This window comes from Phocoena phocoena, chromosome 1, assembly GCF_963924675.1.
Source record: "Phocoena phocoena chromosome 1, mPhoPho1.1, whole genome shotgun sequence".
Classification (NCBI taxonomy): domain Eukaryota; kingdom Metazoa; phylum Chordata; class Mammalia; order Artiodactyla; family Phocoenidae; genus Phocoena; species Phocoena phocoena.
The window spans coordinates 123,242,693-123,386,871 of NC_089219.1; the positions used below are offsets into that span (position 1 = coordinate 123,242,693).

Genomic DNA, 144,179 nt, shown 5'->3' on the forward strand with positions numbered 1-144,179 from the left:
ACTTACACCAATGGACGGATCATCCAAAATGAAAATAAATAAGGAAACAGAAGCTTTAAAAGACACAACAGACCAGATAGAGTTAATTGATATTTATAGGACATTACATCCAAAAAGAGCAGATTACATTTCTTCTCACGTGTGCACAGAACATTCTCCAGTATAGATCACATCTTGGCTCACAAATGAAGCCTCAGTAAAGTTAAGAAAATTGAAATCATATCAAGCATCTTTTCTGACAACAACGCTATGATATTAGAAATTAATTACAGGGAAAAAAAGTAAAAAACACAAACACATGGAGGCTAAACAATAGGTTACTAAATAACCAAGAGATCACTGAAGAAATCAAAGAGGAAATCAAAAAATACCTAGAGACAAATGACAATGAAAACATGATGATCCAAAACCTATGGGATGCAGCAAAAGCAGTTCTAAGAGGGAAGTTTATAGCTCTACAAGCCTACCTCAAGAAACAACAGAAATCTCAAATAAACAGTCTAACCTTACACCTAAAGGAACTAGAGAAAAAAGAACAAAAAAAACACCCAAAGTTAGGAGAAGGAAAGAAATCATAAAAATCAGAGCAGAAATAAATGTAATAGAAACAAAGAAAACAATAGCAAAGGTCAATAAAACTAAAAGCTACTTCTTTGAGAAGATAAACAAAATTGATAAACCATTAGCCAGACTCATCAAGAAAAAGAGGGAGAGGACTCAAACCAATAAAGTTAAAAAGAGAAGTTACAACAGACAACACAGAAATACAAAGCATCCTAAGAGACTACTTCAAGCAACTCTATGCCAATAAAATGGACAACCTGGAAGAAATGGACAAATTCCTAGAAAGGTATAACCTTCCAAGACTGAACCAGGAAGAAATAGAAAATATGAACAGACCAATCACAAGTAATGAAATGGAAACTGTGATTAAAAATATTCCAACAAACAAAAGTCCTGGACCAGATGGCTTCACAGGTGAATTCTATCAAACATTTAGAGAAGAGCTAATACCCATCCTTCTCAAACTCTTCCAAACAAGTGCAGAGGAAGGAACACCCCCAAACTCATTCTGTGAGGCCACCATCACCCTGATACTAAAACCAGACAAAGATACTACAAAAGAAGAAAATTACAGACCGTATCACTCATGAATATAGATGCAAAAATCCTCAACAAAATACTAGCAAACAGAATCCAACAACACATTAAAAGGATCATACACCATGATCAAGTGGGATTTATCCCAGGGATGCAAGGATTCTTCAATATACGCAAATCATTCAGTGTGATACACCAAATTAAAAAATTGAATAAGAAAAACCAGAAGATCATCTCAATAGATGCAGAAAAAGGTTTTGACAAAATTCAACACTCATTTATGATAAAAACTCTCCAGAAAGTGGGCATAGAGGGAACCTACCTCAACATAATAAAGGCCATATACGACAAACCCACAGTCAACATCATTCTCAATGAGGAAAAACTGAAAGCATTTCCTCTAAGATTAGGAACAAGACAAGAATGTCCACTATCACCTCTATTATTCAAGATAGTTTTGGAAGTCCTAGCCGTGGCAATCAGAGAAGAAAAAGAAATACAAATTGGAAAAGAAGAAGTAAAACTGTCACTGTTTGCAGATGACATGATACTATACATAGAGAATCCTAAAGATGCTACCAGAAAACTACTAGAGCTAATCAATGAATTTGGTAAAGTTGCAGGATACAAAATTAATGCACAGAAATCTATTGTATTCCTATATACTAATGATGAAAAATCTGAAAGAGAAATTAAGGAAACACTCCCATTTACCACTGCAACAAAAAGAATAAAATACCTTGGAATAAACCTACCTAGGGAGACAAAAGACCTGTATGCAGAAAACTATACGACACTGATGAAAGAAATTAAAGATGGTACAAACAGATGGAGAGATATACCATGTTCTTGGATTGGAAGAATCAACATTGTGAAAATGACTCTACTACCCAAAGCGAGCTACAGATTCAATGCAATCCCTATCAAATTACCAATGGCATTTTTTACAGAACTAGAACAAAAAAATCTTAAAATTTGTATGGAGACACAAAAGACCCCAAATAACCAAAGCAGTCTTGGGGGAAAAAAGCAGAGCTGGAGGAATCAGACACTCTGACTTCAGAGTATACTACAAAGCTACAGTAATCAAGACAATATGGTACTGGCACAAAAACAGAAATATAGATCAATGGAACAAGATAGAAAGCCCAGAGATAAACCCATGCACCTATGGTCAGCTAATCTTTGATAAAAGAGACAAGGATATACAATGGAGAAAAGACAGTCTCTTCAATAAGTGGTGCTGTGAAAACTGGACAGCTACATGTAAAAGAATGAAATTAGAACACTTCCTAACACCATACACAAAAATAAACTCAAAATGGATTCGAGACCTAAATGTAAGATGGGGCACTATAAAACTCTTAGAGGAAAACATAGGAAGAACACTCTTTGACATAAATCACAGCAAGATATTTTTTGATCCACCTCCTAGAGTAATGGAAATAAAAACAAAAATAAACAAATGGGACCTAATGAAACTTAAAAGTTTTTGCACAGCAAAGGAAGAGATAAACAAGATGAAAAGGCAACCCTCAGGATGGGAGAAAATATTTGCAAATGAATCAATGGACAAAGGATTAATCTCCAAAATATATAAACAGCTCATGCAGCTCAGTATTAAAAAAATAAAAACCCAATCCAAAAATGGGCAGAAGACCTAAATAGACATTTCTCCAAAGAAGACATACAGATGGCCAAGAAGCACATGAAAAGCTGCTCAACATCATTAATTATTAGAGAAATGCAAATCAAAACTACAATGAGGTATCACCTCACACCAGTTAGAATGGGCATCACCAGGAAATCTACAAACATCAACTGCTGGAGAGGGTGTGGAGAAAAGGGAACCCTCTTGCACTGTTGTTGGGAATGTAAAGTGATACATTCACTATGGAGAACAGTATGGAGGTTCCTTAAAAAACTAAAAATAGAATTACCATATGACCCAGCAATCCTGCATATACCCAGAGAACACCATAATTCAAAAAGACACATTCACCACAATATTCATTGCAGCACTATTCACAGTAGCCACGTCATGGAAGTAACCTAAATGCCCATCGACAGACGAATGGATAAAGAAGTTGTGGTACATATATACAATGGAATATTACTCAGCCATAAAAAGGAGCAAAATTGGGTCATTTGTAGAGATGTGTATGGATCTAGAGACTGTCATACAGAGTGAAGTAATTCAGAAAGAGAAAAACAAATATCACATATTAACGCATGTGTGTGGAACCTAGAAAAATGGTGCAGATGAACAGGTTTGCAGGGCAGAAATAGAGACACAGATGTAGAGAAAAAACATATGGACACCAAGGGGGGAAAGTGGCTGGGGGGGTGGGATGAACTGGGAGCCTGGGATTAACATATATACATTAATATGTATAAAAGATAACTAATAAGAAACTGCTGTATAAAAAAATAAATAGTATAAAAAATTTTTGAAAAAAGAAAGAAAAAGTTCTTTCCTTCCCATAGACGTATTTATATGAATGAATTATTTCTATGCTTATATCTACAAATACAAAAAAAAGGAATAAAACCTACCTTGAGGGCTTCCCTTGTGGCGCAGTGGTTGAGAGTCCGCCTGCTGATGCAGGGGTCACGGGTTCGTGTCCCGGTCCGGGAAGATCCCACATGCTGTGGAGCAGCTGGGCCCATGAGCCATGGCCGCTGAGCCTGCGCATCCAGAGCCTGTGCTCCGCAACGGGAGAGGCCACAACAGTGAGAGGCCCGCGTACCGCAAAAAAAAAAAAAAACAAACAAAAAAAAACAATAAAAAAACTTACCTTGAAACAAAAAAAGAAAAAAATCCATAGAACCCACCAGTTATACAGAGAAAAACCCTATCAGGGCACTTGCTCCAGTGGTAAACAATTCTGAAGTTGGTCAGAGGTTGCGAATCGTCTCCCATGCAGCCAGCAGCCCCCCCACCCCCGCAAGGAGTGTACTCATTGCAAAGCTGGGGGACGGTGCCGAGGCGTCTGTGAGTAAACGTGAGCTGAGCCCCAGGCCAGCTGCTGCTGAACTGTTCCCACCCTTCCCAGGTAAAACACCTGAATGTGTGCAAGGAATTGAAAGCCTACAGGAAGGACCGTGGAGCCACACCAGCGACAGCACGCAGGCCGAATTGGTGCCTGCAGGCCAACCAGGGTGGTCCTGGCCCTGGGCGCACTTCTGGAAGCTTTCCATTTCCCTGCCTGAGATACCCCTCCTGTCCCGCCCCCCACTGCTTTTTTCATTCCTCACCTCTGCCCAGGGAGAAATTCCAACAGCAAGTATGGGTGACACATCGTCTTCTTTAGCAGGTAGCAGACTGGCAACTCCTGCAGAAAGTCCAGCAGAGCCCCACTCACACCGGGCCACCCACAAAGCCGTTGGCCCTACTCCCTCCCACCAGCCCAGCCCAGAGACTGCTGACGGGGCAGAGAATATGGCGTCAGGCACAGCTGCAGGGGCTCTCGCTGCCTGGAGCGGTGTTTATATAGACCTCAACCCAGGCACACCTGGGGAGGGCTGGCTGGCCGGGTCAGGCTGCCCAGGTCAGCCAATCCCCACCCCTCAGGGGCTCACAGTTGCAGAAAATGGGCCTTGCTGCACAGGCCAGGTCGAAGGAACAATTGTAGAGTTTTGAGAGTCAGGATAGACAAGGGGCTGCAGCTCTGGCTTGTGTTCTAATCATTTTATCTGGTCCATGAGTGGGAGACAACTTCAAGAAGACCCTCTCCTAATGGGAGGAACCCAGGAGTCAGGGAGAGGAGGGGTGGTGGGTGGAGACAGAGGCCTGGTGCTGCGGCTGTAGTGGAAGCCTCTGGAAGACCAGGTGGAGTGAGGCTGCCCAGAGTGAAGCCCAGGGTCACAGACCTGTCGGAGCTGCTGTTTGTTAGTTCAAGTCCTGCTCTGTGGTGCTCTGGGTCAGCTCTGACCAACAGGTGAGCTGGCGGTGCTCTGCAATGAGGGCTATGTGCATGGTTCCTGTGTGCCCAGCCCTGCCGGGGTACCTGCCCAGGTGAGCTCCATATCCTGGGAGGGGCCTGCCCATGAGAGCCCCGTGGGCTGCTGGGTGCCAGCCCAGGTGAGCTCCATATCCTGGGGGGGGGGCTGACCACGAGAGCCCCGTGGGCTACTGAGTACCTGGTAAAGGGCGTCAGGACAGTCAGTGAAGCCACCAAGGATATACATCCAGTAGTTCCTAATTCCTACACAAAGCTCGTCATTCTACTATCAACCAGCACCTGGTATTCTGTATTAGACTTAAAAGATGCCTTCTTCTGTATTCCATTAGTCCCAGAGTCACAAGAAACTTTAGCTTTTGACTGGCAGGACTCAACATACAACAGAAAGAATCCTGCTGGGCCGTCCTACCACAAGGGTTCAAAAATTCTCCCACCATCTTTGGGGAAACTTTAGCTAAAGACCTAAAAGATCTACCTCTGGAGAAGTGAACCCTCCTTCAATATGCAGACGACATTCTGATCGCCAGCCCTACTAAGGAGGTCTCTGAACTACCCAGCCAATAAAGGATAGAAGGTGTCCAAGACAAATGCTCAAATATCACAGACTAAGGTGACCTGCCTGGGCTTCATTCTCACAGAAGGTCAGAGAAGCCCATCCCAGGAAAGGGAAGAAGCCATTTGCAGCCTTACCCCTTCTAAAACTAGAAGACAGCTTAGGGGTTCCTGGGGAGGCTGGGGTTTGCTGCATCTGGATCCCTAACTACAGTCTAATAGCTGGGCCTCTATATGAAACACTGAGAGGAAAAGATGATGATCCTTTTGAATAGAATCCAGAAGTGGCCTTTCAAGAATTGAAAGAGAAGTTAATTCAGGCCCTGGCCCTGGCCCTCCCAAATTTAGCGAAACACTTTGACCTTTACATTCCCAGTAGAAGGTGAATCGCCCTTGGAGTATTAGTGCAAAAACTGGGACCACTTGAACTGGAACAACTCAGCATGCTGTCCAGGTAGGAGAAGCTACAGTCACCAAGGGCTTGGCCCACTGCCAGGATACTGGGGGTATCTAAAAACCTGGAAATCAGCTGCCCGCAAGGCCAGCTCCCTCCTAAGGGAAAAGGACCCCACGTGGTGATCCTAACCACCCACAATGCCCTGAAGTTGCAGGGATTGCTCCGTGGGCACACTGACCTCGAGTGAGGAGGCCCTCGAATTCCAACCTCCAGAGAGACAACCGGGGGCAACGGGCCCCCATGACGACTCGTGTGACCATCACTTGACCTGGACCTTCTCTCAGAAAACAACAAGAGTGTGTCCCAAAAGAGCAGTGCTTGCAGGACTTACGGCACCCAGTGCGGAGCTAATAAGCTTGGCAGGGGAACCGTATATCACGCTGTCACCGTAAAAAAGCCAACAGCCACCGCGGTGACGGCGGCCAATGAGACCGGCTGGACTCTTGGCTACTTCAAAAGGCCGTTGACTCAGTGGCCGTCATGGTCCTGGATCACCACCGGGCCTGGACTGTCTGGGAGTTGAGCGGGCAGGGCCCTAACACCTGGTGCTGTTTGTACGTTAATTCAGGGGCCTAATTGAAGAAAGCGCAGACTACTGGTCAGAGCATCTAGGCTGGCAGAAACCGTCAGCCTAAGGCGGCCGAACAAATGTGGGGCGGGGTAAAACCGGCCCCCCCAGCGTCTCTGCGCATCTCTTTCCTGGACCCTTAAAAGTCACTGGAATCTATAACACTTCCAATGCTGGCGCTCAGGCGAACGAGCAGTGAGGCAGGAGGCCTGGGGACAATCAACCTCACCTGGAGGCTGCTGGGGAGAAGTTCTACCCCTCCCCCCCCGGGTATGAGGACTCCCAACTTAGCACGAAGCATTTACAGAAGAGGGGTCTGCACCCTCAGCGCCCCAAGAATGAGGAACGGGACAAAAGGCAGAGGAGGGGTTTGTCACCGGCAAAGCCCATTAAAAATTCCTGGGAGATAAAAATAGAATCTGGGCAATAAAATAAAGTCTAACCTTTTTTTCCTTTGTGCTTTGTCTAATTTCACTTGCTCCTAGGGTTCCGCAGAGAGAGGCCTCACACCCGGCACTGCAGACCCGATTTCCTAGTGCAAGATGGTTGGGCCGACACCTCAGCTTGCGGGGCCCCGTTCAGACTCCGCGCCATAGAGCCTGAGCTGCAGCCAACCCGGCCCTCGAGAGCTCCGCCCCCTCCCACCTGCAGACGCTGACGGGATCCCTACACAGCAGCCCGGCCCACAGCCCGCGGGGGAGCGCTCGCTCTCACCTCTCCATTCTCTGATCAAAATATAAAGTTTACTTTGCTTCTGAACCAAACTCAATCTCGATCTGTTGGCTCCAGTGACACTGGGCAGGGAGACCCTTGTTGGGGCTCACTCTGGAGGATCAGTAACGGAAATTGAGAACATTGTAACTTCAATGAACAGATGTGTGAGCCAAACTGTAATTAACATAGAGCAGTCTATAAGGCTCGGGTAAAATAAGATGTTTCTAACACTTCCATTTGATATTTCCATCACTTTATTATAAGCAAGTTCAGTGAAAAGGTTTGTCTTATTTGTCAGGTCAATGTTAGAGAAATGAATTGATTTCTTTCCAAGGATGTACATCTAATAATCTTGGCTGAAGCTTCAATCTTGTTTTGAATGCTTTTCCATTGAAAATGATACCTCTCTTTCAGCTCCCCCATTTCTGAGTATAAAATATTATAACTTATTATTACCAAAGGGGAAATGCGGGAGCAGGGATAAGTTAACAGTTTGGGATTAACACATACACACTGCTATGTATAAAATACATCATCAACAAGGAACTACTGTATAACACAAGGAATTACACTCAATATTTTGTAATAACCTATAAGGGGAAATAATCTGAAAAAGAATAGGTATCTATATCGACATCATCTATCAACGACAGATAAAATGTAACCTAAAGGATGTCGATGGTGAGCGCTTCTGACCGTGAAGACTTCAATCATCTAAAGCTCGGAATCTGACTACTGCCCAAGGCCCTTAATGAACAAACATGTACCCGTAAGCTTAAAAATTTCCCAGTGTGGGGTTCGGGGAGACACTGATTTGGAAAAATCCCTGGTGTTCTCCTTACATGCAGGGAACTCTTCCTAAAGCTAAAACATGCCTGTGACACCCAGAAGATAGTACACCCTTTGATCGGAAAGAGTTTGGAAAAGACACGTCATCTCCTCATATCCTGGTAGTCGGGTTCACCCCTCCAGCCTCTTTCCTAACAAGCTCCCCACTTGGAGAATCAGCACCTGTAACCTCCTGTTTTGTACAGTTTGCAATTTTTCCGAGGATGGACGGGAAGAGGGGGAACCAATGAGAGACAAGCTCTAGGTGTTTGGACAGGCACATGTCACTCTAATTTCCAATCAGGAATAATTAACCAAAGGCTCAGCCTGCCGCCCTGGAACCAGAATAGGGTCTGAAGCAATCCTGCTGTTTTGCGGCCAGCTCCCAAAAAAGCGAGTTGAAAAATGGAGCTGAGGGGCACTGCAATTCACAAACCTGCAGAGTTATAAATGATAACTATCATCCAAAAATATACTGAGGTAAGGCAACGAAAAGGATTTGAAAGCAAGGCAGAGTTGCAGGAAACAGTTTTCAAGAGATACATTGGACTCGCCTTTAAAGCACATGAAAAGCGGCAGAACTTCGCCAATGATGCAGTTGGCCAAAAAGGGAGTATGTGTTTTTCCTGAATACAATAGTATATATATATATGTATATATATATATATATATATATATATATAATATATACTATTTTACAATTTTTTACCATTTCTAAAACCTAAAATAAATGGTAAGCAGGAGGACTGGAATGAGGTGGGAATATTCCTAAATTACCAAATTCAGGTTAGAAAAGTATTTAAATATTTGTTTGTTACATGTATATATAGAAGCATGTAACAGTTCAGAAATATTTTTTCTAGGTCTTCATCTACCTGAAGGTTTACATATTGGGCATTTCAAGTTGTCCTAAGGGTTACAGATACATAAAAATTGGATAGGATTGAACAGTTATAGTTTTTATTTTTTTAAATGATTTCCACATTCTTCATCATATAATTTGTCTTTTCTGATAGAAACTTGTACCTCTGGCCACACTAAATTTTGTTTCTGTGGCTTTTTTTCCATCGTGGGTTTTACTGTACTGTTGCACACATAACCTAGAAATATGCTAAAATATCACAGATTAAATGCTCTCTATATGATTCCTTCCTAAAGCATAGCAGACTTTGTCAGTGCCCTACCTAACCTCAGGTCTGACTGTTGTACTTACTCCACCAACGTCCAGCTGCCTGAGGTCTTCTGGCATCAGGAGATTCTGCTTCTCTAGTGAGGTCACTGGAACCTAAATTAGTTTAAATTTTAAAAGCAATTTAGTAGGATGCATCAAAGGCCTTAAAAACGTGCATACCCTTTGATCCAACAAGAGGAAATAATCAGATAGATGGGTCAAGAAGCATATTTAAGGATGTTTTCACATTCTTACCTAATTAAAAAAGCAGAATATCTAAATGTTAAAAAAGAAGACCGTTAAACAAATTATAACAAATTTATGCAATGGAATACTGTTCAGTACTTAAAATGATATAAATGTATATTGATGGCGTTGAAAGTTCACAATATATCATGTGACTATATTGGTTCATTGGTAAATATATGTTAGGACAATCTTTGCTTTTTAGTGCAATCTCTTAACTGTGGGTACTTGGCTAATGAGATCTTGTTTAAAAAGGACCACTTTTTTAAAAGTTACATATATATATGCACACACACATACCACATAGGAAAACATCTAGAATATTGACAATAACTTGTAATTTATTGTCAGTATTCTAGATCTTGCATAGGGTGGTAAATGTTTATTAGCTTATTAATAAATAATAAAGAGGGTCAATGATGAGAATGTGTTACAAAGTAAGGGTTATGATTATTTCAAATTTGTGCAGTTGAAGTCCATTAAAGAAAGGAAAGAAAGGAAAGGGGAAAAAACATCTAGGAGGTTATACTCTAAACTGTTCATGGGAGTTATATCTGACTAGAACTTTAAGGGTGACTGTTTTCTTTTTTACTCATTTACAAGTTTCTAATATGACTATAATTCTACATTATGTATATAATGGAGAAATAATAAAAGTCAAAACCATTAAATTTAAGATTAAAAATATTCAACAATAACAACAACAGTGAAGCTTTACTCTCTTAAATACACGAAAGACTATTGTGTGTGTTGGCCAATTATGTTCCTTTGTAGCAAATGCATTACACTGATTTGTGGGGCATCCCATGTAGAATACAGACAAAACATTTCTGTAAACAATGGATAAAGTATATTGGATTTGATTCATTTCACCTATGTCAGGCCACTTTTCCACAATACTTGGAGAAAATGCTGGGTTGTTTATCAACTAACACATGAAAGAAAAGAAGCTACTCAGAAATATAAAGCCATTTGGAAAACACTCCCCTGGGTTGTAAGGTGTTATTGATATGGAGGTGCCTGAATGTAGCTACTTTTTTAGGGAAAGGAGAATTTCTAAATGTTACTACTTAAGTTACCTTATCTTAAATAAAGGAGAACAGCAGATGTAATTTATCTAAACATTCATAGTTTCAAATAGTGAAGTCATTTTAAAAAACTGAGGTTGCTTTGGGACTTGGTTATATGTCTCTGCTAAATATTCCCTAGTACTTTCCCTAGGATTACATGTTATTGTCTTGGAGTGTTCAAGTACCTGTCTCTCTATATTGTAAGTGCAGTAAGAATAGGAATGATATCTGTCTTACTGGCACATTAATAGGAACTTAATATTTTTTTAAAAATGAAAGCATGTATAAGTGAATGAGTGGATAGAGTTGTGAATTTTAAAAAAATTTTATTGGAGTTTTGTTGATTTACACTGTTGTGTTAGTTTCTGCTGTACAGCAAAGTGAATCAGTTATACATTACATATACAGTTATACATTACATCCACTCTTTTTTAGATTCTTTTCCCATATAGGTCATTACAGAGTATTGAGTTGAGTTCCCTGTGCTGTACAGTAGGTCCTTATTAGTTATCTATTTTATATATAGTAATGTGTATATGTCAATCCCAATCTCTCAGTTTATTTCCCCCCCTTTTCCCCTTGGTAACCATGTTTGTTTTTTATATCTGTGACTCTATTTCTGTTTTGTAAACAAGTTCATTTGTACCATTTTTTCTAGATTCCACATATAAGCAATATCAGATATTTGCCTTTCTCTGTGTGACTTACTTCCCTCAGTATGACAATCTCTATGTCCATCCATGTCGCTGCAAAAGGCATTACTTCATTCTTTTTTATGCCTGAGTAATATTCCATCATATGTATGTACCACATCTTCTTTATCCATTCCTCTGTTGATGGACATTTAGATTGCTTCCATGTTCTGGCTATTGTAAATAGTGCTGCAATGAATATTGGGGTGTCTGTATCTTTTTGAATTATGGTTTTCTGCAGATATATGCCCAGGAGTGGGATTGCTGGATCATATAGTAGCTCTATTTTTAGTTTTTCAAGGAACCTCCATTCTGTTCTCCATAGTGGCTGTACCAATTTACATTCCCACCAACAGTGTAGCAGGGTTCTCTTTTTTCCCACCCTCTCCAGCATTTATTGTTTGTAGATTTCTTTGACGATGGCCATTAGGGTTGTAATTTACAGCTAGGAAATAAAGGGTTGGGGTTTTAAAAAGCACAATAGAGATGGTTACTTACACACTGATGGAGAAGTGTATGTTACATTAAGATTTGAGATTTTAAGGTAAAATATTTACATCTGTAGTTGACACTAACCAACTGCAGTAAATGAAATGCCAAGATAGAAATATAGTGCTAAAAGTTCCTATGAGGTGTACGAACGTAGAGAAAAATGGTAGATGAGCTACAATAGCATAATTACATAAATTCAGAGCTGGGAGGGAACTTAAGGCACCCAAAAGTCAATCCTTTCATTTAGTACATGAATAAATTAAATAACTTACAAGGTCACATAGCTCATTACTGATAATACCAGACCGTGGGCAAGGACTCCTGACTTGCTGTTTCCACCAAACCTAAAGAAGGACTGACTATCATCTAAACCAAGGAAAGGGGGGTGGTCAGAGACAATCATCTTGTTCATTGAACATGCTGGTCCAGACTGGTTCTTCAGCCTCAAAGAGCAGCAAAAATGTGGGGTCATTAGGAATGGCATTGTAGAGGAAGCAGAAGAGTTCACATTCAGAATACAGTATGCAGTTCTGTGTCCACACTGGAGGGAAGATACATTAAAGCTGGAGAAAGAACCACAGGAGGAAATGAAACTGATCTGAGAGTTGGAAGCATAGTATATAAACACTCTGACATTTCAGCCTGAGCCCTTAAAAGAAAATAATTGTTGGAACTGGACCTGAAACGTTTGAAGTCAGCATAGAGGAAAATGAGACGCTTCCACAAAATAGCCCTGGACACCACTGTCAGAAGTTGTCATGAATTAAATGACCCATAAGACTGATCCAGTATGATAATTACTATGGCCTTGTTTACAAAACCCTTTTTCTTGTCATTTCAATTCCCACTTGATCCCTACAAATGCCACCAATGGAAAGGGGACAATGAATGCCTAGTTGTTTCCCTTGGTGACAGTGGTGCTTCAGGTGTCAACAGGATGACACTTACTTGGAGTCCCTCCTTTGTTGACCTTCATTTCATTCCAAATCCTGGATTATTGTGAATGAGAGACACCTCCTCCCCATCAATCATAACTGTCAACTACTAATGTCTTTTATCCATTTTCTCTTGTTGGCGTAAACAGTAATTTCATGCCTGTGAATATTTTCCTGTGTAAGTATGCCTTGATTTGTAATAGCCATAGTGAAAACTGTTTTTTATGAAACTGTCAGAGCATTCAAAAGGTAAGTGTTTTGTGTATCCAGAAATAAATCAATTATCCCTTTGTTTCCCATCTTTGGTGTGTTCCATTTCTTGCTTCAAGTTAATCAGATGTCACAGTCATCAGCTTTCTTTTCTAGGGTTTTTTCCTTCTTTTATCTTCCCTTTTGTATTTAACTTTTAATGTTCATCTTTTGCATATATATTTTTAAACTCTGATATTTTCATATTTATTTGAAAGCTTAGAGGTTTTAATGGTATTAATGTGTGCATTTTCATTAGATAGCAAAAACTGACCAAATTCTCTGCTAGTGAGCAATTATTGTAAAAAACTTTGCAAAAAATATGAATTTTAAATACTGAATAATAACACTAAACTGCTAATAATGATAATCTCTAAAGGAGGGGATTAAGGAGAACTTTAACATTCTATATAAAACTTTTCTGCGTTGCTTGATTTTTATACACTAAACATCTATAACTTAAGTGAGAAAACAATTATAATAAATTATTAATAACTGAATATTGAACATGAGATATTGAGCTAATAGAAAGCTGAAGTCAATAAATATCTTTCTCAATGTAAATAGGTCTCTTAGGACCTCTTCCAAGCTAGCAAAATACTGTTTAGTTCCTGGTAGGAGATAATTTGCTGTATGGACCCTTGGTTACTAAAGACAAGCATTTCTTAGGGTGAGCTCCACAAAATACTAGCTCTGCCCCTTAGTAACAGGCATACGGGAAAAAAAAGGATTCTGTGCTTTGGTAACTTTGGTAAAACACTGGTTTAAACAAACATAAATAAGTTTCTTCACTGCAGTATATCTCAGAGTGTTTAATATGCTACTGCACAAGTGGGAACAGAGGGTATTACACAGGTTTTTCCAAACTTATTTGTTCCCAATACCTTTGTTCCTCCCAGAACTACTGTTCCAAGGCACATATTTTGGGAAACACTGCTGTAGGGTGTTCAAGAAAGAGTTCATTTCATAGTGATAGGTAATGAAGGACCCTACCCCTTCTTATTTATCACAGGATTTATCCATATATAAAGATACCCTTACTGAATGAAGTCAGTCAGACAGAGAAAGACAAATATCATATGATATGGCTTACATGTAGAATCTAAAAAAATGGTACAAGTGAACTTATTTACAAAACAGAAATAGAGTCACAGATGTAGAAAACTAACTTATGGTTATCAAGGGAGAAAGGGGGTGGGAGGGATAAATTGGGAGATTGGGACTGACATATACAAACTACTATATATAAAATAAACAACTAATAAGAACCTACTGTATAGCACAGGGAACTCTACTCAATACTCTGTAATGACTTATATGGGAAAAGAATCTAAAAAAGAGTAGACATAGGTATGTGTATAACTGATTCACTTGGCTGTACAGAAGAAACTAACACAATGTTGTAAATTAACTATACTCCAACAAAAATTATTTAAAAAAAAATAAAGTTACCCAGTTTGTTGCATGTCATTTTTGAGCCAGATATAGAATATTGAAGGTATAGATTTTTCCAATATTAAACTAATACTTTTTTTAACTAAACAAAACTTGTTTGTGATGGATTGTCCTTTTTATATATTGATGGATTTAAAATTGTGGTTTACGTTCAGGATTTTTACATATTACGCTTATAAGAGAGACTAACCTTTAATTTTCCATTCTTGTAACGTGTTGTCAGGTTTTGGTGTTAAAGTTCTGCTGGTCTCATAAAATGAGTTGCTTAGTGTTCCATCGTTTTTCCCCTCTCTGGTAGAGCCTGTGAAATCTTGGTATTAACTCTCCTTTGAATGTTTGGTATAATTCACTAATGAAAGTATCAGAGCCTGGAAATTTATCTTGCTATGTTTTATTTCACTCGATAGTTTTCAGTTTTGCAAGAGAATCTCACTTCCGCAAAAGGAGTCAGGCGCCATTCAGTGTAGTGGCCACAGTCCCACAGCCTTGCCAGCAATAAGCAGTGGGCTTAGTTGGGCACAAGGGAAATGCTTCAAGCAGCTCTGCCAGCTTCAAGATGACGTTCAGGTTCAGAGCAAGTGGTGAAGCAGCCAGAAATTTAACAGGGTAATTCTGGAAATGAGACAGGCATAGAATAGCTGAGATAAGCTCCTCATACATCCTTGGCTGACTGAGACACTACACATGGTTAGAGAAGATCCAAGAGACCTTGGAGAGACCAGCAAAACGTAAAAGATGAGGGACACTTGAGCACAGGCTGAAACTGTGAATGCATTCCCCAGTCCACACACATAGCAGTCAGCAGAGGGTAGGAGCCTAATTGGCTCAAGATGTTTGAGTACAACCTCTGCCCAAAGCATTGACTGACCAGTAAGCTATGCAGTCACAGAGGAAATCACTAGGGAGCCAGTTTAAGCAAACATAACAAATTAACAAACAAAAACAAAATAGCAGAGGCATCAGTGGCTGCACATCAGGGAGATAGATTCTGCAGTTTAAATCTAGGCGTGTTATTAAACAAAAAAACCAAAACTCCAACAATCCTCAAAAATATAAAATGGAACTCAGAGTAGCTACAATATATTATCTAAAATGTCCATTTTTTTAAATCAAAAACTACTAGATATGCAAAAAAACCCAGAAAAGTTCTACCCATATACAGAGAAAAAAGCAGTTAGAAGAAACTATAAGTGGGCCCAGCTTTTAGCTTTAGCAGGGAAACACTCCAAAGCAGCTATTATAAATATGTTCAAATAATTTTAGAAATGCTAACAATGAATCAACACACATCAAATCTCAATAAGGAAACAGTATAAAAAGGAACAAAATGGAAATTCTAGATTTGAAAAGTATAATAACTCAAATGAAAAATTCACTAGATGGTCCCAGCAGCAGATTTGAGATGACAGAAGAAATAATCAGTGAATCTGAGGATAGACTAATAGAAATTATCCACTCCAAAGAACAGAGAAAAAAGAGGATTGAAGAAAAATAAACAGGGTCTTAGAAACCTTGGAGTCAAGCATTCCAACTTAAATGTAATGGGAGTCCCAAAATGGGGAGAGAGAAAGGAGTAGAAAAAAGATTCCAAGAAATAATGGCTGAAAACTTCCCAAATTTAATGAAAAACTTTAACTTACACATCCAAAAGCTCAATGAAATTTGAATAGGATAAACTAAAAGAAAACCACACCTAGACATATGAGGCAAATTTCTGAAAGCTAGGGACAATGAGAAAAATCTTGAAAGCAGCGAGAGAAAATGACTCATCATATATAGGGGGAAAACAATTAACGAACTAACTTCTAACTTCTCACTAGAAATACTGAAGGCCAGAAAGACAGTGGAATGACTTATTAAAAGGGCTGGGGAAGACGTAGAGAATGGACTTGAGGACACGGGGAGGAGGAAGGGTAAACTGGGACGAAGTGAGAGAGTGGCATGGACATATGTACACTATCAAACGTAAAATAGATAGCTAGTGGGAAGCAGCCGCATAGCACAGGGAGATCAGCTCGGTGCTTTGTGACCACCTGGAAGGGTGGGATAGGGAGGGTGGGAGGGACACACAAGAGGGAAGAGATATGGGGACATAAGTATATGTATAACTGATTCACTTTGTTATAAAGCAGAAACTAACACACCACTGAAAAGCAATTATACTCCAATAAAGATGTTTTAAAAAAAAAAGGGGTGGGGAAAAAATACCACCCTCTTAACCAAGAATTCTATATCCAGTAAAACCTTTCTTTGAAGAAGAAACTGAAATAAAGATATTACCAGACAAGCAAAAACTGAGAGAAGATGTTACTAGCAGACTTATTATATTATACTGTTAGATCTACTACAGATTGTCAGGCTATATAAAGAAGCAAGATCCAACTATATACTGTTCACAAGACACACACTTTAGATTCACAGACACAAAGAAGTTAAAACTAAAAGATGGAAAATGATATACCATGCAAACAGTGATCATAAGAGAGCTGGAGTGGCTTATTAATGTCAGACAAAACAGGCTTTAGGGCATAGAATATTCCTAGAGATAAATAGGGACATTTCATAATGGAAAAGAATATGTATATCCTTTATATATATCTATATATATATGACCACTCATAAATTTACATGTACTTAACAAAAGAGCCCCAACATACATGTAGCAAAAAGTGATATAACTGAAAGGAAAAATAGATAATTCAACAATTTTAGTTAGAGATTCCAACACTTCACTCTCCATATGTGGTGGCCAGGAGAAATGCCTCAAAGAACTCCACCCACAAGGAGCAGAACCGACCAAGAGCCTGAGCTACTGTGCTGCATTTGCTCCCTGACTGTGCTTCCCATAGGCTACTGCCAGCCAGTTGGAATACTCCATGTCACTGGAATACTAAGGCAGGTCCATTCCTAGGAGAAATGAGGCTCTTCTGATTGTTAACTTTAACTTGAGGACTCCCAACAGCTTGGCTGAACCTTTCTCAGTCTGCACAGTCGTCTAGCGTGCTTCTGCCCAATCTTCCTTACCCCTCTCCTTCACTCAGAGCCAGGTCTGTATTGCAGTCTGGGGTCTCTTCCAAGTTTTTCCAGCCCCCTCTTTCCTCTCACAGTCATTACCCCTAATCTTCATGTGTTTAATCCCATCTTGGCATCTGCTTTTTAGAGGACCCAGACTAGCACCACTGGTACCAAGAGTGGTCCAAGAAAATAGGTGGTCAGACAGAGATTTGGGAATGGCTCACTTGCTGCCCAGCAGAGGAAGAAGATGCTGTCCTGGTTGGGGAATGGGACGTGGCACAAGATGGTGTCTCAGTTGCTAAAGGTTTCACTGGTGGTGGCCTGTGAAAATGTCCTGGTGGCGGAGAAAGCCGTGGCAGGAGCAATGTTTCAGGCCTTTCAGAAAATATGGGGGACCGGTGCCTAGAAAGACCGGAGCTGGCTGGTTGCTGCTAAGTTGTGACATGCTATTGTTAGCAAGCAGTTAATGGTTAAGTGTGAGAGTCAGAGAACCTCTGGTAGCTTACAAAGAGGTCCTGATTGTAAGGTCGGATCTTAACAAACGTTACCGCGAAGCAGAGGAAAGCTTCAAGTGAGCTTTATTAGGGAACGCTCCCGGGCGAGGTTCACTGGTCCGAGAGAAAGGGGCCAGAGAAGTCGCACCCAGGCGAGGGTTGGGCAAGATTTTACAGGGGAAGAAGGAAAAGGGGTGTGGTGAATCTGGGAGGGCGCAGGGTATTCCTTATTTGGTGGTCTTTTCCGGGTATCCTGGGGGACCATTAGTCCCGCCCCTCGAAAGGCGGGAAGGCTGGGCTGGGTTCGAAGTCCCCAGGTCAGTTCCTGGAACTGGGTGGTCCGGAATGTCTCCAGGGCAGTTTCTGGAACTGGGTGGTCCGGAGAATTTCGGTCTGATGCAACCTGTGAATCTGATTGTGTTCCCCTGCCTCGGGCCAGTTGGCCTTACACTGATCTTTTGCAGTAGAAGTGCAGGCACATTTGAGCAGCAGGCTGAAGACCTAGTTGTTAGAGGCTCAGAGCTCAGTAGTTGTTTACACTGGTCAGCCAAGGCAGGACCGGTAGGAAAATGTCAGGGCCTTGGTGATAAAAACCTAGGATCCTAAAATATGGGTGGGGACATCTGGATGGGTGCCTTTGAGGATATTGCCTCGGCAACCACCATGCCCCCGGGCCCTCTGTGCTGGCAGAGATGGCCCATATTCCTTAAAAAGAGATTAACACTTCCATTGTGCTGGCAATAGGTGCTCTCCTCAGAAGCTGTTCTCACCCCCACCACCTCCCCTGGCCACCAGGATGAAAACTGGGGCTATGTCAGGCCTGAGTAAATTATACTCAAAACTCTACTTGTGTGTGTATGTGTGTGTGTTCCTGGGGAATCGCCTGCTTTTTTTAGTTTTCTCAGTCTCTGACTAAAAATATTTCTGAAACACTAGGTTCCATCACTCAAAGCCTTAGGCCTCTTTGCCACCAGAAACAGCTGTAATTTCATTATGAAGCAGATTTGAACTAATTTTCTCTCCTAATGATCTGGGGAGAGGTTGCTTCGAGATACCAAAGTAACTTTTCAGCAACATACCATTTGAACTCTGAGCAAAAACTAACCTGCTAAATCTGCAATCTCATTTAGCCTCCAACACCAATTAGTACCTCAGTCCATCACCCTGAGGACAGTCAAACCTGCCATCCTTGGCCACCAGTCTAAATACAAGCCAAGCCACCAGACTAAATGTAGCTACTGCTCTGAGGCTGATGCCATTAGCCGTACTGTCCTCTGCTTCTCCTGTTGACAATTACCAGGGCTGGGACTGGGGTGAGGCAAGGAAGGCGTCTAGAGCAAACACGTAAAGAGGACTTCTTTTTCAGTTCCACCCTACGCTAGCACTTCCTCCATCCAAGAGTCAGAGCCTCCTTACATTTTGCACCCCTAGGGGTCTCCCTTGTGTCACGCTAGTCCCCAGCACTGTACATCACCAGCCACGATGCATCCATTATGGTGTAATGGACAGAGCATCAGCCCCAGGGTGGAGGGTGGAGGGGTAGAAGTAGAAGTAGATTAATTACAGAGAAAGTGACCTTGTAGCTAATTGAGGAAGGTGAAGGAACTCATTGTAGAAAAGTGGGATGGGCAGTGTGGTAATCTGGTGATAGGAAAAGAAGCAAAGGGTCAGATGCAGGTCTGGGATAAGACCTGGGAACAAAATGAAGCTAAATGGCTTAGAACAAGGAGAGTGAACAAAATAGTGATGCTGGGAGCTGGCTGGGCAAGACAACTGAACTCCTTATTTTATTTAAAGTCTTATTTTCGTAGAATCACACTAGAAAATTCTGTTATAAGGTAGGGAGAGAAAATCAGAAAATCCCTATAGAACTAAAATCTATATGTTAATGTTTTCAAAGTCTGGGAAGACTTCTGTGGGCATGTGGGATTTCTGAAGTTGGGCCAGCTAAAATTTAAGGGCCCTTGTATGACTATTATTTTTCTGAGGAAGAGGAAGAGCATATGTGCAAAAATCAATATACTGAATTTAACAAAATTAACGACTTGCATTTGGGTGCTGTTTTATAGGTTACAAAGTCCTCTGACCATTGTCTTTTTAGTTCTCAAGTCTTTTTTCTGTGCCTTTGCCATTTCTGTTCCCAATTCTGAAAAATCTCTTACCCCTCCTAGACTACAGGTTGAGACTTAATTTTTGAAACTGCTTTGAGATATAATTTACATACCATACAATTCACCAACTTAATGATTCAATGATGGTTCTTAGGCAAAAGTTGTGCAACCATCATGACAATTAATTTTAGAACATTTCCATTACCCTAAGAAAAGATATCCTGGACCCATTAGTCGCCACTCCCTATTTATCCCCCAACTTCTCTAGCTGTAGGCAAGCTCTACTTGTAGTTACCTATTCTGGACATTATATTTCATTTTTAGTTTAAAGTGTCCTTGGGGATTAGGAGTCCTTACCTTTGGAATTCCTAATCTCTAAATGGTATGACTCTTGCAATAATCAGGAACCCGTGACAGAAATAGGAGGGAAAGAGAAATGATATTTAACAACCACTGTATGCATACCGATATAGATTCATTATTTTCACAACCATCCTATGAGCCAGGTACCATATAACAGCTGAAGAAACCAAGGATTATAGAAAGTAAGTAACTTGCCAAAGGTTACAAAGTTAGTAACAAAGCAAGGATGTAAAGCTTGCTTTTCTGACTAGAGCTCACACTGTCTTTGTTCCACTAAATCAGTAGTTCTCAAACTTTGGTGGGCACGAGAGTCAAGCGGAGGGTTTATGAAAGACAAATCACTTGGCCCCTCCCACAGACTTTCATGTTTATTACCTCTGGGGTGGGGCCCATGGATTTGCCTTCAGAGGCTGCTGAAGCTGCTCTTTCTGGGACTGTGCTGTATCCTGCTGTTTAACAGTATCCGAGAACAGGATTAAGATCACAGAGCCAGATGCTGAAGTAGCTTTCATATCATCTGGTCATCTTTTCAGAACAGTACTTATGACCTGTCAAAGCAACTGCTGATTGATAAAAGGCAGGAGGTAGTTGGAAAGGCAAAACAGGGAACTAACATGCTGCAGAAGACATACTGAAGTGTGAGAACATTTTTTTCTGGTTGGCAAATGTGATAAGCAATTAGAGAGTTAGCTATGGTGCATGAAGCACCTAGAGGTAGCATTTGTCAGCTGGAGGCACAATGTAAGGTTGCTTGTCTAGTTCAGAACTATAGCTGCTTTAAGGAGAGAAGGCAGGCAGATAGAGGACTGTCAACAGCAAGGTCTTTTCTCCTTCTTTGGCTACAGCTATAGTTGCACACTCACGCTGACTTCATTCCCAAATGTTAACTAGGCCAGAGCTTGATCAGACTGAAATCTGAATTGTATTAAAAAAATTCTCACAGATACTGAGAAAATGTGTTCCCTTGAATCTGTTCTAGCTCTGGATTTTACTGAAAATGTTTGATTTTTTTTTTTTTTTTTTAGTGGGAGGGGAAAGAGGGCATCTGGAAATCACTTAATCCAAATCTGCAGTGTAATTGCTAGAGGAGGCTCAAACATGATTTGAACATCCCTAGCTGTGGGATTTGGTGACCAGGCTCCCAAGAGAGGATGACACAGCACAGGGAATAGCACAGACAGCCTGCCTTGCTTTTTAGAGAGCAAAGATGCAAAAGTCCTTGCTCAGGTCACCAGTGCTGAGAATACTCTTAATAATTTAAACGGACAAGGGGAACTTCCTTATGTGTAGGTGAGCCTGCCCTAGAGACAGAATAGAGAAAAAACAGCAAAGTGAAAACAGGGAGTGCAGAGTGCAGCTGGATTAGGCCTTTATATAGATAGCTTTTGTTTTTTTTCAGAGCACTTTTTTTTTTAAAGTTATTTATGTATTTATTTTTGGCTGTGTTGGGTCTTCGTTGTTGCGCGCGAGCTTTCTCTAGTGGTGAGCAGGGGCTACTCTTCGTTGTGGCGTGCAGTGGCTTCTCTTGTTGCGGAGCACGGGCTCTAGGCACGTGGGCTTAAAATGGTTGTGGCACGCGGGCTCAGTAGTTGTGGCTTGCAGGCTCTAGAGCTCAGGCTCTGTAGCTGTGGCGCACAGGCTTAGCTGCTCCGCGGCATGTGGGATCTTCCCGGACCAGGGATGGAACCTGTGTCCCCTGCATTGGCAGGCAGATTCTTAACCACTGTGCCACCAGGAAAGTCCCCAGAGCACTTTTATGTATATTAACTCATGTCAAATATTATTATTATTAAACAGAGTGCAGATAAGTGTAATGAGTTAGCTCAGTTAATGAGTTAGTTTAACTAGTTAATAGATGCACGTACTAGGATTAGAGGTAGACAGTTACTTGGAATGCCAGGAAAACAAAACATTCAGAAATAATAGTAACCACATAAATGCAATCTAGGGAAAACCACATTTCCTTCCAAAGTGGTGGAAGTGAAGTTTACTTGTTGGTATTTTCTTACCTCTTTCATATTTGTTCATTCATTCATCCATCCATTCATTCAACAAACATGTACTGAGTGCTTCCTATTTCCAATTATTTTGCTCTGTGGGCCTTGGGAATGTAGAAATGAGATATGGTGTCCATTCATTCAACAAATATTTATGAAGGTCCCACTATGTCTCAGAAATTGTTTTAGGTGCTAGGGATATAGTAGTTAAAAACAGACAAACAGGGGCTTCCCTGGTGGCACAGTGGTTAAGAATCCACCTGCCAATGCAGGAGACATGGGTTCGAGCCCTGGTTGGGGAAGATCCCACATGCGGCAGAGCAACTAAGCCCATGCACCACAACTACAGAGCCTGTGCTCTAGAGCCCGCGAACCGCAACTACTGAAGCCCTCGTGCCTAGAGCCCATGCTCTGCAGCAAGAGAAGACACCACAGTGAGAAGCCCGCGCACCGAAGCGAAGAGTGGGCCCCGCTCAGCAACAAAGACCCGACACAGCCAAAAATAAATAAATTAACTAAATAAATTAAAAAAGAAAAGATTAAAAAAAAACTAGACAGACAAAGCAAGAAATGTATAAACCAGTTTGGAGTAACAAAGGGAAACAAACTATAATAAAAATAATAAAAATGTGATAGAGGATGGGTAGACAACTAGTGTGATGAAACAAGTATAGTACAATGTTAACAGCAGAATCTAGGTGGTGGCTATATCAGTGTTTACTGTAAAATCTTTCAACTGTATGTCTGAAAATTCTTATGATAAAATATTGTAGAAGAAAGTTATAGGAATGATAAAAAAAAAAGGCAGAGATTTGGGGAAAGTTCATGGAGGACATGGCAGTGTTTTATCCTCTTCTTCCTCTCAGCTACCTAATATCCCCTTAGCTATGAGTCCATCAACTTCCAAATTCCAATAGGCCGTGTCTTGGGCTGTGAAGAGCTCTGCAAACGTCCTTGAAGATCTTATCTTTTTAGTGGAGAAAAACTTGGAGGAGGAGAAGCAGACACATGAATCAGCTAAAACTCACCCACCCCACAGGCATTTGATAAGTCACCCTTCTAGCTAACCTCTCCCAAATGCCTGCCTCTGGGTACCAGGTAGCTGCTCTCCCAGCTTAGTTTCCTGTCTGAGCTTCTGTGGAGTTTGGTTTTGGATGGTTACCTGAAATATTTAAAAAGTGAAGCGAACATTTGTTTTTTCTAATACTCAATTTTCTTTAGTAATTTTTTTTCAAAATAATTCTGAATTTTAGGTAACACTAAGTTTTGAAAGAGAATGCTATAGGCTTAACTTCTCCTTTAGACTGTAGGACCCCCATCAGCTCATTTATACCAGTCCCAGGTTCACAGGGGCAGCGGCTGTGACTAGTCTAGTCCTCCCTCTCTCCCCTGTGCCGAAACGAAGCCTCCCTTTCCAGTTTCAGCCCTTTACGGGCTTTTCCTATAGATCATTTATATAGGGTCTTGTACCTGTGCAGGGTACCACGTTAAGTACTTTAAATACAATAGTTCATTTAATATAATAATCCTAGCATGTAACTGCCATTATTATTCCCATTTAACAGATGAGAACATTGAGCAAGGGAGATTAAGTAATTTGCTCAGGGAACTGCAAGTCATGCAGAAATCTGGCTCCAGAGGTGGCGCTGTTCTGAGTCATCAGCAGCTACTGCCTTTGTAACCAAGTGCCTAATTCCCCATCTCTGAAAAACCAGTTCACTTAAAGGTATTAATAAGTCAACGTGACATTAAGTATTATTTATTGTTTCCACAGCCCTAACTCCACAGGAACCTCAGTGTTTGGGATTTCAAACTACGGTTAGAAAGGGCGTTGATGTTAGGAGGGAGGGCTTCCCTCAGATGAGCTCCTCAAATTACCTTTCTCTAGGAAGGACTCCAGAGAGTCGCCGTTTAAGGAGGATGGTGTTTGGGGGTTTCCAAGAGAGGAAATATTTAACGCCAGAGGCTGACATATTATTTTGGCAAACGGGATGGGAAAAAGAAATCTCTTTTTCGGAACACAAGTTTTAGTCTGGATAATGGGTAAATGACATTAACTCTTTGTTTCATCTTAACCTTCCAAGCTTGTTCTAATTTTGCTTATCAAACCTGAGGCATCTCCTCCATTATGTGATCTGTCCTTTTAGCTTTCTATCCCTTTTGAAATAGGTGGGAGCATACCCAATTAAAACGCAGAAGGCTCCTTTCTTTTCCCTTGGTCCCGCCGCAGGTCGTCGTCGTGGAAAGGGTTAACCAGGCGGGTTGGGAGAAGGGTCGGGCTCATACCTTTCCCAGAGACCCCAGGCGGCGGCGGCGGCGGGGCCCGGGAGGGGCGGAGGCTGGGGCAGACGCCTCGCCGCCGCTGCCTCGGCGAATAGCAGTGCGCTGTCCGCCCGGATTGGAGCAGCAGCATCACGCTGACCTCTGCCTGGGATGTAAACCGGAGCGGCCGCAGCGGGCAGAGGAAGGCTCTCGGATCCTTCGGGAAAGCCAGCTCCAGCACCGGGATCCGAGCAGTGCGCAGGGAGCCGCGTCAGCCTCGACCTGGGCAGCGCCCAGCGGAGGCTGCGGGAAAGCGGAGGGAGCCCGGCGCGGGCGGGGAGCGTGCGTCCGTTCGCACAAGCAGCGGGAGGAGGGGCGGCGCGAGCCATGGCTGGGGACAGCGAGCAGACCCTGCAGAACCACCAGCAGCCCAACGGCGGCGAGCCCTTCCTGATCGGCGTTAGCGGGGGCACGGCCAGCGGCAAGGTACGGCGGGGCCCCGGGGCCGCGCTCTCTTCTCCTCCCCACCTCTCCCCACCCCCGGCCGGGGCCCGGCGGCGCCGCATGTGGCCGGCGGCCGCGGGCCATGTCAGTTCCTGCAGCCACCGCGTGGCCCGCGCGCCTCCGCTGCTGGCCGCACTCCAGTGCAGAGTCTTCCCCGCGCAGACTCCGGGCGCCGCGGCAGTGGATGGGCGGCCGGGGACTCGGGCCATCTGAGGTTCCAGGGGTACTCCGGCCACCGATCACAGGGCTGGCACGCTCCCCGGCGGCGGTAATTCGTGGCTGGGGTCCTATGGGGGAGGGGCAGAGAAAGCGGGTGCTTATTGTTTTTCAAGTCAGTCGTGGGGGAGAGGGCTTTAAGCGGGGTCCTCTACGAATCCCCGGTACACCCGTCTTCCCTCGGCCTGGCGTTGATGTGCTCGCCCGGCGACGCAACCCCGGTGCCGGGTCGGAGCGAGCCGGGTAGCCCGACCGGGAGGGCTGCGAGAACGTGAGGCGGCGTCCCGGGGAAGGGGAGCCCCACTGGGGCTGGACGCCGGTGCCGGGCACTGCAGAGGTTTCCGGGTAAAATCCCGAGAGCCAAATAGGCGAGGTGACATCAGTGAAATGATCATAGTCGGGGCTTCTCTTTTTGGGGGGTTTTAAGAGGAAACGCTGTCGGCTTCAATGAGAAAGTTGTGCTGGCCCCATGCTCTTAGCTGTCTGGGGCCGTACGCGTCTTGCATCTGCGGAATGAGGTCGTTCTCTGGGTGTCTGACTCCTCTAGGAGCCTGCTTTCTTTGTTTTTTCAGCAAGGCAAGGAGAGACTAGGGATATGCTTTCCTAGCTTTGCCCGCGGCTTTTTCTGCAGGTGGAGAAGGGTAGAGTCCTCTCAGATATTTTTCTTTTCTCCCCTGCCTTTAAGATGTGGCTACTTGTTTACCCTACTGTTTAACAAGTTCATTTGGTGCCCGGGCTCCTCAAGGGGAGCCTGCGAGAAATAGGTGATGCGCGCTGGGTTTGGCGAGGTGGGATGATGCCTCCTAGGGTCAGGGAGAGCGGAGCAGGAAGGCTGGTTGGCGCCATGAGAAGCGAGCCACGAGGTTTTTGCTCCGGAGCAGACTCTGCCGTAGCCCCTCCTCCATTTTGGTTTTACATTTTTCCCTCCAGGTCTGGACTACTTTGGCGCACGGGGCCCAGGCACAGCAGCTGGCGCTATGGAACTTCTTTATTGATTAGTTAATCTCGACTGTAGCTCCCAGGGCTTGGGATCTGCCTGCTTTATGTCCCAGAAGTTTATGTTGAATTTGCCCCTGGTTGAATGCCTTTTTTAATTTTAAAAAATTTTACATGTTTTTTATTGGTACTATTACTAGTAAGTCAAAGCCAAACCAGGATGCCAGCTCTTTTAGGAAATGTACCTGTTATATTAGAATTTTCTCAGTCCCCCTTCGCACCCCCCACCCCGCCGCCCTTTCCATAGTATATTCGTGTTATGTGGGACGTTTTTTGTTGTTGATGGCCGTATTCCCAGCGCTCCTAGCACGATGCCTGGCACATAGTTGGACCCAAATATTAACCTGAGATCCAGCCCTCCTAGGGGGAAGGAGACCGAAACTGGCAGATGAGTGTAGCATTTAGAAACAAAATGACCTTGGTAACCATCTAAATAATTTAGTCACTACAGAGGCGGAAACTAAGATCCTAAAAGGTGAACTAACTCGCTTCTTATTATTGTGCGTTCCTCAATCATCACCTTTTCTCAGTGGATAATCAGTATAAATGTGTTATTTCTGTAACGTGTCAAGTAGGAGCTAGGAATGAGCCATTAAGGGAACTCTTAACTCTGCTGTCCCTATTTCTCATCAAGGAGGAAGATACTCCTAAGAAAGTTTTTAAAGCATGTTGTATCTTTTGGGCATTAACAAATACTTTGTCATTGTAAGATTTTATAATTTTTTGTTGTTAAGAAAAAGTCCAAAGGAGCATTGGACTTCAAAAATTCTTTACTGCAGTCAGTTTGCTGCAATTATGTCTTGATTCTTTAGTCCAGTCCTTAGTGCCTTTTCTCCAAGGAATTTGAAGTTTTTGTTTTTGTTTTTGTTTTAAAGGATGGTCAGCATTAACAAACTGGACCTCCTTTGGAAGCCTCAAGTCTGAACATTGTGGTACAGGAGGGCCTGGAAGCAAAGTCGATACTCTACCCCCTGCATATTTGCTCTGTGCCTGTTAAAGGAATTTGGGAGAAGGCAAAGGGCCCAAGGACATCAACAAAAAAGGACAGTTTTAGAGCTAGAAGGAACCTCGGAGGCCCTGGAGTCCAACACTTCATCTCATCACTTACGGATGAGAAAAATAATGAATTCAGATCATATATTTGTCCCAGCTATTGGCCTTGTTTAAGAAGAATTGACTAAGGCATGCCCGGTGAACACAAGTTTACACTTTCAACCTGGAAAGGGGCTACTTGGAAATGGCTACAGAATGGTTTCAGAGGTACTTGACCCAAAAGGAAATGGAAATGCAGATTGCTTTGTACTCAGTGGCCTGGCAATATAGATCTTGATTGCTTTCTCCCCTCCTTTATAAGAGAAAACAACGCCCTGTTCAGCTTCTCTTGAGAGCTCTAATTTTTCTCAATGTTGTCGCTGCCCTGAGTTAACAAGTATTTTATCTTAGCCTAAATTAGTTTGGTTGTAGAAGGCAAAAATAGCGATTGTGGTCCATATATTACATTTTTGTTTGTTTGTTTTGGCCATGCCACACAGCATGTGGGATCTTAGTTCCCCCACCAGGAATCGAACGCGCACCCCCTGCATTGGAAGCGTAGGGTCTTAACCACTGGACCGCCAGGGAAGTCCCATACATCACATTAAAGTTTGTTTTATACATGAAGATTAATTAGAACTCTAGAGTAAGCTTTGCTAGGCTGACATGGCAAATCATTCTTAAAAACTCACCTTAAAATTGTGGTGGGGCTTCCCTGGTGGCGCAGTGGTTGAGAGTCCGCCTGCAGATGCAGGGGCACGGCTTCGTGCCCCAGTCCGGGAGGATCCCACATGCCGCGGAGCAACTGGGCCCGTGAGACATGGCCGCTGAGCCTGCGCGTCCGGAGCCTGTACTCCGCAACGGGAGAGGCCACAATAGTGAGAGGCCCGCGTACTGAAAAAAAAAAAAAAAAATTGTGGTGGGTTGAGAAAGTAATTCTGATCTATGTTAAAAATTACATTCTCGGGCTTCCCTGGTGGCGCAGTGGTTGAGAGTCCGCCTGCCAATGCAGGGGACACGGGCTCGTGCCCCGGTCCGGGAAGGTCCTACATGCCGCGGAGTGGCTGGGCCCGTGAGCCATGGCCGCTGAGCCTGCGCGTCTGGAGCCTGTGCTCCACAACGGGAAGGGCCACGGCAGTGAGAGGCCCGCGTACCGCAAAAAAAAAAAAAAAAAAAATCACATTCTCGTATTTCCTCCTAAAGGACAAGTCTAGAGAGAGCAAGAAGTAACACTGGATGGGGAAAAAAAACAGTTTAAACTTCTTTACCTGAATATATATCCATGACTTTAGGTGCCATTCCCTCTCCTCTTTATTTTTGCTGTTTACTGCGCTGTGACTTCTTCGCCAATTAAAATAGCTTCTTAGTCTGCACTGCCATCAGAGCGGTCTTCCTTAGTGTAGCTCTGACGGCGCCACTCTCCTTTTTGGAAACCTTGGATGCCTCTTCACTGCCCAGGCTATAGGTCAGATATTTCAGCACAGTGCACATCCCCCTGGCCCCCAAATGTGGTCTCAGACTATTTATTTATTTATTAAAAATTTTTTTAAAAATAAATTTATTTATTTATCTATGGCTGTGTTGGGTCTTCCTTGCTGTGCGTGCAGGCTTTCTCTAGTTGCGGTGAGCGGGGGCTACTCTTTGTTGCAGTGTGGCGGCTTCTCATCGCGGTGGCTTCTCTTGTTGCGGAGCACAGGCTGTAGGCGCGCAGGCTTCAGTAGTTGTGGCTCGGCGGTGGCTTCTCTTGTTGCGGAGCACAGGCTGTAGGCGCGCAGGCTTCAGTAGCTGTGGCTCGCGGGCTGATAGAGCACAGGCTCAGTAGTTGTGGCGCATGAGTTTAGTTGCTCCGCGGCATGTGGGATCTTCCCGGACCAGGGCTCAAATTCTGTGTCCCCTGCATTGGCAGGCAGATTTCTAACCACTGTGCCACCAGGGAAGTCCCACCAGACTATTTTTCCACTCTTGTCCCGCTTCCCCACACCCAAATGCACACACACACACATCTGTGGAACTGCTTTCATTTATACTTTTGCTCCTGGTCTTCTCTCTGGAATGACCTCTAATCCTTTCAAGGTTTCAGTTTTGTTAATACTTCCCCCAGGGAACTTTGTTATCCATTTTCTTAATCAGAATTATATTTTGTCTCTAATGCTTCCATAGTTTCACCACATTTTGCCTAGTGCTGGGGTTATTTGTTGACTGCTTCCCCCGCTATAGTAAAAGTTCTATAAGAGCGTCTCATTTATTTCTGCCTTAATGCCCATTACAGTGTTGGATACCGTGTTTGTTGAACTGAGTTAGGCAGACCATCATTTGTAATTATCCTTTTATTCTTTTAATTCATAAGACTATTTGAATTAGGCTTTGAAGCCACAGTTGAAACCATGTTTAACTGTGCTATTCGTGTTGCAGTGACTAGACAGTAAAAAACCCCGCTGCACCCTAATACTGTACATTGGTATTGCTTATTCAGAGCCTAGCATTTAATTAGTATGTACTAAATGAACATTTGTTGAATGTCATTGTGAAGAATACTGTATTATGAGGAAGTCAGGTCATAAGGAAATATGAGAGAAAGTCTGTCAGTATTTTACAGTTACAAGCTGCTTAAACAGCTCATCAAGCCAATTTATCATTAAAGCATTTCCTTATCTCTTCCTTTTGAAGTGGGGCAGGTGTCTTCCCCACTGATGGATAACACTGGAAGATGTTAGGAGAATTTTTGACTTGCCTGAGGTCATGTAGCTAATAAGTGATAGAACTTGGATTGGAATCCAGGTTTTTCCTTTACTAAATCTATGCCTGTTTTGAACTTTCTCCACAAGCAGGGACCAGCCCTCGGACGTATTTTGAGGGAGGTCAGTCGGACAGTGTATGAATAATACAGACCAAGAGAGGACATTGCAGTCTCCTCAGAGGTGGGGGCTGTCACCTCAGCTCGGCCTGACCGTGAGTCAGCATCTGCTTTTGGAGCGCTCTGGAATGCTCCCTGGACCTCCGGCTCCGGCTCCGGCTCCGACTCCGACTCCCATTGCCGGGTTCCTGGAACCTCGGCAGACATCCCCATCCGGCCAGATCACTCATTCCGCACCCTCCCTCCATCAGGTGCTCCCAGAACCATGGGACTGCTTTGGTTCTTTTGCTGTTTTTCTCGGAGCTGGCATTGTCTGCTTTGTACCGCCTCAAGCTGCTGCCTGGGAGGTCTGACGGAATCTGGCCCTGCTGACCTCCTGCCACTCTCCCCTTTGCTCTCGATTCCGGCCACATCCCCAGCTTGGCCCATCATGCTTCCCCCCTGCCCAGGGCTCTTCACGCTTGCTGTTTGCTCTGCCTGAAATTCCCCTCTTGTTCATTGTGCCAGTGCCTAGCACATGCCTGCCAGAATGAAGCCCAAGCAGCAGGTCTTGCTGCTGCTGCCTTTCCTCAGCTGCTGCCTCATTTCTTGTTGGAAAGTCTTTGAAGTGTGTTTCTGATGCACACTGTCTGTGGTCACCTAACTCCAGCTCACTGTACCTGTAGCATTTGCTTAGGTCTTCTGCCTGATATTATTTCTTTATTATTTTTTTTAAACATTCCCACCAACAGTGTAGGAGGGTTCCCTTTTCTCCAGCATTTGTTGTTTGTAGACTTTTTGATGATGGCCATTCTGACCAACGTGAGGTGTGATACCTCATTGTAGTTTTGATGTACATTTCTCTAATAATTGATGATATTGAGCATCTTTTCATGTGCCTGTTGGCTATCTGTATGTCTTCTTTGGAGAAATGTCTATTTAGGTTTTCTGCCCATTTTTGATTTTTTTTTATATTGAGCTGTATGAGCTGTTTATATAATTTTAGAAATTAATCCCTTGTCAGTTGCATCATTTGCAAATATTTTCTCCCATTCTGTAGGTTGTCTTTTCTTTTTTTTAAAATTATCTTTTGAGTTATATTGCTTTATATTTATTTATTTATTTTAAGATTCCATTTTATTTATTTTTGGCTACATTGGGTCTTCATTGCTGCGCGCGGGCTTTCTCTAGGTGTGGTGAGCAGGGCCTACTCTTGGTTGCGGTGAGCAGGCTTCTCATTGCGGTGGCTTCTCTTGTTGCGGAGCACGGGCTCTAGGCACGCGGGCTTCAGTAGTTGTGGCATGCGGGCTTCAGTAGTTGTGGCTCGCGGGCTTTAGGGTGCAGGCTCAGCAGTTGTGACGCACGGGCTTAGTTGCTCCACGGCATGTGGGATCTTCCTGGACCAGGACTCGAACCTGTGTCCCCTGCATTGGCAGGGGGATTCTTATCCACTGCACCACCAGAGAAGTCGTGTAGGTTGTCTTTTCATTGATATTATTTCTTTGTTGAGTCTTGCTCTCATGAGGTCCTGTGATGGAGACAGGTTGTGTTTGGGAATTCCATGGCTGAAGACCTGACCTTTTTTGCTAGTGGGATCTGAGATGGTGCTGTTGGAATTGCTTAAGATCTCTAAGGTCTTTTAGACGTGTGTCTCAATTTTTTAAATCAATAAAAACGTTTGAATGTATATTCTGTATGTGTGTGTGTGTGTGTGTGTGTGTGTGTGTGTTTATGTGCTTTCTTGTCCGTTAAACTTTCTATCATTAAACCAATTTATCATTAAAGCATTTGATCATCTTGTTATTGTAATGTGTCATGTGTCTGAAAATGCAAATTATGTAAGTATAATCAATATAATTAAAAACAAAAATAGGGATAATGAAAAGATAAGAAAAATGAGATAAACACTTAAAAATTGTGGTTTCTTTAGCAGTATAAAGACTTTTGGTTCTTACTGAATGTTTTATTTTTAAAAATCTTATTTCAAATGTGGTGATTCATGAATCTTGGATGATCTTGGTGATATTACTGTTAGTGATGATATAAGGCTGAAAGTTTGATTCTAAGTTAAGTATCATGAATCTTGATTTCATGACTGTATTTTAAAAAGTTATTCCCCCAAATGATCCAAGTACAGGAAACTCGTCCTTCGCAGTATTTATAAAATCACGAGAGTCCCATCCCCCAATTATGCAGCTAGAAAATTTTCATCGTCCTTGTTGTCCATCAGCTCTTTTTGCAAACCAAGATGCTCCATTTAATGTTTTCTTTCTTTTTTTTATACAGCAGGTTCTTATCAGTTATCCATTTTATACATATTAGTGTATATATGTCAATCCCAGTCTCCCAATTCATCCCACCACCACCATCCCCTGTGATCCCACATTTCATTTTGGTGGAGCATTCATTTTCACAATAATAGTGACAGAAGATTCTACCACTTGCTTTCTGTATGACTTGTGGCACATTACTGTAGAGCTTTGGTAAGGTAAGAATTTTGCCTGGTACATACATGGTAGAAGCATAAGAATTTTGTGTGTGTGTTGTTGAAGTTGAGTTGTGCTTCTTTATTGCTTTAATCAGGCTGGAAGTATGCTGTCTGGTCTGATATCCATACCTCCCTTCCCCTCAGCTGAAGAGCTGTTTTGTCATATCTCAGCAAACATCCTCTGTTTGTTTGCCTGTCCTATAGGAAGTCCAGAGTTCTGCAGTTGTCTGTAGGATTGCCTCCTCCCGCATTGTGGAGGGTGAGCTCTGTCTCTGTGCAGGTTGGTAGTCTCTCTCAGGCTCTACACAGAGCTTGTAGTAGAATGGGATGCTAAGGGTGCTGACTTGTGATTTTGGACTATGGTCTTTAAACATGTTTGCATCCATTTCTGCTAAGAGAATTTTGGAGAATTCTTTATCCCTGTCACATGGTTTTGACATCAGTTTCTTTTATCACATGAGTAAAGAGTAGCAAAATATGTAATTTCTGATATATTGGAAATGTTGACGTTTTAAAATAATTGTTTCCTTCTCTTAAATGTGCTCTAAATACTGTAATAATTTGACCTATTATCATCCATTTAAGAAATACATGAATAAGCTCTTAACTGAATCAGAAATGTTAATTTTTCATTTTTTTCTCCTTGAAATCTTATTTCAATTCCACTTCCTCCACAAAAATGTTAATTTATTTTTATGCTTGAAAATTTTTTGTCGATCACTCTGTCATCCTTCTGCAACAGAAATATGTATGTACATTGGAATGATCTTTATTTCCTGTTCTCATAAGTCTCTTCAGTGTTAATTTCCTTTGAATTGCATCAGTACAGTTATTAGCATAAATTAATCAGATCAAGTAGATATACATTTTGGTAAGTAATTAGACACAAAAGGTAGAATTATGATGGAAAGCAACTTGATGAGACAGGTGGAGCTCCCCCACCCAATTACTTCATGTATTGGAGGATGATTCCTACTTAATGCTAGAACAAGATGTTTTGCTTGTTTAGATGTAAACTTTGAGAAACCTTGTTGACGTAAGTAGATGGGAATGGAAGAACTTTTGTTATATCAAGGTCACCCAGTTTTCATCTTTCTATTTATATGTCAGAACCTGATGTGTATTTATGAATCAGCCAGCTTGCCACCCACCTCCCTTTAACTTTATTGAAAGCAGAAAACTGGAAACCTCCAGAATTGTAAAAGCATTTGTTACCCGCTCGTTGGGTCATTCACTTTTTAGTAACAGCACTAGCATCTCAAATCAGTGTATGGCCACTAATTTAGGAAACTTGCATTCCGGTCCAACTTTGCCAGTTACTTATTAGGTATATTCATCTATAGAAGAGGGTCCTTTCAGCTCTTAGCGTTTTACAATTCCACAGCTTGCCTTGAGTATCCTATAATTGTTTTCTCACTACCGGTCACACAGGTCAAGTACTTTTCAAATCTTCAACTCCGAACCTCTATGACGCGGTTGGCATTTGTAATCTTTTGGTGGGGTTCTGAGGCACTGTCATCTCTTGGCCCTTGCCAACATCCACCTGAACTGGATTTCTCGTAGGTCCTGGGGCCCTGTGTGCTTCCTCTCACAGATAGATGTTGCTTCTTTTCCCTAGAGTTCCTTCCTCCCTGCATCCTCCTTCCTTTTCCTTACCTGGATAGCCCCTGCTCATCTTTCCGTTGGTGTCTCTGTCTCCTAGGCAGTCCTCCTAGGCTGGCATGATTGAGTGTCCCTCTGCTGTGCTGCTAAAGTGTCCTACCAGACCTCCGTTGTAGAATTCTCCCCCACCCAGGGCGGTCCTTGCTTCTTTAGTCTGTCTTCCTCTCTAGACGGAGCTCTCAGCATCAGGGACTATGTTTACCTCACTTTTGCCCGAGTGAGGCTCACACATGGGCTAACAACAGTCTATGTGAGTTCTCAGTAAGTGTTTGTTAAATAACCAAACATTAAGGACTCATCTGTAACTCCCTGACATCTTCACTTAGATGTATAACAGGAATCTCAGTACGTCCAATATTTAAGTCCTGCGCTTCCCTCAAATGTGCTCAACCTGCAGCCTTCCCCATCTTAGTTGATGACATTTTCAGCCTTCTAGTTGCTCAGGCCTAAGACTTTGGAGCCATTCTTGACTCCTCTTACGTTCACTTGTATCCAATCCATTAAGGAATCTTGTTGACCCTACCTCCTTACCTACATGTCCACAATCTGACCACTTTTCATCTCCACTGCTTCCACTCTGATCCAAGCCACCAGCATCTCTCAGCTGGGTCACTGCAGTAGAATCCTGACTCATCTCCCTGATCTACTCTTGTCTTCTGTCTATACTCTGTTCTCATCGTAGCAACCAGAGTGATTCTGTTAAAATGAAGGAAGGTTGGGCTTCCCTAGTGGTGCATTGGTTGAGAGTCCGCCTGCCGATGCTGGGGACACGGGTTCGTGCCCCGGTCCAGGAAGATCCCACATGCCACGGAGCGGCTGGGCCTGTGAGCCATGGCCGCTGAGCCTGTGTGTCCGGAGCCTGTGCTCCGCAACAGGAGAGGCCACAGCAGTGAGAGGCCCGCGTACCGCAAAAAAAAAAAAAAAAAAAAAAAAAAAAATGAAGGAAGGTTGGTTAGCAGTTTCCCTGCTTCTGCTCACAACCTTGCAGTAGCTTCCCATTTTACTCTCAATAAAAGCCAAAGTCCTTACAAAGATCCACAGGGTCCTACAAATGGGCCTTTGCATTGACTGTTCATTCTGTGGGGACAGCACTTCCTTCAGACATCGGAATAGTTAACTCTCTCACCTCCTTGGTCACCTTATTTAGAATTGCACCCGGTAGACACTCAAATATTTGTTGAATCAATGGATGAAGAGTGTGTTATTTCCTTGCTCAGTTATCCCTTCTAATACTAGTTTTCAGCACTTAAACCCAGTTGCTTTGGCTGTTGCTGGGAGATCACTGTCCCTTTGCTGGTCACATTTGTACTTCCTCTTGGACATCACTTCACCAGGATAGGATTGTGGGCACATTGCCAACCACAGAGCTTGGCGTCAGTGTACATTCTAGATGGCTTAGGTGCCTGTTTAATGGCGCATTTAAAAAATATATAATGAACGTTAATATCTTGCTGTCAAATTCATATTAGGGATGCCACCTAATTTTGTTTAATGAAATGCTTGTTGATATGAACTAGATTTTTACTTTAACTCAAGAAATGCTAGAAGAGTAGATCTTTTGAACCAAAACGATTATCTTCTCTATCTTAGAGGAAGGTAGATGCATCATCTTTTGAGAAAAACTCTCCCTGCTTTGGGCAGCTTGCATTCCTCTGAATATAGGCCTTTCATAGCATGGATTGGAGTTGCAGAAGTGCTGAGCAGAGCCATAGGGTGGGAAAACATGGTAGCTTTTTAGGTTCTTTTGAGTTCAGAGTGGCTTGTAGGCAACAGAGTATGTCCTTACTGAATTAGAGAGATTCGACATGACAGACACTGTCCGAAGCTCTGTGTGTAATTTTGTATTGTCCCATTGGGGTTATTAGTGTTCTTCCTTTCATCAACACAGATGAGACATAATTATATGTATTACAAACTTCAGTTTCTGCTGTAAAACAGCAGTGTTAAGATCTGAGATGCTACTATTTAAAATGTTTTCTCTTTTTCGACAAAAGAAATGCAGATACTTTGTAAACTGAAACAGTTGAGGTCTTCACTGCTCTAGTAAATTTATGATAGGACTGATAATAAGTAGTTCTACGCAGGAATAGAACTTGGAACCCGGGGCAAATACCCAGGAGCCACGGGTAGCCTGCCACATCTGTGCAGCTCATGGGTTAGCACCTCTGCCAACAGGTGCATTGGAATCAGCCTGGCATTTATCAAAGCAGCTGTGGTATGACTGCCCTTTGTCTCAGTGGAAGGTTTCTTTTCTTTTCTTTTAAATTTTTATTCTTTTGGCTGTGTTGGGTCTTCATTGCTGCGCGGAGTCTTTCTCTAGTTGCGGCGGGTGGGGTCTACTCTTCCTTGTAGTGCGCGGGCTTCTCACTGCGGTGGCTTCTCTTGTTGCGGAGCACGGGCTCCAGGCGCACGGGCTTCAGTAGTTGCAGCACACAGGTTCAGTAGTTGCAGCATGTGTGCTCTAGAGCGCAGGCTCAGTAGTTGCGGCACAGGGGCTTAGTTGCTCCGCGGCATGTGGGATCTTCCCGGACCAGGGATCAAACCCGTGTCCCCTGCATTGGCAGGCAGATTCTTAACCACTGCACCAGCAGGGAAGTCCCAGTGGGGGATTTCTGAGGACATGTTTCTGTTGTATGGTGTATTGGTTGTCTGCGCAAACTTTCTCCAGAATTTCTCCAGTAGTTGAGTTTGGTGAGGAGATTGATTAAGAGCCCTACTGTTTCAGGGGGGCTGCATTTCCTGGGGACCTGTTGATTTTTCTAATGAGCTAAAACATGCATTAAAAGTTTATTTTATTGAAGTACAGTTGATTCACAATGTTGTGTTAATTTCTGCTGTACAGCAAAGTGATTCATTTATACATATATTTATACATTCTTTTTCATATTGTTTTCTATTATGGTTTGTCACGGATATCGAATAGAGTTCCCTGTGCTATACAGTCAGACCTTGTTGTTTATTCATTCTATATATAATAGTTTGCATCTGTTGACCTCAAATTCCCAATCTTTCCTCCCCCCCACCCCCCCTTGGCAACCACAGGTCTATGTGTCTTTGAGTCTGTTTCTGTTTCATAGATAAGTTCATTTGTGTCATATTTTAGATTCCACATGTAAGTGATATCATATGGTATTTGTCTTTGTCTGACTTCACTTAGCATGATAATCTCTAGGTCCATCCACGTTGCTGCAAATGGCATTATTTCATTCTTTTTTATGGATGAGTAGTATTCCATTGTATATTCGTGTCACATCTTCTTTATTCATTCATATGTCGATAGACATTTAGGTTGTAAAACATGCTATTTTAGTTAGTCAGTGGCTTCATTTTCCTCTACCCCCCTTATAGAGAAAGTAAAAATTTTTTTAATATTTACTTATTAATTAATTTATTTTGGTTGTGCTGGGTCTTAGTTGCGGTGTGCGGGCTCCTTAGTTGCCACACATGGACTCCTTAGCTGTGGCATGCATGTGGGATCTAGTTCCCTGACCAGGACCGGGCCCCCTGCATTGGGAGCATGGAGTCTTAACCACTGCACCACCAGGGAAGTCCTGAGAAAGTAAACCTCTGAAAGCATAAGTAGCAGACGACGGAGTGACACATAGCAATTGAATAAGGGGCAGTGAGTATTCTTCTGAAGGCATTGCAGGCAGAGCCCTCCTTGTGTGACTCTGGAGGACACAAGCTAGAGGCTGTGCTGGATTGACCATTTGGGTTATGGAGGGACACGATCACGGGACGTCATGCTAGAAGTGGAAAAGCTTGTGTTTTGTACATCTGAGAAGAGCTAATCCCCAGCCTGCCATGAGGCTCTTTTTGCAGGTCTTTGTGGGGTTCAAGGTCTTGGTGTGATAGAATCAAAGCTTTATGATGTCTCTCCTTGCAGCAGGGATTGCAGTAGATCTCCAGTAGGTCCACACAGCTCGATGGGCTTTGGAGTCAGCGTGCTTGTGTTAACGTCCCAGTTCCACCACTCTTCATCTGTTTCTTCTGAACCCCTTTCTCCATCTGTGAAAAGGAGATCATGTCTCGTTTGGAGAGTTGCTAGGATTCCATGGGAAGGAGCAGAAGTACATACCTCGCAGGGAGTCTACAGGGGACCTGTTCGCCTGCACCGTGGTTCCTGCTCTGCAGCAGCCGTGCTGTCACTGCAGGCTCTTTGGCCATCCTGCTGACACTTCTGACCAGCACGGCTCCCTGAGCACATGAGCCTGGTGCTGTCCAGGCGTTGCGGTGTTGATAGTGATGAGGACCCATTTGGGCATTGTGATTCCTACTTGCTAACCGTGATGCTGTCTCCTTGAGGCCATGGCCTGTCCTCTTTGCTGCTAGTCAGATGTTGACTTCTCAGTGTTCTTTTTCTCATCCCCAACTTACTGGAGGCCTTAGCGATCCTGTTCTGTAGCTGTTAAGATGGACTTGTTTTATAAAGCGTAGTTATGGAGAAAAAAAAATTAATTAACATACCTTTTTTTTTTTGGCTGTGCCACGTGGCTTGTGGGAACTTAGTTCCCTGACCAGGGATCAAACCTGCGCCCCCTGAAATAGAAGCATGGAGTCCTAACTGCTGGACCGCCCGCCAGGGAATTCCCTAACGTTACTTTCTTTTATTTCATTTGCGGTACGCGGGCCTCTCACTGTTGTGGCCTCTCCCATTGCGGAGCACAGGCTCCGGACGCGCAGGCTCAGCGGCCATGGCTCACGGGCCCAGCCGCTCCGCGGCATGTGGGATCTTCCTGGACCGGGGCACGAACCCGTGTCCCCAGCATCGGCAGGCGGACTCTCAACCACTGCGCCACCAGGGAAGCCCCTAACATTACTTTCTTAAAAAAAACCCGAAAACCCTTTTAATTAAAAATACAACATACAGGAATGGGTGTAAATTACAAGTGTGTGGTTCAGTGAATTAATCACAAAGTGACTGCACCTGTGTAGGTACTCGCCCAAGTTAAGAAATATATTGTGACCAGCATCACTGCAAGTCCCTTGTCATCACTACCCTCCTCTCAATTGTCTCTTGATTGTCTGCTAGATGCGAGGCAGTGTTTCATAGCTGTAGAGTTACCATGTATGACTTATGGGACTCTAGGAACTTGGTCTAGTATAGGAGATACATGCATATGAAAATAAAGCCACTGAAGCTTTCACCCTTGTCTGCCTCTGAGAAAAAAGGTCGTGTCTTCCATTCATTGGTTCATTCTGTGAATATTTATTGATTTCTGACAAAGGGCCAGGCACACTGTTAAGTACTGGGACCACAACAGTGATTAGATAAAGCCCTTGACCTCGTGGGGCTCACATGTCTAGGTCTGACTCACGGGTGCTAACCTACTACCCAACCACGTGGTAGGTGTTTAATAAATGTCTTCCAAACCCAACTAAATATAATCCCTTTACTCTTCTCCTGTGGCATTTACCCTTTTGTAGTACTGTGCTCAGCTGTTAGACCTCTGACTTTTTTTCCCTCGTATTTTAAAACATTTTTATTTATTAATTTTTGAGATATAGTTGACTTATAGTATTATATTAGATCAGGTGTACAATATAGCAATTCAAAATTTTTGTAGATTATACTCCATTTATAGTTACTGTAAAATATTGGCTATAATCCATGTGCTGTACAACATATCCTCGAAGCTTATTTATTCTATTCATAGCAGTTGGTACCTCTTAATACTCTACCCCTATCTTATCGCTCCCCGCTTCCCTCTTCCCACTGGTAACCACTAGTTTGTTCTCTCTATCTGTGAGTCTGTGGGGTTTTTTCTGTTATATTCACTAGTTTGTCTTATTTTTTAGATTCGACATCTAAGTGATAACATACGGTATTTGTCTTTCTCTGACTTATTTCACTAAGCATGATACCCTCCAGGTCCATCCAAGACCTCTGACTTCCAGATTCCAGGATCCTGGAATGCAGGTTGTCCATCTTTGTATTCCTAGTCTCTTGCATAGGAAGGACTTCGGTCTGATTATTGAAGGTGTGACAAGTGCCGAATAAATGGTACAGTCAGCAAGTGTTGTCAGAAGTTCGGAGGAGTTGGAGAATGTTAATGGCTATGGTAAAGCTTTTCTTGCTAAAGTCACCAATAATCACCTAGTCCCTAAGGCCCGTTAAAGCTGTTGATTCCTTAGTTTACTTTTCTGTAACAATTGACAATGACCAATTGCTCTGACGAAAGTTTCTTTTTTTAATTAATTTATTTTTTTACTTTTGGCTGCGTTGGGTCTTTGTTGCTGCACGCGGGCTTTCTCTGGTTGCCGCGAGCGGGGGCTGCTCTTGGTTGCGGTGAGCAGGCTTATCATTGATCGAGGTGGCTTGTCTTGTTGCGGAGCACGGGCTCTAGCTGTGCGAGCTCAGTAGTTGTGGCACGTGGGCTCAGTAGTCATGGCTCGCGGGCTCTAGAGCGCAGGCTCAGTAGCTGTGGCACATGGGCTTAGTTGCTCTGAGGCATGTGGGATCTTCCCAGACCAGGGCATGAACCCGTGTCCCCTGCATTGGCAGGCGGATTCTTAACCACTGCGCCACCAAGGAAGTCCCTGGGGAAAGTTTTTAGATTTCACCACTCTAGGCTGACTTTCTTCCTGTCTCATGGTTCTTCCGTTTCTGAGGGTTTTTTCTGCCTGTGAATGTGTCATGCCTCAGAACCCCCTCCTTAGCTCACTGGTTTGTACCCTCTGCATACTGTGTATCCTCCATTTGTTGGTGACTCCCAGGTGATTTCTTGCCCTGAGCCTGTTCCTGGGTTCCTTTCCCACTTATCCAGCTGTCTCCTGGGCATTGCCCTTTGATATTCATGAACTAAGTTTATTCAGGACTAGACACCTAGTCACTAGTACCCAGTCTCAACTGCTTCCAGCCACAGGTGCTGCACTACCCATATTTTCCCTCCGCAGAAATGCATGGGAAAGAAATCTCAAGTCATCTCTCTCCAGCGCTCCTCCATCCTCGCACACCCTTCCTGGCTCCTGGGGTCCCACCAGTTCTACTTGCTGAATTTCCCTTGGAATTACCCCCACCCTCCCTCGCCTGCATCCATCATTTCTTGCCTGGATAACTGTCCAGTGGTTGACTTCCCAGCTGCCAATCTGGACTTCTTTCAAGACATTCTCCACACTGTTGCTGTGCTCATGCCTGTCACTCCCCAAAAATGCTTTAGTGGCTCTTCTTTGCCTTCAGTCTTGCTGTCAGCATTGCCTCCCACCTAAGCAATGGTTTAGTCTCTCCAGGCTTACTTCCTGTTTCTCCCCATACATACACCATGCCTGTCCTTTCCAACCCAGATAGTTCCCAGATCTTGGACGGCTCACCTCCACACCTCTGGACGTGTGGCTGCTTCTTCTTCACATGTTGTCCCCTCCCCTTTTGTCCGGTCCCTTCAAAGCCCTGGGAGGTGTTCTCTGGCCGTCCACTGTGCTCTGAATTGAGGTTCCCATCCTGTGTTCTCCTCCCTCTAGCACGCTGTTCGCTGTTTGCTTATTTTTCTTCCCAGCAGTCTGAGTCTTAAGAGCAATGTCTTTCATCTCTACTATACCTAGAATATCATAGGTATGAGGGTTTTCTTTGTTTTTGTTTTTTGCTTTTTGTTTTGCTACGAGTGTAGGGTAATGTATGGGTTCACCTGGATAATTTTTTTTTTCATTCTAACATCAGAATTTGAGATCTGAAAAGTTAATCTCACACATATATAGTTCTTGGTTGATGTGGCACAGATGTTCATGGCAGTTGATCTCTGCAGAGCTGAACATTAAACTAGTGTTGTTAGGAAGTAGACTAGCAGGAGGCACACTTGTTGATTTTTTTTTTTTTAATAATTTATAGGCAGGCCTTTTTTAAAAAAAATTAATTAATTTTTTTGCTGCATTGGGTCTTCAATGCTGCGTGCGGGCTTTCTCTAGTTGCGGTGAGCTGGGGGCTACTCTTCGTTGGGGTGTGTGAGCTTCTCATTGCGGTGGCTTCTCTTGTTGCGGAGCACGGGCTCTAGGCATGTGGGCTCAGTAGTTGTGGCTCACAGGCTCTAGAGCACAGGCTCAGTAGTTGTGGTGCACGGCTTTAGTCACTCTGTGGCATGTGGGATCTTCCCAGACCAGTTATCGAACCCGTGTCCCCTGTATTGCCAGGTGGATTCTTAACCACTGCACCACCTGGGAAGTCCCACACTTATTGATGTTGCATCTGGTTTAACCTCTGCCGTGCCTGTCATGTGTGTGTAGGTGTGTGAAAGGAGAGCAGGCATGGGGATGGCAGATGGACTGGGCAGTGATGTTTTAGAACATGGGACTAGTGCAGAAAACTTTGTCAAAAGTTATTATAAGGCTTCCCTGGTGGTGCAGTGTTTGAGTCCGCCTGCCGATGCAGGGGACACGGGTTCGTGACCCGATCCGGGAAGATCCCACATGCTGCGGAGCGGCTGGGCCCTTGAGCCATGGCCGCTGAGCCTGCGCGTCTGGAGCCTGTGCTCCACAACGGGAGAGGCCGCGACAGTGAGAGGCCCGCGGACCGCAAAAAAAAAAAAAAATTATTATACATGAGTGTGAAAAAAAAGTCAGCTTTAAATGAACCCTGTATTTATAGGAAAAACCATTCTTTTCTATTGAGTTCCTAGGTAGATATTTCAATTTCAAGAAGTTGTTGGGTCACTGGTGTTTTGAGGGGTGGCACAGTCTTTTTAAAAATTATTTTATTTTATTTTATTTTTTTATTTTATTTTATTATTATTTCCAGCCACAGCCCACGGCTTGCAGGATCTTAGTTCCCCGACCAGGGGTCAAACCCATGCCCCCTGCAATAAAAGCATGGAGTCCTAATCACTGGACTGCCAGGGAATTCCCTGACCACCAGGGAATTCCCAGGCACAGTCTTTTAATTTATTAGAAAGTACAACTTTTATCATCTTTTGCCACTTCTTTTTTTTCTTAAGCAGAAGTAACACATGCTCTTGTGAAACATCAGCATGACATGTTGGAGTGCCTGCAGTCACTCTATTCCACTGCCTTATTTTATTTTACTTGCATCGCTTTCTGAAATTATTTGTACGTATGTTGATTTTTCTATTTCTTTTCAAAATACTTTAAAAAATAATAGCTAATATTTTTCTGAGCACTGACTGTGTAGTGTTCCAAGTGTTATATATTTATTAACTCCTTAAATCCTTCTAAGAACCCCGAGAGATACGTTACTGTAATTATCCCCGATTTCCAGATGAGGAGATTGTAGTACAGAGAAGTTAAGTAACTGTCTCAAGTCCGTAAGTACTGTGTGGTAGCAATGGAATTTAAATCCGAGCAGTTTGGCTCCAGAGTCCAGGACCCCACTCTGTTCTGCAGAGTCTCAGTGTAAGCTGGATAGGACAGGTGCCTGGCTTCCTGCAGCTCCCAGTGTGGTGCTCTGCACTGGCTGTGTGGAATGAACATGAAATATACCAAGCAAAAAGTGGAAATGAAGTCCTCTTTCAGCACCCTTCTGCAGTACAATTTGGTTGGTTTCCTCATACAGCTTTTTTCAATTACAAGCATACACTTATTCACAGATAGAGTCCTTTTACATAAATGTTAACCCTCTTGGGAAACATTTCTTTTCCTCCATGACTCCTTGGGGACATGTCCCTTGAGCTATGACATTATCTTAGCTGTACAACAATGAACGGCACTGAAATTGTTTTATGTTACCTAAATGTCAGTCTTCTTGAGATTTGGGGAACATTTTAGCTTCATCAGCAATATCCTGGGGGGAGTGGTGCTCGTCCAGATGGTTGCTGCCATCTATTTTCTGTTGATTCTTACTAGAAGATGTCATCCCTGTAAAGAAAGTTAATGTTGCTAAATTCTAAGGATATACCTTATTTGGAGGTTTGAGCATCCTGGTTACTGACTGTGGTCTTTTCCTAGTTCCTATAATTGTGCTGATGAGAAAAAAAAGACTGTGTAAAATTTTCTTTGTGTAATAACAACCTTTTATAATAACATTTGGGAAGTGGTTAAGTCATGTCTTTCCTTCTCTTCCCCTCCAGTGGGAGCAGAGGCTTTCCCTGAAGGGCAGGGGCTCTTAGGTTAGCCTGGGGCCCTAGGATGGTGTTCCAGAAGGGCCATCAATTTCTTAAACTATGTAGAATCTTGTTAAGTGTGCGCATTTTGCTGGAGGAGCTTTCCATCCCAGAATGGAGCATGACGACACAAAGAGCCCTTTTTGATACGGATATTAACACACTCTCATTCTCAGGCTACAGCGGTCCTGGAGGCTGACTTGATTTAGAGATTGGAAATACTTTTTTCTAGTTTGAGGAAATGAGGTGGGTGCCCTCTAGAGAGGGCAGTTTGGACGTTTCCTCATTAGGGCACAGAGGTTCTCACTAATTGAGAATGTGTGGGCTCAGCCTGTATACAGGGGGCACCTGTTCAGATTAAATAAACATTTTGGTGTGACACTACTGTCATGCCCACTTTCATCCCCATCTGAGCCTTTTATCATGTAGTTTGGAAATAGCTCACACCCTCATATTTAACTGGCTGTTTTTTTGTTTTGTTTTGTTTTTGTTTTGTTTTGTTTTGTTGCGGTATGTACGCGGGCCTCTCACTGTTGTGGCCTCTCCCGTTGCAGAGCACAGGCTCCAGATACGCAGGCTCAGGGGCCATGGCTCACGGACCCAGCCGCCCTGCGGCATGTGGGATCCTCCCAGACTGGGGCATGAACCCGTGTTCCCTGTATCGGCAGGCGGACTCTCAACCACTGCGCCACCAGGGAAGCCTTAACTGGCTGTTTTTATTCCAAATGCTGCTGCTTTTGTGCAGGTACCTGATTAAAAATTTAACCTGTATGTTATTACTTGGTAAAAGTTTAAAAAGTGTATTTTGTATAAAAAGACAAATAGTTCTGCCTTTGCTCTGCTACTGCCTAGTGCAGTGGGCTTGAGGAAAGTTGCTTGCTGTGCCTCATTTTTCTCATCTGTAAAATGGGTACCAAAATGTATCTCTCAAAAGAGGTGAAATAATATAGAGATGGCAGTTGAAACGTTAGCTGGTATATAGTAAATAGCTTTCAGGAAGATGATGATGACAGTAAGGATAACTACCTCTGCAGAAAGGCTTATAACTCTAAATAAGGAGTCCTTTCTCCTTCGCTCCATCCCATTTCCCAGAGACAAACACTTTCAATTCTTTTGATTATTTCACTATTTCTGAATTTCAAAAAATCACATTTTCACTGCTATTTTCTGATTTTTCCTCTCCCAATATTAAACATTCTTTATTGACTCTCTGTTGTAGATGATGAGGTTTTAACTAACACCTCTTCCCCCTACGTCTCTTCTAATATAATTATATCAAGTTTCAGTCAGAGCGACATTTATTTATTTCTTTCTTGTTAAAAAAATAAATTTTCTTTTTTAAAAAATTTTTATTGATTGATTTTTGGCTGCATTGGGTCTTCGTTGCTGTGCGCAGGCTTTCTCTAGTTGTGGCGCGTGGGCTTCTTATTGCTGTGGTTTCTCTAGTTGCGGAGCACGGGTTCTAGGCGCCGCAGGCTTCAGTAATTGCAGCACGTGGGCTCAGTAGTTATGGCTCACGGGCTCTAGAGTGCAGGCTCGGTATTTGTGGCACACAGGCTTAGCTGCTCTGCGGCATGTGGGATCTTCCCGGACCAGGGATCGAGCCCATGTCCCCTGCCTTGGCAGGCGGATTCTTAAGCACTGCGCCACCAGGGAAGTCCTATAAATTTTCTTTTTTATTAATTAATTTTTATTGGAGTATAGTTGAATTACAGTGTTGTGTTAGTTTCTGCCGTACAACTAAGTGAACCAGTTTTGGTTTGTTTTTTTTACATCTTTATTAGAGTATAATTGCTTTACAATGTTGTGTTAGTTTCTCCTGTATCAGTGAATCAGCTATATGTACACATATATCCCCATATCCCCTCCCTCTTGAGCCTCCCTCCCACCCTCCCTATCCCACCCCTCTCTAGGTGGTCACAAAGCACCGAGCTGATTCCCTGTGCTATGCAGCGGCTTCCCACTAGCTATCTATATTTCATTTGGTAGTGTATATATGCAGAGCGACATTTAGTGTTTTACATTATTATGATCATATAAACTTTGTTCATAGCTGAGTTGTGGGATAGTGTTGGGTGTTACTGAATATTTCAACTGCTATTTTGAATTGAAAAAAAATGAAGGGGGTATTGTTGATTTGCTCTCAGTTATGAAGTTAAAGGTTGTCATGCAGTTGCTAACTGCTTAGATGTATTTTGTGACCCGCTTATTTTTCTCCTCGGCTGTTCAGTTTTACCTCATTCGTTCATAGAACCATACAGGAATCTTAGAATTGGTAGAGGTTGAATTTCTAGAATAAACATTGGGCTTTCGATAGACTGGGAGTTTGGAGCAGACATGGATGTCTGTGAGTCTGTTAGCTTCTGGTACTAGCTGCCCTTCAGGTCCTTATCCTTAGGCTTCAGAACCTATGCCAGGTTTCAGGGAAGCACAAGGTGGGACTGCCTAGGTGGGTGTGGAACGAAATGAGCCCAACGTGGGAAAAGGCAAACTGCTAATATGATTATGAAAAGGAAATACGAATGACAGTAGGGAAGAGCAGAGTCTTCAAAGTGCACTCAACAGAAGGACTAGGCAGATTCTCACAGATGGAAAGTCAGTGTTGATTTACTTCTATAATACTTGGTACAGTTTCCCCAGCCTGGGGGGAGGGGCGGAGATAAGGACAAAGGAGGAGTTGTGGTTTTGTGGGTCTCAAGTGTTTACCAACGAACCAGACAGGAGGTCAGGTGGTGCGGTGCCACTGCTCTGAGAATCCTAACTGGAGACAAAACATTGCCTTTGTGTCGTTCATGGTGAAAGTGTGGGCTCTGGATTTGGGACAGGGGTTGGGGAAAACCAGACCCAAAGCAGAATTTCTCTCTGGAGCTGCAGTTAATGAAGTAGTCCTGAAGGGATCCTGGTCTGGGACTTGCTGGCCTCAGAGATGTAGCGGGAAAGGGGCAGGGCAGGGCCGGAGTCGGGGGAGGGTGGGGAGAGAAGAGGAAGCCAGTGCTCAGGTACTAATGATTGCTTTATACAGAATGATCAGGTGCAGCAATGAGAGAGAAACACAAGATTAATTCCCGCTTAAGACAAAGTTCCTTTTCTCATCTTTGGCGCTAACCTTTTTTTTTTTTTTTACAGTATAATTGCTTTACAATGTTGTGTTAGTTTCTGCTGTATGACAAAGTGAATCAGCTATATGTATACATATATCGCCTCCCTCTTGGCTCTTTTTGTGTTGGGGGTTAGTGACCAGTTTTGTAGGGTAATTGTCGTGAGGGTTTATACACACTGGAAAAGCTGGTTTTAGCTGGGAAAGCATGTCTCTTGGAGTGAGTAGCAGAGGGTTTTCTTGTTCACAGTGGTTCTTCCCTTTCTGTTCTTGGTGTGGTGCCTTCCTCCACATTTTTCATTCAGCCTTTACCAGGTTTTGCTGAATAGTTAACAGTAAGTCATAAACCTCTGTAACTTGGTCATTTTCTGTATCAAGAAGGTGTAATTACTAACACTCATTACTCAGAGAGATGGACTGGATTAACAGGTAAGAGGTTTGACTGGGGTGACCCAGAAATGGTAAGGAATAGTCAGGAAAAGAACCCAAGCTTGCTCCATATGCCAGAACAGACACCTTCTTTAGGTCCCACGTTGAGGGGAACTGGATTAGACAGCCTTGAAATTCCCTTCCAGGTCACATAGTCTGAATCTTGGGGAAGGTAAACACAAGATTCTTTTCCCTCTGTGATCTGTGTCTCATCTTTGGAGCTGACCCGGCACACCTGGGTATCTCTGAGATCGGTTGTGGCCGTCAACCCCCAGGGGAAACATTGTGAAAGGTGCATTGTGGTGATGGTTTTTGTCTCTGGTTTATTCTTTTGTCTTCTGGCTTCATCCATAAGCACACAGATTCTCCGGCTCTTTCCTTTGTCTTAGTTTCCTTTTGAATGTTTGGAAGGAAGCTTTCATTTTGTGCCCCAGTTTTTTTTTTTTTTTTTTAACTGGGTCTGGGTGAGGTTCTTAGGGGTGACCTCAGTGCCCAGCCTGGATACCTGGTACCATCTGGCTTAACTGGGACATTCTGAAAAGTCCTCGTATACAGTGATGAGAATCAATCTCGAGCTAGTACAGCTCTTGCTGTGGCTTTGAGTCAAACATCTCTCAAGTATCAAAGCAAGGTCTCCCTCGTCAAGGCTCTTGTTCCCCAGGCTGTGCCCCTCTCAGGGCCCTGGCTCTGGTTTCTTTTCTTGTAACTTGTCCCTTTCGTTGTGAGTTACGTGTCATGTGAATATCAGGGTTTCAGCCTGGCGTCTGTGAGCTCTGAGGGGCCACCTTCCCACAGAATTTTGCAGAACCACCTGAATCATAGAGAACAGACTTTAAAGCTATGGATTGCCATCAGGCTTTCGGATTAGCGCCTGGAGGCACCAGAAAGAGCCCAACCTACTGACAGTTTTTCTCTCCTGGATCTGGTCAGAGATTGGAGGGTGGGATGGGAAAATTTGGGTGCTGGGGAGCAACTCAGTGTAGAGCAGACCATCTCAGTGATTTTAATGCCCATCTGTTTTTGCAAAGTCAAAGGAGAAGGATATTCCCTTATTTCATCTCCAACACTGAACTTGTCACGCATATTTATGAGATTGTTTTTGTCTCCATGAAAAATAAACCAAGCATGCCAGTATACCAAATAGTTATATCTTTTTTTTTTTTTTTTTTTTTTTTTTGTGGTACGTGGGCCTCTCACTGCTGTGGCCTCTCCCGCTGCGGAGCACAGGCCCCGGACACGCAGGTTCAGCGGCCATGGCTCACGGGCCCAGCCGTTCGGCGGCACGTGGGATCTTCCTGGACTGGGGCACAAACCCACATCCCTTGCATTGACAAGGGGACTCTTAACCACTGCGCCACCAGGGAAGCCCCAAATAGTTATATCTTTTAAAGAACGCTAAGTATCATGTCTGCCTGCTAAATCCAGTGGGTTCTCTTTCCGTCTCTCCCCTACCCAGCTGGGAGTTTGCAGAAAGGGTCTTTATCCAAAAAGGAATCACCTCCCTCCCTGAATGTCATCCTCTGTCAGAATGCATTTCACAGAGAGCTTTTCTTCTCTACTCCCTCCTCTGTTTGGTGCTTATAACCTGTGAAGATAATGGAAAGTATTTATTTTGGGCCCCTGGTGACACAAGGTTAAGGTACTAGTGATATTCTGGAACTTTTCATTTCCATCTCCACGCCCTAGTTGTGTCTCCCTTCATGAGTATTTCACAACTGGGGACAAGTGAGTTACCTCCTTGGGAGTTCTTAACTTGCACAAACACAAGGCTCTGGAAAAGCCATCAGAGCTCTTGGAATGTCCGTTTATGGGAGCACTTGTATGTAGTTATTCGAATGTAAAGATCTCATCTTTCAAACTTTCTTCCTTAGCAGCTTTAGATAGAATCTTGGGTACCGCTTTTTCACCAGCCTTCTCAACTAGAGCTGAGCTGTCAGAATCCCCTGCTCTCAGGGAAGTTTGAAGATTGGGGGAGGTGGGGTCCCGTTTGTATCTCCCTTCATTTGGGGGTTCCAGTGGTGAGGCAGAATGCCTGCTGAGGTTTCCTGAGGGAGCGGTAGGAAGCAGTCAAGCAGTGGATTCTGGAATGGCTTTCCCCCAAGGCACCATGGAGTGTGGTGGCAGGCCAGAGAATGTGTACACCATCCCACACAAAAAGAAGGGGCTTAGCTTCTGAAACCACCCATGCCACAGGGAGGGATGGGGAACAAGGGGCTCTGGTCCTAGGATATTAGTTAATAACTTCATTCAGGTGATTACCACGCATCCCACGGGAAAGTAAACTTTGGTTTCTCTGGTTTCCCTCCAGGACTTGATCACTCGAGTAATGCAGAGAACTGCCGGGTAGTGTAAGGCCCATGACCAACCCAACCAGTGTAGCTGTGTAGCTGCATGCCAGTGGCCTTTTCAGTGACCTGTGTCCCCTCCCCCAGACCCGCCTCTTAGAGTCAGACTGTACATTGCTAACTCAGCCTCCTTTAAAAAAAAAAAAGTCTCTTTTGAATCTTTATAGATTAAAGAAAGAAATTTGTATTTTCCTGTCTTGATGTTCTGATTTTTGTTCAGCTCTTCACTCTAAATCAGCCCCCCACACCATAACTCTTCCTTCACCATACCTTTTTTTTAAAGTTAATTTTTTTAAATCATTTTTTTATTCATCTTTGGCTGCGCCGGGTCTTCGTTGCGGCACGCGGGCTTTGTTGTGGTATGTGGGATCTTAGTTCCCTGACCAGGGATGGAACCCAGGCTTGCTGCATTGGGAGTGTGGAGTCTTAACCACTGGACCACCAGGGAAGTCCCGACCATATCTTTTCTTTTCTCTCTTTTTTATTTGGCCGCACCGTATCTTTTTGAGTCCATAAATAATACCTTACTTTCTTTATTTCAGTCCCCGAACTCTTTCCTTTATACTTCTGTTTTTCCCACAGATCCCCAACACTTATTGGACCCTACTTTAGAAGGACATAGTTGAAAAGATTTTAACTGGTTTTGAAAAGTTATGTAAGTCCCTTCTGAAGGTGTAATTAATATTTGCTAGGTACCTTGCACACAGGGACAATGAAAAGAGAAGGGACAGAATAAAGTATCTTGCTGGAGAAAATGATGATCGCCACTTTTTCACCCTGTGCGAAATGCTTGCCAACCTGTATTTTTTTCTGCCTGTTCTGAACTGTTTTACCTTGGAGAGTTGGACACTTGTAAAACAAAGGAAAAGGACATTCTTCATCTCTGGAATGATATAGATTGTAATTGGCAGGGTCCAACTAGCTCTCTTCAGGACCTCTTTCCCCATGTTGTAGGCCTTAGTGTGTGAAGGTTAGTTCCAAGGAGTCAGGCTTTCTGAATTCATTCCTATAAATGCCTGTTCCTGGTCTCTCTGAATCTCCATGTACTTTGCAGTAAAGATGTCCCCCAGTAAGTCACTTATATATAGCAACAGATCCTACTTCCTTGCATCTTGTTTCAGAACCGCTCACAGTTGAACACATTTCAGCTGGCACACAGTCCACCACGGTAGGAAGTAAAACTGTTTTCACATGTGGGTTCAGTCACTTCCCAGTTTTTGCATTTTCTGTCACAAGCTCCTTCTGTCTTGTCTAACTGGGACCCACGTGACCTCTGTCCACCTGCGCATCCCAAGGTTTTCGTAGATGTCTGAACACAGGTTGGGTGGTGGAACACGTGCTGTTTGGTTGAACCTTGCTTTGGGTGATGCGCTGGAGTCGCCATGTCTGAGGCTGTGACACGTGGAGGCAGGGCTACCTGTGATGTAGAACGTGGGGGCAGAGGTGAAGAGAGGGGCCAGCCTGGCCCTGGGAGATTTGGAGCTCTGTTTCCCTTCCCTGGCCAGCATGGCCCCCGGGAAGAGCCGCAGAGTAGAGAAGTCAAAATACTCTGAATCTGCGCTCTGCTCGGCCTCTGGGGGTGTCCTGGTGCAGGTCGACTAACTTGCAAGATGTTTGATCATCTCTATAAAGTAGGAAAGAATTTGCCCTATCTGTGGCACTCAGGTGTCACAAGAATAAAAGGTGAAAATAGGTATGAAAATGTTTTTAAACCCTAAAGAACTCTCCATAAGGCGATATGCATTTTCCAGGGTAGAAGGTATTATGTATTATGTGTTCTAAGCAGTATGTTACATTTTATATAAAGTAGATACGCCATCCCACTTACTATAGATGATAAAACTAAGGCTCAGAAATGTGTCTTCCCCAAGCTCATACAACTAGTGAATGGCACAGCCAGCACTTGAATCTTCTTTTTGAAACCTGGTTTTTACTAAGCTAATCAAGGTCCATCAAAGCAGTAGGCAACTTATAGTACTAGGTACCATCTGATGGGTTGATTTCTTCTGCAAACATTAAGTGACTGCTGTAGGCCTAATACCTGGCATTTTAGGTGTTAAGTGAGTTTTGTTTGTTGTCATTTCAGTTTTTTCCTCTAAGTAACTTGTAATGATCTTTAAAAGCTTTGGGCTTAAATTTTTTTTTCCTCTTTTTAACTACTCCAACCTTGGTTCTCAGTCTTGATTTCTTTCTTTTTTTTTTTTTTGGCAGTATGCGGGCCTCTCCCGTTGCGGAGCACAGGCTCCGGACATGCAGGCTCAGCGGCCATGGCTCACGGGCCCAGCCGCTCCGCGGCATGTGGGATCTTTCCGGACCGGGGCACGAACCTGTGTCCCCTGCATCGGCAGGCGGACTCTCAACCACTGTGCCACTAGGGAAGCCCTCAGTCTTAATTTCTTAGTTGACATTCCTGTGTGTATATACCCTGCAACTGGCCAGAGGCGTGTCTCCTAGGAAGAGAAACTTGGCATGACTTCAGTAAGTGAGCTAGGAGTTGTGACATGTGATTGTGCCAGCTTTGCTTGTGTTTAGTTGGCCAGGTGGTGATTTAACTGTTAACCTTCCTAACTCTTCAGCTTTGGGCTCACCTAGGGGGGACTGGAAAGCTTTGGTAGATAAATTAATTGGAAAACACTTCCAGAGTCCAATGTCAGTCCTTTGGCAGTTTCAGATGTCACCTGGGACCAGCATTTAGAGCCTGAGGATGGAGAATATGCGTTAAGCGCAACCTTCATGGGCTCCGGGGCTTTCTTTTTAACATTTGGCAACCTGTCTACAGAGATGAGACCGAGAAGGCCTCCTACAGGTGATGTGGCTTCATTCTCTGTGGAGAGAACATTTTTCAGGGGCTTGGGAAAGCATTTGCCTCAACACTTCCCAGAGTTCTCTTCTACCTGCTTTCTCGAGATCCTGAGGTCAATCACAGTCGTGTAAGGTGGACGGTATTATTCATCCCTCCTTTTAATACACGAAAAACTGAGGTTCAGAAATGAGTGTCTCCCCAGGTGTCTTCCCCAGTCACATACAGCTAGCAGATGGTGGAGCTGGTACTTGAACCCTCATCTCGCTGAATCCTGGTTTCCACTAAGCTAGTGAGGTGCCATCAGAGCAGGAGGCAAGCTATGGTACTGAATACCACCCGAGTCATCAATTTATTCAGCCAACGTTGAGCGCCTGTTGAGTCCCTAGTACCTGGCCTACAAAGACGAGTAAGGCAATAGGAGAGGACAGAGATAACTGACGCAAGCGATGGCCGTGCAGTTGGGTAAGTGACATGATGTGGGAACACCCGGAGGGAGATGTCATCGCAGGGGTGGGGAGTCAGAGAAGGCGGAGACGGTGACTGAGCTGCAGTAGGAAAGATGAGCAGAAGTTTGCCAGATTGGAAAGGTGGGTGGGGACACTCGCAGGGTGGCGTTCCAGACAGAACGGGAGCAGCCAGTAGAGGACAGCTTGGCAGCTCTGTGTGCCAAGCCGGAGGCATTTGAATGATGTCCCGTTGCCACCGTACCCCACGTGTCCTTTATGTGCTGCTCTGGCTGTCATCTGACTGTCATTCTGGCCACCCTCCCTCCCCTTCCTTTCTCCTTTTTTTTTTTTTAAACCCCTCCCAAGGCTGTCAGTGTCAGCCTCGCACATTAAAGGGTTACAGGCTCTCACCAGGCCAGGTGTGTCCTCTCGGAGTGATTTCCCTATGTTGTTTCCCCGTGTCTGTGTCTGCTGGAGGGATGGAGAGAGCGGTACAGGAGGAGTTCTGAGGATCTTGGATCTTGGCCTCTAGAATCAGCGCTCTGAGAAAGTGAGGGAGGTGAATGGTAGGAGGACTAGAGAAAGGTTCGTTTTCCAGACCATTCCAAAAAATCTCAAGTTAGGGTACATGAGGTATGTGCATGAGGTTGGTTTGTGAGACCACAAGCATTATTGAGTGTTCTAGCCACTGTGCAGGGTGCACCTAAAGATAGAAAGCTGCCCGTTTACTTCTATCCTGAGGTGAGGTTCTGGTCCTCTGTTTCAGGGGAGGGAGTGGAGACTCAGAGAGGTTAAGTAACCTGCCCAAGCTTGCTCAGCCAATAAGGGATGGACCCGGGGATTCACACGTGTGTCTGTCCAGCTCTTCCTGCTTGCCCTGTGCCTGCTGCAGGTGTCAATGGGTCTGGTGGTGCTGCCCTGGGTGCCATGCAGAAAGTGGCTGTAGTTCCGTGTCTGCCCCCTTGGCAGCCTTGCCTACGTTAGCTCGATTTTTGCTGACAGATGAGCAAGCCAGCAGCGGCTGCTCTGATAGGCCTGGGAAATTGTCCCTGAAGGGAAAGGCTGAGTCCAGGAAAGTTATACCAGGCCTTGCAGCAGAAGTGTCCGGACATGTCACAGAATCTACTGAACTAGTAGTTGTCCCGTTTCAAATCCCATTCTACAGATTTACAGGTGATGCCGGCCCTGACTCCCTGACGTTTGATTTGAAGACTGAGAAAGATAAGACAGTTCACTGGGTGGTGACGTTTATGACACAGGGAATGGAAGACTGTAATAAAATCCATATAAATTTATGTATACAAACCTTCCCCTGCATTTCAGACCCAAACAGCACCCTGTTAGCAGGTTCAACTGGAATGAAGAGAAAGTCCCTTCCCAAACTTGAATCCCGGGGGAGGGTCCCTCACCCTCTCTGGTGAACACTCCACCCTCCCTGCCCACCTTGCCTCCCCTTGACAGTAGCCCTTCCATCCCACTGCAGTGCCCTCCCCTTTTCCCCAGCCTCCTTGTAGGTTGCTGTGTGCCGGGGCTGTCTGTTCATTGCTCCCAGCTTTGAATCAGCTCACATCACCATCACATTTGCAGTAGGACAGACCCCTCCCATCCCATGGGAGCTCTGGACTTTTATCTGAAACCCATCTGTACCTTAACTCCAAGCATGCCTGGTGCGCTGCTGTTTTCAGTGTTAACCACCTGTCTTTCAGGATCCACTTCTTCTTTTTTAAACTGTTTTTTTTTTTTTTTAATTAATTTTTGGCTGTGTTGGTCTTTGTGGCTGTGCGCGGGCTTTCTCTAGTTGTGGCTAGCAGGGGCTACTCTTCATTGCGGTGCGCGAGCTGTAGGCGCATGGGCTTCAGTAGTTGTGGCACGTGGGCTCAGTAGTTGTGGCTCACGGGCTCTAGAGCGCAGGCTCAGTAGTTGTGGCGCACTGGCCTGGTTGCTTTGCGGCATGTGAGATCTTCTCGGACCAGGGCTCGAACCCGTGTCCCCTGCATTGGCAAGCGGATTGTTAACCACTGCGCCACCAAGGAAGTCCAGGATCCACTTCTTTTCCCCCACCTTTGTCCCCCTCCTTCCTTGAAGTCGTTGCTAAGGCTGCAACACCACCACCATTGAGCTGCCTTTTTCTCTGTTGAAGTCTTTTCACTATTGTTAAAGAGAGAGTACTATGACCACAGGACTCTAGCTCACCTCCCTGCAATTATGCGTGACGTTTATACAGAGTAAATTCTTCATCTTATCGAATATCTAATCTAATATCCCTTGTTTGTTAGTATCCTTCGGATTGTGATGATAAAGTCCAAGAGAGCAGGGATTAAGTCTACACGATTTTCCATAAATGCCCCATACTTTACCAGGCATAAGTAAGTGCTTGAAACTGCTTTTTGTTTTGAAAAAGAAAAGAAAGCAACTTGTCAAATATAATTTGTGTCTTAGCACCAGTAACACGAATTAGCTCTGGTTTATTGAATGCTTGTACATTCCTATAAGATAGGTGTCCCCTACCTGGCCATCTTGTGGTTGAAGAAACTGAGGCTAAAGGAGATGTATCAAAGGTCACCCATCCACATCCGGATTCAAGCACAGATCTGCATAACACAAGCCTGTTTTGTCTTCACCATGCTCTTCTGCCTCCAGGGGAATACATGCCAATTTCATGAAGCCACTTTTAAATTTCAGTAAATTATATTATCATTTTCAGTAAACTGATTGATAATTATTGGGTGACCCTCGGGAGAGAGGAGTTCTGATAGGAGACCCTCATCATTTTTTATTATTCTTTAATGATTCCCACTTGGAAGTCCTTGCTTATTGAAAAGAAAGCCATCAGTCCTCTTATGAGCCTTGGTAGAAATCCTTACTAAATACTTGACTGAAAACATTCAAGTCCCCAGGTTTGTGCTCTCATCAGTCTCTTTATTCCTACACATAGCCTCATTTTCGATTTTCCCTTCCTTTTGAGTGGTCTCAGATGGTACTATTCTCGGAAGCTAATCCTGTCACCTGTGCTCTGAAGTGTCTCTTCCTGCTGCTTCAAAAACACTCAGGGAAGCGTGAGGTTGCCCTTGCTAAGGCAGCCAGGGCCAGGACGGGGCCGCATCTGCATCAGGAAGCATCCGTAGGGTTGTAGTCGGCCCACATCTCTGCTGCTCAGGGAATGGCAACCTGAGATGCCTGGAAGCGTGAGGTCCTGGGGAGTAAAAAACCCCAACCCGCCCCCGGAACCTCGAGTGGCACAGAGAGCCCTGTTTAAGTACCAACACTTGGGAAAACTTAATTTTAGGGAGAAGTGATCGGAAAACATCCCAAGCACCCCCTTGTTTCCGCAGGGAGCAGTTAGTGAATGGAGCTGCTGCAGTCTGAGACTTGTGTCAGCTTTTTTTTTTTTCTTTATCCTACCATAATAGTGCACTCAGCCTGTTGCTGGCTGCCGACTCCTGGCATTGACTGCTTCCAGGGACTTCAGATCCACCAGGTGGGGTCTAGTTTCAGGTCACAGTTCCGATGTCATTGCTAAGTGGCCTTGACAAGACACTTAGACCCTTAAATGAGAATAAATAGTGCCACACAGAGGCACTCAACAATTACTGTTAATTACTGTCCCTTTGACTGGAAATCTGGAAGGGAAGCTTCTTAGATTTGTGGGCAAAAATAAAGAGGAACCTATAATTGAGGATCTCCCTGTGTAGGAAAAGTAGAGACTTATCTAAATCAGGGACCTTGCTAGGCATTTGGCTACTTAGTGATAATTTTACTGTCTGGTTCTCAACTGCCCCCAGCCAGATCTGGAACTTAGGAAACATGTAATTATGTGTGAGCCTTTGGGCCCCAAGACAACAGATGCACAGCTATTGCGACCTCCATTTAGAGGCTGCTGCCTTCTCCTCTGCCTGCTTCCCAGCTATGCTAAAGATGTGCTTTGCATGTTGACCCTAAGGGGGTTTTATGCACTTGAGGGCTCGTCTCTGGAGACACACAGAAAACTAGTGAGGCCAAGAGGTTTGGAGTAGAGACCTCCGGAGAGATGGTGGACAGGTTATGTGTTGAAGAACCAGCCATGCTGGCCATTTTCTGTGAATAGCATGAAGAAAAAAGCTTTAGAAGCGTAGGTCTGTGTCCTCAAGCACCAGCATTCCAGCATTTACTCAGTTGTACTGGTGTTCTTCTCTACTTAAATTTTAGAAATGCAGCGGTATTGCTTTCTCTTGTTTTGTAGACTGATCACCAGTATGGGTTAAATGACATTAGAAGCTATGCTGGGAACCTAATCCTCACTCATTTGTGTGGAAAAACGTGTTCCATTTTTGCACAGCCAGTGAACTTTTGGGTGGCAGTGTGTTTGTAAGTTGGGGACTGCTTGTAGGGTATTTTGTAAAGAAGAAAACATTCTTTTCAAGTCAGGACCTTCTGTGGGTTAAAGGGGAGTCACTGGAACCAGATGCTAAAAAAGCATGCTCGAAATGAGTTTTGGACTTGACTGTAGTATGGTTGAGCCTGAATAACTTCCAACAGGGTGTTTAGAAATTCAGAAAATTAGTAGTGGAGTCAGAGATGATCTAGTGCTTCCTAATTGCTGGTTTGCAAACTGGTTTGTCTGTAATAAAGAATTAAGTTGTCTGCAATGTCTATAGAAAGCACATATGGTATATATCAATTACATTATGTATTTGTGAAATACGGCAATCACCTTACATGTATTATAAAAAGTCATGTCATTTATTTTTTAATAGTTCCCCCCTTATTTTTCCAACAACTAGGTAAGTGACCCTTCATATCAGGGTCCTGGATCTGCCACCTGTTTTTGTGCATTCTTTGTTCTTTTGTAATGGTCAGACTCAGGGTGCCAAAGGAGAATAGGAAACCACAGAATTTTTTCCATCTCTACCTGTTCTAATGATAATGGGTTGTAAACCTTACCAGGGTGCACAGCTTTTCCTCTTAGCAGTCTTTTTAAAATAAATAGACTGATTTTTAAAAATAACATTTCAGAAACATGTCATTTTTATTATTTTTATGAGGAGCAGCATGGTGTGTATGGGGTTTTGGATTGGACCTCTTTCTGTTTGAACGTTATCATTTGGTGTGAAAAAAAAAGCAAAATAGTGTAAGGAGGAAGAAAAATGATTTATACTTGATTCACCCAGACCTAACCATTGTTAAAACTATGAAATTTCTTTCTGAACTGTAATATATATACATCCATGGACCTTATTTTGTTTTCGGACAAAACTGAGGAAAACATAGCTTTTGAAAACTTAATATATCCCGAGCATTTTCCCATATTACCCAAATTGTTTTGCAGACATGGCCTGGTACCTGTGTTATATTTTATGTGCAACGTACAAGAATTTGCTTAACAAACCCACTCCCCTCATTGTTGACATTGTTAAGTAGGTTGTCATTAACTTTTTTGCATTGATGAACATCTTCATAAATTTTTTGTTCCTTTTTAATTATTTCCTTACAATAAATTCCTAGAAGTCTAATTATAGGTTAAAAGGATGAACGTTTTTCATGCTCTTGCCAAGCCGGGAACAAAATCCTCGGTGCATGCCATTGGCAGCATTGTGAGTAGTTTCCCAGGACAGCTGGGCCCCAGATGCAGTGTGTCGCCGCCGGGACAGGCAGTGCAGTAAGGGTCTCCCCCACCCCCTGCCGCAGGCGTGGTGAGCGCAGCAGCGCGAGCCGTAGAAGAAAAAACCGAGAAAACCGGTTGTAACTAGCATTTTTTGCTCTTGCTTCTTTTGGGGGTGGGGCGGGGTGAGTTCCTTCTCGAAAACTCAGCCCTATTTATATATTCCTTATTTTTTCATGTAAAAAGAGAGACTTATATTATATTGCCTTTATCTATTTATTTATTTAATATACATGTATCTATTCTTTCTCGAATTCTTTTCCCATTTAGGTTGTTAGAGAATATTGAGCAGAGTTCCCTGTGCTGTATACAGTAGGTCCTTGTCGGTTATCCATTTTAAATGTAGCAGGATTAGCATACTAAGTGAAGTCAAGCCAGACAGACAAAAGACAAATATCATAGGATATGGCTCTATGTGGAATCTAAAAAAAATGATAAAAATGAACTTATTTGCAAAACAGAAACAGACTCACAGACTTAGAGAAAGAACTTAAGGTTATGGCGGGGGGAGGGATAGATTGGGAGTTTGGGATTGACATGTACACACTAGATTGTCTTTTTTTTTTTTTTTTAAACCCTCTCTCGTACACAAAAAAGCGAGCCACTGACTGTTCATTCCATTTCAGAGTGTCCACCATGAGAAGACAGTAGAGGTGATCTGAAAGGAGCAGACCTCCCATCATAGCCGAGGACCCCATGAGAGAGCTTGGAAAAGCCAGGGGGTGGTTAACTAGGGTGACCACAGCCGTGATAACTAATCACAGAACACGCGTGTCGTCAGACTTGATTTCCACCAGTGATGGCAGGACTCACGTCAGGATTCTTGCTTCCGTGTAGGTGTGAGACCAAGCCTGATCTAATTCTCTTTTCACTAACCTGGGCTTTCTTCTTAGCAGTTAGTTGGTGTGTGGCTGGGAATGGAAGAAGGGCTGTAGAAAACTGAGTGGTTGGCCAGTGTGGGGAGTAGGGAGAGGAAGAAAAGGAGGATGAGGGGGGAGCGAAGATACTTTCAAGGAGCAATCTTTTAAGTCTTCTTGGAAGAGGACGTTAACTCTGGGAGATTAGAGTATGTGCTGTGTTTTTGGCATATACCAGGAAGCAAGCACCTTTTAAGAGCTTGGCTTGAAGTTGGTAACTAGTAATGCAAACTATTGGTTTTTAAATTTTTTTGGTTAAGTATTTGTTAATGAGAGAATTGATTTCTATAACTGAGAAAAGGGTTATAAGACATGGTGTGTGTCTCGCCCCTTCCCACAAATCATGGCTTCAGGGGCTGCTTTTCAGTACTCTGAACCTGAAGCTGGAAGGCATCTTGGTTTTAGACTCTACGTGAGAAATGTGACTTTGGCTCAATATACTTTTATTGAGGGCTTGGCACTGGGATAGGTGTACAGAGATGAATGAGATCAGACCCTTGCCCGTCGTTTGGTGATACAAGGTTAGTAATATAAACAATAGATAAGTTTTTATTGTGGCATAATATACATAACATACAATTTACCATTTGAACCATTTTAAAGTGTACAGTTCTGTGGCATTAAATTGTTGTGAATGTATTTACCATCATTCATTTCCAGAACTTTTCCGTCTTCTCCAACTTAAAACTCTGTATTTGTTAAACAATGACTCCTCATTTCCCTCTCCCCGCAGCCCCTGGAAACCACCATTCTACTTTCTGTGAATTTGATTATTCTAGGTACCTCATAAGCAAATCATACAGTATTTATCCTTTTGTGATTGGCTTATTTCATTTGGCTTAATTCTTCCAGGAATTAAGTTTCATCCATGTTGTAGCGTGTGTCAGAATTTGCTTCCTTTTTAAGGGTGAATAGATATTCCATTGTATGGTTATATACCACATTTTGTTTATCCATTCATACATCAGTAGACACTTGGGTTGCTTCCATCTTTGGCTATTGTGAATAATGCTGCTTTGAACATGGGTGTACAAATATCTGTTCCTTGCTTTTAGTTCTTTTGGGTATGTATCTAGAACTGGAATTGTTGGAGCTTATGGTAATTCTATCTTTAGTGTTTTGAGGAATCACTGTACTGTCTTCCACAGTGGTTGCACCATTTTACGGTCCCACCAGCAGTGCGCAGGGTTCCAGTTTCTCTACATCCTTGCCATCACTTGTTATTTTCTTCTGCTAATAGCCATCCTAATGGATGTGAAGAGGAATCTCACTGTGGTATTGGTTTTCGTTTCCCTGATGATTAGTGATGTTGAACATCTTTTCACGTGCTTATCGGCCACTCATATATTCTTAGGAGAAGTGTCTGTTCAAGTCTTGATCAGCTTTTAATCCGTTTTTTTTGTTGTTGTTGTTGTAAGAGTTCTTTGTGTGTTCTGGGTACCAATCCCTTATCAGATACGTGACTTGCAAATATTTTCTCCCATTCCTTAGGTTGCTTTTTTACTCTGTTGATAGTGTCCTTTGATGGTCAAAAGGTTTTACTTTTGATGAAGTCCATCTTATTTTTTTCTCTTGTTGCCTGTGCCTCCAAACAGAAAATCATTGTCAAATCCAACATCATGATGCTTTCCTCGTGTGTTTTCTTCTAAGAGTTTTGTGGTTTCAAATCTTGCGTTTAGGCCTTTGGTCCATTTAGAGTTAATTTTTGTATATTGTATAAGGTACGGTTCCAGTTCTTTTTTCCCTTCCCTCCCTCCTTCCCTCACTCTTCCTTCCTTCCTTCCTTCCTTCCCTCCTTCCTTCCCTCCCTCCCTCCCTCCCTCTTCCTCCCTCCCTCCCTCCCTCTTCCTCCCTCCCTCCCTCTTCCTCCCTCCCTTCCTTCCTTCCTCCCTCTTCCTTCCTTCCTGCCTCCCTCCCTTCCTTCCTGTGGATATTCAGTTTTCCTAATACAATATGTTGAAAGACAACTTGAATATATGAAAGAAGATGCTTAGCTGCAAGCAACTCACAGGAGTTATTGAGCCACAGTCTCTGGCAAGAGGTTCTGTTTGAATGATGTAGGAGGAAGAGATTCAAGCCTCTCACTGCATTATGGAGAGACAGCACACTGCAGGAAGCTTCCCTGTGGGTACTTCCTGTGCAACACAAGTCTGGGAATTCCCACAACACACGTCTGGGAATCTGCAGGAGCCATTTCAAGTGAGAAGGGGGGAAAGAGAAGGACATTATCAAGGTAAGATGAGAAACACATGGTATATAATGTGCTTCTTAATCTGTTATCTTTAGTTATATATGTATTCTTTATAGGAGGCTTGTTTGGACTAGAATTCCTCGTTAGTCTTTAGTTTGTGGGGAGTTTTTCAGTGGGGATGTGTGCGCTTACTTTAGCTATTTGTCACGGTAGAGAAGAAACAGGGTTTTGTGTTGGTGGGAAGATATTACCTTGTTTGAAAGAAAGATAACTTTGCACATGGCCTTCATCTGTGATGGACTCTAAACCTGCTGCAGATTTCTCCCCTAAAAATGGTGCCACAACACAAGCCTGATCTCAACTTGTGTGCAGCTGTGGACCAGAGGGTTGAAAGCAGATCCTGTGTCTCTTTCCGGATGAATTCCAGGGGGACACAGCTGCAGGTTTTTCTGTAACTCTTTGCATGTGCACAGGAAGTTCCTTACAACCCACTCCTTTAGATCTCATTTCCTTTCAGTTTTTTGCCCTCAGTGCTCCCTGGGTGTCTGGCCTGTAGGTTCAGGGTTCAGATAGCCTCTGGATTGGGGCCCTCTTGTGGTCCTCCTTTGATCTGGTTGGGATCTTGGGAGTTGAAGGCCAAGAAAGGGTCCCTAAGAAGAAGAAAACTTGGGGGAATTGATTATAAATTTCTGCATGAGGCGGTCTTTTTAAAATATAACATGATAAAAGCATTACGAAGTTAATCAATTTAACTACACAAATAAAATTTTTCTTGAGGAAACATCCCTTTTTTAAGGGTAACTTTTACCCTTAAACAGTTCACTGAAAAGGATATTTGTAATACAAATGAGAAATGCTCAGTTTTCTTAATGGATATCAAGAGCTTTTCAATAAAGAAAAGATCAGTAACTCAACAGAGAAGTGAGGATAGGATATCAACAGACTGGTTTCAGAAAAAGAAAAACAAAGGCTTTTAGGCATATAAAAGATGTTTAGCCTCACTTAAAATAGAAACGTAAATTAAATAGGTAGATAGCATTAAGTTAGATACTAAGAGTATGAGGAAATCGATGTATGTAAATCACTGATGCTGGGGGATATCTGGGCTTATGTATGGAAATTTTAAAAAATAGAGATTCTTTGCCCTAGCAGATCTACTACTAGAAATATATCTGACAGGTGTATACATTTGCCCATACATGATGCTTGTTTTAGAAAAAGTTGGACACGATTAAAATGTTTATCAGTCAGTGGAAGACTAGCTGTGGTTCCATTCATACAATGGAATGTATGCACTTGTAAAGGAAGAGGTCTTAAATGCGCTGATGAGAAAATCTTCAAAATATATGAGTGAATGAAGGTACAGCATTGTGTTAGTGTTTGTTTGAAAAGTTTGTACACGCTTCTGTTTTTTATATGCAGTGACCGCCTCTCAAATGATGTACGTGAAAACCGAAAACGGCACCTGCAAGAAAGTCAGAAAGGTGGTTGGGATGTGGGGTGGGAAGAAGGCAGACTTCACACTTTGTGCTGTTTCATACCTTTTAGATTTTGTACCATGTTTCAGATATTGCCTCTTAAAAAGCTAACTGCCTTGAAAAGGGTAACAGAGATAAGTAGAAAAACTAAGATAAAAACTAAAAAAACCCCAGAAAAACCAAAAAAAACCCCCAAAACCCAACAACAACCTAGAATTTCAGCTCAGGTTTTAGATCACCAAGGTTTAACAATGAAGCGGGGACAAATGACAGAATTCTGAGCTAGAGAGAGAACGTAGTCCTGTACGTTTTCATAGATGTGAAGAAAATAAAACGATTGGGCACGAATCAGGATGAAGTCTTCAACTGAGTTACAAAATAAAAAGTTTCCCAATAGACTGTTTCTAGGAAATATTTGTATAAATGAAAATTTAAGGGGTTTTAGAGACAAAAATAATTTTTATTGAGCATGTATTTTGTGTTAGCCACTGTCTTATATATATTGACCTGTTAACACTTAGAGCCCATTTGTGGAATGGCTGTCATTCCTACCATTTGCAACAAGGACAGTTAATGGTCTGAGAGGTTGAGTTGTCTGATAACTGGTGTGGGTGTGGTAAAGTCAGGAATCAAGCCAGGTCCCGTGTGCCCAGCCTGATTCAAAAGGACCCATTTTTCACCTTTTAGACTTTGTGGTAAGTGGGTAGTTTTTGTCCATCTCGGCCTCTTTTTTTTTTTTTTTTTAATCTATCTTGCTCAGAAGCTTAGGGCATTTCTATCACGATACAAAATGGCACTTTTTACACATCTGCAGCCTAATAATTGGTACTCATTTTGAAGACCCTGAAGCACATTGCTGGCTCTAAAAGCAACTTCTTAGTTACCAAGGAAACAGTAGATTTAGCCTAGTGCTCAGTCTAGTTTCTTTTAAGTGTAGTTGAGATCTTTAAAAATTGGTTGAGTCTGTTTAGCTTGTATGATAATTATTAACCAGGATATCTGATGAAGTAGACACTCCTATATGCCAGCTAGTAACAGTCTACACTTAGAGCAAACGGAAAACATCAGAAAAATTCTGCAGGAAAAGATTATAGAATGAAATGATACATACCCTATGGCATATATCCTCTGGAAGAAGAAAAAAAATTGTGTCCAAGAGTAGACATTAATAGAAGTTGAAGAACGTGCTCATATTCTCTGTGACTTAAAAAAAGAGAGAAATTGAACACAGCCATTGAAAAATGACAGGTGTATTAGCTTTCTAGGGCTGCAGTAACAAATTATCACAAACTTGGTGGCTTAAAACAACAGAAATTTATCCTCTTACATTTCTGGAGGCAAGAAGTCCAAACTGTAGATGTTCTCGGCGGCATTGGTTTCTTCCGAAGGCTCTGAAGGAGAATCTGTTCTGTGCTCCTCTCCTAGCTTCTGGTGAAGTTCCTTGGCTTATAGATACATCACTCCAATCTCTGCCTTCATCTTCACATGGTGTTCCCTCATGTCTCTGTGTTTCCTCCTTTTCTGTTTCCTACGAGGACACTTGTCATTGGGTTTAGGGCCCATCCATTGCAAGGATGGTCTCATCTCGAGATCCTCAACCTTAGTTACATTTGCAAAGACCTTTATGCCAAATAAGGTCACATTCTGAGGTTCCAGAGTTTAGGACATGGTCACATCTTTCTGGGGGGCCACAATTCACCCCACGACAAGTTGAATCACAAAAGATGGATGTCATTGATCTTTTTTTCAGATAAACTTTTTTGGGAGATAATTGTAGATTCACATACAGTTGTAAGAAATAAAGCAGAGAGATCCCATGTACCCTTTACTCAGTTTCCCCAGTGGTAATATCTTACAGGGCACTGATCTCAATAAAGTGAAGATATAGAACATTTCATCACCACAGGATCCCTCCTTCATGTTGCCCTTTATTAGCCACCCCTGCCTTCTTCCACCACTGCGATCCCCCATCGTCCCTCATCTCTGTCAACCAGTAACCTCTTCTGCATTTCCATCATTTTGTCATTGCTAGGTTACATAAATGGAATCATACATTACCCCCCCTCCCCCACGCCTTTAGCATAACTCTCTGGAGATTCCTGCAGGTAGGTTAGGAGTTCATTCGTTTTCATTGCTCACTGGTGCTCCATGGTGTGTGTCACCAGTTTGTTTAAGCATTCACCCACTGGAGAACTTCTGGGTGATTTCCAGTTTTTGCCTATTATGACTAAAGCTTCTGTGAACATATGGGTACAAGCCTCTGTGTGAACATGTTTTCATCTCTCTGGGCTATATAAATGCCCAGGAAGGAGTACAATTGCAGGATCATATCGTAGTTGCGTGTTTAGTTTTGAAAGTGCCGAATTGTTTTCCTGAGGATGTGAGCCCTTTACACGTCTCCCAGCAGTGTATGAGTGATAGCTTTCCTTCCCGTCACCAACATTTGGTGTGGTCACTATTTTTTATTTTGTGCTGTGCTGTAGGTATGTAGTGAAATGTCATCCTAGTTTAAATTTACATTTCCCTAACGGCTAAATGATATTGATCATCTTTTCATGTGCGTATTTGCCATCTCTATACCCTCTTGGGTGAAATGCTCCTTCACGTCTTTTGCCTATGTTCTAGTAGGAGTGTTTGTATTTTACTGTTGAATTTTTTATATAAGATCCTTCATTTGACATGTGCTTTGTGAGTATTTTCTCCCAGTCTGTAGCTTGTCTTTTCATCCTCTTAAGAGAGGTTTCACAGAGCAAGGTTTACTTTTGACAAAATTCAGTTTATCAGCTTTCCCTTTTATGGGTCATGCTTATGGTGTCAAGTCTAAGAAATCTTTGCCAAGCACTAGATCCTGAAGACTTTCTTTTCTTTTTGGCCGTGCCACCTGGCTTGCAGGATCTTAGTGCCCCCGCCAGAGATTGAACCCGGGCCCTGGCAGTGAAAGCACCAAGTCTTAACCACTGTACCATCAGGGAATTACCCCTAATAAGTTTTCTGTTTTACATAAGCCCGTTATCCATTTTGAGTTAATTTGTATATAAGGTATGAGGTTTAGGTCAAGGTTCATTTTTTTTGCCAATGAATGTCCAGTTGGTCCAGCACCATTTCTGGAAAAGACTGTCCTTCCTCTGTCAAGCAGGTGGACTTATTTGTGTGAGTCTAAAACAAAAGTTAGGCCTGTGTCTACTGAGAGTTGCTTCAGTTTCACAAATTAATAAAAGAAAATCATTCTCTGCAAAGGATACGTGCTTTAGTGCCTCTTATCTGCCGACAGTAGATTAGCCCTGATGATTTGTATTGTGGTAAACTCACCATACTTTATAGAGTAACATGGTGTGTAGCTTTGGGAATTTTTATTTATTTATTTTTGGATTCCAGAGGAGTTTGGGGGGCCAAGGAGGTAGTTGATGAATCCATCAAAATCTGGAAGGGATAACCTGAGGCAATTGAATCTCTTAATAGAGGATTTGAACCCCTTTCTTCAGATGCTATGAGGAATAAATGGGAAGTTGGGTTTTCAAGGACAGTGAAAGAGACTTTCCAAAAGGATGGGGAAGTGGGTGCGTGGCACACGCTTTCGGTTTCCTCTCCCTGCTGTGCTGCAGTGAGACGCAGGTGCTAGAGGAACCCTAAAGAGAAAATTAAAAAAAAAAAAAATTCTTTTGACCGCCAGATAGTCTAACTTCTGGTTTTCCACAATTTGGATAAGGATTACTGGAAAAGAAGTGTTAACTCAAATATGCTTTGTACAACAAAGCAGTCTTGTGCTGTTAAGTCCACGTTAAACGTTTACCCATGTGTGGCCTTCAATTTGCAAAGATTCAGCCAAGGATCCAACTGCACATTGTGCTCGCCTTTGTATCCATTCATTTTTTAAAAACAGGGGGGAGTCAGCTTTCCTTTTTGTGCCTCTCTCCAGAAGGACTTCAAGTCCTGGGCCATAATTTCTGTAATAGGCATATTATCCTTGCTTCGTAAGCCAAACTGTACGAAGTGGGTGGGTTTTGGCACCCCTTGTGCAAAGACGTGCTCATCTTTTCCTCGGAGAGGGGGCTCGGTTGGCTGAGTCTTACCATCTCAGCTTGCCTCCTGCCCCTCAAGTAAAAGGGGAAGGAAAGAGATCCAGCCCCACTTGCACCCATGAGGCAGTGAGAATTGACCCTCCGGCATGCCTCCTCTTGCTTCTGCCTTTTGCAGTGGGCTTCATAAGGAGCAAATTCATCAAAGCTAGCAATAAGCCTAGATGCATTCCATTTTTTTAGGAGTGAAGAGAGTGGTGGGTGGTGCCTTTTGTGTTTGTCCTGTGGAGAGTACAAAGAAGTGTCCACAGATCCCATATTCAGGCTCAGAATGAGCAAGAGGGGGCTGAAATCAATCACTGTTTTTATACTGAATAATTGTAACCCGGTGGTGAGGCCCGCATCACCCCTTGAGCACAAGCACAGTCCTGTCTTGCTTGATGTTTTGCCTGAGTTTGGTGGTAGGTGTTAACCGGGCTGTGGCTGAGACTGGAACTCAGCTTCACATATGGAGCATGGGTACCCACCCCCCCGTTTTTTAACTGAAGTATAGTTATTTTACAGTGTTGTGTTAGTTTCAAGTATACAGCAAAGTAGGGGGATCAGAAGTGACTTGGGTTGCTCTTTTCCTAGTGAAATATTTCTCAGGAAAACTAACTTCTAAGGAAGTCCAGCAAGCCTGTGCTTTGGAGCCCAAGGGGAGGAAATTACAGAGCTGTGCTGAGAGTGTTCTGTTCCTGGCAGCTCCTGTATTATTTGTTGTGGACACTGCACCTGTGTTGTAGGGTCACTGTGGCTCTCGGGAAGAGAATAGGTTTCTGTCCCCTTCTGATGCAGTGGCAAGGCAGGCAGTGTGTGTGGTTGCTAAGAGCCGGCGTCCTGAAGCCAGCCTGCCTGGTTGTGAAGACCGGCGCAGCTGCTCTCTCGCTGTGTGATCTTGGGCCAAGTCACTTAATCTACCTCTGTACCTCCATTTCTTGTATGTAAGATGGGCACAGTAAGACCACGCACCTCACACACAGAGTTGATTTGAGGATTAAATAACATAGTAAATGTGAAGTCCTTAGAACAGTTCTGGCGTCTCTGTGTTAGCTATTGTTCATCATCCCTCAGTTGATTCTAAACAAGTTTAATTTCATGAGTGAGTGTTCTTTGAGGGGGTTCCTCTGCAGGGGCTCATGACTCCAAAGAGAACAGAGCCAACTAGGTAATTTTACAAACCCAGAAGTGAATTATTTTAAATGTCTTTGCTAGGAATAGAGCTTAGATGGACAATTCACTGAAAAGTCCTGGGAATATGTTTATGTTGGTGACTGTTGATCAACTAGAATTTTTCTCAGCTGCAGGCTAATACCTGGGATTTTCTAGGCTGGACTACCTTTGCAGTACCAACACGGATCAGGAATTAAAACTGTGCTCTGTGATGAACTAGATGGGTGGGATGTGGCGGGGGAAGGAGGTCCAAGAGGCAGAGGATATATGTATACATATAGCTGATTCATTTCGTTGTATCGCAGAAACTAATACAACATCATAAAGCAATTATACTCCAATTTAAACACACACACACACACACACACACACACACACACACACACACACAACTGAGAGCTTCCATTGTGGGGCGTTTTCATCTAGTGCTGTTTATAGTCTGGTTTCCCCCTCCCAGCTTCAGCTTCCTCTATGGAGTGCTTGGCTTGCAGCACAAGTAATGTGCTAAAAGATGGGGAGGATGTTTAACTCCACTCTGACACATCAAGGTAAATACAGAGAGAGAGGCTGGCAGGTGGCACAGAGGTCCCCAGGGGTCTGGGGACATTGGTCCAGGCAAAATGTTCCTCACCTCACCTTTTAAAACTCAAAGAAATTGCTTGGCTGAGGGGACGCTTGTGGCGCCTGTGATGAATAAGGCAGCCTCTTGGCCCAGGACAGGAGAATTATTGCAGCTTTCAAGAGGACACTTACACTAAGGTATACTGGGTATGTGGGTGTTGACGTTAGGATTATTTAAGTTGAAAGAGACAGAAGACTTCAAACAACAGGGTTTTAACAAGATAATTTACCTCATTCCTATCTTAGTTCTATGATCCTTTGAGTTTGTGGCTCCTTTATTTAGGGGCTTCACTACCCTTAGTTAGCATGATATCAATCCTACAGTGTGGCTGCCTGAGCTCCAGCCATCAAGTTTTCATTCCAGCCAACAGAAAGGAGAGAGTCAAAAGGGGACCCTTATCCTTTTAGGAGATTCTAGAAGCTTCCATTTCACAATTGGTCTAATTGGTCAGAACTTAGTACAATCACAAGCTGTAAGGGAGGCTGGGAAATGTAGTCATGTGCGCAGCTAAAACTCGGGGGCTGAGATTTGGGTACACAACTAGTTGTCTCTACCTGAGTATGTGATATGCTTTAGAATCAAGGCTGATGCTAAGGATGAGTAGGGCAAAGTATATTTTTGAAATTCCAGGTCTGAAGAAAAAAGAAAACTGTTGGGCTATCAATTCAGACATTTCCTGTGGTCATCTATTTAACCACATCTGAGTGAGCCCCCCAGGTGCCAAGGTCTGCCACGCCCTGGGAATAAAAGCTGAGCTGAGTCATAACTGGTTCCTGTGTTCCAGGAACTCTTAGTTATTGTAAGGTAGCTATGCTCACCAACGCCTGTTAGTGATTGGATTGATCTGTGGCTACCTCTTGATGTCTAAGACCCTTTTTATTACTTAACAACTTAGTGAGTTTCTGATTTAGATCTTATTTATTTGTGTGTGTGTGTGTGTGTGTGTGTGTGTGTGGTGGTGGTATTGTAGGAGAACCCGTTTAGCAGTGTATGGGTTCTGGGGTCATCTATGGACCCAAGGCTGCTTGGCCTTACAGATATTCCCGGGGAAGCATTGAGTGACACCTCCCTATTGCTTCCATATAGTTGGCTTAACCAGGAACTGAGGCAGCAGATTTGAGCTCTCTTCTGTCTCAGGGCAAATTACTGGGTCTTTGGTTTTCTCATACTTGTAAATTAGAGTTTCTGAGCTGCATGGGGAGCAACCCCAGCCCCCAAAGGTGTGATGTAATGTCTGGGGGCCGTGCTGAGCACCATATAAGGTAGTGGTGTGTTTCTTTTTTCTTTCTCTCTTCTTTTTTTTAAATTAATTAATTTATTTTGGGCTGTGTTGGGTCTTCGTTGCAGTGTGCAGACTTCTCATTGCGGTGGCTTCTCTCGTTACAGAGCACGGGCTCTAGGCGCGCAGGCTTCAGTAGTTGTGGCTCTCGTGGGCTCTAGAGCGCAGGCTCAGTAGTTATGGCGCACGGGCTTAGTTGCTCCGCGGCATGTGGGATCTTCCTGGACCCCAGGGCTTGAACCCATGTCCCCTGCATTGGCAGGCGGATTCTTAACCACTGCGCCACCAGGGAAGTTCCAGTGGTGTGTTTCTTACTTGATGATAGTGACAGGGAAAGCTACTTTTAAGAGTTATCGAGGTGACTTGTACACAGTCCCAGAGTGACGGAGTTAGATGGGGTCTTCCTGCCTGAGGAGGCTAAGCGTCTGGCCTTCTTGCATTCTTAGCTGCTGGGTGGTGCCTTCAGGGCAGGTGTTAACTGATGGCCACAACCCATTCTGAAGGGTGGGGAGGGCGTGATGAGTCAGGTGCCTCACCTGGAGCTGGCTGACTATTTTAAGCTGCGGGCTGTGTGGTTGCTAGGTTTTCCTCCACCTCAGCAGCGCTCCCTCTGATAATGAAGCAGCTCACTCTGAGCAGGACAGACAGCTTGATGCGATTCTTGCATGTTGGGCAGCATAGCCCTCAGCCTGTACTCTTCTGTAAGGTTGCACATGAGAGATGCCAACCCCGTCCCCTGGGGACACACCCAGCCTGAAGCCCTCTGTAGGGCTGAGCTATGTTGCTCTGAGCTGACCAGCTTGGGCTCCATCCAGGTTATGTGTTGGGGTGGTTGGTGGTTCACCCAACAAAGAGGCCACCAGAGCTCACGTGCTCTGTTTGTTTCGTTTGTTTTCCTCATTTGGCAATATTGGGATTGGACAAGAGGATCTAAAGGAAGATCTTGGAAGACATACACACACTAGAAATGGCACACTAAGATGGTGTCTAGGCTGTCTGAGCCACCTCCTATGTGAGAATCAATTTACTTCCTAAAGCAATGGGAAGTGTCCCCGAGAAGGGAGTCCGCCATATTGGTTAGCACATCTGGTGGACTGGCCTAATGATGAAGTCCAGTGTTGGCATGTTCTCGGAATTACAATGTGGGAAGGAATCTTAAAGTCACTGTGAGTTGTTCTCCATCACTGTAGTGGTTTGTGAGATTTAGTCCTACAGACTTTTCTTCAGAGAATTTTCTGGGCCCTCCAAATTTCTGGCTCTGAACAGCTGGATTTGTTGAGTATAATCCAAATTTAGGTTCCAAATACCTTGCGTGTGCGTGTGCGTGTGCGTGTGCGTGTGCGTGTGCGTGTGTGTGTGTGTCTACTTTTAGCTCCTTTTTGATATACAAATCACTTGCCTGCCTTGAGTCACGTGAAATTCTATGAAAGTTGACTTTAATGATACAGTGGGACAAAACAGTATTACGTTTCTAACCAGTTCCCTCCCTGCTCTCTGGAAGTGGAGTAAATTTATAGAGTAGTGGGGATGATGCCAAAGCTGCTTCAGTTTGGAATAGTGAAAAGAATTGTGCCTTTGCTGTTAGAAGATCTGTGGCTTGAGATTCGGCTCCATGACCTTGAGCAAGCCATTCAGCTTGAATGAAATCTCTAAGCCTCAGTTTTCTCATTAAGGAAAAAAAAAGATAAAATAGTATCTTGTCATAAAAGAATTGAGATAATATCTTCAAAATGGCACAGGAGTGAAGAAATTGTAAATGACCTTCCCTGAGTCTTCTATATGATTTTTCTTTTTCCTTTTCTAAAGCTAACCTCAATGATCTTAACTTTGTATTCACACAGCAACCCTAGCTGGCTTGTCGCTGTGTGTCCTGTCCCCCACCCCCTCTTCTTTTAAAATAGTGTAGTAGAAGTGGCAGGGACAGAAGACATTCTGGATACATCGCGCTACATGTGGAGATACCATGCAAAACTGAGTTTACCTCCAGCCTCACGGGTGGTACCAGTTTGCCTGGGAGGTGCAGCTGGAAGGAGGGTGGGCTCTGGGGTTGGACTCCTCGCGTTGGAATCCTGGCTCCACTGCCACTTGACTTGGGCAAGTCACTTCACCTCAGGCTTCACCGTAAGTAGAGTGGGTATAATAATAATGGCCAGCATACAAGGTTGTAATAAGTAAATGGGATGATTTAAAAATGTTGCGCCCAGTATCAGCACATAGCAAGAAACTGCCCCTTAAATGTGGACTCTTCTTATAATAATTATTATTATTTTTAATTGTGGTAAAATATACATAACATAAAATTTACCATCTTAAACCATGTTTAAGTGTACGTTTCAGTAGTGTTAAGTATATTCACATTGCTGGACACCCAATCTCCAGAACTTTTTCATCACGTAACACTGAAACTATATCCGTAACACGGCTCCCCACTACCCTGCCTCCCCCAGCCCCTGGCAACCTCCATTCTACCTCCTGTTTCTATGAGTTTGACTACTCTACAGACCTCCTGAGTGGGATCATATGGTACTTGTGGTTTTGTGACTATAATTATTTAATAAGTCTTAGCTCACCACAGCAATTGCGCTCTCTCCCATCTTTAGCATTCTAATTCACTTATACATATATCTATATCTATTTTTCAGATTCTTTTCCATTATAGGTATTACAAGGTATTGAATATATATAGTTGCTTGTGCTATACAGTAAATCCTTGTCATTTGTCTGTTTTATGTGTAGTAGTGTATATATGTTAATCCCAAACTCCAAATTTATCCCACCCCCCACTTCTGACTACTTTTTTAAAAAAAATAAATTTATTTATTTTATTTATATTTATTTTGGGCTGCATTGGGTCTTTGTTGTTGCGCGTAGGCTTTCTCTAGTTGTGGCGAGTGGGAACTACTCTTCATTGCGCATGCGGGCTTCTCATTGTGGTGGCTTCTCTTGTTGCAGAGCATGGGCTTTAGGCACACGGGCTTCAGTAGTTGTGGCACGCGGGTCAGTAGTTGTGGCTCACAGGCTCTAGAGCGCAGGCTCTGTAGTTGTGGCTCACGGGCTTAGTTGCTCCACGGCATGTGGGATCTTCCCGGACCAGGGATCAAACCCGTGTCCCCTGCATTGGCAGGCGGATTCTTAACCACTGTGCCACCAGGGAAGTCCCTGACTACTTTTAAGTTGAAGAGGAAAGGAACCAGGATTGTATGACTGTAGCCAAGTCCTTTAATTTGGTGTCCACATCTGTGAAGGGTAACGCTTGTGACTTCTGGGGGTAGCTGTAATGGAGCACTTGGCCTAGGGCCTGACACCTAACCAATAATCAGTTAAAATGTTAGCAGTTGGTGGTGGTGGTATGTTTGTGGAAAGAACGATCACCAGCTCAGTCCTTGAAAACATAGAGCTGAGACAAGCAGCTGTGGACCAACAAAACAGCCATCTTTACCCTCTTTTTTGTTTGTTTGTTTGCTTTGTTTTGGCCACGCCACGTGGCTTTCAGGATCTTAGTTCCCCAACCAGGGATCGAACCCAGGCCCCGGTAGTGAAAGCGCTGAGTCCTAACTACTGGACCACCAGGAAATTCCCCAGCCATCCTTACTCTTGTTAGAGAGTGTGATGAGCACTAACGTTCTAGAATTGTACCTATTGTATGTTCATTAACCAATTTTATTGGCCATTGGATAGGTTCTGTCCTAGGTTGTGCCTGGGTTAAGGGAAATGATGGTTTATCTGTGAAATTAAGTAGTGTAACTTCCTTATATACTTTTCTGGCAGTGGTGGGATTACCATTCTTCTTAAAAAAACACACATTTAATGTGTTTTAGCTACAAATAAAAAAATACCGTTATTTGACTAACCTGATAGATTATATATATCTGGGTCCATGAATCCCTCTTTTCATTTTTGTTCTTTGGACTTCTGGAAGGAGTTCTATCTACTAGTGAAGGCTGCAGGTATAAAAGTTGCCCTCTCATAGCCTTGAGCTAGGAAAAGGAAATTATGGGCCTATACATGTTTAAAAACTTAACGAGGTTTTGGTTGCATAGAACCTTTGATTCTGTTGTAGCATTTTCATTTTTGAATGTAGTTTAAGTCATGTGCAAGCTTTATACCTTCCTGTGATTCTTTTTTTTTCTCTTTCTTTTGGCACATCTGTAGTTCCAAAAATCCTAAGTAGTTTTAAATGCTTTTTTGTGTGTTAATATGCAAAAGTGTCATAAAAGTAAAATAATTTTCTAATAATTAACAGTTGAGTCAAAATATTTTTCCCCGGGCTTCCCTGGTGGCGCAGTGGTTGAGAGTCCGCCTGCCGATGCAGGGGACATGGGTTCGTGCCCCGGTCCGGGAAGATCCCACATGCTGCGGAGCAGCTAGGCCCGTGAGCCATGGCCGCTGAGCCTGCGCGTCCGGAGCCTGTGCTCTACAACGGGAGAGGCCACAACAGTGAGAGGCCCGCGTACCGCAAAAAAAAAAAAAAAAAAAAAAATTCCCCCACAGATCCTTATAATATGGCAGTGTGTTTCACCACGTGTACAACAGGACATATTGTGCAAAATAGTTTTTTTTAAACAACTTTATTGGAGTATAATTCAAAATAGTTTTAGTTTGCACTGGCTAGTACAACAGGAATGACCAGTTCTCCTTATGCTTGGACAAATCAAATACATTCTTCATAAGAACTTCTGAAAGTTTCCTGGTTTTTCCCTGTAAAATCAGTTGGTAAAATAAGTTCAATAGTAAGACTTCTAAGGCTGAGCCCAAGATACCTCTAACTGCTCATTTTTTCATCGCTTGTAATTAGGTCAACCAGTTCCATAGGGGGCTTGAGTTACAGCTTCTAGAGGTTTTGTAATGTAGACATTCTTATTTTTCAATTAATCTTTGTATCAAATGAAAAAAAAAGAAAAGAGTTATTTGGTAAATACAATCTTTCACTATCTCATTCTTTGGAATGCACTTGGTTTTATACTTTTCCTTTTACAAAGAGCGCATGTTACTGGAGAGAAAAGGAGTCAGATATGTGTATTACTAGCAACACAATACAAAGCATGTAGGTTTGAGTTCATCTGGAACTGGCGTCCCTACTCTTAGTTGGGATACCCCTAGGTTGTTTCAGGTATTGGTGATGTTTATGTCTCCAGCTCTGAAAGCGGGGGCACACGTCTGTGACAAGGCTGTCTGGGGTACTATGAGGGCGATGATGTCCACGGCTCTGGACCAGAGCAAAAGAAACCAACAGAAGTAGGATGGAAGCCATGACCTTGGCCTTACTGCCAACCAGCCAAGCTCTCTGCTATGAGATTCTTTGACATAAAGAGATGTGCAGGGGCTGTGAGATGTCTAGCAAATGCCCAGTCACTTCATGACCCAGAGGCCCTTTGGCCCATCAGCACAGCCTCAGCGTGCCCTTTCCCCACTTTCTGCTGTCTTTTTTGTGTATCTATACCAGGGTGCCAGCAAGGAAGAATAAAATAGTGTCACCTTTTATTAGTAGCTTTGGGGAAGGCTTTATGGAAGAGGAGTTAGAGATTACGGCCCTCCTTCCCCTGCCTTCACTGTGGATACCTGAGCGTAGTAAATTGTGTTAAGGAAAGAGAGGAAGAGACTTTTGGGGCCCCCGAATTCCTTCTCAGCAGACGTTTCCTCCCTTCCCCTAATGCATCATCCAAGATATGGTAGCCTTTGGGTTCTTCTTTCCAAAGGCCGCCTTGCTCAGGGCGCACACATCAGCTCAGTGACTGGACCTCCCTTATTCCGTGGTGTTCCCTTCTTTCCTTACAGTCTTCCGTTTGTGCTAAGATTGTTCAGCTCCTGGGACAGAATGAGGTGGATTATCGCCAGAAGCAGGTGGTCATCCTGAGCCAGGATAGCTTCTACCGTGTCCTCACTTCAGAGCAGAAGGCCAAAGCCTTGAAGGGCCAGTTCAATTTTGATCACCCGGGTGAGTCGGGGCATTGAAGGGGCGTCTGTGGGGGGGGATTGGTTGAAGAAGTTACTTAACCTCTCTGTTTCCCATCCATAAAATGGAGGACTGTTAGGTACCTTGCGGGGTTGCGGTGGGGCTTATAGGAAAGAAGCACTTTGCAACGTATCCTCTGGTGCTTGGCGCCTTAAATACTGATCGAATCTGTGTCTGAACAAGGGTGACTCTTGAGAAGCCTATTACTCAGGGTGGGCCAGACACAGGCTAGCGCACACACAGCTGGTTCTCCCGCCTCCTGCTCTGCAGCAGCCTGTGTCACACCCTCCCGCCAGCACCCAGCACGTGCGCGTACATGGCTCGTGTGTTAAACTCACCGACTGGCAGAGAGTGGGGTGGAGGGTCCAGGATGGCTGCCTGAGTGTTTTTGGCCCTGACAGTCCCAGATGAGCACACTGCCCCTTTAGCTGGTTTGGAGTTCTTATAACTGTGAGAGTCAAAACTTGGTGTGGTGCCTGCTGCAGTGCCCTAGTTGTGAGTATGCTTTCCAGGTTATCGCATGCTGCTGGATTTAGAGAGAGGACAGAGGTGTCTGAAGCCAGAGACGGAATGGCAAGCCAAAAAAAAAAAGAATCCACTTTTCAGAACTCATTTATACACTTTGGTTTGAGATGCAGGGAATTCGCATTCTGCTTTAGGTAGAAATCTGGCTTTTTTTGTGGGGAGGGGTTGCTTCTCTAGGGTGTGATACACGTATGTGAAATAATAGGTTTATAGGGATGCCCTGTTCATCACTATAGGAGAAATCATTTTACAATTAAGAAACATCTTAATAGTTTGATTTCCTTCAGATGCCTTTGACAATGAACTCATCTTCAAGACACTCAAAGAAATCACCGAAGGGAAAACAGTCCAGATTCCTGTGTATGACTTTGTCTCCCATTCCCGGTAAGTGAGCTGCTCTGGGCTGGGGATTGTTACCTGTTGCTCCCCAGAGGGTCCCCAGAAGTTCCAGGCTTCTTCACGGCCCCCCACCCCCCACCCCCATGTGTCTGGTGCCCAGTGCAGCCTGTCAGTGACAGGGCGGTGGCGTCAGCATGCCTGTAGGTGCACGGGGTCAGGAATTCATCCAGGTGCTTCCTGGAACAGTCCCATCGTGATCATCAAGCTTTGTTAACTCTGAAGGGATAGATTTGTGAATTTGGACTCAGGTGAGGGACTGCACATTCGTCCTCATCCACGTGCCCAAGCTGTTGTTCCTGGAACAAATGCAAGGGGGTATGGTAGAGGAAAAACAGGAAGAAGAAGAAAAGCAGCTGTTCTTTCTACTCTCCTGGTTTACTTGGGATCGAGCTGTGTGGGGAGGTGTGAGGGCACTGGGGTCACCAAAGACTAGACCCACCAGAGAGCTTCTCAATCACGTCAGACCTGTCCTTTCCATTTGTCGATTCTCATGCTCCTAATAGAATAGCAGAGTGGCTTGACCTCCATCACAGCCTCCTTCCCTCTTGAGTGGTGGGAAGGGGCTTCTGGAGGACTTCCCTCCTGCTAGCCAGACCCCAAGCTCTTTCAGAGCTACACAGAGCTCTTTGCTCACTTTGTCTCCTTCGGGGGACCTCCCAGGCACATTCGACACTCGTAAATGTTGTGTCACATCACGTGTAGCTCCTTAGTAGTGGCTCAGTAAGTGTTGTTTTTAGCTCTGGGATCTTTTGAAAGTTTCTCCCTCCCACTTTTCATTTTCCTTCTTGGTTTCTTTATCCCACTCTCTTTTGAGTTGATTTTTTAAAAATGGGAAGTTAGATTTCATACCAAATATTTCTATAATTAAAAACAAATGTTTCTATCATTAAAATGTTTCTACTACCAAATGTTTACTACCAAATGTTTCTATAATTCAAAGCCCAATCTTCATCTCCCTGTGTGTTCCTTTAGGACACATCTCAGCCTTTAATGCAGTTAGCTCACATGTTCTGTGCTCTTCTCATGAACTTTCTCAGAACTTGAGGGTGTGGCAAAGATTGGGTTGGAGGAGGAGAAAAGAGCACATTGTGATGGAAAGCCAGGCTGCTTTGGTTCTCACCTTCATCCCTCACCAGTAGCTCTTGAAGTACTTCCTACTATGGACCCCATTCCGCTGTGCAGGACATTCAGAGAACAAGATATGCCTCCTATATCAAAGCTCTCCAGACTATGCAGGAATAAAGGGGCGCTTAGAATAGGGAGCTGGAGCTAACATGAATAACGAGGGGGCTGGGAGAGCAAAGATCTGGGAGGCCGCAGCCGGAGAATCAGAGAAATTCGTCCCCAATGATGGCAGCCTAAGCTGCCATCTGGAGAAGAAGCTAGGTTCATGCAAAGTCCAAGAATCCGCTGCATCCATCCGGGCCCACAGCCTCTGAATGGGAACTTATGGAGTGTCTGCAGTTTCCTTGTCTAGCTATTATGGTCTCCTAAAAATTACAGATTTTGTTTCACTTTCATCTTCTTTTTTAATTTAATTTTAAACCTTTATTTCATTCAAGTATAGTTGATTTACAGTGTTGTGGTAATCACTTTCATCTTCTGAGTTTCCCATTGGCAAAGTAGCTGGGACCATGTAGGGAAAGGGATTCTGGGAATTGTAGTTTCTAGCCTTGGGGGAGTGGTGGTGATGTCAAGTTGACAAGAGACAGTCTAGCCTACCACCTCTCAGGTCCTGGGCAGGGTACTGCTACAGAATTACAGTGCAGCCTGACGACTGAGGCAAGGGGATGTGGAGCAGTAGGAGGGAGGAAGGGCTGGAGTATTTAGCGCAGGTTGTGTAAAGGAGATATTTAAGCTGTGCATTGGAAAGCATGAGAAGCTGTTGGGAAAGGGATTTCCAAGGTGATGGGTAGGTAGGCATTTCAGGGGCCAGCTTGGTGGGGGATTGCAGTAGGTTAGGTGTGGAGGGATGGGGGTCAGTGTGTGGGAGGAGCGGCGGGAGGTGGGGAGGCAGGCAGGCCTCAGATCAGGAAGGACGATGGATGGATCCCAGGGCCAGAGGACAAACATGTTGGCAGTAGGGAGCAATAGATGGCAGTTATGTAGGAATGGAGAGGTCAGTTTTGTGGCAGGAACGAGGATTCACAGTGCTGTTTAGGAAGCCCTTGGAGTGGCCCAGGTGAGAGACTGATACAGGCCCGATGGAAGGGAGTGGAGTGAGGACAATTGGCAGGAGTCAGGGCCTGACCAGTGTAGTCGGGGGGCAGGGGGTGAAGATGAGTACCTTGTGCAGCACGAGCTCCATCAAGTTCACGTATTAACAAAAAAAAACCCTGCAGAGTTGCCCGTCCAGATGTGTTTCATTTTTTTCTCCAGATTCCCCTCTCATACCTTTTATTTTAAAATCCTGTTCTTTAGTGGCCCAGAGCCCATCTCTTGCATGAAGCTTTGTGACCACCTAAGACCACAAGCAGTCCCCGCCAACTCTTAAGAGCCACTTGTGAGGGACCCAGCTGTCCAGGGTTAACTGATCCCATCCCAGCCATGGGTCTTTCATGGTGACCACAAACACATGTTGGGCTACAACTGAGAAGTCACCTATTCTCTGTAAATACCTTTCTCTGGTCTTCCCCTTCTTTATCGTAAGGAATGATTGTCAAATGAGAAGGTTGGGCTAGGTAATCCCAAATTTGGTAATCCCAAATGCTCTAATACTCCAGGTTTATGTGAACCTCCCAGCCCATCTCTAAACTCCTAAACAGAATATTGCACCATAGGTTCCTGGCACATCCTGGGCTAGTAGGTGCTCAATAAATGTTGTTTTTAGCTCTAGGCTATTTCTAAATTTTCTCCCACCTAGACCTACATGTGGACTTGGGAAGTGATTGATTTCAACTTTTGGGGGCACCACCCACAGAGCAGGCAGTTTGGTTCTCCTTACTGTCCCAGGATTGAAGAGGCATGACCGTTGAGTTGGAAAACCACCTGTTCCTTTTTAGTGTTTATCAGTTAGGCAAGCTGATCAGCACTGCCAGACAGTGTCAGTCTGGGTACATTAGCATGGTCATTGCACTCACTCTGTGTATTCCAGATGGAACCCTAGGAATCCCACACACATGTTTTGTTTCCCAGCAGAGCCTTTCTGCCCTCTTCTTGGCCCAGGGCAGCTGCCTAGAGTGACTCATTATTTCACTCACTCATTGATCCTTTTTTCTATCCATCTTGCTTCTGAACTCTGCCCAGTTTGGTTCCTTATCCTAAACCACAATGAGCACCCTGTTTTCCAGTACCTGACATTCTTCTAGGGTTGGCGTGTCTCAACCCTGGCTGCACAGTAGACATACCTGGGAGCTTTTTTAAAAAAGGGCTGAAATCTTGTCATTTGCGACAATGTGGGTGGACTTAGAGGGTATTATGCTAAGTGAAATCAGTTAGACAGAGAAAGACAAATACTGTATGATTTCATGTATTATGTGGAATCTAAAAACAAATGAACAAACAAGAAAACAGAAACAGCGTCATAGATACAGAGAACAAACGGGTGGTTGCCAGAGGGGAAGGGGGTAAGGGAAGAAGAAATGGTGAGGGAGATTAGGAGGTACAGACTTCCAGCTACGAGATAAATGAATCACAGGTATGAAGTGTACGGTGTGGGGAATATACTCAATAATAATAATGTAATATCTTTGTATGGTGACAGATGACAACTAGACTTAGCATGGTAATGATTTGGAAATGTATAGAAATATGAAATCACTGTGTTGTGTACCAGCAACTAACGTAGTATTGCATGTCAATTGTACTTCAGAAAACAAATTCATAGAAAAAGAAATCAAACTTATTGATACCAGTGTGGGGAGTTTGGGGAGGTGGGGAAATGGGGAGATGGGCTTGCAGGGGGAGGGAGAACTAGATAGTCAAAAGGTACATACTCTACTTATAAGATAAATAAGTACTAGGGATGTAACGTACAACATGATAAAGATAATCACTGTTGTACGTTATATATGGAAGTTAAGAGACTAAATCCTGAGTTCCTTCACAAAAAAAGTTTTCTATTTCTTTAATATTTCTTTTAATGTTTCTTTAAATATTTCATTTATATGAGATGACAGATGTTCACCGAACATTATTACCATTATTGTGGTAATCATTTCATGATGTATGTAAGTCATATCATTATGTTGTACACCTTAAACTTACACAGTGCTTTATGTCAATTATATCTCAATGAAACTGGGAGAAGAAAACGTAAATATTTTTAAAAAAGAAAAAATTGAAAATAATGTATCAAATATGGAAAAAGAACAAACATTGCTTCTAGAAATGGAAAACACAACGGCACATTTTTAAAACTCAGTAGACATATTTAGCAGCAAAATGGACCTAAAAAAACCCAATTCAAACACTAGGGGATTGATCTGAAGAACTCATTCATTAATGCATTAAGGAAAGAAGAAGACAGAAAAAAACCAGAAAAGAGACTAAGAGACATAAAAGACAGTGAAAAGACCTGAAAAATATTTAGTCAGGAGGAAAGGAAAGAAAATAAAGGCAATATCTGAAGAGACAGTAACTTAATTTTCCCTAGAACTAATGAAACTCACTAAATCCATAGATTCAAGAAACGCAACAAATTCCCAAGCAGGATAAATAAAAAGAAATACACAAGTGAGTTCTACTCTTTGGAATTGGTTAATATTCCATTGTGGCCTAACAGTTAATTTTTGTGCCTGCTGCAGTTGTATTTCAAAGTTTTGTACAAAGTTGTGTGCACGCACAAACACATACATGGTTGCTAATTGTGTTATTCATACTTTCCATTTCCTTCTTTATTGCTACTTCATCTGTCAGTTTCTAAAATACAGAAAGTTAGGCGTCTCTCCAATACCAACGTGGATGCAGTTTCTCCTGGTATTTTTATCCGCTCAATATACTTCGAACCTCTGCTGTTAAGTAAATAAAGTTTATGACTTTAAAAAAAAAGAAAAGAAATACCTGGGGAGCTTTTAAAAAATATGGATGCTCTAGCTCCACCCCAGACTAATGAAGTTAGAGCCCCAGGGGAGTAGGGTCCAGGTATAAATATTTTTAAAAGCTCCTCAGATGATTCTGTGTGCATCCAGAGTTAATACCGCCATCCTAGAGAGTCTCCTAATTGCACTAACCTGGTGCTTTTCTGCTGTCTTTCATGCTCCATATTCTGCCACCTTGGTAGTTGCTCCAACAGTGCTGCCTTAGAATTTAGACAGGAACCCAGGGGACTGAGCCAATAAAGAATCAAAGCATGTTTTTGGGAGGGAAGTCCCTTCTTAGTGGCCAGCTGCTGCTGACTTCACTGTGTTTGCACAGATAAAACCTATAATCTTAAGGAACTTTTGAAATAACTGTGTGGTTTCTTCACAAATGTTTCTTCACAAATGTCTGCTAGTTAGGGTGAGTGGTAAACCTTGCAGTGGCGTCATTACTTCCCTTTTCGTGAATTTTGAGGTGAAGTGCAAGGTGGTTTTCCGAAAGAAGCAAAAGACAAGATTGCAGTGAAAGTTGAGACAGGGCGGAGCTGGACCCCAGCAGGCCCCAGTTATCCATTTGGTTTCACTCCCCTGGCTTTTGAAAAGTCGTGTTTACAGTAGTATCTGCCTTGGGCTTCCCAATCCTGTGGGGAGATGGATGAGGTAATGTATGTCCCTGCTTATTTATTTTTATTTATTTATTTATTTATTTATTTTGCGGTACGCGGGCCTTTCACTGTTGTGGCCCCTCCCGTTGCGGAGCACAGGCTCTGGACGCGCAGGCTCAGCGGCCATGGCTCACGGGCCCAGCTGCTCCGCGGCATGTGGGATCTTCCGGGACCGGGGCACGAGCCCGTGTCCCCTGCATTGGCAGGCGGACTCTCAACCACTGCGCCACCAGGGAAGCCCATCCCTGCTTTATTGATAAGGAAGACAGTTGTAGGAGCTGGGCAGAGCCAACCCTGGCAGGACTGGGACTCTTTCCTTCCACAAAAATCCTTTCCCCTTCCCACCCTCTTACCTAAAGCTTTCTTTTCCCCTCCCTCCATCTGCCCCTTCCTTCTTCCTCCCAGTTGCCTCAGCACTGGGGGAGGGGGTGGACTTGTTGGGAGAAAACTGAGTTTCTGTTTTTGAAAGTTCAGAGTGTTAGGTTCCATAAATGCCAGGACTGAGAGCATTCCTAGAGACGCCTTCGGAGGGGGAAAAAAAAAAGTGATCACATCTTCTTTTGTCTGTCTTTATTCTTCATTCAACAGCAGGTTTTTTTTGTTTTTTTGACCGCGCTGTGTGGCATGTGGGATCTTAGTTCCCCGACCAGGGACCGAACCTGCGTGTCCTGCATTGGAAGCGCAGAGTCTTAACCACTGGACTGCCAGGGAGGTCCCAACAGCAGGTTTTTTATTCCAAGGAGAAGGATGTCTACCCATCTGCTTTATGGCGGAAGCTCAGAAGAACTGGTCACAGGAAAACTTTGCTGCAGCCGTCCTGGCCCTCATTCTTGGGTCTTCCGTGGTGGTCTGAGGTCTCTGTAAGGTTGTGTTAGCTAAACGCTCTCAGTGCCCTTTCAGTCAAGGGGCTAGGACCCCAGACTCCCAGAAAACTTCTCTTGTTTCCTCCTCCTGGGCTCCCCCTACCTGGCTCGGCCCATCATCTGCTCTGTGCTTTGCAGGAAGGAGGAGACGGTTACTGTCTACCCTGCAGACGTGGTGCTCTTCGAAGGGATCCTGGCCTTCTACTCCCAGGAAGTGCGAGACCTGTTCCAGATGAAGCTTTTCGTGGACACAGATGCGGACACCCGGCTCTCCCGCAGAGGTGCGTTCCAAAAGCCTCTGATGGCCCTGTTGGTCGCCTGTGACAGGCCCCTGCCCTCCCCGATTCTGGGGTCCGTGCCTTCCCTGAGGCAGCCTTGTGGCTGCCTCGTGGCTGCGTAGCCCAGCCCAACTGAGTCAGTCTAGCCCCAGGGATGTCCTGTTGCCCAAACATTTGGTGACATTTGAGAAGGGATTAGTCACTTACTGTTTCAGATAACAAAAAGCTTGTGAGGTCACAGAGATGACATAAGAAGTTCACGTTTTGGTTTTGCTGGGGAAAAGTTTGGTTAAGTGCTCAGTTCCTTATGATTTACCCACAGGTGTCATAATCAAGATGGGAACTCACTGTAGGACATCTGGGGGGTGGACAGGAACACCCTCTGCCTGCAACTCTGGGCAGCTGGTCCCACCTGCCCGCTTCTTTCGCCCTTTGCTTTCCGGAAAGTTCTGTGGAGGTTCGGTCACTCAGTCCACCCAGCTCGGGAGCAAAGTCAGTTGTTATCTCTGCAGGCCTTCCTTCCACGAGTGCTGAAGACACCAAACTGCTTGCTGGTGGGAGAGCGGAGCCTGTGAATTCAGCTCTGCGGGACATGAAGCAGAGGGCTTGCTTCTGCCAGAGAGCTTGGGAGGCTTTGTGGGGGAAGTGGGTTGTGGACTTGGATGTGGCGGGGTGATGGCCTAGGCAGCCCAGGAAGGCATATACCGCAAACAGAGACACCATGGCTTGTTAGGACTGTCTTGCTGATCTGGGCAACAGGTAGGGCTGTCGCCCGTGGGTGGTGTGAGGGGGAATGGAGAGTTGGGGAGAGATGAGAAAAGTTCCTAGCAGAGTTAGAGCTGACCGGACCCCAGCCAAGGCAGCGGGGTGTGGGTGACTGAGGAGAGGGATGAAAGCTGACTCTTAAGGTTTGAGTCCCCATCGTGCGGAAGAGGAGTGACACAGGAAACGCCAGGGTTAGCTCCTAGTCGCAGAGCAAGTCATTGGCAGAGTCAAATTTCATAAGCTGCAGCCCAGAGCCTTCTGACCTCAAAGTCTGTGAAGTTTCCTCTTTTCCGGTTCATGAAACAGATTTTTAGTTTATCCAGTTCAGTACTCTTGTCACAAGAACTATAAGTGGAAATGGCAGAATCTAGAGAAATGACTCCCTGGGTTTTACCCTCCTAAGAAGTAATAGGAGTCACACTCTTTTAAGTCAGGGGAGCTGTACTTCCCCTCCCCGGTGGTGTCGGGCAGTGGGAGTAACCTGATGGAAAAAAGGAGAATTCTAGTCCCAGCAGAGCCCCTTGCTAGCTTTGTGACTTTGGTGCCTCTTGTGACCTCCCAGGCATGGGTTTTTTTATTTAAATGGGTAATATGAAGGAGACAGGCCTGTTTTTTAGGGTTACACAGGCCAGGTTAGAATTTCATGATATTTTTTGACAGATAATTGAGGCTTGAGCCTGACAATTGCTTATGCATCTGCCCCAGGGTCTGGTTTATCACCTTCATCCACAAACCCAGGTCCTACCTAGGCTGATCTGCTCGGATGTCCATATTAGCTTGCCAAATTTGGGAGGCACCACTGGGGGGAAAATTGGAGTCAGATGAACTGGACGTTATTTAAATCCTGGTTTCACCGTTGAGTAGATGTGTGACCTTGGGCAGATTATGGGTTTTTTTGTTTGTTTGTTTTTTGTTTTTTTTACATCTTTATTGGGGTATAATTGCTTTACAATGGTGTGTTAGTTTCTGCTGTATAACAAAGTGAATCAGTTATACATATACATATGTTCCCATATCTCTTCCCCAGATTATGTTTTAATCTCTTTGTACCTTATTTTCCTATTGGTTGATCATGTAAGGATTAGTTAGTACTCCTGGGATAGTTGTGCCGATCAGAGGTAATGCAGGTAAAACGCCTGGTGGTGGCATTAGTCGATAAATACCCATGTGACAGATCAGAAACCTGCTTCACCTGAGATGATGATGTTATGTTTTCCAAGTGTTCTCTCAGGCCTTGTCAGAACCTCTTGAGTAGTCATGTCCTGAGGAGCTGGTGACACCTGGGTTGGTAGCATCATTAGTCCAGCAGGTGGTACTAAAATCCCAGGGGATGGAGTGATGCCTGAGGGTGGAGCGAGTGCAAGAAATTGCATAGGAAATTAGAACCGCGTTTTGTGGAGGGGCAACATCCTTGGACTCTGATTCATTCAAACAAGTAATCCTACGGTAGATTAAACAGAAACTTCTCCCTCCTTTTCTTGTGCTGAGATCCTTAAGTGAAATGGGGGAGAGACCTGAGGTGATGGTGGCCTTCTCTGGGGATTTCTTAGGGTCAGTTCTCTTCACCCCCTGCCTTCCCTGGTGCCCCCGGGGCAGGTCGCTGCCTTCTTTCCGTTCCGCTGTCTTGTCACGTCAGCCACTGCTTAGTCACTCTCAGCAAAAGCTGTTTCTACACATTCACTCTCTGTCCACCTAGGACAAAATACATGCCTGGCATGTGCTTTGTGGGTAAGGGAGAGGGAGGGAGGGTTAGTCGGGAGCTGTGGGGCAAAAGAACATTCCTGGAGACTTGAGTGAGCGCTACGATTTCACCTGTTTGTGGCTTACATCCTCCTGGGCACATTCCAGGTTGACCCTCATGTGGGAGGGAGGTCTGCATCAAGTCTCATAGCCTTGGAAGTCGGAAGGACTTCCTTCCTTCCCAGGGACCCCCTTGTGTTTCTAGGGAATTGGTTTCCTCCCAGCAAAGCTTGCCTTTGCCTTCCCTCTCTTACATGCATTTAACCAACCCTTGAATTAGGGACAGGGGAGACGAGAGGCGGGGGCCCTGAGACTGCTGACCCCTCCTCTCTCCCGCCATGGCTCTCTGTGCCCAGTTTACACGGAGTTAGGGCTGCAGTGAGCCTTGGCATAGTCAGTGTGTTCTTTTACTAGAGTAACACATCTCCTCAACGAATTTTTAAAGTGAATTGACAGCCATGGAGGAATTGTGTTTATTCTGGGTCCTCTTCTACATTTGGTTCCCAGCTTTGGCTGATGTGAAGCAGCATTAGCTGATTGGGAAGGGCTGAGTGGAGGCCAAGCAGGGAAGGGTAGACCTGTCGTTTCCTGCCCTTTACCCTGCAAGGCCCCTCTGAGAGGGCCTATCTCAGCCCAGCAAATGTGCCAAGGCCAGAGTGATGACAAGGAAGCTGGTTTTAAGTCCCTGGAGTGTCCGGTTTGTGCCAAGACCTTGTTCTGCCTTAGTTGTTGGCTTCGCCCCGTTTCCTGACTGAGGAGGAGGGCGTTTCATTGCAGTGAACTGGCTGGCCCCGAGCTGTCCTTGGCTTAAGGAGGGGGCCCGTCTGTTTAAGGTAATAATTCGATGGAAGGCTCTTGGGAGCGGAGGTGGGCGAAGCCTTGCGTCTGGGCAACGTGCCGACCCACTGCCATCTCCTTTTCCAGGGTGGAAGCTGGAGGATGCCTCCTGCCTGTCTTCCTGTTTCTCCCTCTCCATCCTGTCTTTCCACGTGTCCGCCCTCCACCTCCTGCACTGCAGCCCCCCCCGCACCCCACCCCCACTGGGTCCAGCCTGCTCACCTGAGTTCACAGTTCCCATCCTTCCGATACGACAGTCTGCTGTCTCAGGGAGCCATCCCCCTCCCGGAGCTTCCTCAGTTCCTGTTGTCTTCATAGAAATTTAGGCTTATTGAATACACATCATGTACCAGCCACGGTGCTGAAGCGTTTTATGGATATCTCCCTGTCTTCCTAAGTGACCGCTTTGTGAGAAAGTTGCTATTATGGGCTCTGCTTTACAGTCAAGGAAAATGAGCTCCAAAGATGTTAAGTAACTTGTCTAAGGCCACAGAGGTAGTAGCTAATGGGGTCAGGATTCAAACTGGGTCAGTTTTGCCCCCATCGCTGTAGCTGATGGGGCAAGAAGTGGCTTCGGGCTTCAGCGGTCGCAGGTGTGACTCACCTGCGTCCACTGCTTTCTCCCTGGTACGTTCCTGTCTCCCGTGACATGACAGGTGATGCTCTCGGGTCTGCAAGACACAAGAGAGCTGCAGGCCTGGGCCAAGGGCAGTGGCAGAGCGATGTGAAAGGGGAGTGAGTGTGTGTGTGTGTGTGTGTGTGTGTGTGTGTGTGTCTGTGTTCTGGGGGAAGGACAGAGGTTCCCACAGTGCTGAAGCTGTCAGCAGTTGTGTGAAATGCACGTCTTGTGAAACAAACCCGGCATCAGGCATTTGCAGGGCTTTTGAGTCAAAGCTGCTTAATAAGTGCGGGCGTGTGTTTGCTTTTTCCCCCCCAGCTCTGATACCCTTTTGGTCTGGCTTCTTTTTTTCTTTGGACCTTATCTGGAGATGTGTGAAGAGCTGGAGGCCGCATGGGCTGTGTGTTTTGGTGAGCTTGGCCCGTTGGCCTGAGAGCCCGAGCTCTTGGAGGCCCGTGGGGCTGAGCCACGTGGCACCTGTTGGGGCTCCTACTTGGCCGAGCGTCCCTGGCAGAGCAGCGGCGGTGGCAGCTGGAGCAGGGCCCTGTGTCCAAATGCCTGAGAAGACCATTTCCTGGCTGGGCTGGGTGCACAGGCGGCAGGGTTTGTGAGGCAAATCCTGACGATTTAGGGACCAACCAACCGTTTTATTGCCAGGGCTCATGCGGGGGGGAAAACTCCTTGTGATTTGAGGAGCTGGTAGAGAAGTCAGTGGCGACAGCAGTATATTTGTTACCCGGGTTTCTGGAATGGGGTCTTCCTGACAGTTTTCTAGCCATCTGATCGTGCAGACTTCATGCCAGCCTGGACCAAAACCACAGGCTCTCCCTGTTACCTGCCCTTCCCCACGTGCGTGCGTTCCTGTGCGCATGCCTGCACGTAAACACAGAATTATTTACAGACGTGGCTTTCCAGAAATTCACTTACAAGTATTCCCTATGTTTGTTTAGAGTTTCATCCCACACTGAAACGATTACCTGAGAAATGATTGAGGGGAGCTGAGAGCCCATTGCAAATGACTGTAGATGGATTTGATACCCTTTTGGGGTAGGAGGGAAAGGGTTAATAGCCAAGATTGAAAACATTTGTAGGGAGGGGCTGTTTTTGATTATGGAACTCAAACTCACTTGCTGAGTTTGGGAGAAACTCAGGCCCAGGGAGGTTAGTGTACAGTGGCGGAACGAGGATTCTGGACACTTTTCCGTGTTTTGATGAAAGACTGTATTAAAAGCAGTGTTTGTTGCAAGTCCCTGAATAACAGCACCCCCAGGAGGAAGAAGGTAGAAGATGGTGAGTTTGGGTCCATCTGGGCAGCTTCACAGCTCCAGCCCATGGTTTCTTACACCATGGTTTTCTCATCTTTCACTAAGAGGTCTTCCCTTTGCAGACCTCTGTGCTTGAGGTGGGCAGGAGTGGCTGACCACAGCTGGGCCCTCTGTCCCACTTCTACCCCCTGTAGGGGCTCAAGTGTGGGTGGGAGCCGGGCAGGTGGAGGTGGCACATCAGCAGAGGGTTGCCACCCTGAACACAGGTAAGTGTAAGGGCACGGGATCAGGGTGGGCAAAGGAGAAGTCTCCGGGCAACCCGCACCCTTTTCCAGGAAGCCCCACCACCTCTCTGGGCCCGATCCACTTCCTATTATGAGTTTGTCCTGCCTTTTTCTGGGGTTCTCAATGAAGTTTTATTTGGGTCAAATGTTGCTTGAAACCAGAAGACGATAGGCCTTTCCTGGAAAACCTCTTGCTTTGGAGAGCATAGCTGGATTTGACTGTAGCAAGATGTGAAAATGCAACTTGTTTTTCCCAAAGCGGCTGCTGACTGGCTCTCGGTCAAGTCTCTTAGGCATCCGGCTTGTGAATCATCCAGAGTCATTGCGAATCATCCAGAGTCATTGCGAAGCCTGTGTGATCCTGGTCGGCCTCGTGAAAGGCGGACATGTATTGACTCATGCACTCTTTTCTTGATTCTTGTTTTTCCTTCTCTTCTAGTATTAAGGGACATCAGCGAAAGAGGGAGGGACCTTGAGCAGATTTTATCTCAGTACATTACATTCGTCAAGCCTGCCTTTGAGGAATTCTGCTTGCCAGTGAGTTGTGTTCTTGTTTTTCATTGAATTTAGTCTTTAAAATGTAATCAAACAAATAAAGGTCTGTAAGTTGAGCTCCCTGGCTGGGATTTCACTCATTCCCTCCTCTATCCTCAAGTCCCAAGAAAGGGCAGCCTTTGGTGCTTTGTTTCCTATCACTGTGTTCTCCAAGAGCTCTGTCCTGCCACTCTTTTTCTGGGGTACCCCTTCAGGATCCTGCTGTCTGATTCCAGCAAGCTGTACACTTCTTGCTTGGTAGGCTCATGGTGTGAGACTACCTTTGAGACCACCTCATGGTGTGAGACCCTTTATCGAGGGTGCATCAGTATCCCAGGATAGACTCAGCCACTTGGGTCTTCAGAAGGTCTGTGATGGTTGGAGTACTGTTGTAGGAGGACTCAGCTACAAGGTATTCCCTTCTGATTCTCTTCTGCCACTACATCTGAGCCCCGTTTCGAGCTTGTCGTTGGTCCCCGTGTAAGTTCCCATTTGGGAGGTTCGCCATATTGGAACAGGCTTCTGTACTGCCCTAGCACGGGCTCTGTCAGGCCTCCCCATGGCAGCTGGGAACTCTCTAGTGAGGTGGCTTTCAGAGAAGGAAGGGTGAGGACGGTGGAATTCTCAGCTTTTAGCGAATCAGCCCTCAGCCTAGGAAACACCCCAGCTTCTTCATGAAAGACCTGCGAACGTTGAGGGAAGACCTCAGGGACATGAGGTTTGGAGTGGTGGGGTTAAGTTCTGAGAGAAAGCGAGAGAGGTTGGGTCTTCGTCTTGTCTTGGGTGATGCCTTCAGGGAGATGAGAGGTGTAGAGTGTGGCCGAGTGTGGGGATTTCTCTGCTTTGCCTAATAATTAACTTCTTTTTCCTCCCATGGAAAAATATGATCCCAAACCGTCTTTCTTTTTTCATTTTTATTGGAGTATAATTGCCTTACAATGTTGTGTTAGTTTCTGCTGTACAATGAAGTGAATCAGCTATACGTGTACCTATATCCCCTCCCTCTTAGATCCCTGCCATCCCTCCCATCTAGGTCACCACCTAGAGCAGCGAGCTGAGCTCCCTGTGCTATGCAGCAGCTTCCCACTAGCTCTCTATTTTACACATGGTAGTGTATATATGTCAGTCCCAATCTCCCAATTCATCCACCGCACCCCACCCCTGCCCATCCCCCCCACCCCGGGGGGCCTCTTTCTTTCTTTAAGTCTGTTAGTGGGTTTTGCATCAAAACAGACTTGACATTTGTTTCAGCCTGGAACCAGGCAGACTTCGAGTCAGACTGAGTAACGCTGATGCCCTGTTCATTCCCCTGGAGAGGATTGGGTCACAGGATTAGGTTTCTGGGAAGAGGGCAGAACTGGCTGTGGAGCTGTGAAATTCTATCCATCCATCTGAGGACGTCTCCTGCTCTTTTTAACTTAATAATAAAAATACAGGGCTTCCCTGGTGGCGCAGTGGTTGAGGGTCCGTCTGCCGATGCAGGGGACGCGGGTTCGTGCCCCGATCTGGGAAGAGAAGATCCCACATGCTGCGGAGCGGCTGGGCCCGTGAGCCATGGCCACTGAGCCTGCGTGTCCGGAGCCTGTGCTCCACAACGGGAGAGGCCACAACAGTGAGAGGCCCACGTACTGAAAAAAAAAAAAAAAAAAAAAAAAAAAAGAATACAAAGTAAACTGATTACTGAACATACATTAGAGTTTACTGCCAACTTTCTGCTGTTTAACTTATTTGTAATGGAGCTCAGAATTTTACGTAAATATTTTCTAGGTTGTTCTACCTGTTCCTCCTGTCCAGCCACTCAGCTCAGGGAAAAGCAGCTCATTCCCACGTCAACCAGGAACTTGGGCCTGATAAATTGTTGGCCTGGTTCAAGTTGGGCATCAGTCGCAATTCAACAGTTGTAGCGTGGAAGCTGCACGGAGTACAGATGCCCATGTCCTAAGGCATCGTTTATGTGGTCTCACCAGGACACAAGTTATTTGTAAAATGGTCCACAAAATGTCAGTAAACTTTACAAACAAAAAGAGAGTCTGTGGGCTTGTTTTTCTTTCTTTTTTTTAAGGCTGTGTCATAACAGAGCCAGGGAAAGTGGTCATCAATGGCGATTACTTCTTTTTGGGTTTACCCTCGTGCTAGATAAACTGTGTATAGAAATCCAAGGTGAATTGCTCCCCTTTAAGTTTGGTCTTACTAACTGATGGTTTTCCTCGTGGTGAAGAGGCAATTATATATTTGGTTTCAAAGACCACGTTCTCTGTGCAGATTGTAAGCTGAAACAATGTTAGATGCTAATGAGAACTCAGGGAAAAGCCGATTTATTATAAATTAGATAACGTGGATAAAATGTGTTCTGTTTAAAGCCACAAGCTGCTGCTCTCTGGGATTGGTAGAAGGCTGGCCCTTTCCCCACATTCCCTTAGAAGAGGGGCTTTGTCCAGCTTCTCTCTTTAATGCATTGTAATGCATTTAATGCATTGTAAATATCTTTCTCCACAGACAAAGAAATATGCTGATGTGATCATTCCTAGAGGTGCAGATAATCTAGGTGAGTCCTCATGGGGTGCCATCCCGTGGGGCATAACTTCTACCCTTTGTCAGTTATACTTTGGAGTAGGATGTGGTAACCAGACAAGGCTCTATAGATGTGGTTGAGCCACTGGCTGCTGCTGTGAGCCAGAAAAGTGTTTATACCTATGCATCTGGCCTCGGGGACAGGCCCCTGTGAATATGCGTGTACGTAAATGGGGACAGGTGTGAACTTGTGCTTCTCTGGCAACAATCAGAGGGCAATAGATTACCTTCTACTGTCATTCCCAGTAATGATACCTGGCTGCCTTGTATCTGAGGCCATTTTTTTAGCAAAAGTAGATTTCCTTCTTAATCTAATTTAGAATGACCTGCCACTAAGGTAGCCTTTCCTAAAGCGAAAGGGATTTCTACCGCTAGTGCATTTATGCGTTCGCTTTGACTTGTCTAGAAAGTAGGACTATCCCTGGACCTAGGCATAGTGGGGCAGAGTTGAATTGTGAGAATACCCTGTCTTCTCATTCTCTTTATCATTTATTTCAGTTTTCCTCTGTTTAAAAAGTAAAATTTTTGCCGAGCCTTTTGGGAGTTAGTCACAGCAGTGAAAATTTCACTGTGTATTTCTTAAGGACAAGGCCGTTTTCATTTACATTGCCACCGTGCGCTCATCACATCCAGGACAATTAATATTGACTTAATCTCCTTTAACTTTCCTCAGCCTTTCTTTGTTTTTTTTTTTTTTTTTTTTTTTTTTTGTCTTTCTTTGTTTTTTATGACGCTGACATTTTTGAGGAGTACAGGCGCATTGATTTGTAGAACGGCACTCAGCTTGGGTTTGCTTTTGTGCCCCCATGATTAACTTCAGCTTATATAGTCTGGAGAATACCCTGGGGGAGGGGTGTTCTTGGGGCATCACCTCAGAGAGAGCACTTGATGTTTATCCCATTTTGGGTGATGTTAACATCGATCATTTGCTTGAATCATATGATTTATTTCCAAGGCTAAGGAAAGAGAGTCCCATTTGACCTTTGGAGGAGAGGGCCTTCTGTGGGGGTCCCTGTCCTTGGGATGGGGAGCTGCATGGGATGGGGACCCAGTGGAAGGGTCTCACAGCTAACTGATGGTGTCAGAGCGAAGGCCAGACCTCATGTCTACAGAATTTGGGTCGATTGCTTTCATCCAGTCCGTGCCTCTGATCGTGTTCTACGTTGTCCTACTCCGAGAATGCCCCTGCGGGGGTCATATTAGCCCCGATGGAGGCTTGGGGAGGTGGCGTGACCTGCTCGCAAGCAGCAGAGCCAGCTTCCTGGAACAGTTTTTAGCCTGTGGTTCCTGAGTGCCGTCCACCCAAACAGACACACAGCCCCACAGACGTGCTCCCACCCTCCCCGTGTCCCTAACACTCTTCTGGTCTCTGCCCCACAGTGGCCATCAACCTCATCGTGCAGCACATCCAGGACATCCTGAACGGAGGGCTCTCCAAACGGCAGACCAACGGCTATCTCAATGGCTATACCCCTTCACGCAAGAGGCAGGCCTCGGAGTCCAGCAGCCGGCCGCACTGACCCCCGTCTCCTCAGACCCTGGCCCCGATCTCCAAGGGACAGGAGGAGGGGGCAGGAGGCACTGTGCATCTATACATATGGTTTCCTATGACATTGCTGTATTTAAGAAAACACCATGGAGATGAAATGCCTTTTTTTTTTTTTTTTTTTTTTTTTGGGTACTTCGGAGCAGCGAAATGAAACAGAACTTGACCCTGAGCTTAAATGACAAACTGTGCCAACTACTACTGGTGATGCCTAATTATGACTTCAACGTGTAACCAGTTATAAATACATACATATATATATATAGAAAAGGATCTATTTTTGTGTAAATGTACAAATACTGTACAGCTGTTTGCCGTAAGTATTCTGCAGGAGGGCCTGTACTTGAGTGTGTTTTGGGGGCTGGAGCTGGAGTTTCACCAAAGGGAAGTTGCCTGGTGGGTTCCAGGTGGGGCAGGCTCAGGCATCTGGGAGGGAGGCTCACGGCTCGCGGCTCTCAGTGTCTGTGGGTCTCGTTGGAAGTGGAGATTGGAACTTTTGATCGCTTCCCCTGCCAGATGCCACCTTCTTGGTGCTGGAGCTTTAGGATAATGTTAATGAGAGATCCTCTTTTCTTTTTTTTCTTTTTCTTTTTTTTTTTTTGAGTTGAAATTAGACCTCAACTCAAAACTCAACTCAGGGAAGGGGCCCACTGAGGGGAACGAGTCTTCTGCGTTTTCTTCTTGCCCCTGCCCACCTCAGGCTGCTCTGGTAGCTCCACACTTCCTTCCTTACTCACCCGCTTCTCAGTCTCTCCGAAAGCTAGAGCTGCCTCGCTCTCCTTCCCTGGTGAGGATGTGACGGGGTCGCTTCCTGACTGAGTGGGGAAGGAGGGAGTGGGACTATGCCTGTCGTATCGTCTGAGATGCTGGTGCCTCCCAGGGAAGTCACCCATGAGATTCCTTGGGCTGTCCCCCAAGCTGTGGAGTGCACAGTGGACCCTTGCAGTCTGGGCTTCGGTCGAGGGCCTCTGCTGGCAGCCTGCCCCTCACAGGGTGGCAAGAGAGCTCTGCCGTGTAGGGAGCCTGTAGCTTTTGTTCCCCGAGGCGTGGGGATTTGCAGCGAGGTGAGGATAACGGGGACCGTCACTGGCAGCATCACAGCCACATTGATTGACTTATTTACTACGCTGCCGCGTCACGTGGCAGCTGCCGGAAACGAGGGGCGGGGAAGGGGAGTGGCGTTTTTTTTGTTTGTTTGTTTTTTTGCGATACGCGGGCCTCTCACTGTTGTGGCCTCTCCCGCTGCAGAGCTCAGGCTCCAGACGCGCAGGCTCAGCGGCCATGGCTCACGGGCCCAGGCGCTCCGCAGCATGTGGGATCTTCCCGGACCGGGGCACGAACCCGTGTCCCCCGCATTGCAGGCGGACTCTCAACCACTGCGCCATCAGGGAAGCCTGGGAGTGGCGTTTTTAAGTCACAAGTTGGAGTCTTGGGCTGAAAACATTTGGGGTGGAGAATTCCAGCTTTTCCGAGGGCTCCCTCTTGGTGAAAACTTCCTTCTTTGCAAGAAGTACGGATTCCTGAAGATTCCTGGTGGGGAGGGGTGGAGGAAGCAGGGGACCAAACGAGAAGGAGGAGGTGTAATTATAGAGGCCTGAAGCGTCACCTTTTAACTGCAGAAGAGCCAGAAGCTTTTCACCTCAGTGCGTTCCATCTCAGTGCTCGGTAGGCTATGCCCTTAGTTACTCCCTTGTGACTGCCACAGCCTGAAACATTTTGGGGAACGCTTCTCCTTCCATTGCTTTCATAGCCCCTTGAGCCGTTCAGATGAACTGATGCTGTTAACTCTAGTCACACGGAAGCAAGCAGCACCGTGCAGTTTGCCTCCCCTTTTCTGGACTCCATTTGACTCTAACTCCGTTGGGCTGTGTCAAAAAGTCAAACCTAATCCCCAGCAGGGCTTTGCCACCCCTGAGACCTTCAGGAGACTGTGCTGCAGGCTCTGAGGGAGCCCCCCAAGGGCAGCAGCTGCCTGGTTGGAGAAGGGGAGGGTCCTGAGGTGCTTGCTCTGAAGGCCGGTACCTGGCGGGATGGCCAAGTTCTGGAGTGCGTGTTTCCGAGTCAGTATTGATTATCTTTCCAGTCATGCCTTGTGCGGTTCTGAGATGAAGGGTAGATGGCAGGATCCTGAGGACCCAGGGGTCTCCTGCCTTGTTGGGTGGGGCCTGTCTGTGCTCAGGGGAAGCCCGTCCCTGTCTGGGAGAGCCTCGGCCCTTCGGTGGTAGCATGGTCAACTTTACTTGAAGCTCCCAGGTGCCAAACCATTCAGTGCCTTGGCTGTCTATCCCACTGCCTTGGAAGATGGATTCTTCTCATCTCTGAGCCTTGAGTTACTTAGCCGCTTCCTCATCTACTCCTGGTGTTGGGACCAAGCCTCCAGTGTCTCCGAATAGCCCTGTCCTCGTTGGAAGCAGCTCTAGGGCTGCCCCGCCTCTGGGTAAAACCATCACCAATTCTTGGTGTCTTGGTTGGGGGCTCACTGGGCCGTGCTGACGACTCCTCTGGTTCTGTGACATAGTACGTCTGGGGCCAGGAGGGGACGGGAAGCTCTGCCTGTGTGTGGTGACCCCAGCGTTTAGCCAACCGAGTATCTGAATTTGAGCTTTCTATGTGGCCAATCCCGGACTTGGTATTTTAAGAGTCACTGGATCTCTGATTCCATTGGAGAGTCAGATAGAGCCATTAGGCCAGAAATCATGACATGAGTCCCCTGGGTACCCTTTGCTGTCCAGGGAGGCGACATGGATGAGCAGCGTGGGGCAATGTTGGTCGTGTGTACATGGGAGTCTCTTGTCTTCAGAGATACCCGGTGGTGCTTGCTTCTCCCAGGCTGCGCAGGAATTGTCCAAGGACCATGTGTTTAGGGAACAGGCATTGTGTCGTGGGAAGGCCTGATCCCAAGCTCCTTCACCCCAGTGGAGCTTCTGCTCCCTGGGTTTCTTGTTCTTGGGCAGCCTGAGACCAATAGGGGCAGAGAGCTGGCAGTGTGTGTACGGAAGATGCAGTGTTGTGACCTCAGGTGTCCTTTGATCTGGAATGGATAGGGTAGGCCCTCAAAGAGGCAGCGGTCTCTGAAGAACAGGCTGGGGAGGGTGGCAGGGAAAGGTCCCCGGTTCACCCTTCAGAACCTGTTGTCTTTGCAGCAACCCACTGTGGTCTTGGCTGCTGGGCAGTCAAGGACACTGGCTTCTTGCCTCTCCTGGGCTGGCTTGGACACTTGTCTCTGTGTCCAGGGTGGGTTGCCAGTCTCATGAGGCCACTAGGTCAGGCTAAGGCTTGTGTGCGGGAGGGACTGGAGCCCAGCTCGTTTGTGTATCACCTCCTTTGCTGTCCTGGTGAGGTTTCCCTGATTTGACATCCTTGACCAGCACTAGGGCCCAAGGCTATTGGAGGGAAGTAGTAGCCTCTTGCAGGGAAGTGTTTTCCTCTGCCCTGGAGTCTCCCACCTGCCTGTCCACAACCATGTGGGTGAGGCGGGCTGGGGAGATTCTGGGTCCCGGGGCTGGGCTTCTGAGAAGGGCTGACTGGACCTCTCTGCCACTCCTCTCCTTCACCCTGACCTCAGGGTGGAGTGGGGAAAGTCTCGGTGTCCGGGCAAACGAGAGGGAGAACAGGCTGAGGAAACCGTCGGGGTGAGCCTGGCGCTGAGTCCCCCTTTGATCTTGGTCTCTGGGCCTTCTTCGGCCCTCCTGGGGCAGGGGGCTGGCTACAGGTCAGCATCTGGCCACCCTTAGAGGCAGTGAGTGCCTAGCCAGTCCTGCCTTAGGAACAGAGTGAGTGGTAAATAAAGACGTAGGCTTTTCTTTTGTCTCTTAGATGCTTGCGCTTCCCCCTTTTCTTTCTACTGCCCTGCCTTTACTGTTAGCAGTTACATAAACGACCACATACTCTGTACTTTGCTGTAAATAAAGACTGAACAGAAAAGAACCCACTCTTGCCTTCTTTGTGGTGCTTGGGCCGGAGGAACCGTGGCTGAGGCCAGCGAGCTGAAGGGAAAGTAGCGCCTCCAGGCCTTCGCTGTGTGGATAGGGGCACCAGCCTGCTGTCACTATGCCTCCCCTCTTGGGCTGCACCCGGGCCACCATGTGTGCACTTGTGTGTTTCTGCTCTGCTTCTGAAGCCAGGTCAAGATTCCTGGGAGGCTTCTCTTCGCTGGCTCTGGCCGCCTCTGCTCCCTCTGAGGTCATCGGGTTTGCGCAGTCTCCTCCCTTCCTGCCCTCCCTTCCCCATCCCTTCCTCAACTTTCACAATAAAAGCCAGAACAAAACCTTCTAAATAAAGAAAACTTTATTGGGGTTGGGTGGAGGAAAGTTGACATTGTGACAATGTGAACAACTTCAGGTTGAATTCACATACGTATATAATTAAAGTAGTTGGCTTTTGTGCTCCTTGTAGCACCCCGGCTCTTCCCTCCGGCCCCCCCTTTTCTCAGCTTCCCTTTCATCCCTTCACCTGCTGCCTCCCAGGCACCCAATGACCCTCATTGATGTGCGGAGTTGCCCTGCTATTTCCAGCCACTTGTTCCAAGGACAGAGACAAACCCTTCAAGGAATTCAGATCCAAAAGAACTTGGATTTAAGGGGAATCCATCCTCAGAAGGCCGCTGTGTTTTCACATAACACTTAGGTGTGTGTTATCAAGCTCGATTATTACCTGCAGGCAGATGAAGACGTGAGTCGTGGTTGCGCAAGCCGCTTTAGCTGCGATCCAGTTTGCTCTGTGCGTTGCTCTCACATTTCCCCTATCTGTGGACCACGTCTGGAGTCCAAGCTTTGCTTGGGACTCTGTTCATTTCTCAGAATTCAGTTCTGCTTCCTTGTTGTAATCTGAGGCACAGTTGTGCAGGCCAGTGAAGCCCTTGAGAGATTTGCTCTGCCTCCCACCCGCCTGTCACAGCATCCTTTGAGCCACTTTCCGCTCTGCATCCTGGACTCACCCTTTTGACGAGTGAGTGCTGCTTTAATCAAACCACGTCGGCTCAGACTGAAAGAAACCTGTTAGGACATGCGTAAAAGTTTTAAAGACAAGAGGTGGAGAAGGAGACCTAGGATGTGGGAAAGCTTTGAGAGGATGGGACCATAGGGGTTGATTTCTTTCATCATCTGGTTCTGGGGGCTGTTTAGATTTCTATTTTAAAACAGAGTTTAAACACATTTGCTAAAACCCAGAATGAAGTTAACCTTCCTGCTAAATCTTGGGCTATACCTGCATATATGCTTATGTATCTTTTCAATTACACCATGAACTAAAATAACAAACTAGCCAACTGAATCAATTTGAAGCTAGGACTAAAGATTTATCTAGACATATCTCCTCAGATGAACGGATGGAGCTTAAGGGTGGGAGAACATGAAACTGTGCCTTACGCAAACTCATTTCTCGCACAGTCCAATCCTTGGCATCCCCTTTTACAATGAGGATTTGCTGGGACTAGGTCAGTGGCGCCCGTGATGCAGGGGATGAAAATGGCCTGGGGTTCACCACGGTGTTAAGTGCTGACTGCCCTGGGCCAGGGAAAGCCAGCCTGGCCTCTGCCTTACAAGCTCATGTGCTTCATGGGGTTTTATCTGACAAGCCCAGGACGCTCTCACTAAGGGAATTAGAGTTGAGGATATTTCCAGATTCCTCTTTATCAGTGAGCACCATGTGCACCACGTACTTTCTTTTCAGTTCTTGAAATTTCCCAATTTTCATGATAACACTCACATCAGACTTTTCCAGCCTTCAAACAGTCCTGCAAAGTATGTTAGGAATGCGGTCCTGCTCCAGTTCTACCGAGGAAGCTAGGAAGTAGGACGTGCTGTCGGAGGAGGCTGCCTGGTGCGTGTCTGCCATCTAGTGGTGGAACTCAGTTCTCAGCTGGGGTTGGGGGTTGCCTTGGGTTGTGGGACTAATATTATTTGCTTGGCTATCACGGTTTCTAAGAGAATGGTCAGAGGGCCTAGAAGTCTAACTACTTCTGATGTGATTCTTTTTTTCCTTTTTTTTTCCTGGAAGATCTTTATTAAAGCCTTCACTAAGGCAGGTAGGAGCATCAGCTCCTACTTCTTAGTTTCTCTGTTGCTGCAGTCTACTCTAGTGGTTCCCCAAGCTGGCCATCACCATCACCGGGGCTTGATAAAGACACTACTGTGATCCATTCCTGAGAATTCTGATTCTGTAGGTCTAGGGAGAGGGTCTTTTATAACAAACTACAGGTGAGTCAGATGAATAGGCAGAGTTGGAAACCCAGGACCTTGTGTATTTAATCGCGTAGACCGTTTAAATCTGTGATGTTCACAGCACTGGAGAGCCCATTTCTCCTGAAAATGTCATCTGTGCTGTTTAAAGCCCTTCGCTGCCTGCATGGGGACTGGAAAGGGGCATTAAAGGCTGCTCAGAAGCTCATTCAAGTCCAGCACTGCCTCTTAGGTTGTAAGACACTCTCCACCCCCCCAGCCCCCCCAAAAACCCGGCACCAGGAGACACTAAACTACGGCTGCATGTCTGCCCTGGGAAGATTCCTAGGATGTCCTGGGAGCAGGGCAAGCTTTTAGAGGTCATCTCGTCCAGTGCCTTCAAGCATGCTTTTAGTCATGGAGCCCTTCATGAAGTCTTCCTTGAAGTCTCAATGTGAAAAGCAGAAAAGCAGCTTCTCCCTTGAGAATTCTCAGGGTTTTCTTTGAAGCCATTGAAGTCAAAGCCCTTCATATTACAGATGAGGAACGTAGGGCCCAGAGGCCAAACGACTGGGTCCAGATCCTACTATTGACTGGGCTGTATGTCTGCAGTGGACTTGATTTCAGGGTTGGAAACAAAAGTCCCTCCTCCTGTAGTCCTTTAGAGCTTCTCCAGGGCAGGCATTGGTGGTAGAAGTTGGGGTGGATCACTGCCATTGGACTGATTCTTTTTTTTTTTTTTTTTTTGCGGTACGCGGGCCTCTCACTGCTGTGGCCTCTCTCATCGTGGAGCACAGGCTCCAGACGCGCAGGCTCAGCGGCCATGGCTCACGGGCCCAGTCGCTCTGCGGCAGTGTGGGATCCTCCCGGACCGGGGCACGAACCCGCGTTCCCTGCATTGTCAGGCGGACTCTCAACCACTGCGCCACCAGGGAAGCCCTGGACTGACTCTGTTTGGCAGCTACAGGAAGAAGGACCTGGGTGGGTGGAAGGCAGGAGAATGAAGAGAGAGAATCGAACTTCTTTTAAAAATTATGTTTGGTTAGTTGGGGGTCAGCTGAGTTCTGTAAAAGGGATTCCACCTTCTGCTCAATGATTTGAGTGTTGTCTGGCTTCAAGTCAAAGGGAGACTTCAAGCCTGTTGGGGGAAATCACTGCGGAGTTGACAGATCTAGTTTAAATGTTGACTCTTTCACGTAATGGCTGTGTGGTCTTGTGCAGCCTGTACTCTAGGGATAAGGACCCCTGCTTTGCTCAGTGTTGAATGAGAGCTTGTACACAGGCAGGACTGCCTGGGTATAAAGTGTCCAGGGAGTGGCGGCTGTCTTTATACTCTTAGTAATTGGGCTACAGTGGGTGAGACTGAGTTCCTAGAAGGCTTTTTCTTAGTAGCTCAGGGCATCTGGGAGAGGCTGGCTGGCTTGGGGAATAATTCCTAAACCAGATTTCTCTGTAGCTACTGCTGGAGCCCTGCCCCAGGGCTAATCTCAGAGTTGCCAGAGGAGGGTTTAGCAAAACCACAAATAGGATATTTTGATGCAAAGACCAACCCAATAGGTTCAGAGCTTTAGCCTGCCCCCAGGGCTATGAGCCTCCCAGGCTGAAACCCACCCATTTCTGGCCCTCTTGTTGACCCTGACACCTCCCACAGGTGTGAGGCTCAGAGAAGGGAGTTGGATTCAGGGGTGGAATAAGGAGGGATATCTGTTGTACATATCATTTAGGTATTTAAAATGGATCCAAATACTTGATGGTGTGCTTTTTAGGACCTCAAAATTGTTGACTATCCAGAAGCCTTGGCACCAAAACAAAGGGGTCAGATATTATGTTCTCTTGTTCTGTAGCTGAAGAGTCTGTCTGTGGGGCAAACAAGCTGAGGGGCGGCACTGGGCATCTCCAGTGGGACAGCCTACGTTGTCCTGGCAGCCCCTTCAGGGTTAGGGGTCCCCCCTGGTACTCCAGCCCATGAAAGTGCCTTGTCTTTCTTGATTAGGGTTTTCAGTCTTTTTTTGTGCCATGGACCCCTCTAGCAGTCTAAGGACACCTGTCAGAATAATGTTTTTACACCTATGAAATAACATCCAAAGAAATTTAAGAAAATAAATTATACTGAAACACAGTTACCAAAATATAAAACCAAATCTGTGATACGTGTGCTTCTTTATTAACACATCAGATAACAAGATTCAGTGGCCAGTCTAATAACTGCTACATGGTATCATAGTGATGGAACTAAATCATATTTTGAAATTCTGCGACAACTGTAAGGTGTTAGGAACATAACTCTGATTTCTATTGCTGACAAACAAGTCCAACTAATATTCATTCCTGTGGTTTGTTTCCTACATTCATAATGGAAGGAAAGGCTAAAATTTCAAGTAGAGGCCAGTGAAAATAAAGATGTAAATTTTAAAGATCATAGACCACCTGAATTCTGCCCAAGGCTTCTGTCCTAATCCTCAGATTAAGAAACACTGGTCTAGATCCAAATCTTCCAGGTCACCTGGTGACTAAGGTAGACGAATTTGTCTCCTTTTACTATGTGTCTTGAGTTGAGTGAGTCAGGACCCAGCCATGGCACTGGGCTTCTTGTGTGACAGCTGTCTGGGTGCTGGCCAGTGGACACACAAGAAGCAACCCCAATGTAATTGAAAATGTTCTTGAAACCGCACTTAAAAGAGTAAAAAGAAGGTGAAATTAATTTTAACATTATATTTTATTTAACCCAGTATATCCAAAATACCATTATTTCAACATGTAATCTATGTAAAAGTTACTCATATCTCGCATTTTCTTTTTTTTGTACAAAGTCTTCGTTATCTAGTGTCTATCGCACACTCACAGCACATCTTGATTTGGACTGGGCACATTTCAAGGGCTCAATGGCTACGTGGCTAGTGGCTGCCTTACTGGACAGCGCAGGTCAGTACAGTTAGAATTATATCGTGTTTGGGTCAGGCAAGGGCTCCCGTTAAATACTCTCTTTTTACCAAAGTGGGTACTGGGGTCCAGAGAGAGGAAGTGACCTGCCCAAGATCATGGCTAGTTAACTAGAGAACCAGGCCTTGATTAGGCCTTTGTCTAGTGGGGCTTCTGCCTTCATGTTACCCTTCAGGAAAGATTACATTTTTCCAGTCCTGGGTTCCAAAGGCCTTGAGTTTTTCAGGAGTGGCCTAAGTGTTGGGAGTGCCCCCTCTGAAAGCCCGTGGAGAGGGCTAGGAAAACAGCCAAAGAGAGAAAATCCTGGAGGAGTGAAGGGCTCAAGGGCTCAGTGATGACAGAAGTGGAGGGTGACCTCACAGCAGGAAGAACATATGTTGGTTCAGCAATGGATGAGGATGAGATAACCAATTCAGAGTGGAGGGAGATAAAAAGAAAACTGTTGAAAAAGAATATAAGGCAAAATCTTTGAGATGATATTGAATAGATGGGGAACACAAAAAATCCATTTATCACACAGAGGTCCAAAGGAGATGATTATGAAATGGAAGGCAGAAATGACTGGTAATGAAAGGAGAAAAGGGGGAAATCCCAGAATCTTCTGGTTTTTTTCCTAAATACAGATAAGGGAAGACACCAGGGAATTGTCTTCACCGCAGCTGGGTCACTAGGTAGAGATGCTGCATGCTTGTCCACGGTACTGTCTGCGTGTGTAAAAAGTTGTCTTTCCTGCATGGGGAGCTCCTTGAGAGCATAGAGCATGTCTGGCTACTCTTAGTATCCCCACCCAATGCTTGGCATGGCTTAGCTCTGCCACAGAGCAGGTGTTTGACAAACTTTTGAAAAACAAAGGGGAATAAATGAATGAGGGAGGAGAGCTCTGCATGTAGTGCAAGATGGGCACAGAGTCAGGGAACCTCATCCGGTCTGAGCTTCCACTCTTTCCTTGGGATGTTGGCAAGTCACATCACCTCTCCTGCCAGGCCTCTCCATCTGAGAAATGAGAGACTCCTCTCTGCCCTCCTTAACTTAGTGGTTTAGTAGATCATGTGAAAGAACAGCTATAACATGAATTAGAGCAATAAAAGCTGTCATACAAACATAAACTGTGTTATTTATTTTCAGTGGAAAGTGTGACTAGGCCAAAGTGGTATTAAGAAATGATCAAGTTGGACTCAGACAAATGTGTGGGTGAGGAAAATAAGATGTCTGTACATAGCCAGAAAGGAGGTGAGAGCAGATGAAAACAGCAAAGTGGATTAATGGAGTGAAAGCCTGTGTCAGCCACTCGGAGAGTGTGGCTATGGGACAGTGTCCGTGAACCTGCAGGAAGCAGGAAGACAATGTTTGTTTCTTTACCTCTGGTCAGAGTGTCAACGTGTCACAGGATCTAACCTTCCCAAAGTCTGAGAAGTAGCTCCACCATACCAAGCATCACTGAAAGAGGCTCTGTCAGTTAGGATTAGGTTCAGTTGCATATAACAACAAAACAAACGAACGAAGCGCCCCAAATAATTGGCTTTAAGCAAGGTAGTTTATTTTTCTCACAAAAGAAGTCTAGGGACTGGAGGTTCAAGGCAAATATGGTGGTTTCATCATGTTGCCAGGGACTCAGACCTCTGTTTCTATCATCAGCACTTGGTTTATATTTTCAAGATTACTTTGTGTTCCAAAAAGGCTGCTAGCGCTCCAGTCAACAGGTTTGCATTCCATACAGAAGGAGGAAAAGAAGGACATGGCTTATTCTTGTTAAGAAAGACTTTTCAGGAGTACCACACACTTCTGCTGATATCTCATTGGCCAGAGCTTAGCCTGTGTCTGTATCTACGTGCTAGGGAGATTGAGAAATGTGGTCTTTTAGCTGAGTCATTCCTACTCTGCGTAAAATAGAAATGTGCAAAGATAATAGAAGAAAAAAACCAATCAAACATGACAAGTTCTCAATAAATGATAGCTGTTAATGTAATTTTTTGTTTTGTTTTTTAAAAAGGAGTTATGAAGGTATAAGTGACATAAGCTGCACATATTTAAAGTTTACAGTTAGATAAAAGTTGACACGTACATATTCATGAAACCATCATCACAATCAAGATAGTAAATATATCCATCATTCCCTGAAGTTTCCTCATAAGCCTCCTTCCTCCTCTTCCCCCAAGTAACTATTGCTTGGTTTTCTCACTATAGACTATTTTGTATTTTCTAGAATTTTATATAAGTGGAGTCACACACTATGTACTCCTTTTTTTTGGTCTGGTTTTTTCACTCAGCATAATTCTGATATGGAGCCATGTTGTGTATATCAAATTTTTGCCCTTTCTGTTTGTTTTCCTATTGAATTTTGAGAGTTCTTTATATATTTTGAATACACATCCTTTTTAAATATGTGCTTTGCAAGTACAGTTGACCCTTGAACAACATGGGTTTGAACTGTGCGGGTCCACTTATACATGGATTTTTTTCCCCATAAATACATATTAAAGTATTACAAGATTCCCCAGTTGGTTTAATCCACAGATACAGAACACTGTATGTGGAGGGCTGACTATAAGGTAATACATGGATTTTTGACTGCATGGAGGGTTGGTGCCCCTAACCCCTGTGTTATTCAAGGTCAATTGTATTTTCTCCTATTCTGTGGTTTGTCTGTTCTATGACAGTGTCATTTCAAGAGCTAATGTTTAAAACTTTGATGGTCTGATTTATCAAAAACTTTTTACTGATTGCACTTTTGGAGTCATATCTAAGAGATTTTTGCATAATCCAATGTCACAAAATTTTTCTCCTGGGTTGTCTTGTAGAAATTTTACAGTTTTAGGTTTTACATTTAAGTCTGTGATCCATTTTGAGTTAATTTTTGTTTATGGTGTGAGGTATAGATGGAAGTTCATTATTTTGCATGAGATATCCATTTTTCAACAGCACCACTGTTGAAGACTCTCCTCCATTGAATTGTCTTTGTACCTTTGCAAAAACTCAGCTGTTCATATTTGTGTGTGTGTTTCTGGACTCTACTCCACTGATCTATTTGTCTATTTGATGTCAATACCACATTGTCTTGATTACTGTAGCTTTATAATAAGTCTTGAAATCAGGTAGTATAAGACCTTCAATTTTGTTCTTTTTCAAAATTGTTTTGGCTATTCTAGGTCCTTTGCATTTCTATATGAATTTTAGAGTCAGCTTGTCAATTTCCACAAAATGTCCCGCTGGGACATTAATTGGGATGGCGTTGGAGACTTAGATTAGTTTGGGGAGAACTGACATCTTAACAATGTTGTGTTTTTTGACTGTCAACTCAAGTAATCAATAAACAATCAATGATAGGAATAGAAAAGAGTTTTATTGGAGTCAAGCTGAGGACTATAGCCTGGGAGACACAGAATCAAGAAGCACTTGAATTTTATTCTGTGGACTACAAAGTGCTTATACAGGCAAAACCCGCAAAGTTATATAAATTGTTTGTCAAGACTTAGGATTGGAGCTGGTAAGAAGTAAGGGTGCTTATTAAGCAAGGATTGATTGGGATCCGAAATGGTCACATTGTTACAAGATTGCAGCTGGAAGTTGCTAGCAAATACTATTTTGAAAACAACTGGTGGCGTCCTTGAGGTTGATAGAGTTCAGAAAATTTAAGTTCTCAGTGATGCAGGAACATGTCTGAAACCACATCCACAGTGGCCATCTGGCTCCATTTTGAATGCTTGAACCAGAGTTACTCCATTTTGATTTTTAAATGATCTTCAATATATAATCATGACCTATGAACAAGGTATATCTCTCCACTTATTTTGCTCTTTGATTTCTCTCAGCAATACTTTGTAGCTTTCAGTTTACAGATTTTGTACATTTTTTATCAGATTTTTTCCTATGTATTTCATAATTTTTGGTGCTATTGTAAATAGTATTTTTAAAAATTCTAATTTCCAATTGCCTGTTGCTAGCATATAGAAATACTATGGATTTTTGTATACTGGTTTTTTATCTTGCAACCTTGCTAAACTTACTTATTAATGTTAATACTATGTTTAGAGTAGTTTCAGGAGTGAGCAGAGATATAACAGTGGTTTAATCTACCATATTTAATGAAAAGTTCTTGAGATTTCTGTATTCATTTTCATCATCTCTACAGGTTTGGAAATTACACATATTTTTCTTCCTTTGGTGATTATCTTTTAAAATTGACAGGCGTACTTGACTTGAAAAAAATCTCTAATCTCCTACCTAACAATATGAGCTTTAGAAAGTTTTAACTCTGATCACGCAGTCCAGCTTACATGTCAGCATTACCGAGTTTTATTTCTACCTCGCTTTTTAATTTTTATTGAAAAATTAAATTTTTTTTACTTTTAATATTCATGTATTCATTTTACTGAAGTATAGTTGAGTAACAGTGTTTCAGGTGTACAGCAAAGTGATTCCGATGTATATATATTCTTTTTCAGATTCTTTTCCATTATATTCACCTTGCTTTTATATCCCCTAAGTTAGTTATCATTTATTGTTTTTAAAAAATCTGTATTGTTTTACGCTGTCAGTGCTTGTTTTATATTTACCCAGAGTTTTATAATGCCTTTGTTCACTATTTCATTTTGCATTGTTCTTCTTAGTTCCAGATTCATTTTTTTCTCTAAAGTACACTCTTTAATGACACTTTTACAAAGGGTGTTAGTGGTATGCTCTTTCTTGGAAACTGTCTATTTTACTTTCACTTTTGAAAGATAATTTAGCTGTATATTTCCTCTCAACATTTGGAACATATTTTTCTACTGTCTTTTTTTTAAAAAAGACTTCTCTTTGTCTTTGATGTTCTGCAATTTGCCTTGAAGTGTTGAGACGTGGGTCTATTTTTATTTATCCTTCTTGTGCTTCCTGACTGGCAAGAGCCACGTGTGTCATATATTCTGGAAAGTTCATAGCTATTATCTTTTCTAATGTGCCTCCTCACCTTTAACCCTCTGGATCTGTAGTTACATGTATTGGGACACTTTGTCGTTTTTTTTTGTTTGTTTGTTTTTTTTGCGGTACGTGGGCCTCTCACTGTTGTGGCCTCTCCTGTTGCGGAGCACAGGCTTTGGACGCGCAGGCTCAGTGGCCATGGCTCACGGGCCTAGCCGCTCCGCGGCATGTGGGATCTTCCCAGACCGGGGCACGAACCTGTGTCCCCTGCATCGGCAGGTGGACTCTCAACCACTGTGCCACTAGGGAAGCCCAGGACCCTTTATTCTTTTCTCTAAGTCTCTTACTCTCATTCTATTTTTTCCTTTTTTAACTACTTTTGCAAAGCTTCTCAGATCTATTTCCAATTCACTTATTGTCTCTTTAGCCATGTTCAGTCTGTTGTCTAAAACTTATCTATTGAGTTTTTAATTTCATTGACTATATTTTTAGCTTTTAGAAAAACTATTTCATCTTATTACAAATCTGCTTGTTGATATTCTACAGTGTCTTATCCTTATGTTTTCAATTTCTATTCTTGGCCCCTGTAAAAAATTTTTAATTTTCTTATGTACTCAGCTATGCGTTAAGCAAGACATATTTTGGTATTTTATCTAGAATTTCTAGTATTTTATAGCAAGAGGGTTTTCTGCTTATCTGACTCACAATAGTGAAAAAAATAAAAGTAATCCCATTGGTTTCTTTCAAACTTTTTTTCTCCAGAAAAATTCTGCTTTGTCTACAGGATCAAGTCTTACTGGGAGTTCTAAAACTTCCATTGTTCTAAGTATGTGAGTGTGCTGGGATGCTTAGGGAGTGGAGTGTGTTACTCCAAGTTAAACTGTAGGCTCTTTAAGTTCAGGAACTGTGAAATGTGCTTTTCTTGTACCTTCATGTGCTCCTGCACATACTTGTCCACATAATCAGTGCCTAATAGTTGGCCATTTACTTGACTTTTGTTTTGGAGCCAGGCACAGTGTTAGCATGAGTTGCACACATATTTTTTTTTTTTTTGCACACATATTTTTAAAGAGTGTCACGGAAATTTGTCTGAGTTGGTCCTGACCAGAAAAATGGCCTGTAGACTAGGTGTGACTATGCTGCAGCCAGATTGGCTTGGGAAACTCGGCTCCATCTGTGGTCTGTTTCTCTTAGAACTGGCCACTAGATGGCGAGAGTGAGCCACAGCAAGTCAAGTCCTGCTTTAACCTTCAGAACAGCTGGAAGGCAGTCAATTCAACAACATTGAGCGCCTGTCATGTGCCAGATACTATGCCAAGCCTTCTCTGCCCTCAGGGACCTCATAAACGGCCAGTGGCCACTCACGTATAGACACAGCATGTATCCGAGGCGGAATGGTATGTGCACATTCAAGTTCCTAGACCCAGGGAGTCTTTTTTTGTTTGTTTATTTTATTTTTGGCTGTGTTGGGTCTTCGTTGCTGCGCACGGGCTTTCTCTAGTTGCAGCGAGTCTTCGTTGCGCTGTGCGGGCTTCTCACTGTGGTGGCTTCTGTTGCGGAGCATGGGCTCTAGGTGCACACGCTTCAGTAGTTGTGGCACGCAGGCTCAGTAGTTGTGGCTTGCGGGCTCTAGAGCGCGGGCTCAGTAGTTGTGGCGCACGGGCTTAGTTGCTCTGCGGCATGTGGGATCTTCCCGACCAGGGCTCGAACCCGTGTCCCTTGCTTTGGCAGGCAGATTCTTAACCACTGCGCCACCAGGGAAGCCCGACCCAGGGAGTCTTAAGAAGGAGGAACCACTGACCTCTTCCCTGCAGGACTCAGATTGGTCAGTTTATGAGACAGGAGCCTCCAGGAGCGTGTCACCCCCTCCCAGTCTCACCCAACTTCTTCTTACAGTTGTTTCGTGTGTATATATCTTATCATTCCCATCAGGTTTTCCTCCTAGGCCTCACTTTGCAGTTGACTAGTTATGTGACCCTGGATTAACTGTTCTCTAAGCCTCAATTTCATTTAGGGATCATAATATCGGTCCTTAGCACCTCCCAGAACGGTGTCACATTTAAGTGAAGTATTAAAGGTTAAAATGCTTTGAAAATTCATAAGTGCCATAAACTTAGGAGGCATTAAAATAATTGTTCAGGGACTTCCCTGGTGGCGCAGTGGTTGAGAGTCCGCCTGCCGATGCAGGGGACACGGGTTCGTGCCCTGATCCGGGGGGATCCCACATGCCGTGGAGCGGCTGGGCCTGTGAGCCATGGCCACTGAGCCTGCGCGTCTGGAGCCTGTGCTCCACAACGGGAGAGGCCACAGCAGTGAGAGGCCCGCATAATGCAAAAAAAAAAAAAAATTGTTCATATAAATTTCTCTAAAATTCCTTCAGGGAAAGTTAGGCCCACTTGGGCATTTGCTGAATGAATTAGAATGTAAGGACTTCCCTGGTGGTGCAGCGGTTAAGAATCCACCTGCCAATGAAGGGGACACGGGTTCGAGCCCTGATCCAGGAAGATCCCACATGCCGTGGAGCAATGAAGTCCATGCGCCACAACTACTGAGCCTGCGCTCTAGAGCCTTCAAGCCACAACTACTGAGCCCACGTGCCACAACTACTGAAGCCTGCAGGCCCTAGAGCCCGTGCTCCGCAACAAGAAAAGCCACTGCAATGAGAAACCTGTGCACTGCAATGAAGAGTAGCCCCCGCTCGCCGCAACTAGAGAAAGCCTGCGCGCAGCAATGAAGACCCAACACAGCCAAAAGAAAAAAAAAAGAATGTAAGCTCTTCCAGAAAAGGAGGCCCACAGCTGGTTGATGTGTACCAGCTGGTTCAGAGCCAAGGAAACAGCAGTGTCAGTGAAGTGCTGGGCTGAGCCTCGTGCTCTGATGTTTCCTGGTCCTGATGCAGCCTGACATCCAAGAAGGGAGGTCTCCTATAGCAGGAGTTCCTGTCTCAGGCTCTGTGGGAGGGGTCTGCCTCAGCCTGAGGAGAGGGGCTCTCTTTCTTCCCCACACAGGGGCCTTGAGGAAGATGACATCGAGGGGGAAGTAGGACAGTGTGGGTGGAGTGTGGCTCTGTCCTAATCCCTGAAACAAGCTCCAAGAGGAAAATCCTCTGTCACTTTTCAGGACAGATGTGATAAAAGAACATGTGGCTAGGGGGGACTTTTCTATCCCACTGACTTTTCTATCCCACTTCCCACTTGAGGGAAGGGGACCAAGTCCTCTAGTCAACGGGAGACTCCAGGTACCCTCCCATGGTCCATGGAAAGAGAGGAGAGGAGGACAGCCTGGAGACATGTTATCATGCTATCTTCCTGCCCCATCAAGGAACACCCCTGTGAGGATTCTTGGATTTCTTTGCCACCAGAGTCTATTTAATTTAATTAATTAATTTAATAAATCTATTTATTTTATTTATTTATTTTTGGCTGTGATGGGTCTTTGTTGTTGTTCACGGGCTTTCTCTAGTTGTGGCGAGCGGGGGCTACTCTTCGTTGCTGTGTGCGGGCTTCTCACTGTGGTGGCTTCTCTTGTTACGGAGCATGGGCTCTAGGTGCATGGGCTTCAGTAGTTGTGGCTCATGGGCTCAGTAGTTGTGGCTCGCGGGCTTAGTTGCTCCACGGCATGTGGGATCTTCCCAGACCAGGGATCGAACCAGTGTCTCCTTCATTGGCAGGCGGATTCTTAACCACTGCGCCACCAGGAAGTCCCCCAGAGTCTATTTTAAAAGCAATGTGTTAATAAATTTGATCACAGTCGCTGTTTTTAAAACTTAAGTTAAAATGAGATTTCCATGCAGACGTTTTCGTGTGACACTGTGTGTGTGTGTGTGTGTGTGTGTGTGTGTGTGTGTGTGTGTTAGCCATGACATCCTATAGTCACACCGTCTCCTAAATGCTCCTTCCATTTTCCAATGTGCTAGGCTTAATTCCACCAGGGGGCGTAATTGAAATTTCTCCTAATCATTTCATTCATCAACCATGTACCTAGGCTCTGCTGTGTGTCTGTCGCTGAAATACATTATTTTATTTTAAATCTCACTTGACTTATATGAGGTGGATTATGTTACCCCACTTTCCATGAAAGGAGCTGAGGTTTAGGAGAGGTTAAGTAAATTATGCCAAGTCAGCAGTGCATGGAGGTGCTGGCATTGGAACCCATGTTTTTCTAATTGCAGAGCTTCAGCTCTGTACCTTACACTCTGCTACCTCCTCTGTGTCCTGCGTCCCAAAGACAGGGTTCTTGCCTCCCAGTCTCCCCCACCTGGAGAGCTTTACAAGTGCTACGCTGCTCTCCACTAAACTAGGTTTCCTGCTCACCTGACCAGGACATGGTTACCTCGGCCACCTGGCCTGGGCCTCATGTTCCCCATAACATCCCCATTTGGGACAGTATCGATCACAGCTGCACTTTAAAAGTCCCTCTTCACGGACCTCTCCGACCCCACCCTCAGTTCTTTTACTCGGGTCTGTGGCTTGGCCCATCTCCCTTCAGGTGGCTCCCCCCTGAGCTCACAATGGCTTAGAGGGGAGGAATATTCCTTCACTAGACTGTTTCCACCCAACAGTCCTCTGGTCAGGACGGCCAGGGAAGGGGAGCAGGGCCTTGATGGGTGCTGCCTGAGAAAGTCAGGGGTTCATCTTGTCCTGAGTGAAAGGACATAAGAAAAATAAGATTTGTCAAGAGGGGAGTGGACCACAGAATTCTGTATTAAGGGTCTGGCTGAAATATGCTTGAGGGTGAAGCGGGCAGCACATGGGTTAGAGCTTGTGTTACTCAGGGCTTCAGAAGAACCCAAGCTAATCACTATCTCAGCAAAGTTTATGCTTCTTTTTTGTTTTTGTACCAGAACAGAGACTAGGGAGTGAGGTGGGGGAACGGAGGGTGTGTTTTATTGTCCTGTTGACAAACTGGAGTCTTTTTATTTTATTTTATTTTGCAGTGACTGTATAGATTAAAAAATTTCTTTTATTGTGGTAAAAGTCACATAACATAAAACATACCATTTTAACTATATTCAGCTTCACGGTTCAGTGGCACCAAGTACATTCACACGGTTGTGCAACTCTCACCATCGTGCATGTCTCAAATCCTTTACCTTCCTAAACGGAAACTCTGCCTTAAACACTAACTCCCCGTTCCCCCTCCCTCCACCCCAAGTTTTCTTCACATCTCACAAAATAAAAACTCTTAGCTTTGAGAATATGGTTATATCTATTCAAGGACACTGCTCAGGGCTATCGATTTGCTCTCTCCTAAAGGACAGACTTGTCATTAAATCATACATTCTTGAAGAAGGGATGTGGGCAACCTCACTGACCTAAGGTCTAGCGCGTATCCCTGTCACTGAGCCAAGGGAGGGACTCTGGCCTGGATGCAGGAAGCTCCCACACCTGTTTCCACAGTTCGCTTTAGAGCTGTCACCTGTCTTCCGGTGCCACCAAGGACACTGCAAGGAGAATGGCACAGAATGGGATGTGGTTGAGGAAAACAGTCCTGGCAATGGTGTGCAGACCCAGCCAGACTGGGGGACATCCATCCACCTAGTCCTGTACCTACTAAAAACCCTGTCCTCAGGAGTCCCGCAGACCTGGGTGCAGATTTCAACTCCAAAAACGAATCTAGGAATTCAGAATTCAGGATAGTGCTTACCTTTGGGGAGGAGGGAAAGGAGGAGTTGGGGAAGGGGCTGGAGAGAGGCTTTGGAAGGGTGAGATTCGGTTTCTTGACCTGGCTGGTAGTTACTAGGTGTATTCTCTTTGTGATGATTTATCCATCTGTACACTTAGGATAGGAAATCTTTTCTGTATGTGTGTTATACTTCAATAAAAATTTTTAAAATTTAATTTTTATTTTATATTGGAGTATAGTTGATTTACAATGTTGTGTTAGTTTCAGGCGTACAGCAAAGTGATTCGGTTTTACATATATCAATTCTCTTTCAAATTCTTTTCCTGTTTAGTTTATTACAGAATATTGAGTAGAGTTCCCTGTGCAATCCAGTAGGTCCTTGTCGGTTATCTATTTTAAATATAGCAGTGCGTGTATGTTAATCCCAAACTCCTAATTTATCCCTCCCCCGTACCTTTCCCCTTTGGTAACCATAAATTTGTTTTCTAAGTCTATGAGTCTGTTTCTGTTTTGTAACACTTAGGATTTGTAATCTTTCCTGTATCTGTGTTATTCTTCAATAAAAACTTAAAAAAAAATTTTTTTAATCCCTCTTCTTACTAAATAATCTTGGTCAACTCACTTAAGCTCTCAGAGCCTGTTTCCTCACCCCATACGATGCGGCTGTGGTACCGCCTGCCTCCCAGCGTTGGGAGGATCAAGTGAGCAATTGCCTTTAAGCTCTTCATGCACGGCTTGCCTGGCACATTGCTCAGTAAATATTAGTTGTTTCTGCTACAGCTCCTGTTGTTCAGGCCACAGGGACTCCCCCTGCCCAGGACTGCTTGGGGCCCATGCTTCTGCACACCTGCCTGCCTCTGTTTACACATGGCCCTCCCCTAGTCCTGTTCAGGGCACACACATTAAAGACCTTCTCCTGGTCCCTTTTCCCTTACTCCTGGCTTCATCCTTCACGCCTTCGCTTGTGTCCCCCAGCCTCTCTCCCCACCACCAGGCTAAGAGCACAACACCCTGTAATGTGCAGCTTGGTGCCCCAGCCAACACCTGGCAAGAAGGTGCTCAAGAACATGTATTGAAATGAAGCGTCCCCAGCCTCTTGGTGGGACACACAGCGTGGCTCCCTGAATGGGAGGGAATTGAGGCGCCTTCCTCAGCGTTCTGCCTTTGTTCCACCATCTTGCATTAAAGTGGCACGCGGTGTTTTCACTACTAGGGAAATGTCATTCGAAAAATACACAGCAAGTGTTAGATGGTGCGTCTGGCCTGCTGTCTTGACGAAAGAGGGGCGGGGAACCAAGGACGGTTCCGTAGCTGGCGCTGAGCCTCTAGCCGGACCTTCTGTGTTGCTCAGATGCCTCCCATGCCGAGGTCCCCGGCTAGGATCAGGATTATAACTGGACTAGGACTCTGCTTCCATTCTGTTTTTTTTTTTTTTTTTTTTTTTGCGGTACGCGGGCCTCTCACTGTTGTGGCCTCTCCCGTTGCCGAGCACAGGCTCTGGACACGCAGGCTCAGCGGCCATGGCTCACGGGCCCAGCTGCTCCGCGGCATGTGGGATCTTCCCAGACCGGGGCACGAACCCGTGTCCCCCGCATCGGCAGGAGGGCTTTCAACCACTGCGCCACCAGGGAAGCCCCTCTGCTTCCATTCTTGCCCTTTATAACCTGTTCTCCCCAGAACAGCCGCAGCCATATTTTAAGAATGTAAATCAAATCAAGACACCTACTTATTCTGTAATCCTCCAGGTTCCAACACATTTAAGAAAAAAAATCCCAAGTCTTTCCTGTGACCACCAAGGCTACATATTCGCCTCGCTGCCCCCTTCCCGCCCCAGCCCTAAGACCTCACCTCCTACCACCCTCCTTCTTGTTCTTTTGCAACCACAATATCTTACTTGCTAGCCCTTGATCACTGCACTGCTCCAGTCTTGGGAACTTTGCATTGGCCGTTCCTTCTGCCTGGGATGCCCTTCCTCTGATACTCACATTCTCTCACTTCATTTGGGTTCTGTTGGATGTGATGCTCAGAGCAGCCATCCTTGTCCCTCTGTCTATCCTTTAACCCTGATTTAATTTTTTCATTGAGATTGTCTATGGCTAGGCCTATATCTACCTACTTATCTTTCCTTCTATAGATAATTCTGTGGGGTCTGTCTCCTCACTAGAATGTACGCTTTTGTGGGCAGGGACTTTGTGTTGCTTCTTGCCATACCCTCAGCCAATTGTCTAGCATACAGACAGGCTCAGTACATATTTGTTGAATAGGTGAATGAATGAAATGAGACAAGGCACGGGAAATCACCCTGAAAAGTGGAAGCGTTATCCGTAGGTTGAGACCGTTGTCCAGTGCCTCTGCCTCTAGGGGCAGGAAAGCCTCTCACCCGCTGGCTGGTGGTGAGAGCCTGGGCTTTGCAATCGATTAACTCAGGTTCAGAACCCAGCTGTGCAACTTACTAGTTGTGTGAGCTTAGGCAAGATTCCTAATCCCTCTGGGCTTTAGTCCCTCTTCTGTAACAGGTAAGAGTCATACCTGCCTCAGGTCTCCTGGGTGATTCCTGGAGATAAAAATGGTACATCCCTTAGCCCAGAGGGCCATGCACGAATTCAGGAGGGATGTATTAGCCACAAATTGGTCACAAATTCAATCCACATTCTCCAATTCAGCTCTACCAATTAAACTGATTTTATTTTATTATTTTTTTTAATTTGTTGGCCGTGCCACACAGCATGTGGGATCTTAGTTCCCCAACAAGGGATTGAACCCACTCCCCCTGCAGCAGAAGCATGGAATCTTAACCACTGGCCCACTCGGGAAGTCCCCTAAACTGATTTAAAAAATTCACTCTGCTTCAGTTTTGTCTTTTTTTCTTAACTAGTTCTAGGCTCAGGAAGGGAGGATGGGAATATTTTTTATTGACCCCCTAAATGCATGATGTTATTTGACTTTCACAAGAGCTCTAAGAGACAGGAAGGTCTTACTTTCCTCCCCCTTTCTCAGGTGAGTAAACTGAGGCTCAGAGATGATGGGTCCTGAGCAAGCCCACACAGTTAACAAGATCCCACGTGGAGCTGGGATCACACCTGGGTCATGTAGCTCTGAACCCGAGGACCTTGCCTTCTCACCATGGGCACGTGTGGGTGTGATGTGATGATCCCACACGCCAGGGGAGGGGACATGGGGGGACACGGTTAGCAAATCTGCTCTGGAGCTGGCAGGAGTGTAGTAGTCAGAGGCACTGGGTCTGAGGCATAGAAATCCAAGGCAGGGTTGGGGAGGAGGGAGGTGGGGCTGAGGTGCAGGAGAGTGGCCCCGAGTCAGGAGTAGGGAGGCAGCAGAAAGGGCATCAGGGACCCCTCCCAGACTCCAGCCTGGGCTGGGGAAGAGCCGAGGGAGCCCATCAGCCAGAGCTCTTGCCTAATTAGGAGCCCCAGCTGAGGCTAAGCTGCCTTGCGAGCCCTTCCCACCCAGAGGGATGAAATGAGAAGCAGCCTTGGTGGGGAGACTTACGTAAGAAATAAGAGCGCTTGGGGAATTAAAAACTTTTCTGGGTCTAGGAAAGGCCCTGCTTCTCTCTCAAACATGTCTGCCTCTCTCCAGTGTGGCAACGTGAAGATGGCTGTGAAAATGCCAGTGTTGGGAGGGCTGACATTGTAAGCCACCACCAGCTGTTAGGCTGAAGCTTGCTCATCTGGCCAGCGGAGCTTCAGTCGGCCCCCAGGGTAGAGGCTGGAGAAGCGGCTCTGCAGAGGGCCAGCTGCCCTGAGTCAGAACTGGCTGGTTTGGACCTCTGAGCCCTCAGGTGAGGTTGCTGCTTGGACCCAGGGAATACCTGAACTGTTTTCATCCACACCATCGGCACAGGCTGGGCCCTACTGCTTGACCTGCTCCTCTAACTGCTTCAGCTCCACCCCAGGGTCTAGGGCTTTGGGGAGCTAGGATGAAAGTGAGGGAGTGCACAAATATCATATAATACCACTTAGATGTGAAATCTGAGAAAAAGATACAAATGAACTTATTTACAAGACAGAAATAGACACACAGACATAGAAAACAAACTTAGTTGACCCAAGTGGGGATGGGGGAGTGGGATAAATTCGGAGGTTGGGATTAACATGTATACACTACTATATATAAAACAGATAAAACAACGCAGGCCTACGATATAGCCTGCGTTATTACTACTATGCTATAGTAGTAATAACCAATAATGGAAGAGAATTAAAATATATATATATAACTGAATCAAATTACTGTACACCTGAAACTAACACAACACTGTAAATCAACTATATTTCAATAAAAATTTTTTAAAAAATGAACCCCTTATCAGAAAAAAACATAGTGCAAGAGTGGATTCAGTGCAGATGTTAGGGGAAATCCTCGTCTCTCCAGGCTCACCCATCCACATTTTACCAGCACTAGTTCTCCCTCTTCCCCCATGATAGGTGATGGGCTTGCAATTTTAGACTCAGAAAATCCTGATGAGTCTTTTGCCAGCTGTGTGACCATTGAGTAAGTCCCTTAAGCTCTCTTATCCACAGATTCTTCATTTATAAAAATTTGCCTCAATACTATCTATCTCTTACGGTAATTGTGACTTTATTTTTATTTATTTATTTTTTTACATCTTTATTGGAGTATAATTGCTTTATAATGGTGTGTTAGTTTCTGCTTTATAACAAAGTGAATCAGTTATACATATACATATGTTCCCATTATCTCTTCCCTCTAGCGTCTCCCTCCCTCCCACCCTCCCTATCCCACCCCTCTAGGTGGTCACAAAGCACTGAGCTGATCTCCCTGTGCTATGTGGCTGCTTCCCACTAGCCATCTACCTTACGTTTGGTAGTGTATATATGTCCATGCCTCTCTCTCGCTTTGTCACAGCTTACACTTCCCCCTCCCCATATGCTCAAGTCCATTCTCTAGTAGGTCTGTGTCTCTATTCCTGTCTTACCCCTAGGTTCTTCATGACATTTTTTTTCTTAAATTCCATATATATGTGTTAGCATACGGTATTTGTCTTTCTCTTTCTCACTTACTTCACTCTGTATGACAGTCTCTAGGTCCATCCACCTCATCACAAATAGCTCAATTTCGTTTCTTTTTATGGCTGAGTAATATTCCATTGTATATATGTGCCACATCTCCTTTATCCATTCATCTGATGATGGACACTTAGGTTGTTTCCATCTCTGGGCTATTGTAAATAGAGCTGCAATGAACATTTTGGTACATGACTCTTTTTGAATTATGATTTTCTCAGGGTATATGCCCAGTAGTGGCATTGCTGGGTCATATGGTAGTTCTATTTGTAGTTTTTAAAGGAACCTCCATACTGTTCTCCATAGTGGCTGTACCAATTCACATTCCCACCAGCAGTGCAAGAGGGTTCCCTTTTCTCCACACCCTCTCCAGCATTTATTGTTTCTAGATTTTTTGATGATGGCCATTCTGACTGGTGTGAGATGATATCTCATTGTAGTTTTAATTTGCATTTCTCTAATGATTAATGATGTTGAGCATTCTTTCATGTGTTTGTTGGCATTCTGTATATCTTCTTTGGAGAAATGTCTATTTAGGTCTTCTGCCCATTTTTGGATTGGGTTGTTTGTTTTTTTGTTATTGAGCTGCTTGAGATGCTTATAAATTTTGGACATTAATCTTTTGTCAGTTGCTTCATTTGCAAATATTTTCTCCCATTCTGAGGGTTGTCTTTTAGTCTTGTTTATGGTTTCCTTTGCTGTGCAAAAGCTTTGAAGTTTAATTAGGCCCCATTTGTTTATTTTTGTTTTTATTTCCATTTCTCTAGGAGGTGGGTCAAAAAGGATCTTGCTGTGATTTATGTCATAGAGTGCTCTGCCTATGTTTTCCTCTAAGAGTTTGGTAGTTTCTGGCCGTACATTTAGGTCTTTAATCCACTTTGAGCTTATTTTTGTGTATGCTGTTAGGGAGTGATCTAATCTCATACTTTTACATGTACCTGTCCACTTTACCCAGCACCACTTATTGAAGAGGCTGTCCTTTCTCCACTATACATTCCTGCCTCCTTTATCAAAGATAAGGTGACCATATGTGCGTGGGTTTATCTCTGGGCTTTCTATCCTGTTCCATTGATCTATCTTTCTGTTTTTGTGCCAGTACTATACTTTCTTGATTACTGTAGCTTTGTAGTATAGTCTGAAGTCAGGGAGCCTGATTCCTCCAGCTCCGTTTTTCGTTCTCAAGATTGCTTTGGCTATTTGGGGTCTTTTGTGTTTCCATACAAATTGTGAAATTTTTTGTTCTAATTCTGTGAAAAATGCCAGTGGTAGTTTGATAGGGATTGCATTGAATCTGTAGATTGTTTTGGGTAGTAGAGTCATTGTCACAATGTTCATTCTTCCAATCCAAGAACATGGTATATCTCTCCATCTATTTGTATCATCTTTAATTTCTTTCATCAGTGTCTTATTATTTTCTGCATACAGGTCTTTTTTCTCCTTAGGTAGGTTTATTCCTAGATATTTTATTCTTTTTGTTGCAATGGTAAATGGGAGTGTTTTCTTGATTTCACTTTCAGATTTTTCATCATTAGTGTATAGGAATGCCAGAGATTTCTGTGCATTAATTTTGTATCCTGCTACTTTACCAAATTCATTGATTAGCTCTAGTAGTTTTCTGGTAGCATCTTTAGGATTCTCTATGTAGAGTATCATGTCATCTGCAAACAGTGACAGCTTACTTCTTTTCTGATTTGGATTCCTTTTATTTCCTTTTCTTCTCTGATTGCTGTGGCTAAAACTTCCACAACTATGTTGAATAAGAGTGGTGAGAGTGGGCAACCTTGTTTTGTTCCTGATCTTAGTGGAAATGCTTTCAGTTTTTCACCATTGAGGACGAAGTTGGCTGTAGGTTTGTCATATATGGCCTTTATTATGTTGAGGAAAGTTCCCTCTATGCCTATGTTCTGCAGGTTTTTTTTTTTTATCATAAATGGGTGTTGAATTTTGTCAAAAGCTTTCTCTGCATCTATTGAGATGATCATATGGTTTTTCTCCTTCAATTTGTTAATATGGTGTATCACATTGATTGATTTGCATATGTTGAAGAATCCTTGCATTCCTGGAATAAACCCCACTTGATCATGGCGTACGATCCGTTTAATGTGCTGTTGGATTCTGTTTGCTAGTATTTTGTTGAGGATTTTTGCATCTATGTTCATTAGTGATATTGGCCTGTAGTTTTCTTTCTTTGTGACATCCTTGTCTTGTTTTGGTATCAGGGTGATGGTGGCCTCGTAGAATGAGTTTGGGAGTGTTCCTCCCTCTGCTATATTTTGGAAGAGTTTGAGCAGGATAGGTGTTAGCTCTTCTCTAAATGTTTGATAGAATTCGCCTGTGAAGCCATCTGGTCCTGGGCTTTTGTTTGTTGGAAGCTTTTTAATCACAGTTTCAATTTCAGTGCTTGTGATTGGTCTGTTCATATTTTCTATTTCTTCCTGATTCAGTCTTGGCAGGTTGTGCATTTCTAAGAATTTGTCCATTTCTTCCAGGTTGTCCATTTTATTGACATAGAGTTGCTTGTAGTAATCTCTAATGATCTTTTGTATTTCTGCAGTGTCAGTTGTTACTTCTCCTTTTTCATTTCTAATTCTATTGATTTGAGTCTTCTCCCTTTGTTTCTTGATGAGTCTGGCTAATGGTTTATCAATTTTGTTTATTTTCTCAAAGAACCAGCTTTTAGTTTTATTGATCTTTGCTATTGTTTCCTTCATTTCTTTTTCATTTATTTCTGATCTGATTATTATGATTTCTTTCCTTCTGTTAACTTTGGGTTTTTTTGGTTCTTCTTTCTCTAATTGCTTTAGGTGCAAGGTTAGGTTGTTTATTCGAGATGTTTCCTATTGCTTAAGGTAGGATTGTATTGCTATAAACTTCCCTCTTAGAACTGCTTTTGCTGCATCCCATAGATTTTGGGTCGTCGTGTCTCCATTGTCATTTGTTTCTAGGTATTTTTTGATTTCCTCTTTGATTTCTTCTGTGATCACTTCGTTATTAAGTAGTGTATTGTTTAGCCTCCATGTGTTTGTATTTTTTACAGATCTTTTCCTGTAATTGATATCTAGTCTCATAGCGTTGTGGTCGGAAAAGATACTTGATACAATTTCAATTTTCTTAAATTTACCAAGGCTTGTTTTGAGATGCAAGATATGATCTATCCTGGAGAATGTTCCATGAGCACTTGAGAAAAATGTGTATTCTGTTGTTTTTGGATGGAATGTCCTATAAATATCAATTAAGTCCATCTTGTTTAATGTATCATTTAAAGCTTGTGTTTCCTTATTTATTTTCATTTTGGATGATCTGTCCATGGGTGAAAGTGGGGTGTTAAAGTCCTCTAGTATGAATGTGTTACTGTCAATTTCCCCTTTTATGGCTGTTAGTATTTCCCTTATGTATTGAGGTGCTCCTATGTTGGGTGCATAAATATTTACAATTGTTATATCTTCTTCTTGGATTGATCCCTTGATCATTATGTAGTGTTCTTCTTTGTCTCTTCTAATTGTCTTTATTTTAAAGTCTATTTTGTCTGATATGAGAATAGCTACTCCAGCTTTCTTTTGGTTTCCATTCGCATGAAATCGCTTTTTCCATCCCCTTACTTTCAGTCTGTATGTGTCCCTAGGTCTGAAGTGGGTCTCTTGTAGACAGCATATATAAGGGTCTTGTTTTTGTATCCATTCAGCCAATCTGTGTCTTTTGGTGGGAGCATTTAGTCCATTTACATTTAAGGTAATTATCAATATGTATGTTCCTATTCCCATTTTCTTAATCGTTTTGGGTTCGTTATTGTAGGTCTTTTCCTTCTCTTGTGTTTCTTGCCTAGAGAAGTTCCTTTAGCAGTTGTTGTAAAGCTGGTTTGGTGGTGCTGAACTCTGTCAGCTTTTGCTTGTCTGTAAAGGTTTTAATTTCTCCATCAAATCTGAATGAGATCCTTGCTGGGTAGAGTAATCTTGGTTGCAGGTTTTTCTCCTTCATCACTTTAAATATGTCCTGCCAGTCCCTTCTAGCTTGCAGAGTTTCTGCTGATAGATCAGCTGTTAACCTTATGGGGATTCCCTTGTGTGTTATTTGTTGTTTTTCCCTTGCTGCTTTTAATATGTTTTCTTTGTATTTAACTTTTGACAGTTTGATTAATATGTGTCTTGGCGTATTTTTCCTTAGATTTATCCTGTATGGGACTCTCTGTGCTTCCTGGACTTGATTAACTATTTCCTTTCCCATATTAGGGAAGTTTTCAACTATAATCTCTTCAAATATTTTCTCAGTCCCTTTCTTTTTCTCTTCTTCTTCTGGAACCCCTAAAATTCGAATGTTGGTGCGTTTCATGTTGTCCCAGAAGTCTCTGAGACTGTCCTCAGTTCTTTTCATTCTTTTTTCTTTATTCTGCTCTGCAGTAGTTATTTCCACTATTTTATCTTCCGGGTCACTTATCCATTCTTCTGCCTCAGTTATTCTGCTATTGATCCCATCTAGAGTATTTTTAATTTCATTTATTGTGTTGTCCATCATTGTTTGTTTCATCTTTAGTTCGCCTAGGTCCTTGTTAAATGTTTCTTGCATTTTGTCTATTGTATTTCCAAGATTTTGGATCATCTTTACTATCATTATTCTGAATTCATTTTCAGGTAGACTGCCTATTTCCTCTTCATTTGTTAGGTCTGGTGGGTTTTTATCTTGCCCCTTCATCTGCTGTGTGTTTTTCTGTCTTCTCATTTTGCTTATCTTACTGTGTTTGTGGTCTCCTTTTTGCAGGCTGCAGATTCGTAGTTCCTGTTGTTTTTGGTGTCTGTCCCCAGTGGCTAAGGTTGGTTCAGTGGGTTGTGTAGGCTTCCTGGTGGAGGCGACTAGTGCCTGTGTTCTGGTGGATGAGGCTGGATATTGTCTTTCTGGTGGGCAGGTCCACGTCTGGTTGTGTGTTTTGGGGTGTCTGTGGACTTGTTATGATTTTAGGCAGCCTCTCTGCTAATGGGTGGGGTTGTGTTCCTGTCTTGCTAGTTGTTTGGCATAGGATGTCCATCACTGTGGCTTGCTGGTCGTTGAGTGAAGCTGGGTGCTGGTGTTGATATGGAGATCTCTGGAGGTTTTCGCTGTTTGATATTATGTGGAGCTGGGAGGTCTCTTGTGGACCAGTGTCCTGAAGTTGGCTCTCCCACCTCAGAGGCACAGCACTGACTCCTGGCTGCAGCACCAAGAGCCTTTCATCCATATGGCTCAGAATAAAAGGGAGAAAAAGTAGAAAGAAAGAATTAGTAGACGAAGAAAGAAAGAAAGGAAGGAGGGAGGGAGGGAGGGAGGAAGGAGGGAGGGAGGGAGGAAGGAAGGAAGGAAGGAAGGAAGGAAGGAAGGAAGGAAGGACAAAAAGAAATAAAGAAGATAAAGTAAAATAAAATAAAGTTATTAAAATAAAAAATAATTATTAAGAAAAAAAAACGGACGGATAGAACCCTAGGACAAATGGTGGAAGCAAAGCTATACAGACAAAATCTCACACAGAAGCATACACATCTCACTCACAAAAAGAGGAAAAGGGGAAAATCATAAATCTTGCTCTCAAAGTCCAGCTCCTCAATTTGGGGTGATTCGTTGTGTATTCATGTATTCGTCAGATGCAGGGTACATCAAGTTGATTGTGTAGCTTTAATCCGCTGCTTCTGAGGCTGCTGGGAGAGATTTCCCTTTCTCTTTGTTCTCACAGCTCCCAGGGGCTCAGCTTTGGATTTGGCCACGCCTCTGGGTGTAGGTCGCCGGAGGGCGTCTGTTCTTCGCTTAGACAGGACGGGGTTAAAGGAGCCGCTGATTCAGGGGCTCTGGCTCACTCAGGCCGGGGAGGAGGGAGGGGCACGGAGTGCGGGGCGGGCCTGCGGCGGCAGAGGCCGGCATGACGTTGCACCAGCCTGAGGCGCGCCGTGCGTTCTCCCGGGGGAGTTGTCCCTGGATCCCGGAACCCTGGCAGTGGCGGGCTGCACAGGCTCCCCGGAAGTGGGGTGTGGATAGTGACCGGTGCTCGCACACAGGCTTCTTGGTGGCGGCAGCAGCAGCCTTAGCGTCTCATGCCCGTCTCTGGGGTCCACGGTTTTAGCCGCGGCTCGCGCCCGTCTCTGGTGCTCCTTTAAGCAGCGCTCTTAATCCCCTCTCCTCCCGCACCAGGAAACAAAGAGGGAAGAAAAAGTCTCTTGCCTCTTCGGCAGGTCCAGACTTTTCCCCGGACTCCCTCCCAGCTAGCCGTGGCACACTAACCCCCTGCAGGCTGTGTTCACGCTGCCAAGCCCAGTCGTCTCCCGACGCTCCGACCGAAGCCCGGGCCTCAGCTCGCAGCCCCGCCCGCCCCGGCGGGTGAGCAGACAAGCCTCTCGGATTGGTAAGTGCCGGTCGGCCCTGATCCTCTGTGCGGGAATCTCTCCAGTTTGCTCTCCGCACCCCTGTTGCTGTGCTGTCTTCCACGGCTCCGAAGCTTTCCCCCTCTGCCACCTGCAGTCTCCACCCGCGAAGGGGCTTCCTAGTGTGTGGAAACTTTTCCTCCTTCACAGCTCCCTCCCACTGGTGCATGTCCCGTCCCTATTCTTTTGTCTCTGTTGTTTCTTTTTTCTTTTGCCCTACCCAGGTACGTGCGGGGTTTCTTGCCTTTTGGGAGGTCTGAGGTGTTCTGCCAGCGTTCAGTAGGTGTTCTGTAGGAGTTGCTCCACGTGTAGATGAATTTCTGGTGTATCTGTGGGGAGGAAGGTGATTTCCGCATCTTACTCTTCCGCCATCTTCCCGGAAGCCTCTAATTGTGACTTTAGCAGCCCATCGCAGCTATAAATAAATTCCCTCCCATCTTATCTTTAATCCCCCTGCATTTTTCCATAGTCACAAATTTCCACACCTGATATCCCCTTGGGTTAAGAAAGAGTCTCCAGAAGATTTGTAGAAAATATTTAAACTTATGCTTAGTGAATCAATGTTGCAGGAGGGGCAACACCTGTAAAGATGCATCCATTAACCCCAGCCCTGGGGCTAGTTGATCACATCTAATAAGCCATGAATAGCAGGGAGTGGGGACAGAGAGAAAGGGACACAGGCTGGGTAAGATGTGGCTAGAAAGGCCCAGACAGCTGGGAGAAATCTTAACTTGGGAGGAGGTAGCGAGAGAAGCAACCCAGGTCGGCCTCTAAAAGGGGAGTCGTGAGTGAGAGCAGGAGGCAGGCTAAGGGCGGGGGGTTGGCTTAGGCTGCTGGCCCCATTGAACTGAACCAGACGTTGGGCCTGCAGAGGCTCTGGACCAACCTGCTGTGTTGACCAGCAAGAAGCTCATGGCTGTCTTCTAGAAGAAGCCTTCACCCAGAAGGGACTCTGGCTCTCAGCCAACCTCGGGCAGGGTCTGGCAGTCTGCTGCAGGGCCAGCCACTCTGCACCCCTCCGGAGTGCTACCATGTCCCCAGTGCCCGGCAGTGGCTGTTCCATATCACTGCTCGAGACACAGTCCTGCTGCCAGGAGCTCTCAATTCCCTGCCCAACACGACCCTGTTTCTGACCCCAGTGGGCCTTACCTGCCGCCTGGTCACACCGAGCTACTTTGTCTCCTACAAAGCACTGCTCGGGATAATGAAATAGTCATAATGAAACCCTTAATATTTAAATCTCCAGGAGCCGCAGCCCTGTACCATATTGAACTAAAGATAAATCATCCTGGTTAGACGGCCTCACTGGGCTCCAATTTTTCTGCTTCAGCTGCCTTGCCTGTCGGAGCTTTTCTTTGTGAGTGGACTGGAGGCTGCGTTTGACAGATCTCCTAGGGAGAGGCGCCCCCGTTCATTTTCCTTGGGTAAATTCAATAAAAAAGTTTTGAGGGCCTACTGTGAGCGAGCACGGCAGGTGTTTTTGTCTGTTTTGTTCACTGCTGTAGCCCTGACGCTTAAAATGGTGCCGGCACACAATAGGGAATCAATAACAATTGCCTCACGCATGAATCCTCACCATGGCCCTGTGGAGTACTTGTGTCATTCTCATCTACAGATCATAAACCAAGGCTTAGACAGGAGAAGTGACTTGCCTAAGTTCACACAGAGAAGTGGGCAGACAGGGCGGTGAGAGCACACATATTCATTCCCAGGTTATCCTGATTAAGTGGGATAGGTTTTTCTGTGCTGTTTTATGGGGGGTGGGGGGAGGGGTTGGGTTGGCTTGGCTTGGTGACACCGAGTGCTATCTCATGGGCCCACCAAGATGTCCTCCTCGATGGATAGCCAGCCAACTTTCATTGCCTATTAGCTGAATCCCATGGTTCTGACATTTAATGGGTCACTTGTGAGCAACAAAAGATGGGGCAGTAAAATTGGAAGTAGGCTGTCCTCCTGAAATTTTGTTTTCAGCCTCAAAACAAGGACAGTCCTTGGTTTCTTTGAAAAGTGGATCCACCTAAACATGAGGCGAGATGTATCAGGAATATTCCTCAAGGTGGAATCGATCCCCTTCCACCCTCTTAATGCTGCCTTATCTTTAGATCTAGTGTTCTCACAGGGGAGCCATGCCAGTTCCTACCTTGGAATCAACAAGTTCTGACTGCAGTGAGGCTTCTAGGTAAGGAGCTGCTGCCTCTTCGGTGTGGGCAGTGGGAAAAGTAAGGCATGCTAGAGCTGCAAGGAGTTTAGCCATCATCAAGACCAGTGGTTCTCTAAGTACGAGCTCGGGCCAGCAGCATCACACCACCTGGGAACATGTTCTAGGTGCAAAGCCTCAGGTTCCACTCCAGATTTACTGAATCAGAAACGCCAGGGAAGGGGCCCGCAATCTGTGTTTTAACAAGTCATCCAGGTGATTCATACCCACACTAAGAATGATCTGGACACACTGATCTAGACCAGGGTTTCTCAAACTCAGCACTAGTGACATGTGGGGCTGAAAAGTTCTTTGTTGTGCATGGTAGGATGTTTAACAGCATTCCTGGTCTTTCTCCACTAGATGCCAGTAGTACTTACCTTCCAGCTGTGACACCCAAATGTGTCTCCAGACATGACCAAATGTCTCCTATGGGGCAAAATCATCTCTACTTGAAAACCATGGGTCCAGACCCTTGCTTCTCAAAATGTGGTCCATGGTCCAGTAGCATCGGCCTCATCTAGACGCTTGTTATAAACGAAGACTCTGGGCCTCAGATACTCCACAAGTTCTTCAGACAATGCATCTGCAGTTAGAGACTGACAAGTGCTGATCTAAACCGACTGCCTCATTTGACAAATGGGGACATGGCCTTCCAGAGGGGGGCAACTTGCCGAAGCTCATGACTCCTGTCTTCTGAGCCCTGAATGTGCAAGTCTAGGTGCTCGCTTATCATGGTTATTTCTGAAGTTAGGAGAACCACCTGCCTGGATCCTAAGGCTTTTGTGGGAGCCTTGGTGGTAAGGGACCAATAGCAGGGAGCCAGGGCTTTCACACACTCTGGGGAATGGCAGTCTCTGTAGCTGCCAGTATGTGCAGTAGTTTGAGGAAACCTGGTTAGATATTTTGCAAACCATCCCTTAATTGGGATTTGTCTGATGATTGTCTCGGGACTAGTCTGGGATATGAGTTTTGGGGGGAAGACCACAGAGGTAAAGTGTCATTTACATCTCATCACATCACCGGGTAGCTTTTACTTCTTTCCTCCAATAACTGATTAAAAATGCTCAGATGCCTCCACTCCAGGTAACCACCAGCCTAGCCACTTTACTCTTGCCCTGGTGAGTGCAAAGTAAATCTTGTGTAACAAAGTGCTTTGGAACAGTTCCAGCATCTCCTGCCCAGAGTCTCCTATGGCCGATAAAAGCCAGCCAGGCAATATTAGAGCTGAGGTCTGACACAAAGTCCCACCTTTCTGTTATTAATGGGGACTGATAGACACAGCCCTTCTCTAATGAGCAGCCAACCGCTCAGCAGTTTTCCTTTTATGGTTCCCATTTCTGATCATTGCACCACCCTCATTAGTCAGGTTGAACACCCTCATTAGTCTGGTGAACAAAGCTGGCAGTCACCAATGCCAGCACAAAGGCGGCGAGAGTGATGTGAAAGCCCCACAAGGAGTAAGGACTCCGCGTGGTCCATCCTGCCCAGGTCTCTGGATCAGAATCTCGTTCTGGGTGTGACATTAACCACGCAGGGAATTCTCTCCAGTAGAACAGATTGTTGCTGTTGAGACGATTTTCCAGATACTCCAACAGCTACTCCTTATAACACTTTCCTGCTCACCCTCCACAAGACAGACTGACACACACACACACACACACACAAACACACACACACACACGTCTCCCCTGCTGGCCTGCCAGATTTTGAAAAATTTTCTTTGTTTGAAGAAACTGCAGAGTTAAGACGGTAAACATCTCTGTTTAAGGGCAAGTGTTGTGAAAACGCAGTGTATTGGTTTTCTATTGCTGCCGTAGCAAACTACCACAAATTCATAGCTCAAAATGACACAAATTTATTATCTTACAGGCTGGAGGTCAGACATCTGAAATGGGTCTTATGGGTTAAATCAAGGTGTTGGCAGGTTTTCGTTCCTTCTGGAGGCTCAAGGGGAGAATGGAATTCCTTGCCTTTTCCAGCTTGTAGAGGCTGCCTTGTTCCCAGGCTCATGACCCCTACCTCCATCTTCAAGGTGCACTAAGCTTCCCTCTGTTTCCACCGTCACGCCTCCAGTCTGACTCTGATGCTTCTACCTCCCTCTTAGAAGGACCCTTGTGATTATCTAGGATAATCTCTCCATCTCAAGATCTTTAACTTTTTTTTTTTTTTTTTGCCATGGAAAGTACCATATTGCTAGGTTCTGGTGATTAGGATGTGGGTATTTTGGAGGGGGTGCCTTGTTTGGTCTACCAAGCCCATTTACTCTTCGGCTAAATGCCAATAATAACACTATTTATTATATAAGTATAAACTGTGAGTACTAATGAGATGGTATGTGTCATTTGTTGGGCACAGGTCCTGGCACAGAGTAAGCCTTCGGTAACTGTTAACTAACTGTTATTATTGGAATCATATCTTGAGTTACTTTCTATCATTGACCCTTCGGTAATCGTTTCATCAGCCAGTCATTTGGAAAGGCCAGCAGGTGATCAGCAATGGAACAGGTATGGTTTATGCTAGGAGTTGGGGAGAGGGGCTGAGAAGGGTGAGAATAGGGGAGATGTCTAGGGCAGGACAGATCCAAGAGGGGTGCTGTCCACGAGCAGGCCCTGGGCGACGCGGGTGGGAAAGTGAGCGTGCAGGGATGTGTACAGAGCACCAAGAGGACGGAAGTGAAAGAGACCAGTGGAGGGAAGCATAATTTACTTAACTAACTCTGATATTTTTTCTCATCCCCTTGATCCCTTAATTGATGATGGCTTGTCTCAAACGCCCCTGCACCTTGTTCCTCCTCCCCCTATTCTAGTTCCTCATGCCTCTGCAGCACCATGTAAGCTCTGCTCTCTCTTCAAGGTCTGACTCAAGCACTACTTTTTCCAAGAAAGCCTTTACTAATCATTTAGTAATCATGGTCATTTCCTCTCCTCCAAATGCCAGTAGGGCTTAATTCCAAGCCACTGGTGTGGCACCCCCTAGTCTAGTTTTTAACAGATCATAAAACGTTTTGCTGCCCTTCTGTGTTGCCTGCGGTGCCTAGCTCGGTGCTTGGTTTGCAGCTGTCAACGTTTCTAAAATTGAACTCCTCTCCACCCCCCCTCTGCAATTCTACCATCAGCTTGTGATTTCCCTTCCTCTGTTTAAGCCCCTCTCCTTTTCCAATCCCCTAAGCATGAAACCTTTTAGTCGGCATTTTCTGCATCACCCATAACCCAGGGGTAACAAAGATTTGATGATTCTTAACAAAAAGGTGATTTGTGTGCTCAGGTTGATTTGGGAAAACACTGGCATAATTAATGGTAAGGACAGTCCTGGGAACCAGGACTCCAGAGTTCCAGTCCCATTTCTACACTTAAGGAACCACCTCCCTTCCTTTGTCTTCATTTTCCTTGGGTGTAAAAGGAGAACATTGGGCCAGATAGTCATAAAGATTCCTTTGAGCTCTTGCAGGCTTCCTTTCTGTGTGTTAAACCCACTTAGTGTTGAGGCCCCATTCTCAGGCCTGTTGACTGCCCTCTTATCCCTGTTGGAGGTGGGAAAGGATGGAGCTGTTTTTCAGACATCTTAAGTTAGACCCTGGTGCTTTCTCTGCAGAAGATGAAGTTACTGATTATGGAGCAGTTTGTTCAGGAGACACTGAAGATAATTAGCAAGAGAAGAGGCAAGGCATCTGGAATGGAGTCTTTCCAATGCCTTAGCATCGATCAGTCAATTCCACGAGCACTACACTGGCTGGCTAGGACTTGGATTGGGAAACTCATTGTCTCCATGGCACTAAAAAGAGTATCGGAAGGAAACAGATACTGGCTTAATTTTACTTGGGAGCTGCTGGAAGCCCAAGAAATGACGGGCATGCTACTTCTCTTTCCTTTTATTTAACATTCATTCATTCAGGAGAACATTGTTGAGTGTCTATGACATATTGTCAACGCCAAAAGTGGCTCTACCACCTTCCCTACCTAATAGAACCTTTTAACACAGTGGAAGAGACAGATGTAGCTGACCAATAGCTGTAATACGAAGCAGAATGTGACACGTAGGAAATGAGGCATCCACTTTGGGGAAGAGGGAAGTGAGGTCTGAGTTGCCTGAGGTTTGCGCTGCCTCCAGAAAGCTGGTGGGCTGCTCAGCGGCACAATGCGGTGAGAGGGTACTTGCGGTGGAGATGACATGCATGCGGTTCCACAAAGGGAATCACGAGGGGCAAGTTCTGAACATGGATGATGTTTGATTTTGCCTGGATCATAGCATCCTAGACGGTGTGAAGTAGGATTAGGAAAAGAGGTCAGGTTCAGTTGTTTGAGAATTGAAAAGATACTGGATTTAATTTGCTGGCAGTGGGGAGACACTGGTTTCTTTTGGGCATAGAGTAGCGTGATGTATAGAGTCACACATGAACAAGCTATTAACAAAGGAGAGGGCATGTACTCCCATCTTGTTCTTCTGAGATGAAACCAAGAAGCTGTAGAAAAGAGAAAGAAGAATCAAAGAATCTCACCTTCCCCATCGTTCCGCGAAAAGTAAGAACTGACAATGCCAAGCTCCATGCCACCGTTTCTGAAATCTCTAATGATTCCCAGGGCTGATGGAGTGCAGAGAGGTGTGACAAGAAGCTGTTTTCCTCAAATCACTCAGCTGCCAGGTGCTACATGCATCTGCTTTACGAAAAACAAGCACATGGAGATCTGTTTGTTACTCAGAGTTCCCTCTAGGTGGCCAGAAACATCCTCTAAAATGGTTAAATAAAAAAAAAAGAGAGAGAGAGAGAGAAGGTGCCTATCTGCCAAGGGTCTGGTGAATATTCTGGGGAGTGGGAGTTAAGTAACTTCCACAGTGATTAAAAGCAAGACAAAATAACAGCAATAAAACCAAACCTTGTTTAGCAGTGCATTGTCCTTGAGTTTGCAGATGTGCTTATCTGGGTGCAGTTTCCTCATTCTCATTTCTGTGTGCTGCTTATTGTAAGAAAAAAATGATGCAAGGACAGAGAAAAACTGAAGACATGTTGCTCACAATTGGGAAGGACGAAAACTGACACCTGTCCAGTAAGTCTTGTTCTATGCACGCTATGTTATGTCTCATCACTTGTAGATTCTCCATGGGCTGCAGATGAACCAGCAGAGATGGCTGACACAGGATACCCTGGTAAATACAGAAGATAACATGAAGTGTCTGGAGACTTGGAGGACACTGATGAAGGGTGGTTCGTTAACCCTAAAGGACCACAAGGGGGCAGTGAGTTAAAGTAACACACCATTGTAAAGCAATTATACTCCAATAAAGATGTTAGGGGCTTCCCTGGTGGCACAGTGGTTGAGAGTCCGCCTGCCGATGCAGGGGACACGGGTTCGTGCCCCGGTCCGGGGGGATCCCACATGCCGCGGAGCAGCTGGGCCCGTGAGCCTTGGCCGCTGGGCCTGCACGTCCGGAGCCTTTGCTCCGCAACGGGAGAGGCCACAACAGTGAGAGGCCCGTGTACCGCAAAAAAAAAAAAAAAAAACAAAGAAATAGTACAAAGCAGAATTATATAGATTAGATCATGTCACAATTCTTTTTTATTGTTTCCAATTCTTTACATAAAAAGAATATGTTTTTATAAACAACAAAGACTTAACTGTCTAGCAGAGGAAACTATGTTCAATATTTTGTAATAACCTATAATGGAAAAGAATCTGAAAAGGAATACATATATATTTATATGTATAACTGAATCACCTTGCTGTACTGTACACCTGAAGCATTGTAAATCAACTATACTTCAATTAAAAAAAGAAAAAAAAAGTTGCTCAGACGAGAAGACAGAAAGCCAGAATTCATTTAAACTAGTGATTTTTGAAAACTTGGTTGAGGGGAAGTTATTCTAATTTTTCAGAGTTACCTGGAGCTTTTACAAAAACATTTTATTATAGAAACTTTGAAACATATACAGAATCAGCATGTCACCAAAAATGACAGAGTAGGGAACTGAAAAACTATGTCCCTCCACTAAAGGAATGATTAAACTGACAAAAACTGTCAGAATCAGCTTTTTCAGAACTCTGGAATCTCCTAAAAAACTTACACAGTCATCAGGGGAATGCTTAATGAAGAAAGAAGCTGCTGAAGTTGGGGAAGAGACCACTGTATGGTTTTAAGTTACACATTTACAAATCCCCACTTCTCAGCTGGACGGCAGCCATAAGGACAGAGATCTGCATTTCTGCAGAAGCTTTCTGGTACCAGAGCGAGCAATGTGGACCTTTCTTTCAAAGAACTGTGCTGTGTGTTTTGACCTGTCTTGTGGTTCCCTGGAAAATAGGCTCAAGGGCTCGCCTTTGTTTCTCCTGCCTTGGAACTTTCTCAGGGTTGAAGCGACTTCCCTGGGTGGTGTTTGTTGAAAGCATGTAAAGGTGAATATACTAGCTGTAGCCACCTGTGGCAAGGGAGAACAGTCAGGGCAAGCAGAGACAGATGGGAAATCCTGAAAGGAAGAGGCTTGGGGAAGGAGATACAGAATAAAGACTTTGAAAACCTCCCCGTTTATACTGGGACATCTAGAAGGCCACACACATGCTCATGGCTGGACACATGCTCAGAAAAAACCTGAGAAGACCCTATGCTTCCACCTGTGGCTGACCATTAGGATCCATGCAAGTAGGAAGTGAAGGCTAAGGCAGAACAATAAATGCCTGGCTAAGCACTGAAGGAGCGCCCAACACAGATTCATTTCCTATATAGGTTATTACAAGATATTGAATATATAATGCATATATGTGGAATCTAGAAAAATGGTACAGATGAACCAGTTTGCAAGGCAGAAATAGAGACACAGGTGTAGAGAACAAACGCATGGACACCAAGGGGGGAAGTGGGTGGCGTGTGGTGGTGGTGGTGGGATGAATTGGGAGATTGGGGTTGACATGTATACACTAATATGTATAGAATGGATAACTAATAAGAACCTACTGTATAAAAATAAAATAAAAATTTTAAAAAGATATTGCATATGGTTCCCTATGTTATACAGTAGGTGCTTTTGTTGTTTATCTATTTTATATATAGTAGTGTGTATCTGTTAATCCCAAACTCCTAATTTATATAGCCCCCCCACTTTCCCCTTTGGTACCCATAAGTTTGTTTCTATGTCTGAGTCTATTTCTGTTTCATAAATAAGTTCATTTGTATCTTTTTTTTTAGATTCTACATATAAGCAGTACCGTATGATATCTGTCTTTCTCTGTCTATTTACTTCACTTAATGTGATAATCTCTAGGTCTATCCATGTTGCTACAAATGGCATTATTTCATTCTTTTATGGCTGAGTAATATTCCATTGTATATATATATATATATACCATATCTTCTTTATCCATTCATCTGTTGATGGACGTTGAGCAAGGGGCTTCTGAATGAGGAACACTTGGAGAAATATTTGGCAGGAGATTTTAGAAAGGTTTAATCTCTCCAAGCCTTTTTTTTCTGGCCACACAGCATGGCTTGTGCGATCTTAGTTCCCCGACCAAGGATTGAACCCACGCCCTTGGCAGTGAAAGTGCGGAGTCCTCACCACTGGATCACCAGGGAATTCCCCCTCCAAGCCTTTTCATATGCCATTCCCTTGTCCTGTATGCCCTTCACTTTTAAGACTGTCTCACAGATTTTGCAAGGCTTAGCTCAGCATTCCCGACTAGCCCTGATATCCTCCTTTTTGCTCCCAATATGCATTTCTATTATGATACCAAATCATATTAAAACTACGAATGTGTTGGTGCCGTGGAATAGACTTAAAGCTTTTTGAAGTCAGCATCTAGGTCATATTTATCTTGGTATTTTTAGCTTCCAGATTGGTTGAAAAGTGTCTTAGCCTGAGTTTCCTAGGAAACAGAGACTGAAAAAAAACTTAGGAGTTCATGCTCTATAAGGGTGCAAGAGTGCAATCCCAGGGAAGTGACAGTGAGGGAGAAAGGGAAACGAGGCAAAGTGGAAGGGAAAGCAAATACAAGGAAGTGTGTTACCAAACTGGCTACAGTTTACCAAAAAGCATAGCTACCGATGCATTAAATAGGAGGTCTCTGGAGAGGTTGTACAGAAATACTGAGTCTGGTAATAGTCTGTTGGGAGGAGGAAGGGAGAAGAATTGATCCGCTATTTTTCCTGTCTTTCTGCTGTGATAGCTTAAATTTCTCCCCCACGGGGCCTTAACGCCTTTGTATTCCTAGGTTGCATTATCTGGCTTCTGTGGGTAGCTGCTGGGGAAGCCTGATCTGATGATATAGGTTGTGGCATAGGCCAGTGTCACACCCTCCTTCCCTGCCTGCCTGCAGCAGAAACCTTGTGGGCCAGCCAGTGTGTATGCACAGGAGCTTAGTGGGGCTCCCAGTGTCGGGGGTGGGATGCACGAGACAGGAGGTATGACATGTGAGATGCGAGGTACATTGCAATATTGTACCTTGAGCAGCATGGGAGACTGGAAGCAGCTGTAGCAGTGGGTCCAGCTGGCCACATAGGCAAAGCACTATAATGATGTGGCCTGTGCCATGAAGATAGTATTGAAGTTAAATGAATAGTTCTTTAACCGTGGCCAAACCCTCCTCTCTGTGGCCTACAAGAATCTGGAGGATCATCACTAATGCTGAGCCATCCATGGCTAAGCTCACCTCAGGACACATACGAACTGGGTCCTGTATAATAAATATGAGCTTAGGGGGCATGGTGATGTTAGGAAACAGAAACACAGAAAGAAGTGGGGGACTGGGTCCTTCAGAGAGTAAACAATGCAACTGCAGTGTTGGTCCCCTGCCTCTTGCTCATGGATCATGAGTTCCTTGAAGGCTAGGGCCGTTTTCAGGTCTTGACACCGAGTGCAGCATCTGACACATAGTGGGGACTCTACAAAAGAAGTGAGGAGGGGACAAAGTGGGTCTACCTAGGCAAAAGCCCTTCACATCCTACTATGCAGCACCTGAGCAGGGTAAATGACTCCAGGGCAGATGGATACCTGCCACAGTTACAGAGCCGTGAAAGGAGGGATTGTCCCAGGGCTGGTGGCTGCCTGTGCAGAGTTGTGATTTACAGGATTTTATAACCCTGTTTTGGGATGTTCACTCACCGTTTACTGCTCTGCTAATAAACATCTTGTCATAAATGATAAACAGGGCAACTTGGGGTGGGGGACATGGGAGCCATGTTTAAATAGACTTGGCGTTCTGCAGAATACTCAACAATGCCTGTGGATTAGGTGGCCACAAATTTATCTTTTTAAGTCTGTCTGTCTCTATTGTTTATGGGACTGGAATACAAGAGAGGCAGACTGTGTAGTTCTGTTGGAAATCTCTGAAAGGAATGGGCTGCCGTGGCTGCAGGATCTGCAGAGCCTGCAGGGAGCTGTCCAGGGTTCTGAGATGGGGAACAGAGTTAGGCAATGCAGACCATTTCTTCCCAGGAGGAAATGAGAAGCCTCCTTGAGGGCAGATTTCCGGAGGTTCCAGGGCAGGGAAACACTACATTCCTCAGTGCTTGGCTGGAATATGAGTTGAGAAAATTGGGAATAGCTTGGTCCTCATGGTACAGTGACAGGTGCTTCAGGCTATGACAGAGAAACTTCCCTTAGGATTCATTCTTCTGAGACAGGGCTGGTGCCATGTGCTGCCACCCTGTGGATTCAGTCTTCTGTTGGCACCCTCTTGGCCCTTCTTCCTTCCTTTCCCTCCCCTCCTCATGTCCTCTCCATCTGCCCCTCTACTCTCTACCATATCCAAGCTTCGTACCTGCTGCATGATGGAGGGCTGAGATGGGAGAAGGGCCAGCTTGCAGCAGCCCAAGGTGGGTTTTGTGTTGTTCATGATGGAAGGAAAGAACACATCCAAAGGAAAATGAAAAGCTTCCAGGAGTCTGGCAGCTAGGAAGAGCCCAGTTTGGACTTACCAACTGTGGGTTCAGGCAGATGTGAGGCAGCTGCTGAACTGCCTGCTGCCCATGACACATTACATCACATTTCAAGCGTAATGAGGAAAATGTAGAGATGTCAGTTCCGTCTATCTTGGAGAGTCCATAGGCCTCAAGTTTTTGAATTGAGGATTTATTGAAAATGGGAGGAGTTATGCTTTATTCTGATATCATCTGGAATGGGAAGAGAAAGTTCCATAATCCTGGCAGGAACTTGGAGCTTCAGATATCAGAGTTCCTTGTTTTGGGACAAGTCTTGGCAGCCCTCAATGTGGAGTTGAGCCTCCTTTGCATCTGGAGAGACAAGCCAAGTTGTGCAGTCATACCTCAAAAGCCTGGCCTCTTTCTCCTTATGCAACAACCCATGACTTCTTATGGGCAGAGGGTCAGCACACTTCCAGAGGTGGAGGCCAAGGTGCTAGCCTCTTCTGGCATAAGGGAAAGTGACTGTGGCAGCAGCTTGGAGGAAGCAGGAGAAACTCCAGAGACCCACCCCTCCCACAGTTAAAATATTGTTCACACAGTTCAAGCAATTGTAGATTCATCTGGGCGAAAAACGTTCTTCTTTTAAAATTTAAATATTCTCCGGAAGGGATAAGACCCACACTTAAATGCAAAATTCCTCAGCATTATTTGTGCTGAGTAGCTGAGGCTCTGGGGCCTCTTTCCAGTTGGAATGGCCCACGGGATGCAGGGAAGGAGGCAGATGCCAGCTCTCCTTCCTCTGGCACTAGGACTTCTGAGATGCTGGTGAGCTTTAGCTTCTACCTTGATCCCAGAGCGGGGCTGAAATTTCCACAGCTCTGGGACCTCAGGAAAGAGGAAGTGTTGGCAGCTTCTGAGTTATCTTTTTGTTTTGGCAACATGGTGTAAGAACACAGACTTTGTAATCACAAAATTATGTTCAAATCTCAGCTTAATAGCTAGGAAGGTTACTTATCTTCATCTATCAAATGAGAAGAAAGGTGTCACCCCTAATGTGTTGTGGGATTTGCTGAGATAAAATACCAGAAGCACCTGGCACCTCGGCTCATGCCAAGGGTTACATTCTCAGAAGGAAAATAAATCATACTCTCTATCAATAGTGATAATTTTCTGCTCTCCAAATGCATGCTTCTTATTACGTTTCATGTCTCATTGAATTGTCTAGAACTTTATAAACAACATAATACACCATAATAGAAATGGTGGGCATCTTTGTTTTGGGCCTCTAGTATTTTACACACAAATATGATGCCAGCTGCAAATAGTATCTCTGTTTCATGTTGAGAAACAACCCATTTGGTCTCACATCTTAAAATGTTGTTTGTTTGAAGTGTATTCAAATTTTATTAAATGTCCTTTTCACACCTATTGAAATAATCATATGCTTTTGTCATATGTAACTTGTGATACGGTATATTCATAGATTTCTTAGTATTGGACTATCCTTATATTTATGAGATAAATTTTGCTTCAACATTGGAGATGATTTTTTAGCGTACAGAGTCCCACTCATAATAGTTTAACTTGTCCTTCTGCCTCCACTCTTTCCCTCCAAGTGACATATAGCAGCCAGAATTATCTTTCTAAAGCATAAATCAGATCATGTCACTCTGCTGCTTAAATACCTCTAATGACTTGCCATTGTAATGGGAATAAAATAAAACTCCTTACCATGACCCGTAAGACCTTTTATTATCTGACCCCCACCTAGCTCTCTCTCCATGTTCCTCCTTGTTCGCTAGATCCAGCAGCATTGGTTTTGAACATACCAGCGTTACTCTGTCACTGGGCAATGTTCTTCCTCCTGGTCTTTTTTGAGCTACCTCTTTCTCATCATTCATAATCCAACTTGAATGTCACCTTCTCAGGAAGCCTCTACCCATGCTTTCTAGTTAGCCAGCTTCACAATACCTCTACATCCCATTATCCTATTTACTTTCTCCTTAGAATTTACTGGTGCCTGAAATTACCTTATTACATTTCTTTGTTTATGTGCCTATTGTCTGTTTCCTTCCACTAAAATGTGTGTGTCTTGAGGGTGACAATTTCTGGTTTATACTGGCCACTGCTCCTAAGAACTGCTGCCTGGTGAATAATTGTGCTCAGTAAATAGACTCACAAATGAAAATGGCCTATGACATTATTTACCTTTTCATTTTTGGTCCTTTGTCATCTTCCAATAACTTCAAAGCCTTAACTGGATTTCTTCTCATCCTCTTCTTTGTCTGGAATCACCTTACATAGCATAGGACCTTGGAGTGGAATGGGGTCTTATAGACTATTTAATTCTCTGACTAATTCAGTGCAGGAAGCCTTTTGTCCCATCCTGGAAGATGACCATCCAACCTGTTTAGATCCTTATAGGAACTGATATGAGTATGGAATTGCTGTACTTCCAGTTTTACTTTTCAGGGGAAAAATGATTGCAATGGGGAGGCCTGTTGACCTTTTAAGACCAACGATGGGAAGATAGGAGGTGAGGGTCTCTTTTCAAACAAGAAAGGTGGATGTCTGACTTGAGTGATCTCTTATCTTCTATAAAGTTTTTGAAAAAAAAAAAGTTTTTGAGCCATGAGAGGAGGCACTGGTCATTGGTAGCCAACACTTCTAGGACCTGAGTGACTGTGGCAAGTGCCCTGTTGTATTTTCTTAGCTTAGTTTGGGGATTCTAACACATAGATATATAATTCTCTTTTCTCTTCTTTCTTTCCTGAATTTATTACATCTTTTCCCCTTTATCTCAAAAGCATTTTATTATTTATGTGTGGCCCTTATGACCCTTTAGTGTCCTGAGGACATTGGAAAAGAAGTAGACTAAAAAACAGATCATGCAAGTGACTACCTAACTCTGCGAAGGCATTTCCCACTTGGTGGTGTAATTACTGTTGATGTCTCTTTTTGTTTTTCCTCTTGACTGTGAGCCCCTGGGTGAGGGATGGTGTCTTATTTGTCTTTGGATGCTCAGGGCTATTTTAGCATGTCACACAGTAGGGGCTGGATTTGTATTGGTTAAAGGGACCCACATTGTTGGATCACCAGTGGTATCATGGGTATGTGTGTCGCACCCCAGAAAAAACATAGGATCCCCTGCTGGTCAGACTCATGTCTGAACCCTGAAGCTGCTACCTACTGCTTGTGTGATCTTGTGCTTGTTGCTTTAGTATTTTCTGAACTTTAGTTTCTTTTTTTTTTTCATGTAAAATGAAATCATAAAACCCACACCTACAGGCTTATAGTGAGGATTAACCAAAAAAAGTTTTGTAAAGTGCTTGCACTTAGTAGGTGCTCTGTGATCAGTAGTCATTAATATTAATATTTCATGTTCTCCCAGACCTCCGAGCAGGGCTCAATTTGTTTATCCTAGCTAATTATCATCAGCAAGGAGGCTTCCCTATCCCCTCATCAGTCATAATTACTCCAGTGAAGTCATCTGCATGGAACAGAGCTGCCATCTGCTCAGAGGCCTCCCAGGCTGGGCTCCTCTCCTCCTTCTGGAGCCCAGGAGCAGATGTGGGAGGCTGAGCAGGCAAGACTTCCATTGCTGCTGTTAGCAGCTGAAATTGTGGAATCCTTGCTAACAGCTCAAATCACAAAGCTAGAGCAGCTGTATGTTTCCCTGGGGTCTGCAGGGCTTTATAGGTGTGGGAAGCCCCTTTTTTTGGTTCTTTCCTCTACTCCCCATCAACTCAAAAAAAAATTGCTGGAATTTTCTGTCAGCGGTGGTAGTATAGAAAAGGGGATTGCTGTATGGGTGTGTGAACTTCTGCAGGACGAGGACACCCAGGGCAGTGGAGAGAAGGAGGTAAGGATGGTGGTGAAGGGTGGGACCCAGCAAAATGGTCTTCCATCTTTGGTCTCCAGGAGATGCATGGTGTATAAAGAACAGCAAACAGGGGGTCAGGAGGTCTGGGATGGGGAACCAGCATTCTTGCTAAGGGTCTGGGACTATGGGCAATCACTTCACATCCTTGGGACTCAGTGTCCTCATATATGTGATAAGGGGTTGGCCTAAATGACTTCCAAGATCGCTTTAGATCTGAAGGCCAATGATTCTCTTTCTATATTTCTGGGTCTCCCTCTCTCCATTATCCCAACAGTGGGAGGTGTGCCTGATCTTATGGCCCACTCCCTGGATTGGCTCCTGCTTATGGAATTGTCTATGAGATGTTGGATGATGAAGGCTTACATTGCTACATAAAATTATTTTAGTTTTCCTAGGGTTCTTTCCTGGACAGATACAATATTTTCAAAAATAAATGACAGAGTTTCTAGTGTTGGAATTTGAGATACTGTACAGGGAGTGGGGGAGTCTCTGTGTGTGTGTGCGTCAGAGAGAGAGAGAGAGAGAGAGAGAGAGAGAGAGAGAGAGAGAGAAAGAGAGGGAGAGGAAGAGAGAGAGAACCAACCAGGGCTGGTGGGGCATTGTGAGGAAGAAGAAGCCTTGCTGGCCATCCCTTAGGTCTCACTATGGCCACTACGTTAGGGCACCTGTTGTGTCCATGTGTGGCCTCACTGAGGCTGTCTTGTAGAACAATGGCTGTCACTTACTGAGTGCCTGTTGTGTAGCAGGCATTGTCCAGGCTTGTCTCTAACCCTCATAAAAAACCCTGCAAGCTGGGAATTACAGTATTTATCACTTACAGTTTCAGCTATTCTCAAGCAACCTGGAGGTCCATGGTGTGTAGCAATCTGCAGTGCTGCAGAGGCTGAGTCTGTGTTGTGCTGGAGGCTATGTGCAGAGGGAACTACTTGGCTGGGGAACTGCTCAGTGCCTGTGCCTCAACCCATCAGAAGTCATAACTCATGAAATAACAGTTTAGTGTCTTGGTGAAAAATGGCCTCTAGAAGAAAGCAACAACTGTGTTGAGGATGGAGGTGAAAAGAAAATGAAGAGGGTTAAGAAAGTGGGCTAGAAGATAGAATTTTAAGATAAAGACTGGGAGGTTGAATTTAGTCGTGGCCCAGATTTATAATGTGACTGAGAGAGCTCATCATATTTTCTATATAGAATAAGGCAAAATGACTCATGAAAACTGGCTTAGGGAGTGTTCTAGCCTGTGCAAATAATGGTCATGGAGTATGATGTATAAGGCACTCAAAGTGCAGGTTAAATGGAGCGTGGGTCACAAAGACCAATGAGACCCCAAGCCCTGTTCTCAAGGAATTCACAGTCTATCTAGCAGGGACACAGACAATAAATGACCAAATATTCTAGAAGATTGTAAGGGAAATACCCACGAATGGAATACTTAAAGAACTATTGGAATTCACGGTACGACTCATTTCTAACTCAGGCCATCAAGGAAGACCTCTTGGGAGAGAGAGTTACTAAACTGGATTTTATAAGGCTGATAGGATTTAGATGGGAGAGTGGCATTTCAGGCCAGAAGACTAGCATGAGAAAAGGTCTGCTTGTCAGATGGTGCTGGATATGGCTGGAAGATGGTAAATAGACTAAGAGTATAGATTCATATAAGTATTATGAAACAAAAGCTTAGAAGAGTAGGTACTCTGATGTATGGAAAGGCCTTGAATGCCAGCCTAAGGAGTCTGGATGGGCTATTATCCTGCAGGAAAAACCAGACTGAAATCTCAGAGGCTTAAATCAACAAAGCTTAATTTTAACTTATGCTATAAGAGTCCATCTCAGGTCAGCAAGGAACCTGCTCCCTGCTTTCCTCAATCCGGGCTCATATTGATGGAGTTTCCACCATGTAGAACATTGGAATTTGCTATGGGAGGAGGAAGAGGACATGGAAATTTGCGCACCAGTACTTAAAGGTTTCCACCAAAACATAACATGTCACTCTCACTTACATTTTGTTGGTCAAGATAAGTCATATGGTCATGGGGAGGGGAGGGAAGGACAATGCCACTCTGGACCTGGAAAGCAGAGAGCAGGGATACTGGTGAAAAGAGCACTTGACTGCTGCAATTATGGAGAATGTGTGGAGTGCTTGTAAGCTTTTGCGCAGGAGAGTGACGTGACGCTTTCAACTCCTGAGTGCCCACTTCACATACCCATTTATTGCCCATATCACACTGAAATGGTCTGCTCCATGTTCATTTCCCAGGGACCAGGTCTCATTCATCTTGTCCCTCAGTGGCCCACAGATTGGATGCTCAAGTGAGATTTGTTATATAGACCAATGAGTTTATTTTTTGAAGGATGGAATAGAGAGAGGG

The 144,179-nt window shown here is 44.5% G+C and overlaps 1 protein-coding gene across 1 annotated transcript; it reads left to right on the plus strand.

Moving 5' to 3' along the window:
* The first annotated feature begins 25,124 nt into the window (after positions 1–25,124).
* UCK2 (uridine-cytidine kinase 2) lies at positions 25,125–95,123 on the plus strand. The gene is made up of 7 exons (XM_065884315.1): positions 25,125–25,223; positions 76,760–76,919; positions 77,750–77,846; positions 84,546–84,688; positions 90,635–90,732; positions 93,226–93,274; positions 94,681–95,123. The coding sequence occupies exons 1-7, from the start codon at positions 25,125–25,127 to the stop codon at positions 94,818–94,820; spliced, it is 786 nt and encodes a 261-aa protein (XP_065740387.1). The 3' UTR covers positions 94,821–95,123.
* Positions 95,124–144,179: the final 49,056 nt, after the last annotated feature.

Coding starts and splice junctions, on each gene's coding strand:
- UCK2 (XM_065884315.1), top strand. CDS start 25,125: ATGGCTGGGGACAGCGAGCAGACCCTGCAGAACCACCAGCAGCCCAAC. Junction 76,920..77,749: donor GTTCAATTTTGATCACCCGG/GTGAGTCGGGGC, acceptor GATTTCCTTCAG/ATGCCTTTGACAATGAACTC. Junction 93,275..94,680: donor TAGAGGTGCAGATAATCTAG/GTGAGTCCTCAT, acceptor TCTGCCCCACAG/TGGCCATCAACCTCATCGTG.